The 144,179-nt window shown below is 44.5% G+C and overlaps 1 protein-coding gene and 2 long non-coding RNA genes across 5 annotated transcripts; all 3 read left to right on the top strand.

Moving 5' to 3' along the window:
• Positions 1-32,559: 32,559 nt before the first annotated feature.
• Positions 32,560-93,275, top strand: LOC139049894 (uncharacterized). 3 transcript variants are annotated; one of them, XR_011508651.1, is made up of 6 exons: positions 32,560-32,761; positions 49,519-49,648; positions 76,860-76,955; positions 84,985-85,058; positions 88,257-88,331; positions 93,101-93,275. XR_011508651.1 is itself a non-coding variant. In XM_070525766.1 (5 exons), exons 1-4 carry the CDS (start codon positions 32,603-32,605, stop codon positions 88,291-88,293), a joined length of 366 nt encoding a protein of 121 aa, XP_070381867.1. In that variant the 5' UTR covers positions 32,560-32,602; the 3' UTR covers positions 88,294-88,331; positions 93,101-93,275. The 3 variants fall into 3 exon arrangements, 2 of the variants coding, with proteins under 2 accessions (XP_070381867.1, XP_070381868.1); XM_070525766.1 differs by lacking the exon at positions 49,519-49,648; XM_070525767.1 differs by lacking the exons at positions 32,560-32,761; positions 49,519-49,648 and adding an exon at positions 73,294-73,438.
• On the top strand, positions 34,325-37,484 carry LOC139049895 (uncharacterized). The gene is made up of 3 exons (XR_011508652.1): positions 34,325-34,403; positions 35,187-35,359; positions 36,027-37,484. It is a non-coding gene; the product is annotated as an uncharacterized lncRNA (long non-coding RNA).
• Positions 93,276-110,804: 17,529 nt separating the features above from the next.
• On the top strand, positions 110,805-121,571 carry LOC139049741 (uncharacterized). The gene is made up of 3 exons (XR_011508551.1): positions 110,805-110,886; positions 118,746-118,819; positions 121,495-121,571. It is a non-coding gene; the product is annotated as an uncharacterized lncRNA (long non-coding RNA).
• The last annotated feature ends 22,608 nt before the right edge of the window (positions 121,572-144,179 follow it).

Here is a 144,179-nt window from a genome sequence, read left to right on the forward strand (position 1 = left end):
GGGGTTCCGGTGGAGCCGAGCAAGCACTGAGAAAGCAGATAACCGAATAAATAGGGTGATGAGGGCGTCAGTTTTTCATCCGATACTCTTGACTTAACTTGCGTTCGCTCGTCGAAAATCATGGCGGCATACAACGGAAGGTGAACAATGCCACTAAAGTGGATCCTCAGCAAAGGAGAGCTGACTCTAAACGTTTTAAAGGGCGCTAAAACGTAATGCTGCCACGCAAAAAAAGTGCCACGCAAAAAAAGCAAAAAAACAAAGCCTACGTATGAGCTAACTTGAGCTACAGTACTTACTCCCCAACAAGGAAACGACAATAAACAACTGCTGTTCTGGAGGCCTTTCTTCAGAGCAAATTTATAGTGAGCGTCCTGAAGCTAATCTCTCTATTTGCATTTCCCGTGGTAAGAGAGTAATTCAAGCAAATCGTTATCTTTTACACCATCGTAATAAAAGAAACCGAAAAGAATTGATGCTAACATGACACCATGACTGTGTCTCCCAAGGGCGAATGTAATGAGTGTAAATAGGGTCGAAGAAATAAGCTAAAATGAGGGCCACGCTAAACTTGAGCATAGTCCACCGCAGCATGATAGTATTAGTAATTTCCTTCTAAATCATTATTAATTACCTACTGGTATTTATGGCAATATCTGCATACTACACAGACCATACAATAAATGGCTGCTGGAGAAAATACACCATGCAAACTTCCCGTTTAATTCACGGATATCGGCGGAGCTGTCTGGACTATTCCTCAGGGCAATTTCGGATCAAGGTCCACTCTGAATCTGTGAATGACATAGGCGATCCGTACACCCCATGTGCCATTGGGACTGACATGTTCCGAAAGAGCAGGAAGGTTTGATCCAGGAACGCTCCATGTCCCGGTTAGGTGGCAAATGTCAGCTTGTCATACTGGTAGATGTCAACTGGCGTGACGGATGTTGCGTGTTTTTTTTAAACAATCTTCCGCTAGTGGCACCTACCAATAACATTTAAACAAGTCTGTTATGCAGAACCGTTGACAGCCACGTTTCAAAGATGACCTTATAAAAGCTAGGCATCCAGAACGATAACTAATTGTCTTGCTTGTTAATAAGCCGATAAAAGGTTTACAATTTGAAGGTACCATCCTCTTTAGGTAGTTTTATTATTTGGGTGCCAATGTCATTGTCGGGGTCTGATTACCCGCGCTACAACCACTTGCGGCAGGTTCTTTCGAATACATCTTTTTTTGTCAGGTCGAATACCCTACGGCTTTTTCCGTAGAATCAAAGTGCCTCGCCATTTGAATGGGACTTCGATGGCGCACTTAGCCGGCGGGTAAGCAACAACGCACGAAAAGTATAGTTAAGCGCCTGGACTTTACTCCGTGCTTTTAATAACCCTTAGGCTTTTTTCGTCACTAGTAGAAGCTTTTCTTACATCAGGTCAATTAGAGAGGTCATGCCACCATGAAATGTTAATCCTCAAGCGTTTATTGTCGGGTCTTGAGAGTATCATGCTAAAATCAACATCGCTTCGTACGAGAGCTTCGAGCTTGTTTGGCCCCTCGAAATTCCACAGTGACTGTCACCCTGTCTCGAAGAAGGCGTATTCTCCCTCCTTAACTGCGCCGCTCAAACACTTTGGCTCTATACATTTTCAATTTTCTGAATTAAGTTGAACTTATGTAGCTCACAGATGCTCCAGTGTCTCACACGTTGGTCTTGTTCATTCATTTTCGTTTGAGCATTAAGGACGTTAAACTTAATAAGGTAGACAGTAGCAGTCTTGCCTGATGGCTTAGGCTCCACGCAGCACGGTTAGCATTACTCCACTTTCGATCCAGACGGATGTTCAGGACTGCTCCGATGTGCTTCAACCATTTTGCAATGTGGTATTCAAGAAGAGTACTGGAGAGGAAGCTCCTTCGCAAGCACTCACCATCAACACTGTCGGTGACGATGTACTTCAGGCTGTTAAGTAAATCTTCTGGGCCATCATTCTGATGACACTGCAGTTGTTGCCAGCACCCCCCCCCCCGCCCCCCCGGCCCGTTCCAAGTAAAAAGAGTGGCAGAATGGTTGCGTCTCGAAGCTCTGGGTAAGCTGGTTGAAACAACCTCCGCTGCACAAAAATAGCAGTTTAGTATGCTGTCATGATGTTCTCTGCAGGAAGTAGCATTTTCCCGAGTTTGGACACAATTCCGGCGAATGATGCAAATAAACTTGACTTTCATCGATGCGAAACTTCATTGCAATGTTTCACAATGCGCAGGTGGTACCACTTTCGCGCATTGCCTGACAGAAACAACTGTACTTGATTTTCTTTCCGCCGTCACTCTCCCAGCTTTTCGCTTTACATCTAACTCGTAGAATTTCAGCCATGACGCTGGATTTCTTGAAGCACCATGAAAAATGTGAGACCGTTCTTTACTTCTCTTCACCATTTGTCTTCGTACAGCATTGATTTAAATTATACATCAATAAGCGCTGTCTTCTGTTCGAGTTACTTTTGCTGCGTGTGTATCATTTGAAACACTGACACCCTGACGTCCTGAGGACTGTGTTTTCTCGGTGTTCTCGGTCACTACTTCGGAAGTTCTTGGCGCAGTCTTCTGCGCGGACATTTATTATCACAGTACCTTGCTAATCGGTTTGTCCGAATGGTATTGTTGCCATCTATTTCAATCCAAGCGAGACGTTCCAGTGAATTGTCGCTGGCATCTAGATCGACGAGTTCCGCAGTCATAAAACTCAAGGAGTGTGGGTTACCGCCAAGCCAACAGTTCTCGCGCCAGGAGAAGGAAGAAGTTAAGCAATAAATCTTTCGTCATACAGACCTCTGTGCTCTATACATTCTAAAAACAGTTGCACCATTTGCGGTGCATATTTGCCACACAACAATACTTGTCATCTCTCTTGCCCGCATTTCTTTTCTTTAACGCTGCGCGGCCGGTACTTCCAAGTTACGAATGGCATGCGCGTTATCAGCATGACAGAGCATTCTCGACAAGAAACTAACGAGCGCAGCGTTTTCAAGAAAGTAAATACGGGCAAGACAGATGACGATCATTGCTGGGTAGCAAGTATACACACCAAAGGGTGTAAACTGAGAGTGAGTGTATCGCTCGCTTTGTTTATTCATCTACATCACGGATTTTTTAATTTATTCAGTTCAGAGCAGTTTATTTGATTTATAAATATATACATGTAAACGTGAATATGCAGAATCAGGTCGAAAAACACATAGCTGAATGTGCAGCTCCTGTCAGAAAATGCACATTATAGAAAAAGTATCCAGTAAGAGAGAAACAGCAGTGTGGTTATATTACTTTCGGGCAATAATACAAAGTATATCTAGGACAAGAACAAGCACAGTGAAACCGCAAACAATAAACCACTCGAAACTTACTTAGGACCTAAAAACAGATCGCCTATAAAATTTGCTACATGAAAATAAAACAAAATAAAGCAATTTCCTTTAACATATATCCAAAATCTGCCCGACTCATGGCTGATCCCCCAGAGTGGCTATGTACCAAAGCCTTTAAGGTCATTGTCATCACCGTCACCAACTGGCCGCCTTTGTAAGGTATTCAAATCGGTTACTGGATTGGTTACCATCTGGCAAGGTGATGGACATCTTGCTCCCTATAAAGTGTGCTGGTGTGATCGTTGGCAGGGTATTGGCTTCGAGGCACCCATGTGTCATTTCACGGAACGTACCTATCCCCTCGAGCCCCATAAATACCCCACTTACTTCTTCTGTGTAAAGGCTACCTCGCCCGGGATCTTTCCGCAGCGATGTCTGCGCCGATCTGACTAAACGTTCCCAACAGCCACCTCACCATGGGTTGGCCTCAACAACGAATGTCCACTGAATTCTTTCTGACATGATGTGTGACACGAAGTCCCGGTCTTCAATATTTTTGTCTGTCTTTTACAGGTCTTTATATGCCTGCTTGAGTGCTTGGGCGTTGTCTGAGTAAATAAAACTGCGAAGTTTTCTCCTGGCTGTAAACAGGCGAACTGCAAGCAGCACTCCGTGCGTCCGTTGCCGATTCCAAGTGTGCTGCCTTCGTAGCTGTACAAATAAAAATTCAATCTAAATTTTCTGTTCATAGGCCTCAGGCACCCTTCGCAAACAGTAGTCCCGTAAGACCGACTCCAGTAGTGTCAAACGGCTTCGATCGATGCATCCTACAGGTTGGAAGCGGAGCCTGTGAATCACAACTTGCCTTGCCACGATAACTCAAGCATACATCACGGTGAATTATTACAACAAATTAGGTGAAGCTGTATATGCTAAAACCACGATCTCAATATGAAGCACACCATTGGGGCGACGGTATATTTTTGACCATCTGTCCTAATTTGACGTGCATCCATTGTACAATACAAATGCTTTTTTGGGTTTCGCCACCATCAAAATGCGACCGCTGCAACCGGGATTTATTCCCGCGAGCTTGCCTTTGGAGCTTAACGCAATAGTCAATAAGCAGTCAATGCGGGTAAGTTTTCGTTGCCGTTTTCGGTGTTCTCCGACGTCTTATACCCACAAAGCATTTTCGTACGTTGTTCAATGCGGTGGTTATATATGAAAAACTATGCGAATGTATGAATTTCTGATAACCGGAAGGGCAGAATAGTGTATTTTCTTTTAAGGCGAAAAAATTGCGTGTTTTATGTTTGGTCCTTTGTTCAGCTTTTAAAGACATCTCCAAGTCCAAAGTAGTGCGTCTCCTTGTAGAAATAGTTTTAAGTCTGCCAGTTCAAACCCATGGGCAAACTCTTTGCTGTTAGAGGTGCACAAAATACTCCACAGAAATGTCCACATTGAACTTGCCGTGGAAAGTGAGGTTCAGCCGCCAAGTTCTTCGGTATCTTCATAAATCTATCTGCCTTGTGAGTTCTTTTAGAGTTGTTTATGAAGCGCTGTACCGGTGCCGTTATTATTAGCACCTAACAAAGAAAGCTGTGACTTTTCATCTCGAACTATGATGTGCCTTTTGCTTGCGCGGTCAGCAAAGTGATGTGCTGTATGAGCCGAATTCGTCATGACATGATCCTCTTCAACAGCTGAGAGCTTCCTCCGCGGCCATTGGGAATGACGCTGTAAAAGGGAACTCGATTCTTAATTCAAACGTTCCCCTCTCTCAAGCCTTCCAACGATTCGCTTCTACTTAGTAAATAAGAAGACGCAATCTGACTTATCGACGTTGCTCTCGTAACTTCTGAGGTGCGGTTCTTGACTAATGCTCTTAGCTTGCATGATCCTGCTTGAAAACAATTGAAAACGATGGCGGAGTCGGTTCACATCAACGAAGGGAGATATCCAGTCAAAAAATGAAACCTAGGCCAAGCTAATACATGTTAGCAGGGTGATCTCTTTCAGCGCTCCCAATAGCTCGAAGCGCAGTACACAAAAGGTTTCAGTAGAGCAATTCTTAATTTAGCATTTAGCATTTTAATTTAATTTATCTTAATTACATCTGCGGTTACAACGCTTTGTCGAGCTCACTACAAACATAAGCACCCGTTCAACAAGCTTTCTTGCTTGAGTCCACAGATCCGTGAGTAGAATCAGACATGTCTTAACTGCTGCTATAGTAAGTGTCGTGAATCCTCGACCATGGAAGCTGAACTAATATCTACACTTGTGCCACTACCCTGGGAGGTGACGCTGTAGTTCCTCAATCCCTTCAATTCTGCGATCCCACATTTGCTGCAACAGGATCTGGCCTCGTACCCCGAAATGAGCAACTACTCAAAATGGGTCAAAAACTCTTCAAATGGTCTCTAGAAGCCAGCGCTTTGTGTTATGCGCCTCACGAGAAAAGGCAATAGATTTTAAGGAGAAAAAGTGGAGCTGCCGTTCCTCGCATTCAATGTCATTCCAAGTGTTTCTGTATTGGATCACATATTTCCTCACTGGCATTAAGTACTGCTGGTTCATACGAGCGGAAGATATCCTGCAACCCTCACCAACCTCTTGTACATTTCGTGGCAGCATTTCTTGGTTCTTCATTATTTCTCTTTTGTTGGAGCCGAGTTTGACAGCTGCTTGTAAGTTCTCCACGCCAAACAGTAGATCTTCTACGTGGAATAATTTGCAAGGAGTTGGGCCACTACCTCCTGCTCACGTACGACGTTCGTCTTAAGGTGATGTAGAGTGGAAGCTGTAAGCGTAAAGGAGCTTGACGTTGATCCGAAAGCTACTGTTGCCATCCGCCGAACTTGCACGTCGTCTTTCTTTTTCGGTGGTTCTGGCATTTCGGCACAGTGCAGACGCTTGCATATATCTGTGTCTTATTTCCAAACCACTACTTCAAAAAATACTTTCGCGATGTCTGCGGTGACTGGCATCCTGTACCTTGGTATAAAGTACCCTGGTATCTCACTGGCTCACGACCACTCACACTAACTAATGCTCAGTCAAGTTCATATTGCTGTACACACATTTGTGCAAGCCGGCAGTCACTTTCATACTGAACTTTACTCGAACTTTCGGGCACTCATTCACTCTAATTCTCACGTCCGCTCAATGCCCCTGCATTCACGTTCGTGCTCGCATGCGTCCACATAAACGCACCGGTATTCGCCCGTGCACATACTCAATTTCAGAAAGACTAACTATCGGTCCAGTTGGCCCGACACGTCCTCGTCTGTTCCATGTGTATTTGTCAAAATTATTAGCACTCATAATTTCGGTCAACTTACTCAGTTTCACTCACGCCCATCGGCACTTAGCCATACTCTGACTCACGACGATACAATGAACATGAGCCGAGCCGGGTCATTTATGAGTACGGCAACATATTGCGAAGAGAAAGAAAATCAGTTCAACATTACTATTCTATGCCCTAAGTATATAAAGTCACTCGCACTATAATTATTTGAGATAATCATGTGAAATTATCTAGTTATATTTAAATTTTTTATTTTAATTCCATTCGCCACCGAACTACCGTGCTTTTACTTCTGTGTCCGTGGATCATGCCTGCATCAACTGATAAGATCGCTAGTATCAATCGCATGATTCCCGCAAGCACTCTCCTCAGCCCATGTTCCCTAGCGTGAAGCTTCTTTTCACAATGCTTTCAAATGCACAGCCACCACCATCGACACTGGCGTATATTTGGCTACTACAGTGCGGCTAGCAATTAGGACGGAAACATCTTTGCCCGGTAATCATAGCACACTGTAGCGACCATTCAGGAGAGAAGGGCGACTTGCGAAATACATCTTGAAAACGTCGTACATCGTAGGTGAACTAAATCGCTTGTAGATTGATCGCAGTCGTGTTAAGTTACACGAAATGTTTGTTGCGATGTGATTACTTAGCTGGTTAGTAAGTTCAATTTTGCGAAATAACAAGTAATATTGCAAGTGCGTCTATACTAATTGGAAGCGTCGTAGAGCGTGCTCAAAAACATGGCCATGAGGTTGTTCCAAATATATTCACGTTTATTTGGATCTGTGTGGCTCTGACGAAAGTCCTCTAAATAACGTCGCTCTTCCCTTGCGTGCGTGGATTAAAGCAATTTCAAGTGTTTCCAGGAAAAGAGCTTGCATGCCGGAGTCAAAAAACAATCAGCACAGCTCTTGAGCCAAAGCTAAGCAGGAACGTCGCTATCGAGGCTCTAAAGATGGATATCCTCCACAGCTCTGAGAAACAAGCGACCCGCAGACGTAGGAACTCATTGTAAATGACTTTAAATGACGTCAATTCATTTACATCCCGTGACGTCATAGTGACTTTGGTTGTTGAGAATTCTTGTGCTCGAAAAAATATCCAATAGAATAGAATCAAAAGTTCAAGAAACTCAACAGCGTGTTGCTAAGTCCTGCTCCAAATCGTTGCTAAAACAAGCGATGTCCACGTACCAGCATTTAAAATTTTCCAGATACTAACCTGATTCTTAGTAAACTGTACAACACTGTACTTTTTGAAACATTGCACATCGCGAAATCACTTGAATAACTAACGACGATTACGACTATAGACCGCTGGCCTCACTCGACGAAGATGCAGCAACGTTTAAAGCGAAATATTCTTTGCCAACCCTACTGCGTTTCACGAGGCTGCTGCTGCATCTCTCGGTTTCTGGGAGGACATCGCTGTCAACATAGAGCTTTTTTTTACAGTTTTTTTATTCGCCGAACCTGAAGCACAATTCCGATTCTTCTTCTTGAGCTGCTTTAGTCTGAGGTGGAGATAATCGGCGAGAAAGTCAAAACGTATATGGTAGTAATTCAAAAGGTCTTGCTAATTATTTTAAAGGGCCCCTCACCTGGCCCCATAGCAACTCTTTGTTTCAAGTGTTTCAAATCGGCTCATTAATAACCGAGATAGAACACCACCCATGATTTCAGCACGCGGGCTCCACTGCCAAATGAGATGCTCTCTTCACTCGCCCCGTGCAGCCTACACAAGCGAAATTCCTTCCCTGCGTTCTGCCATACCGGACCTCGAGGACTGCGTTACGCATACGCCAGAGACCCCGCCTTCGTTTTTCTTTTTTTGCACCTCGCTTCTTTTTTTTTTTTGGCGCTATGCAATTCCGCCAATGGCGTGAGCTGATGTCTCGTTCGCGGAGCGTAATATTTGGCGCGCTGTGCACAAGGACACATGACTAGCAATACAATTCAGTGCTACACAAATACTGAGGCAGAACAAGTGGATCGCAAAGCGTGATCACGCGCCGGAACACGGTTGAAAATGGCGTTGTTTTGGTACCGGCGCATGTGACCGCATCACCGTGGGAACCAGCAGAGGAAGCGGAAGTACATCTCTCGTGCTTTGGTGTGAAGTAACATAAAAAGACGTAGACATTCCGTTTGTGTGTTTTCGTATTTCTCTTAACTTCAATTCGTCAATAAATGTAATAATCAATAATAATCAATAATAATGGAAGCACCTCTTTTACACCTCTTTTTTTTTTTGAAGCACCTCTTTTACTCTCTCTTTCTGTAAATCTTTCTCTCTTTCCACCACAGCATCTAAACCTTCAGGCCCGCGAAAGCAATTGCTCTACAGCGTATGCGTCTCAAAAAGACATAGCTGGCGCTCCATGACCAACCTGTCCTCAACTCGGTTGCCCCCTAATCTTTCCATTGGCGCCATTCTTTCGGCGGTGACAGTCCGACCGCTTACTACCGACAACCACGAGAATGAGTGAAACAGTAAAACAAAGCTATACGCTTCAATATTGGCGTTTCGCTCTCGCCATGTTTCCAAAGAGCGAATCTCGCATGGCCTTTGCCAATGAAGCGCGTAAGCAACCTTTGTAACGCAACGGCGACAAGGCAGCCACGTGAGCAACATCGCTCTGAAGACGGGAACTATGCGCTGTTCGAAACCCTTCCCAGCTTCGTTCGAAGGGGAAGAATTGAAAGCGAGAAGAGTGCACGCAGAATATACGGTGGGAGTTATCCAAATGACGTGTCAGCATTTGCTACTAATCGCCTCCTATGTCACTGTCGCATGCTGCCGTGTTTGGTAGAATTGCGAGAAACACCACAAAATTATCGTGAAACACAGAAGCGCGGTTCCAAGACTGAAATGCTAACAGAGACCCCCAAGAGACGACAAAGAGGCGATCAGTAACAGCGTCACTCATTTTATAGAAAGTTAGCGCACAGAACTTATGAACCTTGAAGTAAATGGCGCGATAGGATTTGTAAATGAAGCAAATTTATTCAACATATTTTATGCATGCTGTCTCTTGTTCTTCTGGTTGCGTTTCTTCATTATATTCGAATTTTATTATGTTGCGTTTGGGTGACGCCGCTGCTTCGTGGAAATGGAGCACTGGCCAAGTGGACAGTGTCACGTTTGGGGAACCTCGTAGGTAGATGTCGTCGACGACACGGCCTCAACTAGTTGCGAACCATTGTCAACCGCGATCAACCGTACTCCAGCGGTGGCTCCGTGTATCCTGGCTGCACTGTTCCTATCCGGAAACCGATCTGCTATGGTTGCACGGAGTGCTGATAGCTTCGTGGGCGCTGTGTTCCCGCCGCTTAGTTCGCGCTTAGGGGAGAGGCAGCACGAAGGTCCATTCGCTCGCTGTTGTGGACTCTACCTTGAAAGCGATCGTCTTGCGTGACAGACACCCGGACAGACAGACTGACGTGTTTTGAAGTGTTTGAAGACCAATTTATGCATCACGATATGCGCACAGCTATCCAGCAGAAGCCCGAACGTTGCCCTGTCTCTGGCACGGACGACGGGGTGGAGCATGAGGGCACGTCCACTTGGCTTTGTCGCTTATGCAGCCAAATGCACAGCGGGTCAGCATGACTGCGGCAGCGGCGTGTGTGCGTTTGGTGTGTTTGTATAATTACTATCGCTGCACGAAAATCGAAACACGCTTGTCGGCTTCTTTGACACGACTGATAGCTATGCCAATTGCACGCACCACTGGCATGTGTCGTTAATTAAATATTTATTTCCTATCTAATCGCACTTCAAACAAGATTCTGTTAACTCGTGACGACTCATTACTACAACGTTTTTAATTCTTGGATAAACTTACGTTAAGCGCCCGGTACACACTGTGTATTCGTCTTCCTTGTGTTTTTGTTATTTTTGCTGTGCTTTTGCTATGAAGGCATATCCACTTAAGAAAGAATTTTGAGCACAGCATGGGTTGCGATATATGTACCAGCGGTAAAATGCATTCTTTTTCCAACTTATATTTCAAGAAAGCATTATTTTGTGCATTGAAGCAAAAAGTAGCTGGAACGCCCATGTATTTCATCACAATCTTTTGCAATGAATCTTTTCAAACTAGTGTCGCCCTGAAAACTAATTGTAGGTGGATGCGCCTTGCAATCTCGCCGGCTACAATTCATTAATTGCAGTATGTGAAACAAATAAATTCTTTATAAAGCTAATTAGTGGTTTTTAGTAATTTGGCAAATCTGCGTTTTGTTTGTCTTGGTAGTAATGTCCGCTAATTCGACTGAACCAGCTCAAGGACTATAATTGCGCTTTCTGCCAGAGTGGTTTTTAAAAATCTGGCGAAAACTAAAATTGATCATTCGGCATATTATGAGGTGGAATCAGAAAGTTTAACTTAACCGGACATATCTTTTGGAGGATACGAACGGGTTTCACTTTATAACACACCTGTTTGCTCTTTGAAGTGTACGATTTCTATTGTTGACGTCACTTTAACGAAAGATACGTCGTACGAATTCAACCATAGAGCCGCTTTCCATCGGCAAGAAAGAAAGGCTATTCATTCTCCTACTCAAGATAAATTCGTCTAACGTCTGAATTCCTTTATTTTATGTTTCGTGGGAGGAGAAAAATTTTTGAAAGAAAAAACAGAACGTCTTGAGAACCCTTTCGACGGCTGTCAGCCTGTCGAAAGCGCTGCGGTCTGGATTGTACCATGGCGTGTATGATGTATCACAAAACACGGACCGGAACAATACGCGTTGCTCATCACTTTGTTCTTTGTACCGCATCAACAGCGTGCACTTCACTGCAAGGCACACGCCCTTTCAAACAAACAATAAATTTAGCGCTGTACTGGAGGAGCCATAGGTGATTCGTGTGACGGTCTCTGGTCAATCTCGAACAAATATTTCACACACAGAAAGTAGCCTGTTTTCTCCGCACTTGTTCACTTCCCAACAAAAGCAGACTGAATAATTAGCTGCATAACGCTGCTGAGATCGAGGTCGCGTGTTCGATCCTGGCCGTGGCAGCCGCATTTTCGTAGCGGTAAAATGCAAAAACGCTCGTTTACTTAGCATATAGCACAGTATAATACAGCCCTGGCGGTCGTAATTAGTCCGGAGTTCCCCAAGAGTGCTCGCGTCAGAATCAGGTTGCTGCATTGGCGCCTTTGACCACAGATTTGAATTTTACGAATTAGTATACTTGGTGTTCCAATTTACGCTGCTTTATAAGAGGATAAAGTATGTAAACAGTTTATAAAAATCGCAATGTTGGTTCAGACAGTGATGTACCTAGTTGCTGCATACGCGACTCTATTAAGCTACTCGTATTTACATCCCACCATAGATTGCACAATAGCATGTTGTTACTTTTAGAGGAGGTAGTAGAATTACAGTAATTAATCTCTAACGTCTGATAGAATAGTAACAGCAGTGGTGAAGTTTCTCGCTGCCGTCTTCGGTGCTAATGCAGTGCTAATTCACCTTGTGACGTCTGCAGGATGGAGCTTCGCACCCTGCTTCTAAACGAATTGTAATGGGAAGCTTGTTTCACATATGACAAGAGCATGCGTGTCAGATCTTAAAAAAGGGACCGTACATGAGCACACGTGTAAGATCACTGCTTATTCCACGCTCGCCAGTTTACCAATGCATGGTGTACCGGGTGTTTCATGAGTTAACCGATTCTTTTCTGAAGTGCGATAAGATAGGGAAATAATTATTTAATTGACGTCACATGCCAGTGGTGCGCGCAATTGGCAGCGCTATCAGTCGTGTAAAAGAAGCCGACAGCCGTGTTTCGATTCTCGTGCAGCGATAGCAATTATACAAACACACCAGGCGCACACACGCTGCTGCCACAGTCATGCTGTCCTGGTATCGGCGGCCGGCGTATTTGCGCGACCTTCCTCTGGAGACCCGCTGTGCATTTGGATGCAGAAGCAACGAAGCCAAGTGGACGTGCCCTCATGTTCCACCCCGTCGTCCTTGCTAGAGACAGGGCAACGTTCGGGCTTCTGCTGGTGAGCTGTGGGCATATCGTGATGCATAAATTGGTCTTATAACACTGCAAAACACGTCAGTCCGTGTGTCCGGGTGTCTGTCACGCAAGACGATCGCTTTCAAGGTAGAGTCCACAACAGCGAGCGAATTGACCTTCGTGCTGCCTCTCCCCTAAGCGCGAACTAAGCGGTGGGAACACAGCGCCCACGAAGCTATCAGCACTCCGTGCAACCATAGCAGATCGGTTTCCGGATACGAACAGTGCAGCCAGGATACACGGAGCCACCGCTGGAGTACGGTTGATCACGGTTGACAATGGTTCGCAATGAGTTGAGGCCGTGTCGTCAACGACGTCTACGTACGAGGTCCCCAAAACGTTACACTGTCCACTTGGCCAGTGCTCCTTTTCCACGAAGCAGCGGCGTCACCCAAACGCAACATAATCCAATTCGAATATAATGAAGAAACGCAACCAGAAAATCCAGAGGTAGCATGCGTAAAATGTGTTGAATAAATTTGCTTTATTTACAAACCCTATCGCGCCATTTACTCCAACGTCCATAAGTTATGTGAGCTAACTTTCTATAAAATGAGTGAATGCTGTTACTGATCGCCTCTTTGTCGTCTCATGGTGGTCTCTGTTAGCACTTGAGTGTTGCAACCACGCTTCTCTGTTTCACGATAATTTCATGGTGTTTCTCGCAATTCTACCAAACACGGCAGCATGCGACAGTGACATAGGAGGCGATTAGTAGCAAATGCTGACACGTCATTTGGATAACTCCCCCCGGATATTCTGCGTGTATTCTTCTCGCTTTCAATGCTTCCCCTTCGAACGAAGCTACTAATTGTTTCGAACAGCGCATAGTTACCGTCCCCAGAACGGTGTTGCTCACGTGGCTGCCTTGGCGCCGCTGCGTTACAGCGGTTGCTTACGCGCTTCATTGGCAAAGGCCATGTGAGCTTTGCCCTTTGGAAACATGGCGAGAGCGAAAAACAGGGACGCGAACGACAACTGCTACGCCAATTTTGAAGCGTATAGCTTTGTTTCATTGTTTCACTCATTCTCGTGGTTGTCCGTAGTAAGCGGTCGGACTGTCACCGCCGAAAGAATGGCGCCAATGGAAAGATCAGGGGGCAACCGAGTTGAGGACTCGTTCGTTATGGAGCGCCAGCTATGTCTTTTTGAGACGCACACGCTGTAGAGCGATTGCTTTCGCGCACCTGAAGGTTTAGATGCTGTGGTGGAAAGAGAGAAAGATTTACAGAAAGAGAGAGTAAAAGAGGTGCTTCAAAAAAAAAGAGGTGTAAAAGAGGTGCTTCCAAACGGTAAATACCATGTATTTAGGAAAACAAACGAACACGCAAACAAATAAATAAACGAACAAACAAAAAAGCTAAACAACTGGCTAACACATTGAGCCTACGCAAGCTGCACATTGGCACCGTTGTCTTGAAGACAGAAATCCTTCACCACTCAACTATATGCTCAGATATACGCCTAAAACATCGATCAACATGCTGTCATTGTATTTTTGCTTCCGTTATTAACACTCTCAAGAAGTCAACAAAATTACGAAATGAGAGTATCGCGTTGGCTATAGCGCGCAAATAAGCCATTGCGCCGTGTAATTGTTGGGGTCTTTCAAAGTAGGAGAGCTGAAGCCTGATTTGTGGCGATTGTAGATACAGGAATGCAAAAAATTTTCTTGATCGAACAATTGAATGGATAGTAGATTCCTTGATTTCCAGGCCAGCTCTGTGACACATACACGGGGAATTCCACACCATACGTCACCTCGGTCGCGATAACGTAAAACTATTCCAATTTATTTTTCTTCAAATCCACTGACGTCAAATTTACACAAACACCGACGCAAGTATCGGGCGGTGACAAGCAGCTTTGTCTTAACAGCCAAATCAAACACTACCGCTGCTTTAGGAGGTCACTTATGTTTCCTTTAAAAGCTAATAACATTGTTTGTGGAGGACCACATAACAGCAGATTTGTTGAAGGATGGTGGGCACTTTGTTCTAGAAAAAACTGGCCACCTTGTATACGCAATGCCTCATGACATCAAGGGCACCAGATTGTTGCAAGAACGCAAAAATATTTTTAATCTATAAGAAAGGGGGCGCCAATGACTTGAAAAATTATAGACCGATTAGCTTACTGTCCGTTGCCTACAAAGTATTTACTAAGGTAATCGCAAATAGAATCAGGAACCCATTAGACGTCTGTCAACCAAAGGAGCAGGCAGGCTTTCGTAAAGGCTAATAACAATAGGCCATATGCACACTATCAATCAGGTTATAGAGAAATGTGCGGATTATAACCAACCCTTATATATAGCTTTCTTTGATTACGAGAAACCGTTTGATTCAGTAATAGCGTTTGATACTGAAAAATATCTATAGCGGCTCCGCAGCCACCGTCGTCCTCAATAAATAAAGCAACAAAATCCGAATAAAGGAAGGCGCCAGGCAGGCAGATAGGATCGTTCCAGTGATATTCACAACGCGTTTACAGGAGGTATTCAGACACCTGGATAGGGAAGAATTGGGGACAAGAGTTAATGGAGAATACCTTAGTAACTTGCGATTCACTGGTGATATTGCCTTGCTTAGGAACTGCGGGGACCGATTGGAATGCATGCTCACTGACCTGGAGAGGCAAAGCAGAAGCATGGGTCTAAACAATAATCGGCAGAAAATTAACGTAATGTATAACAAACAGTCTCGGAAGAGAACAGCAGTTTACGATAGGTAGCGAGGCACTAGAACAGGTAAAACAATGCATATACTTAGGGTAGGTCGTGACCACGGATCCGGATCATGAAACTGAAATAATCAGAAGAATAAGAATGGGTTGGGGTGCGTTTGGCAGGCATTCTCAGATCATGAGCAGAAGTTTGCCATTATCCCCCAATAGAAAAGTGTATAACAGCTGTGTCTTACCAGTACTCACGTACGGGGCAGAAACTTAGTGGCTTACGAAAAGGGTTCTACTTAAATTTAGGACAACGCAACGATCTATGGAAAGAAGAATGATGGGTGTAACGTTTAGGGATAACAAAAGAACAGATTCGATGAGGGAAAAATGCGAGTTAATGACATCTTAGTTGAACTCAAGGAAAAGAAATGGGAATGGGCAGGACATGTAATGAGGAGGGAAGATAACCGAAGCTCATTAAGGGTTACGGACTGAATTTCAAGAAAAGGGTAGCGTAGCAGGGCGCGGCAGAAAGTTAGGTGGGCGGATGAGATTAAGAAGTATCCAGGGACAACATGGCCACAATTAGAACATGACCGGGGTACTTGGAGAAGTATGGGAGAGGTGCTTTTGCCCTACAGTGGGCGTATCAAGGGTGATGATGATGACGAACATTGCCTGCTATGCGTTGTTTCTTATCTGATTGGCTGACAAGTAGCGAGGAGCACGCTCAAGTGGAGGGGGTTTCGATGGAGCCGAGCAAGCACTGAGAAAGCAGATAACCAAATTAATATAGTGATGACGGCGTCAGTGATTCATCCGATACTCTTCACTTAACTTGCGGTCGCTTGTCGAAAATCATGGTGGCATGCAACGGAAGGTTAACAATGCCGCTAAAGTGGAACCTCAGCAAAGGATAGTAGGCTCTAAACGTTTTAACGGGTGCTAAAACGTTATGCTGCCACGCAAAAAAAGTCTTCTTAGGCAGCCAAACATGAACGCATTATATGCGTAAAGAAATAGAGTCGTCCTCACTGCGCACGGTCCTAACGTTATTGGGTTTCTGTGGTTTACGTGCGCTATGATGACGAACGTTACTTTACCAGTTTAACGTTCGTAATGTTTACGTACGTTAAACAATAGCCTTGCCGAACATGGCGGCATCCATGACTCCATCCTTAGCGTGAATTATCGTGATGGATACGTTCTCACTGACGTTGACTGTCAGTAACTATTGTAATCAGCTTTCGCTCTCTATAAACTCACCTGAAAGGTTAGTTATGAGCGCACAGCGCATCCATTTTCTGAGATCTATCGGCGATTCTGGCGCCCGTAGGCCTAACGAGACGCATCCGCATAGCAACAGCAGGATGGTTGCTAATGCTTTGTCTTTTCGTCTTGGCTTGGATACGTTTGACGCAAGGCACCAGTCGCTGACCTCTTTTATTACGTATTGTTTACGTTTACGCTTCCGCACGGTAAACTAAAAGACTTGAAAGGACGCGCACCATAACACCCTGCAAAGGTGCTTACGTTTAATGTACGTAAGGCGACAAGCGCTATTCTAATACTGTGTATTATACGGAATTATATCCATGTTTTACGGCGGGTGCGAGTATCTAGTGCGTGAACGATCGGCGGGCAGCCCTCTTCTATTGCTTTTCGAACGGGGCACACTCCGGCTATTCAGAAAAAAAAAGTCAGTTATGTTCGGCGTACTGATGCATCTTTAACACAGACACGTCACTTTGACGCGGTGTCTCCCCGTGGTTTTGTGACGTCGCGTGAAAAACAGGTGAATTGCGCGTAACCCGAAAACTTTTGACCAAAGGCAGAGTGCTAATGGGGAAAAAGCGTCGAGCAGAAGGAATAATTTTTCTTTTGTTTGGCCTAATCATGCATAATCAGTGTGTACATGTCATATCAGATGGGGAGCTATCGCGGTTTCTGTGCAGTCGCGTGACAGACAGGCGAAGTGGGGGTGGCGCAAAATATCTTGCACAATCGTGAAGGGATCCCTGATTGGAGATAAGGTGGAAGTTTAGGCGGGTAAATGGTGAATAAATTTGACATGTGTGCAAAACGCAAAAGACGAGGACTGAAGGAAGAACACAACAGGGGCGCTGACTTGAACTGATCTTAATTTGCGATATCACCACAGCTATATACATGAGCGAAAGTAATGAAAACCAACTTTTGCATCGCGTCACAGATGAATCCTTATTGCATCCTAGCCAGATACTTGATTTCGTTTTTGGTGAGGGCAATAGACGGCTTGCTGATGCAAAGGTCACCCAGCCGCGGTATCTTGTGACTCTATGATCTCACGTGTAAGTTGTTCTCGGTGTTTGGTATTTACGGTACAGTTTTCAAATTCAGTCACGAGGGCAGTCTCTGCAGTCTCTTTGTGACCACGAATCGGAATAGCGTCGTAATCTCCGAGCACCCCGAACAGCTTACACGGGAAATACTACGGGCTGATAAGATAGAGCGGCTGGGTGACCTTTGCATCCGTCTATTGCCATCACCAAAGACGAAATCAACCATATGACTGTGTTGCAATAAGGATTCATGGTTGATGTAATGAAAAAACCTTTTTTTCATTACTTTTGCTCATTTATCTAGCTCTGCCGATTTCGCAAATAAAGATCAATTGAAGTCAGCGCTTGTGTTGTGTTCTTCGTTCAGCCGTCGTCATTTGCGCTGTGCACACACGTCAACACTCATTGCAGAATTGGAATAGAAAAGTTTGGAATGGCTTCACGTTGTAGGGCCTCTGCAGTGTCCCTTGAACACAGGGCTAGATGCGCATCTTTCCTTACATTCCACAATTTCTAACACAGAGCTGTGCATTTACGCAAGCTATGCATTTGCATAGGTGGTGTAGTCATGCGATGTTGACTCGCACGAACAAGAGTTCTCCTCCCGATTAACAGTTCTAGAATCAGCACTAGGTTTGAGACAGGCTTTGTCAAACTTGTGGTAAAAAAATGCGCTGTGTAACATGTGAAAAACAATGTGTAACTTATATTATGTAATGCAACATAGCTTAAACTGCCCATCACCAGGTCTGGCCACTTCGAGCTGACAAGCTCAGAGCATACATGGAGCGATAACATTCGTGTCTGCAAAGTATTAAATCGCTACGTGCCGCGGAAAGGTTTAAAATTTGAATCCGAATGCCGTTTCCCTCTTCACTCGGGGCCGCCGCGCTCCAAGACGGACGGTGACGTAATCGTGCCCCTGCGCCTACGGAATCGTGTCCGCAGTGTGACGTCGCTCGTGGTGACACGTGACTTCACGAATTATCAAAGACATCTGGTATCTGTGCGATCTGTTACTTTATTGACGAATTGAAGTTTAGAGAAATAAGGAAACACACAAACGGAATGTCTGTGTGTTTTTATGTTACTTTACTCCAAAGCACGAGAGATCTACTTCAGCTTCCTCTGCTGGTTCCCAAGGTGATGCGGTCACGTGCGCAGGTACCACAACTACGCCATTCTCTACCGTGTTCCGGCACGTGATCACGCTGTGTGATCCGCTTGTTCTGCCTCAGTATTCGTGTAGGACTGAATTGTATTGCTAGTCATGTGTCCTTGTGCACAGCGCACCAAATATTACGCTCCGCGAACGAGACAACTGCTCACGCCATTGGCGGAATTGCATAGCGCCAAAAAAAGAAGAAGCGAGGGGCTAAACAAGAGAAATGAAGGCGGGGCCTGTGACGTAAGCGTGACGCAGTCCTCGAGGTCCGGTATGGCAGAACGCAGGGAAAAAATTTCGCTTGCGTCGGCTGCACGGGGTGAGTGGAGAAAGCATACAACTTGGCAGTGGAGCCCGCCTGCTGAAATCAAGGGTTGCGGCATAAAAAATATTTCTATCTCGGTTAATAATGAGCCGACTTGAAACATTTTTGCGGCAGAATGCTCCCTAACGTGCACGTAACGACTTCCAGCGTATAACCAAGATTTGCTATGGGGCCAGGTGAGGGGCCCTTTAAAGGTCATTGGCAAAACCTTTTGAATTACTACCATATACGTTGTGACTTTGTCGCCGATTATCTCCACCTCAGACTAAAGCAGCTCAAGAAGAAGAATCCTAATTGTGCTTCAGGTTCGATGATTAAAACAATTGTAAAAGAAACCTCTATGTTGACAGCGATGTCCTCCCAGAAACCGAGAGACGCAGCAGCAGCCTCGTGAAACGCAGTAGGATAGGCAAAGAATATTTCGCTTTAAACGTTGGTACATCTTCGTCGAATGAAGCCAGCGGTCTATAGTCGTAATCGTCGTTAGTTATCCAAGTGATTTCGCGATGTGCAATGTTTCGAAAAGTACAGTGTGATAAGGTTTACTAATAATCAGGTTAGTATCAGGAAAATTTTAAATGCTGGTACGTGGACATCGCTTGTATTAGCAACGATTTGGAGCAGGCCTTAGCAACACGCTGTTGAGTTTCTTGAACTTTTGATTGTATTCTATTGGATATTTTTCCGAGCACAAGAATTCTCAACAACCAAAGTCACTATGACGTCATGGTATGTAAATGAATTGACGTCATTTAAAGTCATTGGCATTAAGTGTCGTCAGGGTATTTCCACCGAGTTCCATCCGTCTGCGTGTCGCTTGTTGCTCAGAACTGTGGAGGATATCAATCTTTAGAGCCACAATAGCGACGTTCCTGCTTTGCTTTGGCTCAAGAGCTGTCCTGATTGTTTTTTGACTCCGGCATGCGCGCTCTTTACTTGGAAACACTTGAAATTGCTTTAATCCACGCATGCAAGAGAATAGCGACGTCATTTAGAGGACTTTCGTAAGAGCCACACAGATCCAAGTAAACGTGAAAATATTGGGAACAACCTCATGGCCATGTTTTTGAGCACGTTCTAGGACGCTTCCAATTAGTAGTGACGCAGTTGCCATATTACTTATTATTTCGCACAATTGAACCTACTAACCAGCTAAGTAATCACATTGGAACAAACATTTCGTGTAACTCAATATGACTGCGATCCATATAAAAGCGGTATCGTTCACCAATAATGTACGACGTTTTCTAGATGTATTTCGCAAGTCGCCCTTGTTTCCTGAATGGTCGCTACAGTGGGCTATGATTACCGGGCAAATATGTTTCCACACTGTAGTAGCCAAATATACACCAATGTCGATGGTGGTGGCTGTGCCTTGGAAAGCGCTGTGAAAAGAAGCTTCACGCTAGGGAACATGGGCTGAGGAGTGTGGTTGCTGGAATCAGGTGATTGATGCTAGCTATCTTTTCAGTCTATGCAGGCATGATCAATGGACACAGAAGTAAAAGGACGGTAGTTCGGTGGCGCATGCCATAAAAATAAAAGATTAAAATATAACAAAATAATTTCACATGATTATCTCAAATAATTATAGTGCGAGCGACTTCATATACTTACGGCATAGAATAGTAATCTCGAACTGGTTTTCTTGCTGTGGGTGGTATGTTGGCGTACTCATAAGTGACCGGGCTTGGCTCATGTTCATTGTGTCGCCGTGAGTCTGAGCATGGCTAAGTGTCGATGGGCGTGAGTGAAACTGCGTACGAAATCTCAAGTGCGACTAATTTAGACAAATACACATGAAACAGACGAGGACGTGTCAGGCCAACCGGACCAATAGTTAGTCTTTATGAAATTGAGTATGTACACGAGCGAATACCGGAGCGTTTATGTGGACGCATGCGAGCACGAACGGGAATGCAGGGGCATTGAGCGGACGTGAAAATTAGAGTGAATGAGTGCCGGAAAATTCGAGTAGAGTTCAGTGAATGTGTCTGCCAGCGTGCACAAATGTGTGAAAAGCAATATGAACGTGACTGAGTATTAGTTAGTGCGAGTGGTTGTGAGCCAGTGAGATACTAGGGTACCTTATACCAGGGTACAGGATGCCAGTCACCACAGACATCGCGAAAGTATTTTTTTGAAGTAGTGGTTTGGAAATAGGACACAGATATATGCAAGCGTCTGCATTGAGCCGAAATGCCAGAACCACCGAAAAAGAAAGACGATGTGCAAGTTTGGTGTATGGCAACAGTAGCTTTCGGATCAACTTCAAGCTCCTTTACACTTACAGCTTCAACTCTACATCACCTTAAGACGAACGTCGTATGTGAGCAGGAAGTAGTGGCCCAACTCCTTGCAAATTATTAAACGTAGAAGATCTACTGTTTGGCGTGGATAACTCACAAGCAGCTGTCAAATTCGGCTCCGACGCAAGAGAATTAATGAATAACCCAGAAATCCTGCCACAAAATGTACAAGAAGTTGGTGAGGGTTGCAGGATATGTTGCGCTCGTATGAACCAGCAGTACTTAACGCCAGTGAAGAAATGTCATCCAATACAGAAACACTTGGAATGACATTGAATGCGAGGAGCGGCAGCTCCAGTTTTTCTCCTTAAAATCTATTGCCTTCTCTCGAGAGGCGCGTAACACAAAGCGCTCGCTTCTAGAGACCGTTTGAAGAGTTTTTGACCTACTTTGAGTAGTTGCTCATTTCGGGGTACGAGGCAAGATCCTGTTTCAGCAAATGTAGGATCACAGAACTGAAGGGGTTGAGGAACTACAGCGTCACCTCCCAGGGTAGTGGCACAAGTGTAGATATTAGTTCAGCTTCCATGTTGGAGGATTCACGACACTTATTATAGCAGCAATTACGACGTGTCTGATTCTACTCACGGACTTGTGGACTGAGGCACGAAAGCTTGAGGAACACGCGCTTATGTTTGTAGTAAGCTCGACAAAGCGCTATAACTGCAGATGTAATTGTTGCTAAATTAAGAATCGCTCTACTGAAACCTTTTGTGTACTGGGCTTAGAGCTATTGGGTGCGCTGAAAGAGATCACACTGCTGACATGTATTAGAAGGGCCTAGGTTTCATTTTTTGACAGAATATGTACCTTCGTTGTTATGAACCAACTCCACCATCGTTTTCAATTGTTTTCAAGCCGGATCATCCAAGCTAAACGCAATAGTCAAGAACCGCACCCCAGAAGTTACGACAGCAACGTCGATAAATAAGATTGCGTCTTCCGATATTCTAACTAGAAGCGAATCGTTGGAAGCCTTGAGAGAGGGGAACGTCTCAATTAAGAGTCGAGTTAGCTTTTACAGCGTCATTCCCTATGGCCGCGAAGGAAGCTGTCAGCTGTTGAAGAGGATCATGGCATGATGAATTCGGTTCATACAGCACATCACGCTGCTGACCGCGCAAGCAAAAGGCACGTCATTGTTCGAGTTGAAAAGTCACAGCTTTCTTCGTTAGATGCTAAGAATAACGGCACCGGTACAGTGCTTCATAAACAACTCTAAAACAACTCACAAGGCAGATAGATTTATGAAGATACCGAAGAACTTGGCGGCTGAACCTCACTTTCCACGGCAAGTTCAGTGTGGAAATTTCTATGGAGTATTTTGTGCACCTCTAACAGTAAAGAGTTTGCCCATGGGTTTGAACTGGCCGACTTAAAACTCTTTCTACAAGGAGACGCACAACTTTGGATTTGGAGATGTCTTTAAAATCTGAACAAAGGACCAAACATAAAACACGCATTCTTTTCGCCTTCAAAAAAATACACTATTCTGCCCTTCTGGTTATCAGAAATTCATACATTCGCATAATTTTTCATATATAACCACCGCATTGAACAACGTGCGGAAATGCTTTGTGGTTATAAGAGGTCGGAGAACACCGAAAACGGCAACAAAAACTTACCCGCTTTGACTGCTTATTGACTATTGCGTTAAGCTCCAAAGGCAAGCTCGCGGGGAATAAATCCCGGTTGCTGCTGTCGCATTTTGATGGGGGCGAAACCCAAAAAAGCCTTTGCATTGTACAGTGGATGCATGTCAAATTAGGAGAGATGGTCAAAAATATACCGTCGCCCCAAAGGCGTGCTTCATATTGAGATCGTGGTTTTTGCACATACAGCTTCACCTAATTTGTTGTAATAACTCGCCGTGATGTATGCTTGAGTTATCGTGGGAAGGCAAGTTGTGATTCACAGGCTCCGCTTCCAACCTCTAGGAAGCAACGATCGAAGCCGTTTGACACTACTGGTGTCGATCTTACGGGACTACTGTTAGCGAAGGGTGCCTGAGGCCTATGAACAGAAAATATAAATTGAATTTTTAATTGTACAGCTACGAAGGCAGCACACTCGGAATCGGCAACCGACGCAAGCACTCCTGCTTGCAGTCCGTCTGTTTACAGCCAGGAGAGAACTTCGAAGTTTTATTTACTCAGACAATGCCCAAGCACTCAAGCAGGCATATAAAGACCTGTAAAAGATAGACGAAAATATTGAAGACTGGCACTTCGAGTCACACATCACGTCAGAAAAAATTTACTGGACATTCATTGCTGAGTCCGCCCCATGGTGAGGTGGCTGGTGTGAACGTTTCGTCAGATCGGCGCAGACATCACTGCGGAAATTCCCGGGCGAAGTAACCTTTACACAGAAGAAGTAAGTGTGGTATTTATGGGGCTCGAGGGGGTAGTTACTTTCCGTGAAACGACATATGAGTGCGTCGAAGCCAATACCCTGCCAACGATCACACCAGCACACTTTATAATGAGCAAGCAGTCCACCACCTTGCCAGATGGCAACCCATCCAGTAACCCATTTGAATATATGAGAAAGGCGGCCACTCGGTGACGGTGATGACAATGACCTTAAAGTCTTTGGTACATAGCCACTCTGGGGGATCGGCCATGAGTCGGGCAGATTTTGGATATGTGTTAAAGCAAATTCTTTTGTTTTGTTTTGTTTTATTATCACCTAGCGAATTTTGTATGCGATCTGTTTTTAGTTCCTAAGTAAGTTTCGAGTGGTTTATTGTTTGCGGTTTCACTGTACATCTTCTTGTCCTAGATATACTTTCTATTATTGCCCGTAACGAATATAACCACACTGCTGTTTCTCTCTTACTGGATACTTTTTCTATAATGTGCATTTTCTGACAGGAGCTGCACATTCAGCTATGTGCTTTTCGACCTGATTCTACATATTGACGTTTGCATGTATATATTTGTAAATCAAATAAACTGATATGAACTGAATAAACCCAAAAATCCGTGATGCAGATGAATAATCAAAGCGAGCGATACACTCGCAGCGTACACCCTTCGGGGTGTATATTTGCCACGCAGCAATAATCGTCATTTGTCTTGCGCGTATTTATTTTCTTGAAAACGCGGCGCTCGTTAGTTTCCTATCGAAAATGCTCTGTCATGCTGTTTACGCGCATGCCGTTCGTGACTTGGAAGTACCGGGTACGCAGCGTTAAAGAAAAGAAATGCGGGCAAGAGGGATGACGAGTATTGTTGTGGGGCAAATATACACCCCAAATGGTGCAACTGTTTTTAGAATGTATAGAACACGGAGGTCTGTATGACGAAACATTTATTACTTCATCATCATCATCAGCCTGGTTACGCTCACTGCAGGGCAAAGGCCTCTCCCATACCTCTCCAACAACCCCGATCATGTACTAATTGTGGCCATGCCGTCCGTGCAAACTTCTTAACCTCATCCGCCCACCTTTCTGCCGCCCCTTGCTACGCTTCCCTTCCCTTGGGATCCAGACCGTAACCCTTAATGACCATCGGTTATCCTCCCTCCTCATTACATGTCCTGCCCAGGCCCATTTCTTTTTCTTGATTTCAACTAAAATGTCATTAACTCGCGTTTGTTCCCTCACCCAATCTGCTCTTTTCTTATCCCTTAACGTTACTCCTATCATTCTTCTTTCCATAGCTCGTTGCGTCATCCTCAATTTGAGTAGAACCCTTTTCGTAAGCCTCCAGGTTTCTGCCCCGTAGGTGAGTACTGGTATGACGCAGCTATTATACACTTTCCTCTTGAGGGATAATGGCAACCTGCTCTTCATGATCTGAGAATGCCTGCCAAACGCACCCCAGCCGATTCTTATTCTTCTGATTATTTCTGTCTCTTATCCGGATCTGCCGTCACTACCTGCCCTAAGTAGATGTATTCCCTTACTACTTCCAGTGCCTCGCCACCTATTGTAAATTGTTGTTCTCTTCCGAGACGGTGAAACATTACTTTAGTTTTCTGCAGATTAATTTTTAAACCCACTCTTCTGCTTTGCCTCTCCAGGTCAGTGAGCATGCATTGACCTGGAGTATTTATTACTTAACTGCTTCCTTCTCCTGGTGTGAGAACCGTTGGCTTGGCGATAACCCACGCTCCTTGAGCTTGATGACTGCGGAACTCGTCGATCTAGATGCGAGCGACAATTCACTTTAACTTCTCGCTTGGATTGAAATGGATGGCAACAATACCATTGGGACAACCCGATGAACAAGGCACTGTGATAATAAATGTCAGCGCAGAAGACTGCGCCAAGAACTTCCGAAGTAGTGACCGAGAACACAGAGAAAACACAGTCCTCAGGACGTCAGGGTGTTAGTGTTACAAATGATACACACGCAGCAAAAGTAACTTGAACAGAAGACAGCGCTTATTGATGTATAATTTAAATCAATGCTGTACGAAGACAAATGGTGAAGAGAAGTAAAGAAAGGTCTCACATTTTTCATGGTGCTTCAACACATCCAGCGTCTAGGCTGAAATTCTACGAGTTGGATGTAAAGTGAAAAGCTGGGAGAGTGACGGCGAAAAGATAGATCAAGTAGAGTTGTTTCTGTCAGGCAATGCGCGAAAGTGGTACCACCTGCTCATTGTGAAACATTGTAATGATGATTCGCATCGATGAAAGTCAGGTTTATTTGCATCATTCGCCGAAATTCTGTCGAAACTCGGGAAAATGCTACTTCCTGCATTGAACATCATGACAGCATACTAAGCCGCTATTTTTGTGAAGCGGAGGTTGTTTCAACTAGCTTACCCAGAGATTCCAGACGCAACCATTCTGCCACTCTTTTTACTTAAAACGGGCCGGGGGGGGGGGGGGGCTGCAACAACTCCAATGTCATCAGAATATGGCCCAGAAGATTTACTTCACAACCTGAAGTACATCGTCACCGACAGTGTTCATGGTGAGTGCTTGCGAAGGAGCTTCCTCTCCAGGACTCTCCTTAAATGCCACATTGCAAAAATGGTTGAAGCACATCGGAGCAGTCCTGAACATCCGTCTGGATCGAAAGTGACATAATGCTAACAATGCTACATGGAGCCGAAGCCATCAGGCAAGACTGCTACTGTCTACCTTATTAAGTCTAACATCCTTAACACTCAAATGAAAATTAATGAACAAAACCAACGTGTTAGACACAGGAGCATCTGTGAGCTACATAAATTCAACTTTATTCAGAACATTGAAAATTTAGAGACCCAAAGTGATTGAGCGGCGCAGTTAAGGAGGGAGAGTACACCTTCTTCGAGACAGGGTGACAGTCACTGTGGAATTTCGAGGGGCCAAACAGGCTCGAAGCTCTCGTACGAAGCGATGTTGATTTTAGCATGTTACTCTCAAGACCCGACAATAAACGCTTGAGGATTAACATTTCATGGTGGCATGACCTCGTGCATTAACCTGATGTAACAAAAGCTTCTACTACTGAATAAAGAAGCCTAAGCGTTATTAAAAGCGCGGAGTAAAGTCCAGGCGCTTAACTATACTTTTCGTGCGTTGTTGCTTACCCGCCGGCTAAGTGCGCCATCGAAGTCGCATGCAAATGGCGAGGCACTTTGATTCTACGGAAAAAGCCATATGGTATTTGACGTGACAAGAAAAGAGGTATTCGAAAGAACCTGCCACAAATGGTTGTAGCGCGGGTAATCAGACCCCGACAAAGACATTGGCGCCCTAATAATAAAAGTACCTAAAGAGGACGGTACCTTCAAATTGTAAACCGATTATCGACTTATTAACGAGCAAGACAATTAGTTATCGTTCTGGATGCCTAGCTTTGATAAGATCATCATTGAAACAGGTGGCTGCCCGCGGTTCTCCATAATCTACTTGTTTAAATGCTATTGGTAGGTGCCGCTAGCGGAAGATTGTTTAAAAAAAACACGCAGCATCTGTGACGCCAGTTGACATCTACCAGTATGACAAGCTGACATTTGCCAGTTAACCGGGACATGGAGCGATCCTGGATCAAACGTTCCTGCTCTTTTGGAACAAGTCAGTCCCAATGGCACACGTGGTGTACGGATCGCCTATTTCATTCACAGATTCAGAGCGGACCTTGATCCGAAATTGCCCTGAGGACTAGTCCAGACAGCTCCGCCGATATCCGCGAATTAAACGGGAGGTTTGCATGATGTATTTTCTCCAGCAGCCATGTATTGTATGGTCTGTGTAGCACGTAGATATCGCCACAAATACCAGAAGGTAATTAATAATGATTTAGAAGGTAATTACTAATACTATCATGCTCCGGTGGACTGTGCTCAAATTTTGCGTGGTCCACACTTGAGCTCACTTCTTCGACCCTATTTACACTCATTACATACACCCTTGGGGGACACAGCCATGGTAACAGTTAGCATCAATTCTTTTCGGTTTCTTTTGTTCCGATGGTGTAAAAGATAACGATTTGCTTGAATTACTCTCTTACGACGGGAAATGCACAAAGAGAGATCAGCTTCAGGACGCTCACTATAAATTTGCTCTGAAGAAAGGCCACCAGAACAGAAGTTGGTTATTGTTGTTGCTTTGTTGGGGAGTAAATGCCGTAGCTCAAGTTATCTCATACGTAAGCTTTGCTTCCTTTCTTTTTGCGAGCGCCATGCAGAAATCATGTATTTAGCATCCTACAGGATCACTGTTCACATCTAGGTGTGGCTGAATAAAACTGATTAATGCTTAACAGCCTATAGACTAGACTTCTATAGGAACAGCTTTGTTTTCCAACAACACACATGCATTTTTTGCATACTGTCGCTTTCACCGTACTGTGAGCACGTGATCTTTATGGATTCGGAAATGATGTAAGGTGATTAACTGAAAACCAGCAGCTTCAACATAATTTTTTTGCCACAGGTTGAAGTGAATAAATGGGCACTACTGCTTGCAATCTCCTACAGTCTCACAAAGTTTTCTGACTTGTAAGCTAGTAAAACTGCAGGCCATAGAACTCTTCGAAGGACCTTTCATCCACAGTACATGAGTGCGTTTGCGGGGGGATCGTTTGAGAGCGAAGCTATTTATGGCTAGCTTTCCTTGAACTTTGCATGTGTGCGAGCAAAAACTATTCTCACCAGCAACTGGCTTGTGCCATTGCTTGCTGGTTCGTCGTCTTCTTCCACAACTTGCTCCGTTGCCACTCACCATGTCAGCGTTCCCATACTGCCCCTCGTGCTCTTGTCACTGCTCGTGCCTTAATCGTCTTCTTCCACAGTAGGCTCCGATGGTGGTCATCATGCGAGCATTCGCACACTGCCCCTCCTTATGCGAAGGCGCTGACGGCACAGGCCCCCTGCCAGTTGGCGCGGTGATTTCGGTCTCAAATTCCTTGCTTCAATATATTGCGAAATGAAAACATGAATCTATATAACGAATGCGTATAATGAATTTACAACACGAATGAGCGCGAACGTATAAAAAGAAATGTGCGTGCGTTGCTTTCGTCACAAAAAATACTAACCAAATCAGTATATATGTTCGTAACTTTATTCAAAATTCTGTCTTATTTCTTTGTAGTGTGCCACAAAACTTCGTTGATCATCCACCTTCACAGAGTGCAATGGCTCATAATTTTTTTTAAGTTTCACAGAACATTTAGAAATCGTGCGTGGCAGATCACCTAATTCTAGTTCTTGAAATGAATTATTTAAAGAGACAGACATTACTTGTACGCGTGATCAAAACGCTTAATCAAAATATGAACAGAATTTCACTAAACAACAGGTTAACTAATTACTTCACGGCTGGTATTGCAATTTACGAATTATGCACGGTAAGTTTGCAAGGATTATTCATCATATAATGTTAAACTGTTCTAGTTTGTCTATTTTCCTGTAAAAGTAGCTTGAAAACAACGGCAGTACGTGAAAGAGGAGCCCAGAACAGGCCCTGATGTCATGTGTATTTCTATGCCTTGTGTTTTCGTTATTTTTGCTGTACATTTACTATGAAGGCATATGCACTTAGAACAAATTTTGAGGACGGCATGGGTTGCGATATATGCACCATCGACTAGCGGTAAAATTGCATTCTTGTTCCAACTTATCTTTGAAGAGAACGTTCTATTATGCATTGAAGCAAAAAGTAACTGGAACGCCCATGTATTTCATCGCAAACTTTGGCAATGGATCTTCTGAAACTGGTGTCGGCCTGAAAACTAATTGTATGTGGATGCGCCTTGCAGTCTCACCGGCTACTATTCGGAAATTGCAATATGTGACACAAAGTAGTTTTTATGAAGGTAATTAGTGGATTTTGGTAATTAGTTGATTATGTACTTAGTTTATACAGGAAGTAATGTGCGCATATTTGAATAATCCAGCTTAAAAACTAGAGTTACGCTTTCTGCCGGAGTGGTTGTTAAAAATTTGGCGAAAGCTATAATTTATCATCCGGTATATGATGACATGGAATCAGAAAGTTTAACTCAAGAGGACTTATCTTTTGGAGGCTACGAATGCGTTTCATTTCCGAACACACCTGTTTGCACTTTAACATGTACGATTTCTTTTGCTGACGTCACCTCAATGAAAGATACGCCGAAGGAATTCAACCCCAGGGCTGCTTTTCATTGACAAGGAAGAAACGCTATTTATTCTCTACTCAAGATGCATACGTCTAACGTCTGCATTTCTATATATTATGTGTCGTGGGAGTTGCAAAATCTTAGGGAAAAAAAAACAGGACGTCTTGAGAAACCTTTCAACGGCTGTTAGCCGACCGAAAGCGCTGCGGTCTCGATTGTACCGTGACGTGTATGATGTATCACAAAACAAGGACGGGAACAATACGCGTTGCTCATCACTTCGCTCTTTGTAGCGCATACACAGCGTGCACCTCACTGCAACGCACATGCCCTTTGAAGCAAACAATAAATTTCGTACTGTACTGGAGGAGCCAGAGGTGATTCCTGTGAAGTACTGTGGTCTAGCTAGAACAAATACTTCAAACAGAGAAAGTTGCCTGTTCTGTCCGCACTTGTTCACTTCCCAACGAAAGCAAAATGATTACTTAGCTGCATCACGCTGCTGAGATCGAGGTCGCGTGTTCGATCCTGGCCTCGGCCGCCGCATTTTCATGGTCGTGAACTGCAAGAACGCTCGTTTACTTATCAAAAGTGCACAGTATAATGATGCCCAGGAGGCCATAATTAGTCCGGAGTTCCCCAAGACTGCTCGCGTGAGAATCAGGTTGTGGTTCCGGTGCGTTATACCCCAGATTTGAATTTTAGGAATTGGTATACTCTGTGCGCGAATTTATGCTGTTTTATAAGGGGATAAAATATGTAAACAGTTTATAAAAATCGCAAAGTTGGTTTAGTCAGTGATGTACGTGATTGTCACATACGGAACTCTATTAAGGTACTCGTATTTACATCCCACCATAGACTGCGTAATAGCATGTTGTCGCTTCTAGAGGGGGGTAGTAGGATTATGGTCATTAATCTCTAAGGTCTGAATGAATAGTAACAGCAGAGGTGCAGTTTCTCGCTGCCGTCTTCGGTGCTAATGCAGTGGTAGTTTTACCCTGTTGCATCTGCAGGATGCAGCTTCGCACCTTGCTTCTAAAGGAATAGTAATGTGAAACTTGTTTCACGTGTGACAAGAGCAGGTGCGTCAGATTTTAAGGGACTGTACTTGAGCATACATGTAAGATCACTGCTTATTCCACGCTCGCCAGTTTACCAATGTATGGTGTAGCGCGTGTTTCCCGTAAGTTTATCCAAGAATTAAAAACGTTGTGTAAAGGGGGGTTTATTCGGGTCGCAGAGAAGCAGCGACCAACGCGGCAACAGCAGGTAGGGCGCAGCCAGCGAGCGAACTGGGCACGAGCCACGCGATGTCGATGGGGCTTTTCAGCCTGCCGATCTTCTTCGTCACAGTTGTGGCAATGCGTCGTCATGAGTTAACCAGACTCTCTTTTGAAGTGCGATTAGATGGGGAATTAATTATTTAATTAACGTCACATGCCAGTGGTGCGTGCAATTGGCAGCACTATCAGTCGTGTAAAAGAAGCCAACAGGCGTGTTTCGATCTGCGTACAGTGATTGCAATTATACAAACACACGAGGCGCGCACACCCCATTGCCGTAGTCATGTTGTACTTGTATCGGCGGTCGGCGTATACACGCGGACTTCTCCCTGGAGACCCACTGCGCATTCAGCTGCACAAGCGACAAAGCCAAGTAGACGCGCCCTCGCGCTTTACCCGATCGTCCTTGGCAGAGACAGGGCCGCGTTCGAGGTTCTGCTGATGTGTACATATCGTGGTGCATACACTGATCTTCAAACACTTCAAAACACGTCCCTTCGTCTGTCCGCGCGTCCGTCACGCAAGACGATCGGTTTCAAAGAAGGGCGCACAACAGCTAGCGAATTGGCCCTCGTGCTGCCTCTCCACTAAACGCGTACTAAACGGCGAGAACACAGCGCCCCCGAAGTTATCCGCACTTGGTGCAACGATGGCAGATCGCTTTCCAGATAGCACCCGCGCAGCCACGGCACACGGAGCCACCGCTGGAGTATGGTTGATCACGGTCGACAATGGTTCGCATCGAGTTGAGGCCGTGTCATCGACGACGTCTACGTACGACCTCTACCAAACGTGACATTGTTCAATTACGTCACGTATTACAGCACGCATTGGCCAATGCTCATTTTCCACTAAGCAGTGGCGTCACTCAAGCGCACCATAATACAATTTGAATATAATGAAGAAACGCAACCAGAAGAACGAATGAGACAGCATGCATAAAAAAACGTATAAATTTCCTTCATTTACAAAACCTATCGCGCCATTTCCTCTTGCGTCCAGAACCTCTGTGTTGTGTTATCATCGCCGCTTGAGCGATAGTGGCGGCGCGACTATCGCAACAGCTTGCTCTATTAGCCCAGTCATGCGGCCACCGCGCCGCATTCTACTACGAGCCGTCTTGGAATAAACCACGTTTGGTTCTGCTCACGCCTCTTCTTTCGGCTGCGGTTTTCACCCCGCGAAAACACTACATTGGCGACGAGCGTGGGACGCTGAGCAATTCTGCGGCAAGCTGACATGGCAACGGAAGGTCCGGCAGCGGCGGGTGCAGTGGCGCAAATCGTGGGTCGACTGGGTGACATAGAGCCCTTTGACGAGTCCACAAGTGACTGGCCGTCGTACGAGGAACGCTTGTCGTCGTTTCTTCAGGTCAACCGTATCCCCGAGGATGACAAGGTACACGCTTTTTTGAGTCTCATAGGCCCAAAGACGTACAGTCTTCTCAAATCATTGACCGTGCCGGAATGGCCGTCAGCTAAAGGTTTCGAGTTTTTAAAGAGACTTCTTGGTGACCATTTATCACCGAAGCCGTCGGTAATAAGCGAACGCGCAAAATTTCGCAGAAGAGCACAACTTGAGACTGAGTCAATTTCGGAATATGCTGCGCAGTTGCGGAAATTGGCACAGACATGCGAATTTGAATCCGCCCTTGATCAGTCGTTGCGGGACCGTTTTGTCTGCGGTCTGTGCCGAGAAGATATACAGCGCGTGTTATTCACGGAGGATAACAAGCTAACCTTCCAGAAGGCCGTAGAACGAGCGCTAGCCATGGAAGCGGCGAAAAAGAGCGTTGCAGAAGTGCACGCTTCGGAATCAAGCGTATCAGACGTCCACAAAGTCCGAGCGGTTGGGAAAACTGATATGAAAACCATATGATATATGGCCACTCTGTGGGCTACCTATCTATAACATGAGAAAACTGGGCTGCTGATCACGTCTTCTTTGTCGTGTCTTGGTCGTCTCTGTTAGCATTTCCGCGTTAGAACCGCGGTTCTCTGTTTCACGATAATTTCGTGGTGTTTCTCGGAATTTGACCAACCACAGGAGCATACGACTTCGAAACAGGAGGTGAATAGTTACAAATGCTTACACACCATTTAGATAACTCACAATGGATATTCTCCGTGTATTCTTCTCGCTTTCAATGCTTCCCCTTCGGGTGAAGCTAGAAATGTTTTCGAACAGCGCATAGTTTCCGTTTTCAGAGCGGTGTTGCTCACGTGGCTGCCTTGGCCCCGCTGCGTTACAACGGTTGCTTACGCGCTTCATTTGCAAAGGCCATGCGAGCTTCGCTCTTTGGAAATATGGCGAGAGCGATAACCGGACCCGAACGCGACCTGTTACGCCAATGTTGAATCGAATAGCTTTGTTTCAGTGTTTTACCCCCGTATTCTTAAACACGCCTTCACTTGAAGCTCCTCCTCGACTCAGCCAAGTCGAGGCGACGGGGCTTCCTTCACTCAAGGCTCCGTTGCGTTTCATGAACCCTACTTCCTCCTTCCTCCTCCAAGGAACGCCTTGAAAATGCGCCCTCGACTCAAGTGAAATGTATCGACCGAGAAAAGCGTCTGATATCGAGAGTATTCTCCAATGTGCTTGTTAAAAGTCCCATTATTTAAGACAAATGTGTTTCAGTTGCTTCGTCTTCCTAATCAAACAAGTACACGGCGCAATGTACAACTTTAGCTCGGCAATGCTGCCACTGTGAGCGTTCGACTGATAGAGCCAGCGGGAGCTGTGTTTGAGGTCTGGCAACAATCGCATCCGAACAGCTGAGAGCATGGCGCATGGCTGAGAACCAAGATAATTTGCGCCGGCATTTGTCCGCTGCTCTTTTTTTCCTAGTGTTTCATTGGTGACTGACATTGCGGTTGATAATCGCGGTTATGATGGGTTATTTTGTCCTTATGCGTAAGGTGACCGAGCCTGAATGACTTCTGAGGCCATAGATGGAACGGCCGATGGGCAGCTTTGTTTACCTTCAAGACCGAGTGGTACTGTGAGTTTGCTGGAAGCAACAACAGGACAGAAAATATGGGTGAGTGAGCCACTCTTTCATGGAAGCACAGTATGTCAATGCGGTTTTCTTGAGGTAGCCGCTGCGCTGTTGATAAGCCGTTTCCGATGTACACAAGCATGATTGACTCCAGTTGCTCATGCTGCTGGCATTAATTAGTACCTGAAATATATCCGAGGCAGCATAAGCTTGTGCAAAACACATAATTTTTTTTTTGATAATGGGAAGTTGTGGAAGATTTGGCACGACAATCTGTTGTTGGTTTCGCTTTTTGAAACGATAATGTAGAAGGTACGGATCGGCGCCTGCATCCAACGACCATTCCAGTATCGCGTATGAAATCTTTCGGTAGAGGAGAAGCAGTTATAGTATACATGTGGCAGAATGCGTAGCTCCGGCAGGTAGAAAAAAAAAACAAGCGTCTTTTGAGTCCTGTACTTTGTTTTAGAAGCCGTGGTGGTCAGTCGGCTTGCTCAACTTGTAGCACATATGGTCAACGAACCAGCACTGGCGCCTGCATTTCCTGTGCTTCCTCACTTCACATATACGCTACGCAATGTTTTAATCTTCCGAAAATTCACTTGTCAAAACTTCATCACCGCCATTTGTTTTTTCGTCCTAACTCTTTCAGTGTGCTATGTGGTAGCAGCAGATGCACATTCCATAAACCGGGCTTTCAAGTTCCCGCAATTCCGACATATTTTTAGTTGAGCTACCTTTTTTCATTTCCATTGCTTAGGTATACTGAATTTCCTTAGCGCGTGAGCGCCCTGTCTACATAAAAGTTTTGGCATTCTGGTGCAGGATGTGGGCCTTGGAAGGACCAGCTGATGAAAAAATCAACGCCTGTGCTGCACAGTAAGGCTTCTGGCAGACCTGAAAGCATCGATAGATATGGTGCCTGCCTGTTGGAATTGCACCAGCTCGCTTCCCTGAAAGAAGCTAGGTGCTGAAGAAGTACTTGACTAGCCTACCCGGTAATTAGATTGTGCTTATTTTCATAAACTTTGTAAAAATATTCATGTTACGTGTCCCCACATTCACAAAATGGCGAAATGGACACCCTGTTATTTAGAACCACATACATGAAACAGCCATGTCAATGAAATCAAATTAATTTTTTATTCCCCTTCAGCTGTCATATAATTTTTGTTTTAAATTGCATGAATATGATTGTCGAAGTCATCAGTTGCCCGTGGTGCTTTGCAGCTGCGACAGGATCTTTTTGCTGGGCACAATTTGTGAAGCAACACTTTCGTAGTATTTGTAGACAGCACTTCAGTATTTTGTGGCATGCTGAAGCTACTTTAACGTAGTAGTTCTGCGGAAACCCTCAAGGTGGAGAGAAGTAAAGAATGAAGGGAAAATGCGACATCCACCCGTTCGTAGCAATTGCAACAAAGGAAACCCTGGAAATTGCTACGAAGGTTTCCAAAGGAAATTGCAAAGGAAATTACAAAGGAAATTGCTACAAAGGTTTCCTTTGTAGCAATTGCTACGAACGGGTGGATGTCTCATTTTCCCTTCATTCTGAAGCTACTTTAGCATGAGCAAGTGTAGATTAAAAATATGCCTTAGTTTTGATGGTTGATCTCAGCTTTTCTGAAATAACGGTAGTAATGCGCTCTATACTGTATTTTTCAGCATTGTCATTGTGACAGTCTGCATCACCATTTGGCCTATTGTGGGATCCCACAAGACACGCTGCTACCCTGGGTGTTGTACCTCGGTCAATTGCTGAAGTTCTGCAAACCCTTTGAAGCCAACTCTCATCCGCATCCAATGGAAGAAACTCATTGTTCGGGCCGTCATAGTTTATCTTAAGCAGAAGCTAGAAGCAGGGTAGAAACAGCATATATTCTACAAGAATTTACCACTGCATGCCGTCGGGTGGCTACTCTCTTGAAGAGAGATGGTGTTTTATTCTAGAATATATTTGTCAGCAGTACTACTCCTTCTGTTTATATCCTTGCAAACAAACAAGCGAAGACACCAAAGACAACAGAGGAGAAATTACTTCTACTTATAATTGAATTACAGCAATGACAAATTAATGGCAATGAAAGTGGTTGAGAAAACCTGCCATAGGCGTGCGATGCTGTAACCAATGGAGCTACCGCGGCACCGTTTTCCCATCCACTTTCTTGCGTATTTATATTTTACTACTAGAACTAACTACTACTACTAGAACTACATCATTTCCCACCTGCGGCAAGTTGTTTTTCATCCACTTTCATTGCCATTAATTTATCATTTCTTTAATTCTAATAATAAGTACAAGTAATTTCCCTTATGTTGTCTTTGGTGACTTTGCTTGTTTGCTTCTCATGCTATGATTATTAAAAATCGCGCCCCTCGGTCAACCCCCTTTCTTCTCCTTCATTACTGCTTCTGTTTGTAGGATCAGAGTTCACGCTGTATTGCATACTATCAAAGTACAAAAAAGGCGTGAATAATGTTAATTTATTGTTTTAGAAAAAAATTGGTGCTTGAATTGACCAGAAATATTAAGGGGTACATACTGACTTAACAAGTATGACTGAAGAAAGGCCATCTGGATGAAAAATACAATGACTTCAGCTACAACCTGTCTACGAAGGCAAATACATGCAGTCAAACTGCTTTTAGTGGTGACGTTTGAGCTGGTAGGATATCAGAAAAATGATAGATGTCTTAAGCAGAATATTTCGACGCCTATTATAGTGCAGCAGTACATTAACTGGACCTCTCCTCCACTTGCACACCAATGCAAGCGCAGCACACACAGCACAGTTGGAAAGGCAGTTGCTCTTCGTGCGTGTGTTGGCAACCTTGTTCCTGCAAAAAGAAGGGGTTGGTAATAAACATACAACGATGTTAAAGAAGGTCCATGAAACTAGCTTACGTACTGTATTCGTTTTCTTTAGTTTACATTTCATAATAATACATTATTTTAAGAAGTTTGTGTTCTAGAGCGCTATTTTTTTTTTTACATTAGGTAGCTCATGTTTTTATTTATTTTTATTTACAAAGAAACATTCTTCAGCTGGTGTACCGCTTGCTGAGCAAGACCGACAACAGCGATCTAACACTTACATAATAAACCCTTTAGAGAGCTGGGATGTTCGCAATAAAGGTGTGCGAGATATATCTGCTACCACTTGCTAGCACTGTCTGTATTAGGTGCTGTCACTACACTGCTACACCTTTATTTAACAGAATAAAAAATTATGTGATGCACAAAACTCTACTCTGTTGTATTGTTATTCTGTCTCTTTTATTCGAACAAAACATTACATTAACCTGTGTATACGTGCAGGTATAATTCTGAATGCCATTTCATGGTTTGTGACTTCCTCGTTGAGCTTGGATCTTCATAGGGATGACAAGCTAATTAAACTGAATGGTTTGAAGCAAGGATTACGTAATTATTGCTTATGACTTTAAATTGCACCAACTGCACACGGTCCGCGCAAAATTACAGCCCATTTCCTTTTTTCCTTAGCGCAACTAGCCGCATCAAATTAAAGAAAATTGAAAAAAAAAGTGAACGCACCTGCTCGCTTACAAAGATGCTCGCTTTGCTGCGGTGTGCTTCGCCGTCCTCGGATTAGCGTAGGCAGTGACGATCTGCCCGAGTACAAACAGCGCCCACGGCCGGCGCTCGCGCAAGGCACACACGCACACAGGCAAAATACACCCACTGGTGACAGGAATCTTCGTAGCTGTCTTCTTTTTGCAAGTTCGAAGTCCGCCGCAGTTATGTATCGCGCCGTGCTTGAACTGATACGGCTTTCTACGATGAGCCACAAGAAACACGTGAATACACTGACGCCGATAGTAGGTTCGGAGCACTGGCACGAAGAATACCCGTGTGCAGGTCATCAACTGGCTCATGCACGGAGTAAGACGACAATCACTGCACTAGCTCGCAGTCTTCTTGACAGGACAGCCGATCTGTCTCGGCGCTGCAGTGGAATAATTCCGGTGCCGAAGCGCTCCAGAGAACTGCAACGGTCCCTAAAACGAAGCCCTTGAAAATGCGCAGCACGGTTAACCCAAGAAAAGCTACGGAGGCAACTGGCGTCCATCGGAAAATGCTGACGAGGCGAGCGACAGATCGCAAGGCAGCCATGTTTACGCACTCACTTCACTCGAGGAGCGATTCAAGGTAGCTGCGAGGCTACCTTGAGATTCTCGAGTAAAGCGCTCGAGCTTTCCTTCGCTCAAGGAGCGTTTCAAGTGGAGGGCGATTTGTGAAATGAAAAACCGCCCTCAAGGAGCATTTCGAGTGGAGGGTCAAGTCGAGGTGCGTTTGTGAATACGGGGGTTAGTCGTTTTTGCGATGGGCGGTGGTAAGTGATCGGACTATCACTGTAGATAGGATGGTGCCAATATAAAGATCAGGTGGCAACCGAGTTGAGGATTCGTCCGTCATTGGGCGCCAGCTACGTCTTCTTGAGACGCACATGCCGTTGCGTGATTGCTTTCGCTCACCGGAAGGTTTAGATGTTGTGGTGGAAAGAGAGAAACAGATTGTGCAGAGAGAGAGAGTAAAAGAGGAACTTCCAAAAAAAGGTGTACAACAGGTGCTTCCAAAAGAAAAACTGCCACGCATCTAGCCAAACAAACAAACAAACAAACAAAAAGATAAACAACTGGCTAACACATTGAGCCTATTAACATTTTCAAGATGTCGACAGAATAGGGAAATAAGAGTATCCGCCTTGGCAATAGCGCGTAATCAAGTCAGCATCCAGCCATTGCGCGGTGAAATTGTTGTGGTCTTTCAAAATAGGAGAGCTGAAGTCTAATTTGTGGTGGTTAAAAATACAGGAATCGAATAGATAGTGTGTGCTGCAACAATTCAATGGCAAGTAGGCTCCCTGAATTGCAGGCCGGCTCTGTGACACAAACACTGGGAAGTCTACACCGTACGTCACCGGGGGCCCTATAACGTAAAACTATTTCAATCTGTTTCTATTCCAATCGTCTGACGTCAAATTTTCGTAAACGCCGACGCAAGCATCGGACTGTGATCCGCAGCGTTGCCTTACGAGCTGAATTAAAACCTTTCCTTGTTTATCGGAGGTCACTTTTGCTTCCTTTAAAAACGAATAATCTTGCCTAAATTCAGCGGTGTTTCTTATCTGATTGGCTGACAAGTGGCGAGTAGCACGCTCAAGTGGAGAGGGCATGGATGGAGCAGAGCAAGCACTGCGAAAGTGGATAACAGAATAAAGAAAGTGGTGACGGCATCTGCGATTCGTCCGCTATACCTCTAACTTAGCTTGCGGTCACTGGTCGAAAATAATAATAATATATGGGGTTTTACGTGCCAAAACCACTTTCTGATTATGAGGCACGCCGTAGTGGGGGACTCCGGAAATTTTGACCACCTGGGGTTCTTTAACGTGCACCTAAATCTAAGTACACGGGTGTTTTCGCATTTCGCCCCCATCGAAATGCGGCCGCCGTGGCCGGGATTCGATCCCGCAACCTCGTACTCAGCAGCCTAACACCATAGCCACTGAGCAACCACGGCCGGTCACTGGTCGAAAATCGTGGTGGCGTGCAACGAAAGTTAACAATGCCGCTAAAACGGATCTTCAGCACAAAAGAGTTGGGAAAACGATGTCGTACACGTGCCGAAAGGGCTCTAGAACGTTATACTGCCACGCAAGAAAGTTTTATTAGAGAGTTTTAGAATAGCGTTTGAAACCAAACGTAAACGCATAATGTACGTAAAGAAATAGCGTCGTCCTCACTACGCATGCTCCAACGTTATTGGGTTTCTGTGGTTTACGTGCGCTATGATAACTTACGTTACATTGCGAGTTTAACGTTCGTAATGTTTACGGACGCCAAGAAAAAGCGTTGTCGAACATGGGGCACCCATGGCTTCCGCTTCAGCGTAATTTCTTGTGATGGCTACGCTCTCACTCGCGTTGACCCCCAATAACTATAGTAATGAGCTTTCTCTTTCTCTTAAATCACCGCAAAGGATAGTTATAAGTGCACAGCGCATCTATCATTCGCCGATTCTGGCGCCCGTAGGCCTAACAAGATGCGTTCGCATAGCAACAGCAGGATGGTTGCTAATGGTTCGTCTATTCATCTTGGCTTGGATACGTTTGGCACGAGGTACCAGACGGCAACCTGTTTAATAACGTCTTCGTTACGTTTGCGCTTCCGCACGGTAAACTAAATGACGTGAGAGGACGCGCACCGTTGCGTCCTGCAAAGGTGCTTATGTGTAACGTGCTTATGGTGACAAGCGCTATTTTAAAGCTGTCTATTATACGGAAATATATCCATGGTCTGCGGCAGGTGCGAGTATCCAGTGCCTGAGTGATCGGCGGGCAGCCATCTTCTATTGCTTTTTGAACGGGGCACACTCCGGCTATTCTGAAAAAAAAAGTCAGTTTTGTTGTCATAATAATGCATCTTTAACTCGTACATGTCGGTTTGACACGGTGTGTCTCTGTGGTTTTGTGACACCGCGTGACAGACACGCGAAATGGGCGAAATCCCATACCTTTTGACCAACAGCAGAATGCTAATAGGCAAAAAGCATCGAATCAGAAATAATCTTTCTTTCGTTTGGTCTAATCATGCATAATCAGTGTGTACACGTAGTATCAGATGGAGAGCTATCGCGGTTTTGTGCAGTCGTGTGACCGACATACGAAGTGAGGGTCGCCCGAAAATTTTTCGACCAATCGTGAAGTGCTGATTGCAGATAAGGTGTAAGCTTGGGCGAGTTAAATGGTGATTCAATATCGACATGTGTGCACAACGCAAAAGCGAGGAACTGTAGGAAGAACACAAAACGGGCGCTGACTTCAACTGATCTTTATCTGCGAAATCGCCAGAGCAATATAGAAGAGCAAAAGCAGTGAAAAACAACTTTTTCATTATGTCACACATGAATCCCTATTGCATCACAGCCAGATATCAGATTTCGTTTTTGGTGAGGACAATAGTCGGCTTGCTGATGCAAAGGTCACCCAGCCGTTCTATCTTGTCAGCCTCTATGATTTCACGTGTAAGTTGTTCTCGGTGTTTGGAGACTACCACGCAGTTTTCAAATTCTAAATCACAAGTGCAGTCTCTGCAGTCTCTTTGTGACCCTGAATTTGAAAACTGCGTCGTAATCTCCAAACACCGAGAACAGCTTCTAAGCGAAATCATAGAGGCTGAGAATATACAGCGGCTGGGTGACCTTTGCATCCCGTCTATTGCCCTCTTCAAAAACGAAACCAAGTATCTGGCTGTGATGCAATAGGAATTCATGGGTGACGTAATGACAAAAGTTGTTTTTCATTTCTTATGCTCATGTATCTAGCTCTGGCCATTTCGCAAATAAAGATCAGCTGAAGTCAGCGCCTGTGTTGTGTTCTTTCCTCAGTCCTCGTCTTTTGCGCTGTACGCACATGTCGACAATGATTGCAGAATTGGAATACAATAGTTTGGAATGGCTGCACATTCTAGGGCCCCTGCAGTGTCGCTTAAACGCAGGCATAGATGCGCGTCTTTCCATACATTCCACAAGTTCTAACATAGAGCTATGCTTTTACGCAAGCTATGTATTGGCACAGATGGTGTAGACATGCGATATTAAGTCGCACGGCCAAGGGTTGGCCTCCTGATTAAGCGTTCAAGAATCTGCTCTACGTTTGAGACTGGCTTTGTCAAACTTGTGGTAAAAAACTGCATTGCGGTCTCGGCTACTTCTTACAGCGAAGCTGTCTCTGGCTAGGATACCGAATTTCTTCGTCGCGTAACGTCGACAGAAAACTAGAATGGTCTATGGATAAGACCCCGAAAGGCAATCGCTCAAACCCGCGTGAGGCATAGGTCACAAGAACTTAGTAAAGTGAAGCGAAGAGTGCATACATTGTTTGGAAGCACGCTTGCACAATAAAGAACAGCATGCATTTCAATACAGAACAAACTCTAAAGAAGCCTTCGAACCACATAGTTGATTAAAAGTTGATTATACGGCGCTTCAGCAGCCTAATATATTGCGAAGTACGTAGTGCTCCCCGCATACATTTTTTAGGAAAGATAACTGTTGTGCAGTAATCTTGACTGTAGCATACGAATCCGGGAAGGACGTAACTACACTTTCCTACGTAAAAGAAGACCTCCCCTCCCCCCCCCCCCCAGCAACTGATTTGTGTTGTCACAGTGCTTCGGGAAGGCCACGTACTAGTATAGTGAGGACTCCCGAAAAGCAACGTGCATGCGAGGCGCGGAGAATTTATTTTCTCTGTGGTCCACTTTTTGTAGGTGCATGAAGTAGCTGCGCAAGCGAAGTCACAGGCAATCAAAATGTTTTGGGTTAACAATTAGCTAAAGTACATGTGAATGTCACCACGTGAATAATTTCGACCTACGTCGCAATGTGTGCTCGTTCTAGTTGCCGCCTAAAGCGTCGCTGTCCAACCGCCTTAAGAGCATGGATTGGAGTCCACTTTTTGATAAAACACCTTTGTGTGCATTAAAATATTTAGTGAAACAACAATGCATTTCGTCGGAATCATCAGGAACGCATACCTCGAAGCTGGATCATCCTCAGAATGGACATGACTTTCAAGTCCACCGGCTAGAATGTGTAAATTACATTTTGTACTGCAAGATAGCTAGCTTAAAGGGCTTCCCACAAGGTCTGGCCATTTTGAGATGACAAGCGCAGAGAATACATTGCGCGATGACAATCGTGCCTAGAAAGTATTATATCGCTAAGCACCGTGGAAACATCTGAAATTTCAACCCGAACGTCGTTTCGCTCTTCACTCGCGGCCCCCGCACTCCAAGCCAGACTGTGACGTAATTGTACCCCTGCACCTACGTAATCGTGTCCGCAGTGTGACGGGTCCGCAGGAGCAATAAAAAAAAACTAAGGTGATGTATTCATCACGCGATCCTCGAGGTGCGGCATGGGAGAACGCATTGAAGGAATTTCGCTTGTGTAGGCTAGACGAGGCGAGTGGAGAAAGCTCCTTGCTTGGCATTGGAGCCCGCCTGCTGAAATCATAGGTTCGTGGCACTGAAATATTTCTATCTCGACTATTAATTAGCCGATTCGAAAAATTATTGCGGCAGAACGCTGCCTAGAGCACGCGTAACAACTTCTAGTGTATAACCAAGATTTTCTATGGGGCCAGGGGAGGGGCCCTTTAAAGGAAATTAGCAAAACCTTTTGAATCACTACCATATACGTTTTGACTTTCTCGCCGATTATCTCCAACTCAGACTAAAGCAGCTCAAGAAGAAGAATCGGAATTGTGCTTCAGGTTCGGTGATTAAAAAAATTGTAAAAAAAACTCTATGTTGACAGCGATGTCCTCCCTGAAACCGAGAGACACAGCAGCATCCTCATGAAACACAGTAGGATTGGCAAAGAATATTTCGCTTTAAACGTTGGTACATCTTCGTCGAGTGGGGCCAGTGGTTTATAGTCGTAATTGTCGTTAGTTATTAAAGTTATTTCTTGATGTGCAATGTCTCAAAAAGTACGGTGTGACACAGTTCACTAACAATCAGGTTCAGCAAAATTTTAAATGCTGGTACATGGACATCACTTGTATTATCAATGGTTTGGAGCCTACCTTAGGAACCGGCAGTTGAGTTTCTTGAACTTTCGATTTTACTTGGACATGTTTCGAAGCACAACATTTCTCAACAACCAACGTCACTATGACGTCACGTGATGTAAAGGACTTGAAGTCATTCAAAGTCATTGATATTAAGCGACGTCAAAGTGTTTCCACGCAGTTCCTATGTCTGCGTGTCGCTTGTTGCTCAGAGCTGGGGAGGAGATTAGTAATTACAGCTTCTCAGGATTGGGGGCTCAATCCCATCGCTCGTGATCCTTTGTCAAGAGTGGAGTCCGGCATGAATTCGAAGGTAGCTGGCCCATGCCGTCGTCCAACTTATCCACGCCGAGGACGTTGATGAAGGGGAGAGCTGCTTCTCATCGAGAACGAGGAATATGGGTTTATTTACAGTATTTAAATCAGTCTAACATGACTGCTTGAGAAAAGTGTGTCAGTCCAACATGACTGCTCAAGAGAAGTGTCCAGCATTCGCACCACAGCAGTTTTTTAAACACTCGGTCCTCCCACGATACAAGGTGACGCGAACGTTCGTTTACTCATTGTCAACTTGCCGCCGCCCCGCAGAACAGTTTACGCACACATAGGCACACACATTCCGATGTCCAGCGCCGACGTCAGAGGGGCGCCGTTCCGGGAAGCTCGCAGCCATCGTGCGTAGCTCGTTGTCTTGCGTCCCGGTCGCTCATGGGAAGCAACAAAAAACGGCTTTCCCGCGGCCGCCCGCTCACGCGTAGCAGATCAGGTCCGTGCTGGAGAGCTCGGGCACAATAGTTCGCCCGCCGAACTCGTTCCGTCACAACGGCGTTGGGGCTGGAGCATGGCGGCGGTTTTCAGCACGAAGCCCGCTTCGTCGAACGCATCCTAGCTGCAGCGACGGAGAGTGGGGGATGCGCGTCTGGTCCCCCAGTCGTGATTGGGTGGCAATCTTGCATTGCAGCTCGCCATTCTTAACAAGCTACGATACCAACGTTTCTGCTTTGCTTTGGCTCAAGAGCTGAGTTGATTGTGTTTTGCCTCCGGTATGCAAGCTCTTTTCCTGGAAACACTTGAGAGTGCTTCAATCCATGCACGCTAGGGAATAGTGACGTCATTTGAAGGACTTTCATTAGAGTGACACAGAGCCAAGTAAAAGCGAAAATACTGGGAACAACCTCATGGCCATGTTTAGGAGCACGCTCTACTACGCTTCCATTTAGTATTAACGTCCTTTCAAGATTGCTTATAATTTCGCTTAATTGAACTTGCTAACCAGCTAAGTAATCACATTGCAACAAATATTTCGTGTAACTCAATACGACTGCGATCAATATACAAGTGGTCTCGTTCACCTACAATGTACCACGTTTTTTAGATGTATTTCGCAACTTGCGCTTGTTTCCTGAATGGCCGCTACAGTGTGCTATGATTGCCGGGCAAAGAAGTTTCCGTCCTAATTCTTAGCCACATTCTTAGCCAATTCGTAGCCAGGTATACGCCTGTGCCGATGATGGTGGTAGTGCCTTTGATAGCATTTTGAAAAGAAGCTTCAAACTATGAAACTTTGGCTGAGGAGAGTTCTTGCGGGAATCCGTTAATGGATACTAGAGATTTTATCAGTTGATGCAGGCATGATTGACCGACATAGAATTAAATGGATGGCAGTTAGCTGGTGCAGGGCGTAAAAATAAAAGGTGGAAATACAACGAAACAATTTCACATGAATATCTCAAATAATTATAGCGAGAGTCACTTTATATACTTATGGCATAACATAGTAATCTCCGACTAATTTTATTTCTGCGCGCGACATGTTGGCGTACTCATAAATGACCCGGCTCGGCTCGGGTTCATTGTATCGTCGTCAGTCTGAGCATGGCTAAGGGCCGATGGGCGTGAGTGAAACTGAGTACGTTGACCGAAATCATAAATCAGAATAATTTAGGGAAAACACATGGAACAGATGAGGACATGTCAGACCAACAGGTCCAATAGTTCCTCTTTCTGAAATTGTGTATGTACACGAGGGAATACCGGCGAGTGTGAGTGTACGCATGCGAGCATGAACGGGAATGCAGCGGTAGTTAGCGGACGTGAGAATTAGCGTGATTGAGTGCCGGAGAGTGAGTAGAGTTCAGTATGAACGTGACTGCCGGCGTGCATCAATGCCCGAACTGGAATACGAAGGGGATTGAGCACTAGTTAGTGCGAGTTGTCGTGAGCCAATGAGACACCAGGTTACTTTATACGAATATACAGGATACCAATGACCACAGACATCGAGAAAGTATATTTTTTCAAGTTGCGGTTTGGAAATAAGACACAGTAGTAGTAAGGCTTCTGTGGTAGCAGAGTACATTGAACTAGCTGAAGTCTACTTCTCTCTCTTTCCTATCAATAAATTCTATTCTAAAGATATGTGGTTTGCTGAAAGGCCTGAATCACCAAAAAAGAAAGGCGACAGGCGAGTTTTGTAGGTGGCAACAGTAGCTTTCGGATGAATGTCAAGCTCCTTTACGCTTGGAGGTTCCGCTCTACATCACGTCAAGACAAGTGTCGCACCTTAGCTAGAAATAGTGGCCTAACTACTTGCAAACTATTCTACGCAGATGACCTACTGTTTGGTGGGCAGAACTTGGAAGAAGATGTCAAATTCCACTCCACCGCCAGATAATGAATAACCCAGGAATTTCGCTCACGAAATGCACAAAGAGTTAGTCTGAGTCGCAGGATATCTTCGACTCGTATGAACCTGCAATACTTAAGCCAGTTAAGAAACGTCATCCAATACAAAAACACTCGGAAGGAAATTGAAAGCGAAGAACGGAAGCTCCACATTACTCTCCTCAATATCTGTTGCCTTTTCTGGAGAAGGCGCATGACACAAAGCGCTGTCTCCTAGAGACCGTTTCTAGAGTTTGCGACCCACTTGGAGTAGTTGCTGCTTTTGTGGTACGAGGCAAGATTCTGTTTCAGCAAATGTGGGATCACAGAATTGAATGGATTGATTAACTACAAAATGACATCTCAAGGTAATGCAACCAAGTCTAGAGATAAATTAGTTCAGCTTTCCAAAGTCGAGGTTTCACGATATTTATTACAACAGCAGTTAAGACGAGTGCCTGATGCAAGAAAGCTTATGGAGCGCGCGCTTTTGTTCGCGCTGAGCTCGATAGAGACATTAGAACCACAGATCTCCATTGCTGATAAATAAAAAACTCTCTACTGAAAGCTATTTTTTACTGCGCTTTGAGCTATTGGGATGGCTTAAAAAAATCACACCGCTAAAACGCATGACAGAACCATACGCTTCATTTTGTGAGAGGATGTCTACCTTCCTCCACGTAGACAGACTCCACCGTCGGTTTCAGCTGACTTGAGGCAGGTTCATCCAAACTTGTTAATTTGTAAAGAACCTCATCTCAGAAATTGCGACAGTAACGTCAATACAAGGTTGCATCTGCCGATTTAACGACTAGAGATGAATCGTGAGATGCCTGTACCGATGAGCATTTGGTGTCCGGGACCGAATTGGAGTTGACAGCGTCTTTACCGATGGCTTTGTATGAATCGATCAGCTGTTGAAGAGGGTCGTGGTATGACGAATTCGGCACATATAGGGCATAACGCGGCTGAGGGCGCAAGCAAAAGGCACACTAGTCCTGCAAATAAGAAAGCACTGTTCTCTACTGAAGTTTCTAAGAGTTACAGCGAGGGCACAGCACTTCATAAACAACGCTAAAGTAAGCCGCTCCACGGAAGGTTATCTCAATACGCAGGATATATTCGTGGCTGTATATTACTGGCTACGCCAAGTTCAACGGGAGGCTTTTAATGAAGAATTGTTTACGCTTCTTAATGTGCAGGGTTTGTGTAGGAGCTAAAAACTGGCAGACATAAGGTTATTCACAAAAGGAGACATACTAGTTGGAACTGGTGGCCGGCGTCAAAACCTGAACTGAGGACTAGACGGAAAACACCGATTCTTGTTGTCTGAAGAACATTGTTCCGCGTTTCTCGTAATAAGAAATTTGCAAATTCGCATGATACGCGGAGATGTTACCGCCCCACTGAACTACGTATGAGGACGTTTTTCTGTTTTACAAGCTCGGAGAACGGCGAAAGCGGTAAAAACCATTGCCGCCGCAGTTTCCTTATTGGCTTTCGCGTTACGCTGCTAAACACGAGGTAGTGGGATCAAATGCCGTGTCTGTGGTGGTCGCATTTTGATGGGGGCTTAATGCAAAAACACATGTGTACTGTAAATTGCGTGTATGCTAAAGAAGGCCTGGTGGTCGAAATTATTCCGCAGTCTGCCTTCTTCGGTATGCTTTGGCTCGCAGCACCTCATATAGCTTTTTTAAAAAATTACCCATCGTGAAGTATGCTTGCGTTATCGGACAAACGCAAGTTCTCATCCATATGCTCCGCTTCCACCCAGTAGTATTGCTGTAGGATTGCTTATACAATATGTGAATTGAACTGGAGGCCTATCACTAGAAAATGTACGTTTTCATTTTTACTTGCGCAGCTACGAAGGTAGCACACTTCGAATCGGCAACAGCCGCAAGCACTCCTGCTTGCATTCCGCCGATTTACAGCCTGGAAAAGATTTTCAAGTTTCATTTACTCAAACACCGCCCGATCATCTAAGCAGGTATATAAAGGACTGCAGGCGGTAGTAAAAAAAATGAAAGACCAGGACTTTGAATCGTACATCACGTCACAAAGAATTTAGTGGACATTCATTGTTGAGGACGCACCATTGTGAGGTGCCTGGTTGGAACGTTTAGCCAAATCGGCGCCGACTTAGTTGTAGAAAGTCGTCGGAAAAAGTTGCCTTTGCACAGTCGAACTCACCATGGTACTTATGGAGATCGAGGTGGTAGATACTTCACGTCCACTAATTTATGCCTGCCTCGAAGCCAGTGAGCCGTCAGCGATCACAGGAACACATTTTCTAATGAGCCGCCAGTCCGCCACCTGGCCAGATGGTTGCTCATCGAAAAATTTGAAGGCATGTCAGAAGGCTGTCAGTCAGTTACCATTATAATAATTACCTGAAAGCCATTCACACGTACCCACTCTGGGGTCTGGCCAAGAGTAGAGCAAATTTTAGATATGTGCGAAGGGAAATTTTTTTTTATTTTTATCTCGCAGATTATCTAGCGACATCTGCTTAGTTTGTTGATACCCTTTGCACAATCTATAGTTTGCAATTTCGTTGTTCTTTTTGTTGTGTCATGTACTTCGTATTATTACCCTTAACGAACGTAACCACACTGTTGTTTCTGTCTGGCGACATATTTTTTCTATAATGTATATTTTCTGACAGGGGATCCCCATTCAATTATGTACTCTGGGACGTCTTTCTGCATATTCAGATGTGCATGTATATCTTTTTCAAGCAAATAAAGTGAACTGAACAGAAATGAAGAGATTTACATATAAATAAGTTTGACGAATAAATTAAAGCGAGCACTGTAGAAGACGGATGTCAGTTTCGCGACCGTTTATTGCTTAACTTCTTCTTCTTCCTCTTTCTGGTGCGACAGCTGCTGGCTCGGCGCTACTTTAGAGTCCTCGAGCTGGACGACAGCGACAATGCGATGGAACTGTCGATTAAAACCAAGGCTTGGACTGAAACCAAGGCAGCAATAGCATCGGTCAAACTCGATGAACAAGGTACTGTCAAAGCAAATGTCATCAGCGCAAAAGACTGTGTAGCGTCCGAGAACAGAGGAAGTACAATCATCAGGATGTCAGAATGTCAATGTTACAAATGATGCAGACGCAGCAAAAGCAACTTGAGCAGCCGACTGAGCTGGTTGCAGGGTTAACTGAAACAATGCAGTACGAAGGAAGATTGCTAGGTCATAAAACCTGGCATTTCTGATGGCCTTTCAAGAGATCCAGTGTCATCGCTGAAGTTCTACAAGCTCGCCTGTAAGGCAAACAGCTGGGAGAGTGACAGTTATAAGATACAGTACCTATGGTTGTATTTGCCAGCCGATATGCGTATTATGAAATACTGCAGTGGTAATTTGGATCGATGGAACGCAAGTTTGATTGCATCCTTCCGTCGGAATATGACAGCAGTGTGGACTACTATATTTTATGAAATGGAAGCTGGTTCAGCTAGTTCGCCCGGAGCTTCCTGACACAACTATTCTGCCACTCTTTAAACTTGAAGCGGACCGGGAGTGCCGGCAACAACTACAGTGTCACCAGCATAATAGCCGAGATCTACTTAACAACCTAAAGTACGTCGTCACCGACAGTGTTTAGGGTGAGGGCTTGAGACCGAGCTTCCCCTCAAGCTATTGTAACGGTCGCACCGGTACAGTGGTTGCAGCATCTTAGAAGAATTCTGAACCTCCATCTGGATCGCAAGTGCCTTAATGCTAACACTGCTGCAACGAGCCCAAGCAATCAGCCAAGAGTGCTGCTGTTCACCTTATTAAGTTCAACATCTTTAACGCTCAAATGAAAATGAATGAATTCAGCGTAGATGTTATAGTTGACACAGATGCATGTGTGAGCATGATAAACGCAACTTTAATAAAAAGAAAGAGCATAGAACTCAAGTGATTTAGTTTCACTGTTAGGACGGCAGAGCGCATATTCTTCTGGACTGGCTGAGAGTCACTGTGGAATTTCAAGGTGCCACACACAGGCTCGAAGCTTTCGCCATGAGTTACGGTGATTTTAACTTTATAAACTCAAGAGCCGATATTAAAGGCTCGAGAAATAAAATTTCATGGAGGGATGATCTACACGTGATCAGGAGTCAATGAAAGATTCTAGGCCTCAAGAAAGAAAACACAAACATATTTAAAAGCGCAGATGAAATCCCAGGTGCTTATGGAGACTTGTTCTGCGTTGGTGCTTACGCGGCGGCTACGTCTGTCATCGAAGTCGCATTCAAGTGGAGGGACTCTTCCATTGTACGGAAAAAGTCATACGGTCTTTCACAGGATGAGTAAACATGGATTCGAAAGGAACTGCAAAAAGCGGTTGTAGCGCGGATAATCAGGACCTCAAGCATTAACGTTCGCATCCTCAATAACAATAGTAACTAAAGAGGAAGGTACTTTCAGATTGTGAATTCATTATCCGCTTATTAACTAGCAGACCAGTTAGTTCTCCTTACCAATGCCTCGCATCGATTATATCCTCAATAGAACAGGCAGCTGTCAACGGTTCTCTAGAATTACCTTGTGTAAAGGCTATTGGTAGGTGTCACTAGTGGAAGAATACAAAAAGTGCCCAGCGTTTGCGATGCCATTTGACATCTACCAATAGAAGAGGCGCCCTTTTCGCTGGAAAAATTCAGGTGCCTAGCTTCAGATAATGATGAGCAATGTACTCGAACTTTTACCTCGCATTTTTGTAACGTGTATATAGACGACATCGTTGTTTACTCTCGAACGAAGCAAGAACATGAACTACACCTGTTGCAAGTACTCAACGCTCTGAACAAAAGCAAAATAAAAATCAATATGAAGAAAAGTCCCCTTCTGTGACTATCGGTTGCGTTAGCGGCCAGATTATTTGACGGGTACATGAGAACGAAACACGAATTAGTGGCAAGAATATCAAGTTGAGAAAAAGCCGGATGGCTAGCACTCATTGAGAGGGCTCCATGGTTTTCCCGGACACTTCAGAGCATCCATTAAACATTTCGCTACGAAGAGAAGGTGCTTTACGGTGGCGATGCAGAAAAACATTCTATTCGCGTGGAATGAAGAGTGTGAACGTGCTTGTCAGGCGCTTGTGTGGGGGAGGGGGTCAATGGAATATCTTCGGACCCTGCTTTAGTCCTTCCAAATTTGGCGAAGCCGTTTGGTTTGTGCACGGATGGATCTTTCGGGACCGGCGCGGCACTTTACCGAAATGACAGAGGACCAACAGGATGTCACTTCAATGTTAGAGGCTACTTTTCACATACTTTCAGCAGCTCTGAGCAGATTGGACAGCTGAAAAGGAAGCGCTAAGCAGCAGTCATAACCCTGAGGTACTTCCGCAGTTACGATGAAGGCCACATTTCGAGTTCGTCACGGACAATCACGCTCTAACCTACCTATTAGGTTGTCTGAACAAAGAGGCAGAATTTCCCAATGGGTAAGTGAGATACAACATTTTGACTGTAATATTAGAGACAGGCCTGGTGAGAAACCGCCTGCCACCGATGTCCTGTCGAGGCTTCAAAAGCGCGACGCAGAAGTAATTGAACAGAAGCACTTTGAAAGTATTTAAGAGCACACTGAAAACATTGTGCTGTGCGACGGCAAGTTTCAGGTTCCAGAGACACGCACACATAAACTCCTTGAATTGTACTATGACAGCCCAAAGTCCGGAGGTTATGATGGCTTTTGGAAGACCTACTGGAAGTTAACTCAGCGTTTTGTTTACCCTCCTATGAAAAAAGGTGTGTACGTTTACGTGAAGACATGTCACCAATGACAGATAATCAGTGTGATACCACGTGGAAAAGGGATGAAAGTGATGACTTACTAAAAGACAACCTTTAATCAAAACACCCTGATTTTTCTGAATAAGAAAAGTGAAAGGGTGTGCAAGACACAAGCAGTTATCGTTGTTACGTACGAGATTACTGGAAACGCAGCAGGAAAACCAGGAAGGGAGGTTGCCGCTTCTGTCATATCGCTTATGAACAGCAAGGTGTTCAATAAAGGCGAAGTTATCATGCCGGACAACCGACCAGCCTTTCGAAGTTATAAGCTGAGAGAATGGGCAGAAGAAAAAGGAGTAACGCTAAAGTTTGCAAAACGTATCACACGAAAGGCAACGCCTTAGCTGAACGGTAATAAGATATCTAATAAAATTTCTGGCACATTGTCCGGATTTCTGTGGCCGGTGGAAGATTGCCTTGGAAGCCGGTATCAAGCTTCATAACTCTTATACTGCAGGTATTGACTGCAGTCCTTACTTTGCGTCATGCCAAGGCAGTCCATGGCTGTCAGCGGACAAGTACCTGCCAGCGGACACACCAGAACAGGAGAGCAAAAAGGCAAGATTGCCAATAACACAAGAAACGACATGAATATTCCATATATTGAAGCAAGCGACCTTGTTCTTGTGCGTAAAGGATTGGAAGTTCCCAAACCATGTTTCACTTGCCCATATATGGTGATAAAAAAGCCTTTAGGTAGAAAGGTTTCGTAAAAGCCACATTCGTTGACAAGTGACATTTGTGCACAACTGCAAATGTCATTTTTTACCGCACAGACATTTATCTTGTAACCAATGATGACTCCATTAGAAAATGAGTAGCAAAATATTACGGCTAAGGTTATGACTAGTTGTTTGCAAATTCCACGCGAATAAACAAAATCAACAAAGAAAAAGACTAAAGAAAGCGGCCGCCAAGCGGTAGCCGCACCAAACCCGGAGGTTGAAGGAGCGACGCAGGGGCGTGTGATGCACACGAGGCAGAGAGGCCGTCCTCTTGCAGACCCGGTCGAACTGGTATCAAACTCAAACAGATGTGCAACTTGTTGCCGATCATTCCAAACCAAGAGGGGGCTGCTGCAACACTGCAGACTCTCCAAACACTCAGCCCCAAATACTAACACGGATTCGATTACGCTGCTCGCACAGCTCATCAAGAAGAGCACAGCGTTCCGATTCCGCTTTCGAAGACTGACGCTGCAAGGCAGCTTCGACACCTGGCACGTAGCCTCACAGTGACCGAGTGGAACTCGCAAAACTTACGACTGACACGACTACATCGACTAAACCCCTCCCTGCAGCTCCGACCTCCACCCGGACTTCCTCGACGTGAAGCTACGTTTCTCTGTCGCCTTTGGTTAGGAGTGGCCTTCACAAAGGCATACTCTACATTAATTGGAGTGACTGACAGTGCATCATGCGAGGTCTCGACCACCTGCTGTGCCACTGTCCAAGATATGCCCTAGAGAGACAAGAACTTGCCAAAGCTTTCCAAAAACTGGACAATCGGCCGCTTTCTCTGCAGGTGCTGCTGGAACACCGCCCCCATCGCCCGTCGGTCCATAAAGCGGTGAAGGCACTTTTGTGTTTGTTAAGGATGACGGTTTTGTGCGACCACCTGTGACTAGGAAGGCAATTTCTGTAAAAGCACACGCGTCAGCGAACTTGCCGCAATTTCCTTCTTTCCTTCCCTCCTCTCTCTCCCTGTGATCTTTGCTTTCCCCTTTCCCATTCCCCCGGTGTAGGGTAGCCAACCGCACGTTATTCTGGTTAACCTCCCTGCCTTCTTCTTTTCTCTTTCCTCCTCCCAACTACACCGAACACGGACTCAGAACCAACGTCCTCCCAAAAACGTCAGCTGGATGGGAGGACTCAGAAAGCTCATGAAACACACGGAGTTCTACACTCGTGTGGAAATTCAAACTCAAATGCAGATTTTCCTACTCTACTAACTCAAGGACTAGATCCTCGAGTAATGGACTGTAATGATCAAAGTATGGAGGCCGGCAAGGCCGCTGAATTCGTCCAAGGGGTGCAAACAAAGCGAACCATTAGCATGCACGCCAACGATACTTTCCAAGGTAAACCTCAGTATACTGCTCAAGTAGCAGAGGGATCGGAAGGCACCAAACCCATACAGGGAAGGGAAACCCCCAGTTCTTCTGGCGAGAGTACCCCTGCAAGTGACACCTCCGATTCCGAATATCCTATCGCACCACCCGGGGGCGCTCTCAATACCCGTGGTGAAAGGAAAGGGCGAAGGAGACCGGCAATCAATGTCACACAGGGAGAAATCGCTAAGGAAATTGGCCGGCTGGCATCCGCCCCACGAGCAGGGGAGGCTTCACTGGGGCTTGGGCCCGACCCATCCAGTGGCCTCCTGCAGTCAGTCTCGTGTGGTGTGGGCGCTAAACTGAAGGACCGGCAGCAGATCCTTCTGCGACCAGGTCATGGGTCGACGAGGAGAAGGCCGAGAGTTAGGTTCTCTGACTCTTCGGACAGTGGGGGCGACACTCAGATCGCGAACCCCGTTCAGACTGGGGAGATGTCAGTCCAGGCTGCCATCTCGGTAACACCACCTGAAGGGGGGGGGGGGGGGGGGGGCACGGGATCACTAGTGTTGCCATGACGGCCGGTTTTGTGGACGACAGGACTGCCAGCCCACGAGCTGGGCCGACACCCACCCCGGCTGACGTGGTAGCGTGTGAATCACTAGTAGACCGTAGCGATGATGGGTATACTTGTCCTGAATGTTCGCGGCACTTCTCTTCCAAGACGGGCCTGGGCCTGCATAGGCTCCGCAAGCACTTTGACACATTTAACGCGGAAATAGATACAACCAGAGTTAAAGCACGGTGGTTGAAAGAGGAAGATTCCCTCATGGCCCATATGGAAGCACAATTAACGAAACAGAACGTTCGCAACATAAACGAAGCACTACATCAACGTTTCAAGGATCGAACATTCGATTCCATTAAATCTCATAGAAGGAAACCGGATTATAAGACATTGGTTGTACAGTTTTTAGAACAACTAGATACAAATGTGGGGGATCCGACCTTGAACGAACAGGATCCATAAGAGATGGAACGACTTAGTGACAATAGTGGTTTAGATACGGTTGACTCCTTAGGTCATAATAAAGACTGGTATTCTGAAACAGTTGAAGAGCTTAGAGCTCTCACTAGTAAACAACCGCCGCGCTCATTTCAAGCACCCCGGTTGTGGGAAATTACCAAACGCTTCGCTGATGGTCAACAAATACACAGAGACATAAATAACTACATAAGAGACACTTTCTTCGATAATAGACCTCAATAAATAGAAAAACCCTGGATCCAGGTACCAGTCATAGAAAACAAAGACGCCAAATATATGCGAGAACACAAAAAAGGTTCAAGAAGCAGCAAAGCCGCTGCGCCCGGGAAACTTTGGATGGTATTCCGGAAACAAAAGTGGAAAACATAGATCAGTTCTTAGGCAGCTGGCGGGGCACGATAGAGAGAACAACTCCCGCCGATGTCCAGCCAAGTGTACCTCAAAATAATGCTGAAGAGATCAATCCGTTGGGGGTTATAACTGCACAAGAAATAAAAGCTGCCATGCCCCCTACTAATACAGCCTCAGGCACTGACGGCCTATCTGCTAAAAGGCTCCGCCAGGTGCCTTCCACGGTACTACGCGTTCTTCTAAACCTTCTGATGTGCCTCAAACGGCTGCCAGTATGCCTAAGAGGGGCAAGAACAATTTTCATTCCAAAGAAACCTGAAGCTTATCTGCCGAGCGATTTCCGGCCCATAACCATATCCCCAATTCTACTTAGATTGCTACATAAAATATATGCAAATCGTATAGTTCGCACGGTGAAATTTGACCACTGTCAGCGAGCTTTCATCCCAGTTGATGGCTGCGCGGAAAACATTTTATTTTTATTTTTATTTAGAAAATACTGCAGGCCTTGTAGTGGCCCTTGCAGGAGGGGCAGAAATACAGAAAAAGACAACAACAAGGAAATGCAAGAATACATGAGTAGCAAAACAGTAAGAGCAACAATTAATTACATTGGAATGATTGCAGGGAAAAAAAGAATTAAACAATTTCAGAAACACTGCAACAAAACAAGATAAAAAGGAGCAAACAACACTTTTCAACTGTCGCATGTTCAGCTATCAACGCATTCAATGCTGTCAGTGTCAATAAGAAGCGATATGGGCAAGTTATTCCATTCGGTTATTGTGCTAGGAAACAAGGAATATTTAAAGGTGTTGGTCCTGGCAAAATACGGAGTTAATGACTTGGCGTGCCGGTGCCTTGTCAATCGCCCTGTTAGTGGTTGTATGTATTGCTGCGGATTAAGAGATAGCCGATTATTCTGAAACAGATAGAGGAACTTAATCCTTTCAATCTTCCTCCGCAATTTTAGTGTTTGTATATTATTCATTTTCATTAAGTCTGAGGGAGAGTCTGTTGAACGGTATTTAGAAAATATAAAGCGCAAAGCTTTTCACTGAATTTTTTCTAATGCATCGATGTTGCATTTCGTGTGCGGGTCCCAAACAATTGCCGCATATTCTAGTGTAGGCCTTATAATGGTGTTGTAAGCCAACAGCTTCGTTTCCGGAGGTGCCATTTTTAATTTATGCCCGAGCAGACCAAGTTTTCTTAAAGCTGAAGCACATGTAGTAGAGATATGTTTATTCCAGGAAAGATCGTGCGTTATGATAACCCCCAGGTACCTATATTCCTCGACTTCGGATAAGGGTTGAGATGCAAGATCGTAAGTAAACAGTAAAGGGTACATTTTTTTTAGTAATTCTCATAGAAACTGTTTTATTAATGTTGAGCTTCATGTTCCACTGCTGGCACCAGGAATTAATGCTCTGAAGGGTAGAATTTAAGAGGACTTGGTCTTCGTGGCATTTAATTTCATTAAATAAAACACAATCATCAGCAAACAATCTTAATTGAACAGGTTGAGCGATTACTTCTACAATATCATTAATATATATTAAAAATAACAAAGGGCCAAGCACGCTTCCTTGAGGAACACCGGAAGTAACTGGCACTTCTTCTGAAGAGCAGTCGCTTATGCTGACGAATTGTGTGCGTTTAGTTAAGTATGCAGAAATCCAGCTAATTAAGTAAGGCGGCAGTTTTATTATTTCGAGCTTCTCAATTAGCTTATGGTGACAAACAAGATCAAATGCTTTTCTGTAATCCAGAAATACAACATCAATCTTACCAGGTTTATCAAGAATGCTAGCAAAGCTGTGGATGACTGAAGCTAACTGAGTGACGGTGGAAAACCCCTTCCTAAAGCCATGCTGTACCGGTGTGAGGATGCTGTTGTCACTTAAGAATTCTTTTATCTGGTTAGCTATAATATGTTCCAATAGTTTGCAGCAAGATGAAGTAAGGGAAATCGGTCGATAGTTCGTTATTAATGTCGCTTCGCCTTTCTTAAGCACCGGTACAACCCGAGCCGATCGCCAATCTTTGGGAAGGGCGGCTGAAGATAAAGATACACCAAAAATGCGCACTAGAAAACGTGCAACCATTTCTGCATAGCGGCACAAAAATGCATTTGGGATGTTATCCGGTCCTGGTGATGATTTCGTTTTTAAATTTAACAGCATAGAAACCACACCGCTCGTCGATATAACAGCAGGATCAACATAACAAGAGGTACAGCTGAAGGGTACATGGTTCGGGGCACTTGAAAATACGCTGTGAAAAAATTGATTATAATGTTCTGCTATACATCGCTTCTCAGTAACCGTTACACCATTGTGTACAATGCAGTCAATGGGTTTCTTTGTGCTAGCTAGATGGTTCCAGAATTTTCCTGGTGCACTGCGCATAAAGCTAGGCAGGGTATATTGAAAATACCGTTGCTTAGCCTTGAATACAGCCTGATTCAAGGCCTCTTGAATGTTCTGGATCTCAGTGCAAAGTGCGTGCCGTTGCCTTAGCCTTTTTAGTTTTCGCTTAAGTTGCAGTACCTTTCGTGTAATCCACGGATTACGTTTGGACTTCTTTTTAACTTTGTTTGGAATAAAGTTATCGAGACAGAAATGGCACATTTCTTTGAACTTATTCCAGAGCACCACGACGTCATTCCCATCAAATTCACTCAGCCTGTGATCTAAGTAGTCCAAAACACTTTCATCTCTGGCACGGGAAAAATCCTTTACAATCACTGTTTTATCAAGGGCAATATCGCAACGGTCCATGGGACACGAAAAGTATACAAGTTCATGATCCGAAATACCTTTTTCTACAGAGGTGACAAAATTTTCAATAGAGCGACTAATAAAAATGAGATCAAGCATAGTTTCACTATCTTCTTGTAAGCGCGTCGGCTGTGTCACAATTTGTTGCAAGTTATTAGTTAGCATAATATCAATCAAGTAATCGACATTCTGATCGTTACTGTAAGCAGAATAATCCCAGTTAACGCCAGGCAGATTGAAGTCACCAACGAGAAGTATTTTATCCTGAGAAAAAGTCGACATATGCTCATAAAGGTCATTTAGGAACTGCGTAGGTGACTGAGGTGCACGATACACCGCGAATAATAAAAAGGATCGTCCCCAACAGCGAAAGTTTAGGCTGATACTTTCGTGATTTTCAATCTGCCGAAGTAGAAAAGCAGGTATGCTATGTTTGACTACTACAGCTACACCGCCTCCTCTGGAAGGCCTGTCACGTCGAAATACTTGATAAGAAGGTGGAAAAACGCTTGTGCTATCAATGTCATCGCGCAGCCAAGTCTCAGTAATCACAACAACATGTGGATCGTAATTTAAAAGGGTAGCATCAAGCAGAGCACTTTTGTTCACTACGCTGCGCGCGTTTATGTTTAAAACCCGTAGATTCCTAGTAGTCGAACTAATTCATTGAGGGGCGGATGAGCTTTGACGAGTATTTAATTCTATTCTGGAGTTAGTGTTTTCGTCCCACATAAACAATTGTCCATCCACTCGTAGCTTATCATTGATAAGTTTTACTTTCTTGCCCAGTTCTTTCTCGCTTTTTGCACTCTCCCACAAAAGTTTCCGCTTTCTGCGCGTGTCCGGAGAAAAATCGCTTTGAACTGACGTTCTCGATCCTTTAAGTTTGTATGCGTTTTTCAATACTTCCTGTTTCTCGTTATAATCTTGAAAATATATTATAACTGCCCTATTTTTGCTAGGTTTGCCCAACCGATGAATTCTCCCTACCGAGTTGCAGGTAACATTAAGTTTCTGTAAAAAGATGTCCCTCAAGACTTCTTGCTTCAAATCAGTAACAGTTTCGTCGCTGCCTTCTTGTACCCCGAAAACAATCAAATTTGACCGCCTGCTCCGGTCCTCTAGGTCAATGATTTTTTTATGCAGAAGATTCGCCGATTGTTCAGGGATGCAACGCGAGCACCTTGTTTATTGATTTCGTCGAAACGTAACGCCATATCTGACATTAACTTTTCCATCGTGCTTTGCTGAGTCCTAAGTGCCGCCACTTCAGCGGTAAGTTTGTGTTGCCCTTCTAACAGTTCTTTCAGAAGTTCTGCTGTCTGTGGACCAGGGTTCAATTCTACATCCCCGCAAAGAAGAAGCCGACACACAGAATACACATTGTATGCTATGATAATGCACTGTTGTGGGCATGGCACGACCAATATACTGCGGCAATCACTTCTAAGCGTAGTAAAATATGAACTAACGTGCGCGATACAGAAGAAAGGCTTAGACATCATGCCGAAGCTCGGTCTGCCATGCCCACTGAACTCGCAGAGCTGTAGTTGTTCCTTTATAGTCAGGCATGATGACGTCACTTGGTCCCGAGGTGGCGCTGAGGATGCGTCGCAGATGATGTCCTCGAAAACGAGGCACTGCGTCGCTGTTCCCGCTGTCCACGAGCAAGATTCATCCGGCGGTATCTTGAAATGGCCAGACAAATGATGAAGCGGCGTTGACGCTCCGGCTAAGCTCAGCAGAAAAGCCTGCGCGATACAGAAGAAAGGCTTAGACATCATGCCGAAGCTCGGTCTGCCATGCCCACTGAACTCGCAGAGCTGTAGTTGTTCCTTTATAGTCAGGCATGATGACGTCACTTGGTCCCGAGGTGGCGCTGAGGATGCGTCGCAGATGATGTCCTCGAAAACGAGGCACTGCGTCGCTGTTCCCGCTGTCCACGAGCAAGATTCATCCGGCGGTATCTTGAAATGGCCAGACAAATGATGAAGCGGCGTTGACGCTCCGGCTAAGCTCAGCAGAAAAGCCTGCGCGATACAGAAGAAAGGCTTAGACATCATGCCGAAGCTCGGTCTGCCATGCCCACTGAACTCGCAGAGCTGTAGTTGTTCCTTTATAGTCAGGCATGATGACGTCACTTGGTCCCGAGGTGGCGCTGAGGATGCGTCGCAGATGATGTCCTCGAAAACGAGGCACTGCGTCACTGTTCCCGCTGTCCACGAGCAAGATTCATCCGGCGGTATCTTGAAATGGCCAGACAAATGATGAAGCGGCGTTGACGCTCCGGCTAAGCTCAGCAGAAAAGCCTGCGCGATACAGAAGAAAGGCTTAGACATCATGCCGAAGCTCGGTCTGCCATGCCCACTGAACTCGCAGAGCTGTAGTTGTTCCTTTATAGTCAGGCATGATGACGTCACTTGGTCCCGAGGTGGCGCTGAGGATGCGTCGCAGATGATTTCCTCGAAAACGAGGCACTGCGTCGCTGTTCCCGCTGTCCACGAGCAAGATTCATCCGGCGGTATCTTGAAATGGCCAGACAAATGATGAAGCGGCGTTGACGCTCCGGCTAAGCTCAGCAGAAAAGCCTGCGCGATACAGAAGAAAGGCTTAGACATCATGCCGAAGCTCGGTCTGCCATGCCCACTGAACTCGCAGAGCTGTAGTTGTTCCTTTATAGTCAGGCATGATGACGTCACTTGGTCCCGAGGTGGCGCTGAGGATGCGTCGCAGATGATGTCCTCGAAAACGAGGCACTGCGTCGCTGTTCCCGCTGTCCACGAGCAAGATTCATCCGGCGGTATCTTGAAATGGCCAGACAAATGATGAAGCGGCGTTGACGCTCCTGCTAAGCTCAGCAGAAAAGCCTGCGCGATACAGAAGAAAGGCTTAGACATCATGCCGAAGCTCGGTCTGCCATGCCCACTCATTGTTACATCCTCCTGTTATCTACTGCAATAGACGAGGCCTTACGTAGACAACGGCCTCTTTACATGGCTTCTGTAGATGTAAAAAAAGCGTTCGATCTGTCTCATTTGACGCCATAATACATAGTCTTCAACTAAAGGGTTTTTGCACCGAATTCACTAATTACATTAGGGATTTCTACGAAACGGCAACGACTGTTCTCAGCTATGAGAACCACAGCCAGCTGGTTCATCCCACCAGTGGTGTTCGCCAAGGCGACCCACTTTCACCTTTACTCTTCAATATGGTCATCGACGAGTAGCTGCAAACGCCCACTTGTGGAACTGCATTCCAAAGTGACGAGCTCTCACTGGACTGTATGGCATTCGCCGACAACCTCATCATCATGACTTCAACACCCAAAGGCCTTCAACTACGTCTGGACATGCTACAAAACTTCCTCTCCGGCAAAGGGTTGATGATTAATGCAAAGAAAAGTTTCTCTCTGAGCCTGCAGCCATCCGCTCGGGATAAGAAAACCTAAATTCTTACAGATCAAGTATTCCACATTGGCTCCGAACAAATAGCTGCTTCTTCAACCACCTCTACATGGAAGTACCTTGGAGTGTCCTTTGGGGCCACTGGTCGAAGTGCCCTACCTGTCCATAAAAAAGTCCTCGAGATGCTGCAACGCATTTCTATAGCTGCTCTCAAGCCTCAACAAAGACTAGTTATTTTAAAACAATATTTACTCCCATGACTTTACCACCGGCTGGTGTTAGGTCCTGTCACCGCCAAACTACTGTTAAAAATATATTCCTCTGTTCGGGCAGGCACACGACGATGGCTAGCCCTGCCACATGATGCCCCCCTAGGCCTCTTTTACACAGCTATCTCTCACGGCGGACTTGGAATCCGATGTCTCCCAACATTAATTCCCGGTTTAAGACTCCGTCGCTACTCCGCACTAGCAGACTCCTCCTCAATAACATGTAGGGCCGCGTTCTCCATGAGGCTCATAAGGACATCCGTGATACAAGCCACACAACTCTGCGAATACAAGAACACAAACATAACAACATCCAAACACAACAAGAAAATTTGGTATTCAAGTTACTACAACAATGCAGATGGGCATGCTTTGAGGGGTGTGGCCGACGCTCCAGGATCTTGCGACTGGATCCGTGAGGGAACAACCTTCTTGAAGGGTAAAGAGTTCATTGACCTATTGAAAATCTGGTCAAACTCATTAGCCAACTTAACCCGAACTAAAATAGGCCGTGATGAGACAAGCAATGCCGCGCCGGTTGCAATTCCTCCGAGAGCCTGGGCCACATCCTTCAGGGATGCCACAGAACACATCATACACGGATAACCAGACATGAGAACATAGTAACATATGCAGGCAAACGATTGGGGGAGGCCAGGTGGAATGTTAAGGTGGAGCATAGTTATAAAACAGGCCAGGGCGTAAAGACACCAGATTTGGTTCTCAAAAGGGAGGGCCAGTCTGTTTTGTACTAGACGCCCAAGTCGTTGGAACCAGGATCCCCCTGTCGGATGCTCATGCTGCTAAATGTTCAAAATACAATGATCCTTCTTTGCTGGAGCAGATATCTGCAGTGGCGGAGCAGCCTCCCATAGTTTCTTCTATAACAATTAATTTTAGGGGGGTGTGGGCTAAAGAAAGCTTTAAATCATTAATCGAACTAGGTCTTACCCGAAACGACATAAAGGTAATGACCATCCGGTGTCTGCAGAGGGGGCTTCGGTGTTTTCGGGCGCACCACCGTCAGACGACTGTCCTATGACAGGTGAAGTTAGCGTTCAGGCGTCGTCTCCTCTCCTCCACTTAAGCTGTTAACAGCACGGGTAGTACTGCCCTTTAACCAGTACTCAGTTCTTGTGATGGTACCTGTCGGCTGGATTGTGCCCCGTTGCCAGTAACTGGATCCCGTTATCAGGGCTGGCCTTACGTCTTAGCCGACAAGCCATCACAAGATTGAAAAAAAAAAGGTAGGGACCACTGATGCGGACCATGAGGCTGAAATAATAAGAAGAATAAGAACGGGCTGGGATGCGTTTTGTAGGTATTCTCATATCATGGACAGCAGGCTGCCATTGTCCGTCAAGAGAAAAGTGTATAACAGCCGTGTCTTACCAGTACTCACATACGGGGCAGAAACCTAGAGGCTTACGAAAAGGGTTCTACTTAAATTCACATAACGTTCAAATATTTTACAAAAACCCCCTATAATGTTCACTAACACAGTTTGCGTGCCATTGGCTAAATTTTGGCTAAATTATTATTTAGCCAAAAGGCAGCTAAAATTAGGTTACTGATCAAATCTTATAAGTTTAATACGTATACATTGTCGTTACTTGTTAAGGCTATGCATAAGAGAATTTCGACGGCATCACAGTGTTAAATACGGTAATACACTCTCGGCATGTCTCATCACGCATCATCACGTGAAAACTTCAGGCAGCCGGACATTTCGTACTAATAGTTATTCGTGGATGGAAGCAAACCCCCCGTGACTTCAAGCTCTCCTATTCTGAAGATGTTCTCTGTACTTTTTAAGTGTTTTGAATGGTGACGTGTTGGATTAATGATTTTTATCAACTTGTGCTTTGCCTGCGAGATGTCCCACTTCTATCGCAGGCCCATAATTGATGTTGATGTTCATTCGTTTCGAAACGCATTTCATCCTCGCATTCCCGACCATGTGTCCTGACCTTGGCTTTCTGCTGCTTCACCGTATAGAACGAAGTGACAAGGGAGAATGGGCATTTACGTGCGTCACAGAAACCTTGAAAGCAGCGTTTCAAATCAACCAACCGTCTTCGCGCAGTTTGAGTCGACGACCTTTTAAATGCATAAACATTCCTATGCCTGCCCAATGAGGAAGCCCGTCGTTCTGTATGCCACATAAGATCAATTGCTATAAAGAATGTATATAACAAAACAGAATAAATTTGAAATGAAAAAAACTTTGGCTGCGGTGAGATTTGAATTAGGATTCATCGCTCAGAAACCGAGTGTCTGACACACGGGCTAACATCCACGCTTGCAGAAGGTGAATATATCAGAACCAAATGAATATGTTCTACCAGCGATACAAAACAAATGTCAAAAGAGAACAGTTTCTATGAAGGCTTCCTTTGATTAGGGTGATACAAAATATGGCCTTTAAGTTTTATGGGTAAGAATAAGAGAGTTTTGACGGCATTACAATGTTAAATACGGTAAAACAATCTCGGCATATCTCATCACGCATCGCCAAGCGGAAACTTCAGAAAGCCGGCACAGTTACGTACTAAAAGTTATTCGCGAATGGAAGCAAACAGCCCGTGAAATCAAATTTTACTATTCAAAAGACATTCTCTCTATGTTTGGATTGGTGACGTGTTGGATTCATGATTTTCATCTACTGTTTTGCCCGGCGAGATGTCGTACTTCAGTCGCGCTCCCATAATTGCTGTTGCAGCTCATTGGTTTGGAAACGCATTTCAGCCTCGCCTTCGCGACCATGTTCTGGACCTTGGCAGGCAGCTGGTTCACCATGTAGAATGAAGTGGCAAGGAAGAATGGGCATTTACCTGCGGTTTATGCCACAGTGTAGGCGTCACAGAAATGTACAAGCAGCCTTTCAGACCTGCTAACAGCCATTACGCACTTTGCGTGCACGACCTTTTAAAGACGTTAACATTCCTATGCCTACCCTATAAAGAAGCCCGTCATTCTGTGCGTCAGGTAAGATGAATCGCTATAAAGGAAGTAACGCATAAAATTTAGAAGGAAAAACGTTGGCGGCGATGACGTTTGAACTACGACCCAACGCTCAGAAACCGAGTGTCTCACACGCGGGATAAAAGCCACGCTTGCAGAAGGTGAATATATCTGAACCGAATGAATATGTTTTAACGGTAGTACAAAACAAATGTCAAAGGAGAACAGTTTCTATGAAGGCTTTCTTGAAAGATTTCATCGTGGAGGAATAAAAGCAGTCTTAAGACCAAATGTGTAGAGTGGACTTAAAGCATTGCAGACATTAGGAAAATTCTGATTTTGAGAAAATCGGAATTTTGTGATTTAATACCAAGCAGGCCATATTCCACAGGCGTTTCGGTGGTCGCGGGATGCGGCTTCAGTTAGGACGTTCCTTTAGCGACCGAAATGCCCCCTATCTCTGAGGGCTCATGTGCTTTGCGTTTTGCAACACTGAGATATAAGCAGTCAATGCGCGGATAAGGAGTGATGAGGATTTATGCAGGTCTAATTCCCCTTGATAATGTTTCAACACGGATGGATAAGGTGCTAAAGAGCGATAAGGGCTTATAATGGTGGAGACACTCTTGATAGCTTTGATAATGGTCGCATCAAGCCAAATAAGTTTGATAAGGATCTATAGTACCTCATAGTTGTTGGATCATGTCCGATAACGTTGATAAGCAGAGATAAGGATGGAGAGGGATCGGATAGATTGCGAAAAAGTTGTTAACGACTAATGTGGGTTCACAACGGTCGTATGAAGTCCGATAAGATTGATAAGAACCGATAAGGGCTACGAAGGGTCGGTTCTAGCCCGATAAGGTTGATAACTATTGGAAAGGTTTGGTAATGGTTTATGCTGGTTCAATCAAGCTTGGCAAGATTGATAATAACACCGGACTTCGCGGCGACGAGAATGTTAGTGGCACAATGCTTACGCGTACTTAGACAACTCCAGTGGTGTTCGTGGACAATTTTTTGAGCTCAGCGCTTAGGTGCACTTTCCTGCGTTGAGCGTTGGCATCCTCGGCATCCGTCAGTATTATGCTTTCGGGGAGGGGGGTGGGGAGGGGGGGGCTTTTGTTTTAGTCTCACGGTATATATACGTGTTACCCAAAATAAAAATCAGCTGGAAGTTTTTCTTGACGAATAACTTTGAGGGGAAGCCTGGTACTGCTTGCTCAAAACTAGTCTTGCGCACATTCACCCAATGTCCCAGGAACCACCTTCACGGCGTCTTTGTTGCCAAGTTGCAGTCCTTGACCAAGTATCGCACTCCTGTCACATAGTCCTTGTTACATTCGTCAACGAGCTGGTCGCGTTTCTGAAAGCGGTACCGTCCAAGTAACTCGAAAGGTCTGGGGTCGAAATGCTGGCTGGGTACCTTGATGATGTCCACCGATTCAGCATCGGTACGCTTCTTTGGTGCAGTCAGCACCCTCAGTAATTCGTAGCTTTATTCCCACAATAGCGTGAGAATTGCTCGCTTCTTGGAAGAATCTACGATGTCTTGGGCTTCATATAAGAACTCCGGGCGCGCTACTATAGCTGACCAGTTTGAGACGATGCCTTTAAGATCGCATTAGAAACACGCTTCCTTCGCCGGGTCTCATTTGCCCGTGGCCAGTATGATAGATCCATTCATTTCATCACTAAAACACTTGCCGATCGACTGCAATGCAAGCCGATTGCGACGCAGTCTCTTGGCTTTGTTGTTGCCTCCAAGGATGGCTCGTACCCACGAGGGGAAATGTACATACTGGGGGTAAATGAAAGTGCACACAACAAGAGACAAAGATAGCTAAATAGCACACAAACTAAAAGAAAAGCTTAAGCAAGGTTAGCATTACATTTTCAGAGGGCCTACTCATGAAACTACTAAAAAGAATAAAGTACACCGCGGTGGATAACCTCGCAACCTTAGAATCATTGGCGGTGACACGTCGCCTGCGTCATTTTCGCTTGCTCGCCAGGCGTCCATATACGATGGCATGCAGACCGTTTTTACCAAAGAAGCGGGTTTACAGCGAAGCTGTTAGCCTCTCGTTGGTCGGCATTTTTCGTGTCCATGTCCATGGGCAAAAATATGGCTGATGTCGGAGGCAGCAAAATTCCGTGCCGACCCGCGATAGAGAGCACTCAGCAAAGAGAAGCGAAAAGTGCATGCATTCCTTGGAATCTCGCATACAACATACAGAACACTATGTGTATCAATAAAGAACTAGCACAAAACAAGCATTCGAACCACAACATTGATGATAAGGCACTCTTCGTAACGATGCGAACCACATGGCTCTCCCTGCATACGTTTACCGGTGAACGTTACTGTTTGTTGCGCGAGCTGCCGCACCGACGGCAGCTTGCGACGTAGGGAGTGACGTCTCTAGCCCTTCGCATGTAAGATAACCAGCCTAGCAACTGATTTCATTGGTGTTGCCGCACCGGTATGAGTAGGCAATGCACGGTTAGGAGTCCCGAGGAGCAGCTTGAATACCAGGAGCGGAAAAGGGGAAAAGAATAAGCAATAGAACCAGCGACTCCATGCTGTTGAAACTACCATTACTACCTTTACTTTAAATTACCGTTACTACCATTGCTCTAAAGAAATAAAGCATTGCATACCCCTCTCAGCAGTTGTAGTGATGGTTTTCAACAGCTTGGCTGGACATCCGCTTTCACAGGGCCGGGATGGCGAGTCAATTCTTTTTATCCAGGTCTTCCACAGATTTCCGTTCCACAGAAACTACGTCTTCATCGGACGCAGCGGCATCTGTCCTGATCCCTTGCAGGCCAAGCGTGTAGCCATTTCTAGACAATTTTTCACTTGCACGAGAAGCGCATAATGTTGTATGCTTTTGCCTCCCTTCATCTCACCTCGTAAGCAAAGTTAGGGCGTTATCTCAGCATTCTTCTTGAAAGTAGTTCTCGAAATCTCGGGAAGAAGGCCTAGCCTATATGGTAACACGATGGTAGCTCGCCCTTGTCAGTATTTCGGATTGGTGTGGCGGCTGTCCGCAAAGGCTCTCTGTTCGTGGCAGCTCACACCTTGAAACCATTGGGAAAGCAGGCACGCGAACGCCCGTATACGCTCACTTTCATTAGATAAAATGGTGCAATATAAACAAGAACACGAAGGCACAGGTGCCGTTATCTATGTGCCTGCGTGCTATCGCGAAACGTTTAAAGACGCAGACATATTTCAGCCTGATGTGATCACAGCGCCGCCTCTCCTGCACTCCCGGTGCATTCGATTTCAGTACTGCCTGGAGTCAGCGTGTAATCGGTTAAACGACGATGCTGAATATCTCAAATTGAGGTGCGATGTTTTCATTTTCTTTAAGAATTGGGGGTGGCATTAAAATGTTACTGCCTCCAAATTTCTCACACAAATATCTGCCGCCAACCTATTATAAAAAAGTTAACTAACGAGTGTTTGATAACTATTCTAATAAGCTTGCACTATTAGCGGAAATGTGTGTCCACAATAGCGGTTAAGTGACGCAGACGAGAAATAACAGCGACCGTCGTCCTTGACGTTTTTGCTAGCCTGCATCATGCAAATGCAATGGTCACAGTAAAATATGTCCGCTACGCCTTACAACTAATTTGCAATAACGCCACGTTCGCAATGTTCACAGCCATATTATAAAACATGTGTATAGTCTGACAAAAAGAACCAACCCGTTTCTGGTCGCCTTGCTTCTGCATCAACGCTGGTATGCGTAAAATCCTTTCTATAACTATTTTATCACGACTCTCTAACGCATCATACATGCCTGAGCTTTTTCAGGCTGAACCTCAGTCTATGCTTCAGTGGTGTACGTATGTAGCAATCAGCACAGTAATGATAGGCCACACGTTCGTGTACTGTATAAACATTACCCGAAGTATTTCTCGAAAGCGAATCCTAGACCTCTTGAATCGTACAGGCTCCTCCACTTTTCCCCGAAGGCCTCGTCGATTCTGTTAGCGGCACCGCACTGCGGAACGCACCGATGATATTTACCAGATACTTCGGTTTTCATATTCCATAGCTAGATATTTGATGGCTTACAATGTTCTTGAAGATAGGCTTTTGGCTTGAGCCTTCCGAACGGGGCAATGCTATCAGATCAACAGCTGTTCACGAGACTTGAATTAGCGCACTGTTCGTCAGGAAAGCCAATGATGTCATTTATGAAACCTAGGTAAGCTAATTCCAAATACCCCAAGAAATATAAGCAATTGCTTAATAACAATTTTGTTAGAGTCTTACTCATGGTATGTAACTGTGTGCTTAAGCCTCGTGCAGTGAATGACTGATCACCGTACATTTATTTATTTATTTATTTTATTTACAGAATACTGTCAATCCCCCATGGGGATTTTTACAGGGGTGAGCAACAAGTGGCATCAATTAACACTACTAAAACATTCAATAAGTGAGTACATAATGATTGGAGGCTATTCAAGAATAGCGGTAGTACATTCATACATAATAATACACACAACGAAACCAATGTACATCAACCAGCAGGAGAATAAAAAAAAATAAAAAAAATGCAGGGTAGAAGACATCATTCAAATACAGAAAGCACAGAACAAACAGGGTAGGCAAGTGCTATCCTAGCACAAACTGAATCAGGATGGATTGCATGACGAAAGCAATTTGGTTACTTATATTAACAACTTTTAGGCTAATTCAGCATGCTCAATTAAGTCTATAAACTTTGCTAGTGTTGGCTGCTGTTTTGTGACTACAGCCAGTGCATTCCATTCACGAATTGAGAGTGGGAAGAAAGAATAACGAAACGTATTATTAATAAACGGATATTCTACAAGTTCCCATGCGTGCCGTCTTCTGGTCGGTCTGGTATCACGAAATTTAAAGTAAGAGTCGGGGTTTATACGGAATGATCTATGCAATAGTTGGTATACAAATTTGAGCCGAAAAAGCTTTGCGCGACTTTCAAGGGTAGCTAGACCAGCACGCTGTAACAGAGTAGTAGGTGAATCAAGGCGTCCGTATCTGTTAAAGATAAAACGCACCGCTTTCCGCTGCACCCTTTCCAAAATGGCGATATCATTCGCAGTGTGAGGGAACCAGACAATACTGGCGTATTCCAAGACTGGGCGGACAAAAGTGACGTATGCAAGAAGCTTTGTTTCGTGTGTAGAATATGACAAGGCCCGTTTAATGAAGAACAGTTTATTTAATGCTTTATTTGACACTTGACGCACGTGCTCTGCCCAGCTGAGATTAGACGATATTATGAGACCTAGATATTTATACTGGTTCACACTCCGGAGTGGCACATCGTTAAAGTGATATGGAAAATGCAGCTTAGACGCTTTATTTGTAATGGACATGAATACGGTTTTATCAGTGTTTATTGTCATTTGCCAGTCTATGCACCATTGAGCTATTTTGTTCAAGGCAATATTTAATTTCACCTGGTCATCGCGGTGTCGTACTTCGTTATAGAGCATGCAGTCATCAGCAAAGAGCCTAAGTTTCACGTCAGCATAGTTAGTTATGTCATTTATAAACAGTAAAAACAAAACTGGAGCTAATACAGATCCCTGGGGAACGCCTGATAACACTGGAGCAAGGTTGGAGGAGTGAGAGCCGAACTGTACAAATTGGTAGCGGCCAGTTAAGTAATTAGTAATCCATTGGTAAATTGGGCCATCACCTAATATATAATTGAGTTTAAGGAGTAGTTTAGTGTGCGAAACGCGGTCAAACGCCTTCGAGAAGTCGAGAAAAATGACGTCAGTTTGAATGCGCTCGTTAATGCCGAGGGCCAGGTCATGCAGTGTTTCGACAAGCTGTGTAACAGTGGATAATCCAGATCTAAAGCCATGCTGATTCATGTGGAGGATATTGTTCGACTCAATAAAACTTATGAGATATTTTAATACAATGTGCTCTAGAATTTTACTGCAAGTGCAAGTGATAGAAATAGGCCGGTAATTAGAAGGAGACGCTGCATTACCCGATTTAAGTACGGGAGTAATTTTTGCGATTTTCCATTCACCCGGAAGGCAACAGTCTTTCAAAGATTTGGAATATATGAGATAAAGATATCTGCTGACTGGCTCCGCGTACCGTTTCAAAAAGCTGTTGGGAATTGCGTCTGGACCGCTACTTTTCTTTTCATTGATGCCTAATAGGAGTGAAAGAATACCTGCCTCCGATAAAGTAGGCGTGCCTAGCAATCGATTATCCCAATTGTAAAAGGAAGGATTCATTTTCGCAGTACCATTATCAGTTGTGAACACAGAACAAGAATAGTCGTTAAAATCATGAGCTGTAGCCTGATCAAGCGCATCTGGTGAAGTTGGATTAGTCCGCTTTGCATTCATATACTGCCAGAATTTGTGAGGCGCGTTCTTAATAAACTCGTGCAATGTAGAGCCACAGAATTTCTGTTTAGCATTACGCACTTGTTCCTTAAGTAATCTAGTAAGGAAATTTACTTGAGAATGGTTGCCTGCAACATTCCGTTGCTTGCTAGTTTTTCGTAACCTCTTGATTTTACGTTTAGTATGAATTATTTCACGCGTGATCCACGGATTGCGTTTGCGAGTTGATTTGCACACAGTTGGGACGAAATTTCGCATACAGTGCATGACATGAAACTTGAATTTTAACCAAACCGCATCGATACTATAACGTTCATCGGTACAAAAATCTTGAAATTCAGGGTACTCGTGTGCAAGGTACGTCATTATAGCGTCATCATTGGCTCTGTTAAAGGCAGGTATTTGCTTTAATTGGCCACGTATTGTAGGTGGGCTAGTGAGTGGCAATGAGCATAAGACCATTTTGTGGTCGGATAGGCCATCAAGTATGTCTACTTGCGACTCATTTAAAGGTAGACTGTTACTCACAAATACAAGGTCCAAGATGGAAGATGACGTTCCCTGTACACGAGTTGGGGCGGCAACAAGCTGATCAAGGTTAAAGCCAAGCATAATGTCCAGTAGTATGCTTTGAGCTTTTGTTTCAGGGACAAGGGAACACCACTCTATCTCGGGAAGGTTAAAATCACCAGCAAGTACAATCGAGCCCCCGTGCACGTGTGATTGCATATAGTCAAGTAAAGATTCAAGGCACATGCTTTCGGCATTCGGGGGCCTGTAGAACACGCCCACTTTAGCGATCGTGTCTTGAAGATGCACGTTGCACCACAAAGCTTCAATATCTTTTACGTCGGGCATAGTAGAAAAGTGGATCCCTTCCTGAAAAAGAAGCGCGACACCCCCACCGCGTGATTCCCTGTCTTTGCGCACTATCGCATACCCTGGGGGTACAACTTCCTTATCGGAAATACCGGAATGCAGCCATGTTTCTGTGATACTGACGATATCAGGCGCATGTGCAAGGAGTATTGCTTCTAGCTGATCTACCTTATTAATGAGACTGCGAGCATTTATGTTGATTATTGTTGCTGACTTCGGCTTCTCGTGATACGTGGCTCGCTTGGTAGATCTTTTTTCATTGCCTTCTGCTGGGCGTTTTTTGTTACCGCCATCATTTTATGGGAGAGGGCGGGGGGAGGGGACTGCGTTTACGTGTCAGTGCTCCAGCGAAGCCCATGGTGTGGTGTATGCAGAGCTCCAGCTTTGAGTTCTCCTCCGTCACCGTCAACGGGCGTTCGCCACCAAAAGCATGCGTCGACATGACGTCGTCGACATCACGTAAATGAAGTCGACGTCACAAGCGCAACTGGAGTGCCCGCACGATGTCCTGCCGCAAACCAATAGTGCGTCATAAGAATCAGAAAACAGGGCACCTGGTACACTTTGCACCATCGTCATCGCCGCAGCGCATCGTCATCTCGAAACAGTTTCGCAAGTGTCATCCATTAAAACACAATGGGAAACGTCAGTTACATGTAGTCGTCGGGTAACTATATATACGAAAGGCCCTTCACATCGAAACTCAGTATAGAGACGTTAAACTATACCCTCGTTTACTCCGTAAGCTCAGAAAGCATGCGTTCTCTAGCGACTGTCTTTTTGGTTGGTCTCTTATGTGGCGCCTTTGCAGAAGACACCACGGAGTCCAGTGCACCCAGCTTTCAGGAGCTTCTGGATGTACGTATGTTTACTAGTATGTGAATGTGCATGCGTGGCTTGACCTTTCTGTAGCGAAAGAAAATTACGCATGTGTAACGCACGTTTTGGAGTATACGTGAAGTGAAGCATTCGTGAAGCGGTTAATGAAGTGCTGTATATTTGCTCATCTCGTTCCTGCGTCTCTGGTGTCCCGGACACTATCGGTCACGTATCTGCTCTCACGTAAGGGTGCTTCGCTGTGCGACAACTCTTATAATGCCTTGTATTTATTCATTGCTTCATATTTTTGTTTCAAATGAACCACCCGCTTCTTGGCCAATCTTCTATTGCGGGTATGTGCTGGGGGTATGTGTATTAAGGGGAAGCCTTAGCTCGGGTGCTCCTATCTAAATACATGTAAAAGGAGAATTCGTTCTTCTCGTCAACCGCTGCACCAAATTTGGCGAGGTTTGTTGCATTTAAAAGAGAGCATTATAATTTAGTTGCGGTTGGTTACGAATTTTTTATTTTAGTCGTCAGGTCTTTATTAAAAATTGGCAAAAATCGAAAATTTTCAGAAAACGAAACAATCACATTTACAACTCTATAACTCAGCAATGAAAAATGATATAACAATTATGCGAATTGCAACTAATAGTACATTTAATGTGGACAAAATTGGTATGTTACAAATGAATCTGCAAATATTTAGTATTACGAAAATACAGCTTTTGCAGAACCCTTGTACACAGCGTAACCAATTTACGTAAGATATAAAATGACATATAAAATTTATTGGAATTATGGAATGGGTGGGAACTTATGGAATGGGCGCAGTTTGCACAACCGCGATATCTGTTTTTGATGCAGAGTTATTCATTTGTAAACTTTGCGTTTCTTTATTTTTCGAACTTTCAAATTGTGGGAGAAAGTTTTAACAAAATTCAGGCTCTAAATCGAAATTCCGCTTCCAACAGTAACTACAATTTAACTGTCTCTCTCACATGCAACAAGTTTTGTTAAATTTGGTACAGGGGTTATCTCGGAAAAACATTTTTGCGTTTTACATGTAATTGAATAGGCCGCGTTGGAGCTGGGCCCGAGCTAAAGCTTACAGTCAATATAAAAAATAACAATCATCAACACGCGGCAATCATCTCAAAGAGCTCGTTGGCGTTGGCACGAGGGTAGTGTAAGTGCGAGTTTTGCTTACAGTCCTACAGGTTAGATTGAGTGGTCCAATCCTAGACTTTATTGTAGGCATGACGAAAGAAAAATTAAATTATGGAGTTTTGTGTGCCAAAACCACGATCTGATTGTGGGGCACGCCGTAGTGAAGGACCCCGGACTAATTTTGACCACCTGGGGTTCTTTAACGTGTACCTAAACCTAAGCACCGGATGCTTTTGCATTTAGCCCCTACCGAGATGCAGTCACCGCGGCCGGGATTTGATCCGGCGACGTCGTGCTTTTCAGCGCAACACCGAAGCCACTAAGCAGCCACGGCGGGTATTGAAGCTACAACTACATAAAATGAACACTTAACTGTTTTCTCGGGAAAAAGCAAGACATTGTGGGACATAAATTGAAGGATTGTTGGGACGGCGTCTTTCACGGGGAAATACTCCAAAGAATGATTTAAAACGAGCTACCAATTACACCCCATGGTTTCTACCAGTTAAGAACGAAGGATGTCTACCATATGATATGATAATATTCCTAAGTCTGCACAACCTTTGAAAACTGGAACGAGTGTTCGAAGCGCAGATGTGCATATAAGATCCACAAAGGAAAATTGCATAAACAATGTCCGATACACGAAAGTGATTAAGAAAGAGGCTGAACCACCTCACTGTGTGAGTTGGTCGGATGACTTGGTAAACTGAAAGCAGCTTTGATGTAAACGCTACCTTTCGCATGCAGATAGTGTGATTGCTTGCTTTATGAAATTTCATTGTTGTTTAGAGGAAACAAAGAAGAAAGAAAGATTGTGGCGTAATGGTTAGGCTGCTCTTGTGGTAAGGTCGTGGTTCAATACCCGCGCCGGACGCACTTCTTGTTTTCTTTCTTTTTATTCCTCATCTAAGCAGTGCCAAGTAGATAATCTGACCAGCAACGCAATTTGAAGTTTTTTGTACAATCAATTCACTTTTTTAGATGCGTAGGGACGGCCACTGTAATAGTATGAGGCAATGGCATGTGGTTTCACCTCTACTGCACGATCAGGCTGGTCGTGGATGAGTGCCCCTACTTATCTTTGAGTTACTATTTGTAGGAGAAAGCAAACGCCAAAAAATAACTCAAGCTAATAACACTTTTTCAAGCACCATGAGTTTGTTTTGAACCGCGTGCGTTACATCCCGCAGTGTTTGTTCTTCACCTCATGATAGCAGGCGTCTCGGGCAATGAGATTGACGGAACTTTTCGGGCCAAGAATAAAGCTAATTCACTGCAAGATAGTGTTATCTTCTTGCTTTCTTTCCTGCAGACTTTCTAACCACAAATATTGATCGTTCATGTGTGGCATTTAGCGGTCCAAGGCGTGGAGGGCTCCTCATCTTCACCGGGTGGGCTAAGCTGCGCTGGGAGACTATCCCCGCATACATAAAAGAGACAATTAAGTTGTGTAAACAGGTGAAACTGCGCATGTCTGAAGAAAACAATGAAGGACATCTGCTAAATCAGATCGCTTAGAACAAGAGCAGTGTATAGGAGGCGCATGACAAACCCGTTTGGTTAGTTGGCCACCACACCGGCGGCGATAAGCGATGATTTGGCGTCGTCGTTGGAGCACACCTCAGCGGTACGCCAAACAGCTCGTGAATAGATGCTTCGATGCGAAGTTGCAGCTCTAGCTGCGCCAGGCTTCGCGGGTGCTCGTTCGAACACCTGAACAGTCGAGTCATTGCGAACGCTGTGGGTGTCGACGGCTGCAGGAAACTCCACGTGCAATGGTGCCACGCTCGAAAAGCCTGGCACCTGTTAGCTAGGCGCATCAAATGCCACCCCCCAGTCTCGTTCCACCACCACCGGCTTGCTACGCGATGCTGGTGCCAAAGGTGCTAGTTGTCCTCAGCCTGTTTGCGTGCCTGCGTACTTTGAAAAACCGCGCAGCAATCGCCATCTCCCTGGCCACATATTATGGTTCTGCCAACACCGCCAGCGAATTCGATGCGACTGATCAGCTGCGCGTACTTGACATAAGAATAAGCCACTCTGTGCTCGTTGCCCGACCGACATGTACCTGGAAGTAAATTCTTCCAAAGTATTAGTGGTTTCCGACCATTGACGCCGCCACTAGCTTCTCGCGCACGGCATTACAATACATTACAATTTGCGTTCTTTGTCTATATTAAATTTTAATCTTAGCTTTAAAAGTACATTGGCGTGAACAGTCAAACTACGAAAGGTAATATCAAAGTTGTTTGTATGTACTACAGAACTTGCCTTTTTTTTGCAGTTCTTGAACACGACTGAAAAGATATGGACGTTTCTGCAGAGCAGCTCGGACAAGCCCAAGGGCATAAGTAGAACTAAAACGTACTGGTCCTCAGCAGTGAGTACTTTTATTTGATTGGGCACAAGAACTTTCAATTTGACGTTAAAGGTTTTCAGATTTCGTAGTAGTAGTAGCTACTCAAAAATCTCACGCCAGGCAAGTTTTCAAATGTAAAGGCGTTTATTAACAGCGTAAGGGAAGGCCGGAGGAATCAAAACTCTTATACTTTAATCCTGCAAGCGGCGCGAGCCACTTACCCCCCCCCCCCTCCCCCCACCCACCCGCGATGCGTTTGGCTTAGCGGCGCTTTCTGGTCGCACTGAAGAAAAAAGATGTTATTCTGGTGATATAAGCATATATCAAAAAGGAGCTATCAAAGGGTCTAGTTAGTAACTGGTTTTACTACAAAGTGAAAAATAAATAAAGAAAGTGTGATAAGCATAGATATGCTTCCTCTCTGCTGCATGTGTATGCTGCAGGGAGGAACCATAAAAGGGCTTGAAGCGATTTACCTAGACATTATCACGAGCACCGGCGGCTTTAATGAGAAGTCGGAGACACACGCTTTATCACGTGGTTAACGTGGAACAAAAACGAAGACGCGCCGGTCACCCCGGCGCCTCGGCAACGTTTCGTGTGAGGCTCGATTCACGCGGCATTATGTGAGATGGTCGAAAATTTCGGCCTTGAACTTCAGGCGTCGTTGACGCGGCCGCATCTACACCAATTCTAAAGGTTTTGTTTGCAGAGTGAGGGAAGGCAGCAGATATCAAACCCACCGAGCACCGTGAACCGGACCTCTTACAGAACTCTGCTGATACACCTAGTTCACCGGCGCTTTTTTACAGGAAAAATAATCAGAGTTATCATATCCATGTTACAATATGTCGTTATGTCTGGAAGGAACATGGGTTCAGTGCTTTAATAATTTGACTGGTGTTCAGATCTACTTAATTGCGCCTTCCTTGTGCTAACTTCAAGTTAAACATCAAGCAAGGGGGCTTTCAATACAGTTATTTTGTTGATATTTTTACCATCTTGAAGGAGCAGCGCAAAAAGACGATAACAGAAGGCAGCCAGTTCAACCAGTGCCAACTCGCCCAAATGTCAATCCTTCTATATTTTTACCACAATATCTTCTTTGGCGAGTCCACATCGATTCGAGGCTCATAGGATCTAGGTATCTCACCACATTCGTCTGCTAAATTAGTCAGTTTGAGGCCTTCTAGAGCACGCTATCCAAGAAAAATGTCATCATAATGAAGCTTGGAACAAAAATGAAGCACCATGTTAGTGTAGAGGTATGCACGGAGCAGCAATAATGCGTATATTAGCGAAGAAATGACTAAAATAAAACCCAGGTGCACTGGTTAAAACTGCGCGCGCCTAAAACCGCAACCGGAAATTTGGTTTTACTCAACGAAAAAAGTGGGTCGATCCCGGGGATAGTGTAGTCTAAGAATGCGGGCATATCCTGAAGTTAGTGGCGCCTCAAAAGAAAGTAAACTAAAGTGTAAAGAAAAGGGCCTATGTAAGAGTAAGATTGTACTAAAGCAATGTAATGGCGTAGGGAAACTAAGGCTACTCAATCGCGGTTAACACTGAAGGACAAAAGACAAGGTTTACTGGTGGAGCGTCCCCTTGCTCCCTAAAAACACACGTGGAAAAACATGGAACAAGCCACATGGTACAGCAACATTCCCTAGAAGAATATGTCCTCGATGTGAACCACTGTTAGCTTGTCTTTTATTCTGTTTTCCTTTATACGTTTCTTTTGCTTTTTGCGGCGAAGCTATTGACGCCTGATTTTTGGAATAATGCAGTCTCTCGCAATGAGCAAGAAGAGTGCAAGTAAGAGTGAATGCAAGTAAGGGTATCGCTGTAAGCCCAACAGGAACTTCAGAATAATGCTTGCTAGCATACTTGCTGCTTGGATAACTATAACAATGAACAGTATAAGCATGTACAGTACTCTTTTTGTGAATCGTGTTTCTGCAGCGCCTTCACACATTTTACCTATAGCATGTATAATATCTTACTGAAAAATACAGATAAAACGATCCGCATACACATACTTCCTACCGTAAATACGATTGTTTGAAGGATTGAAATGACGTTTATTACATTCTCGCCACAAATCAAGCTAGGCTAAAAAAACGTTTCACGTGACAGCTAAGGCTGCCACTTCGGCACAAGAAAAAAAGGAAACACCTCTGTCTTCCCTGTATATATATATATATATATATATATATATATATATATATGCACGCGGCACGATCTCTGCTCCGCGGCAGCGTCGGTCGGTTGGGGCCTCAACAGGTGTTACGCGATAGTTCACCGGCGAGGTCTGCTCGATGACTTTGTAGGGGCCAAAATATCGAGACTCAAACGTCTCACATAAACCGGGTGTTCGCGCAGGGGTCCATAGGAGCACATCGTCACCAGGGCGGTAGGAAACAGCGCGATGAGAGGCATCGTACCGATGTTTGCGATCGTCTTGGCTGGCTGCAGTGTTCATACGGGCGCGACGACGACATTGGGCAAGACGAGACACAAACTGGTCGCAAATGAATGGTGAAGCGTTCACGGGGCCAGAGAAGAAAGAAACATCGAGTGATGAGGTTGGGTGGCGGCCGTATACTAAGAAAAACGGAGAGTATCCGGTGGTCCATTGAACAGACGTGTTGTACGCAAATGTTACAAATGGGAGAATCGCATCCCAGTTACGATGATCAGGTTGAATATACATGGATAGCATGTCACACAGCGTGCGATGAAATCGCTCTGTTAGGCCGTTGGTTTGAGGGTGGTAGCTAGACGTTGTCTTGTGCACGGTGTTGGACGCTTGCAGAACTTAATTAAGAGTGCTTGATGGAAATGTCTTGCCTCGGTCGCTCAAAAGAACGTGAGGCGCCCCATGACGTAAGTAGACAGCCTGCAAGAAGAAGGCCGCTACTTCTGAGGCAGCTCCTGAGCGTAGTGAGGCTGTTTCAGCGTACCGGGTCAAATGGTCAACAGCAGTGACGATCCATCGGTTGCCGTCTGGAGTAGGTGGCAGTGGCCCGAAAAGGTCAATGCCGACGACAGAGAAGGGTTGTGCTGGACAAAGAAGTGGTTGTAGGGTCCCGACCGGAGCAGTAGTAGGCCGCTTACGGTGTTGGCAAAGCGTTCACGAGGCAACATATCTAGCTATGCTCGTGGAAAGGCCTGGCCAATAGAATCGGCTGCGTATGCGCTCGTGTGTTTTGCTGTAACCCAAGTGGCCTGACGTCGGGTCGTCGTGTGAGGCCTGCAGAACTGCAGCGCGAAGAGAGCGCGGTAGAACGGGAACCCATCGATGGCCTTCTGGGTGAAAAATGTACCGGTAGAGCACGTCGTCTTCAAACTTGAACAGTTTGAGTTATTTCCGTAGTCTGGCATTGGGTGGAGATGAAACACTGCTAAGGCGATTGATGATACTATGGCAATAGGAATCGGCGCGCTGGTGAGCGGAAAGCACTGAAAGGCGGTTTGGTGAAGTCAAGGAAGAAATCGGTGTAAGAGACGAAGCGTCCTCCGTGCGGCCAATTTGACAAGGTGATGTGATGTGCTCCGATGATGGTGGTAATGGGCATCGTGAAAGAGCATCGGCATCTTGGTGCTTCCGTCCGGACTTATATATGACATTGAAATCATATGCTTGCAATCGGAGTATCCAGCGGCCAAGGCGCCCGGACAAGTTTTTGATCGTCGACAACCAACATAGGGCATGGTGGTCGGTCACAACCGTGAAATGTCGAATGTCGACCGTGGAGGTACGAATAAAATTTCTGAATGGACCAGACAACAGCCAAACACTCTTGTTCGGTTATCGAGTACTTCTTTTCCACGGAAGTGAGAGTGCGGCTTGCATATGCAACAACCTTTTCGCAAAATTCGTGGTCGCGCTGCAGCATTACGGCACCAATTCCGTGACCGCTGGTGTCAGTATGCACTAATGTGGGCGCCTTGTCATCAAAATGACAAAGAACAGGTGGGGATGTTAGTGCGCGCTTGAGTTCTTGGAACGCGGCTTCACACTGATCGTTCCAATCGAAGGAACTGGAACTAGCAAGGAGCTTGTGGAGGGGCGAGGCAATACTGGCAAAGTTCCGGATAAAATGTCGAAAATATGAGGCGAGTCCAATGAAGCTGCGCAGTTCTTTTGCACGAAGTGGACGTGGAAAGTTGAGCACCGCGCAAATTTTATCCGGATCGGGCTGGATGCCGTCTTTGCTAACGAGATGACCCAAGACTTTAATCGTTGTGCTAGAGAAAAGGCACTTTCTCGTGTTTAGTTGAAGTCCGGCATTAGAAAGGCATGTAAGCACTTCATCTAAGCGTTGCAGATGGTCAGAGAAAGTCGAGGAAAACACGACGATGTCGTCGAGGTAACATAGACAAGTTTTCCGCTTGAGGCCGCGAAGAACCGTGTCGATCATTCTTTCAAATGTGGCGGGAGCATTGCATAGACCGAAAGGCATTACATTAAACTCATAAAAACCATCCGGAGTAGAAAAGGCGGTCTTTTCTTTGTCCGCTTCATGCATTGGGATTTGCCAATATCCGGAGCGAAGAGCAAGGCTGGAGAAATATTGCGCGCCTTGCAACGAATCAAGGGCGTCATCGATACGGGGCATCGGATATACATCCTTACGGGTGATCTTGTTTAGCGCACGGTAGTCAACACAAAATCGTACCAATCCATCCTTCTTCTGCACCAAAACGACGGGTGATGACCAAGCACTGGCGGAGGGACGTATGACGTTTCTTTTCAGCATATCGGCGACGTTCTCTTCGATGATTTTGCGTTCGGCCAAAGAGACTCGGTAGGAACGACGGCGTACAATAGTCTGGTCATCGGTGTCTATACGATAGAAGGCAACGGAAGTGTGTCCGATGGACGAAGTATCCATATCGAAGGAGGCCTGGTGCTTCGTAAGCAATTTTAGCAACGCTTCATGTTGAGCAGCAGTAAGGTCAGGGCTTATCACGGAAGTAAGGGCAGATGAACCAGATTTGTCCTGTTGAGGAAGAGCTGGCGAGGCGGCAAGAGGAAGCAGGGAGAGTGGTTGGGTATCCACATAACAGGTCACTGCGGAGCCTTGAGGTAAGAGGATTGTCTCAGTGGTCGCATTTAAAGCGATGATTAATGCAGAGCTTTCTTTGAACCGCACCATGCAGGAAGCGAAGACAATCCCACGGGGAAGACAGCGACCGTAAGGAGTGATGAACACGTCGCCATTGGTGATGTCCGTAGAAAAGAGACTTTTGACTTGCTCGTGGCCGGGAGGCAGTACAGAACCGGCAGCAGTGAGAAAACGCAGTCGTGGCTCATCGGTACTCCCGCCGCAATGAACTGTCTCGCTCACATGGACTACACGTTGACGGCAAGAGACTAAAGCGGACGCTGACGAGAGAAAGTCCCAACCTAAAATTAGTTCATGAGCGCACGGGAATAAAGTCGCGAACTTAATGTGATGACAGATACCATCAATGAAGACGCGTGCTGTACATTGGGCTGATGGTCGAATGATTGCGCCATTAGCCCCAATCAGGGATGATCCAGTATAAGGCGTCTTCACTTTCCGCAGACGAGAGCACAGGTCGGCACGCATAACAGATATAGTAGCTCCCGTGTCAATCAGAGCTAACAAAGGCACACCCTCCACAGACACCAATAACATGTTCGAAGGACGTTCAGGAGGACTTGGAGCACTTCGCGGTGATGCAGTTTTCCCTTCAAAAACTGCCCTGGTTAGTTTTCCTGTCACTGGACATGAAGTTGGGAGACAGGTCGAAGTGGCGAAACAGAACGTCGGAGCGGCGATGGGGAGCGGCGTCTCGAGGCACGTGTGTTGAGTGCGGTATTGGAGAAGTCGGCCGGAGATGGAGATCGGCGCACGGGAGGATTATCGTCATAAGTGCGGTAAACGCGAGGAGGTGGCTCATCGCGTTCAAAGGCCGCGTAACCACGACGTTCGTCTTGCTGGCGGCGTCGGCAAAACCGGGAGATATGTACTCGAAGGCCGCAGTAGTAACAGATAGGCCTCGACGAACGCCAGGCAGAGTAGTAAGGCGGGTTCGGAGCTCGGGTGACTAAAGGTGCCAGGTGATCGTGAAAAGGCGCAGATGGTGTCATTGGAGACGGCGCGGCTGGCATTGCAGCAATCTGGGCGTATGAAGCCGGTTGTGGGCAAGGAGAAGCGTTGGCATGCTGGGCGTTCTGCAGGGAGGCCAATTCCTCCTTAATAATACCGCGCAGGTCAGTAGAAGCAGGTTGGACGTGAGCGCTGCTGCAAGGGGTTGAGCCATGCACTTGCAATTCCTCACGAATTATGGCTCGAATGATAGACCGGAGCTCAATACTGTTTGCCAGGGGGTTGTCGGAAAAGTCCGGTTGCAAGCGGATTGACTGCAGGGCGTGGAGGCGCTGACAGACGGAGACGACGTCCGACACCGTCGAAGGGTTTTGAGCGGCGAGTGCATTGAAGGCAGTAGATCCGATACCCTTAAGAAGGTGTCGCACGAGATCAGGTTCTGGCATGGCACTGTCGACACGGCGGCAGAGCGCGAGGATGTCCTCAATATACGAGGTATACGATTCGCCATAATGCTGGACGCGCTCAGACAGCCTCTTTTTCGCAACTTCCGAACGAACCGTGGGCGTGCCGAAAATCCGCCGTAGCTGCTCCCTGAAAGACGACCAATCACGGAAGTCTCTCTCATGATTCAGGAACCATGTCTTGGCTACTTGAGAGACGTAAAATGGCACGTTGTTTAACCGCGATGTCTCGTTCCAGTTGTTGTATTCGCTGACACGATCATAGGTGTCGAGCCAGTCTTCAACGTCTTCACCAGGCAAGCCAGAGAAGATTTCAGGGCCGCGATACCGGTTGTTGGCAGGGCTGGGATTGGGGGTGGCTGGCACTTGAACCGAGATGGTGGATGCTGCGGTCTGGTCTTGCGACATGGCGGCCTCTTGGCGTAAGCGGCGTCCCGAACGTAGCTCCAGGAGAGATCTTGAAGTGGATTGAGGTCGAAGGGATCTTAAAGCGCCTCCACCACTTGAAATACCACGGTTGAGACGACGCTTTATTCCAAGCAGGAAAAATGGCGCCGACGCAAAAACGAACACGAGCCGATGATTGATGATGACTTTGTACAGATGAAGATGAAGTCCGCATAAATGCTTACAATATATATATATATATATATATATATATATATATATATATATATATATATATATATATATATATATATATATATATATATATATGTTGCATGCGAAGGCGCTATCTTATACCGAAACCTTAATAGATATATATGTATTTATATATGTGTGTGTGTGTGAAGGTTTTGGTATAAGCTAGCGCCTTCCCATGCCATCATTTGTGTGTGTCATATATACGCAGAATGAATTCTGGCATTATGACACGCTATGGTAAACTAAAGCTTAAAATTTATTGGGGCACTTTTTTTCAAGAATAGAACCCTCTTCGACCAGGCAGATTCCGAGTGAACGACGGCGAAGAGAAGGGTCGGAGTCAACACCCTTGCCTGAACTAGCCCAAATGTGTTCTCATGTCCACCCTCTACGCCAAACGCTCACAACTTCAGGTCACAGGCTCATAGATACCATGTGATGGTATATGTGATGCAAGACATGTATGTATGAATAATAGAAAGTATAGTATATATAAAGTTTATGTATATTTTTCAGAGCAAACGTGTAAAATATATGCACTCTTATAGATAAAACAGGTCCCCTATCTTTAGGCATCGTGCTCGTAAACACACAGTATGTAGCTCTGGCGAAGTGAAAGGGGGAAATATCTTTTTTGGCTGCTACATCAGTAACCGGAACGTCCGCGAAAAAACTATGAACGGCAATCGTTCTACATTGCAGTCATGGCATGTGGAATGTAAAAGGAGAATAATCAGGGGAACCTGTGTGCGGGAAGATATTTTACTGTGGGCATAGGAAATTAATTCTACAATAGTCTTCGTTCCATCGATTAATGAAAATGTGTTGTTACCTTTATCATTCTCAACTTCTTTACAGAACATCCTGCGAAAACGAAAGTGCTACTCTAAAACGTGGAAGCACTTATCCGGAGATGGTTGTCACATCGCAAGGTAAAACGCTTCTTGGCCATAACGCCTTCCCCATTAACTGCATAAGCCTATAAGTTCATGGCCTATACGCACATAGCTTTCATTGGAGTCTACTATAGAACTTCATACAATGTTCTTTTACTGATGCGAGCCCTCGCGCTCCTCTTTGAGCAACCTATTCGTTTTCAGATGAACCTGTCAGGCTCAAGCCTTACGGGAAGTTTATCGGAATGCGATCGTGAAAACTCCAGCCAATGTGAGCAAAATTCTGCGGTAGAAGTTTTTAGAAAATATTATGGCATTATGTTTCTTTCAGTAAATATAATAGAAATTTCTGCAAAACTCTAATCCCTCACTGTAAAAGCTGATACCAAGACATGGTCACTGCTAACTGATGTATGTATCGGTCAAGGATTATAAAACTTCAGAAGCGGTCTTGTAGAAAATGTCTGGAAATATTGAACAATTCCTTTCAAGTGATGAGTACTCTGATAACTCTTCGTTTAATAAACTATTGGTTAGAAAATATCAAATACTTTTATTCGTTTTATTTGAAGAATCTATATCAGGGGGCAATTCTTCCCATTACTGAATACTATGACATTTTTTTCATTAGATGCAGAACGTGTAACTATTTTTACTATCAGTTTGAGCACCTAATTCTTTCATTATTAGGGGCTTTCCTGTCAAATAATTACGCAGCTAACAAACATTCCAATTGAATGTTATGGCTGGTTATTAATGCCACTCTTCTTGGACTTAAAGCTAATAAGGTAAACAATGTAAACCAAAAGGAATTTATCTTTGAGAACAGGAATTTAAAGAAAAAGGATTTTCCGGACTCATATGCGCGAAACTTTTTTTTAAGCTGTAAATCAATATCGACGTATGAATTATTCAAAGAAGCACTAGCTGCGCAGGAATAATCAGAGAGGATAAAATACGCTGATCCGAACAAATCAAATGACATCGGGCAATGTCATGGGGTCTACGCCAGCTCGTGTAACACATTGTCCCATACTGATTATGCGCTCGAGTTTTCATATAATCAGGGCTAATTATATATACTTTGCAACTGAATCTTGACACGATACGGGCAACAAGTACTTGAGATACAAGATACTACCATAATTATTATATACCATACGATACTTTCCATTTGTATCTTACGACACTTCGATACGTTCGCAAATTTCTTATTACAGATCTTTATAATTGATGTAGCAGCAAACGCGTATGCACAAAAATGTTTCCATCGTAGTTCTTAACTCGACTAATCTTGTTTCATTTCAATGAAATGCATGTGTCCATAAATGTTTGTCTTTCTTGCTTAAAGTACAATATTTGCATTCCGAAATGTAATTGGGGTAGTTGGAGATAGCCAGGGAAGGGCCTTCGTCCTGCAGTGGACATAAAACAGGCTGATAATGAGGATGACGAATTGCTTTAGCTGCTTATCATGAAAGACGGTCATACACTGCGCCGTCAGCGGTTTTTGCTGGTAGCTTTTGTAATTGATGGGAGTCGCTTCTCTGCTTCCTACCGGCTAGCGGGCCACCATTTAATAACAAAATTGCCAATAAGAAGTCTCTGTGCGATGTAACAAATAGCGCTGTGGAGTTTTATTTGGTCCGCTAACCTATTACCGTTTACGCAATATCGGATCACCTTACACGTGCACAGCAGCAACAACATTGCTAGCGACAATCTTTGTTACGCATCGTGTATACAGAGAGCACGTAAAGCTGCAATGACCCTTCCTAGCCTACTTATCTGCTGTTCTAAAGCGTTCGTTAGCGACATAATCATTTATTCAGGTGACTTAGTGGGAGCGATATCATCTTTAGAAGCGGAGTTCAGCCGATGTTTATAGTTTCACACGGTGATGCTGCGATAGCCTGTATCTTGTATATTAGGATAAACGATACATTCTTTTATGTATAGGAAATACTGATATTGATACACGTCTTGCCAGGAGTATCATGATACAGATACAAGATACGCAGAGAGTAGCTAAGATACAAGTACCTTCGATATTGCCCAGGACTGGGCGTAATTTGCGTTTTCAGTAGTGGTAGCCTAATATTCTATTGTAAACAAGTACGATAGTTGTTGTTGTTGTTGTTGTCCTGAGTGGCAGTGGCACATACCCACAGTGGGGGATTGGCCAAGAATCGGGCGGTTTAATTAGGTGCCTAAAATAATAATAATAACAAGGGAGTTAACAATTTGGGCGTGTGAGTTTAAAAGGAAGCGTTTTGTGTTTGGAGAAAAAAGGAAATAATCAGATGAAAACCGGGTATAAGATAATAATAATAATAACAATAATAATTAATAAAAGATAAGAAATAAAAGAAAGCTATGGTTGGGAGGGAGAACGATCAATCTAACATGGAAATCGATTAGTTTCGATGAGGTAATTTTGGATCGCCAAGCAAACGTTTCTGTGGCTGAACCCAACAATGGAGGCTCCAAAAGATAGGATCACAGGCACTGATAAAGTCAGACCAATAGAGCGAAGCGGGATTTCGAGTAGTCGTTTTCTTATAATAGAAAAACGTCTGCAAGACAACAAAAAATGATCGATTGTCTCCGCTTCGCCACAGAATGAGCATAATGGTGAGGGGACCAGACCAGACATAGTTCTTTAGCCCCTCCAAAAAGCGACGACGTTCCCCTACAGTTGGTTCCAACGAATTGTAGCAAGTACGACTGGCCGAACATAGAAATATTAAGCTGGCGGCCCTGCTTTCACGACGTAGATGAATAATCGTCTATATCAGCATGCTGCTGGATCATTCTTTCCTTTTAATGTTATTCTTGGAGGTGCATGGCCTTTTCATTCGGCATTGCACGTTGTCCTGCAAGCTGCCCAATTGCTTCAAATACGAATACACTCAGCTTACTTTGATGCAGGTTTTTATGTTCCCTCCCCTATGTTTTAAGCTATAATGTTCAGTTTCGTAAGATAACTAAGACAAAAAAAATTATTGCTTATTAATATAAAATATAGATTATATATATATATATAAAATTATTGGTTGTGTAGAGCAGGCTCTCAATATCTCTTTTTAAAGGAAGTAACAGCGCTTCGTTTGTCTCAGTCACGTTTTGCTGTCCGGACCCGTTACTGGATTTCTTCATACATGTACGAACCAGCTAAAGTTGGCACGTTACCTCAAAACGTTGCCGGAGATTTACGGAATGTGTTTGTTTCAGGTGGAAAAACAACAATCTACACATTGAATTATTTTAACACGAATGAGTGGTGTGGACTCTTCACTTACCAAAGCGGTGAGTGGATCGTTATACGCCGATATTTTGCGTTGTTGCACCCTTCAAGCGCGAGCACTGAGGCCACCAAGAAATAACCCAAGTAGTGAAAGTGTAAAAATACGCAGTAAAAAATAAAAGACCCCTTTATAGCTATACCAGTGACCTGCAAATTAACTATAAGAGATGACTGACAGTACACGGAATCCAAATTAGGAACACTTTCCGTCGAGCAAACAGCAACAGTTAAAACTACTCAAAATGTGCTCTTGAAAGTGCTCGCGCCAGCGTTATGTGAACCTAGCGTCCATCACACATTAGTCGAGCTCAGGCGAGTCCATTGAAGATCGCCTTTTCGAGCTGTTCCAGGGCATCCTGTTCGCCTTCTATAAATATGCCTAAGATGCACTAACTTTTACACAAGAAAGGAAAAGCGACGCTTTTTACAGTTGGGAACGCAGCTGTATTCACCTCTTTTATTATATTACGTTGGACGTTATTCTTATGTAATCGCCTGTGGCCGACTGTGTGAATCTGATACTTCATATGAGTTTTTTGAAAGAAAGGAAGCATATTATTATGCATAAATAAGCTTGCTCGAATTCATCATTCAATTAGACTACATAATTGAGAACCAAAATTCAAACGAAGAAACGCTGGTTACATCCACCTAGAAGAAGCACCGAAACTCTCAAAATAACTAAAATACGCATCCTTTGTGCGGAGTACCCAAATTGTCACTAGAATTGGTTTTTGTACCAACCACGTCGACATACAGCCTTCTTGTCTCTTTGCGGAAATGAGCAGAGTGAAACATCACAGTGTTTTGTAGAACAATTTGTAAGGAGATACCTCTGTATCAGTGCTAGTTTCGGAATTCCTGAAACTACTGGCTGCAGCTTCAACACTGTCATTGCAAAATGTCCCTTAAAGCAATTATTAAAAAATATTCTGCGTCGCTGTATAAAGAAATTTCACTTTCTCGGTGTTTCTTGTGTCTTAAATGCGTTCTGTTCGTGGCAGCTCCAAGTGCAATGTATTTTGAGCTGTCACGAACAGAAACGGTAAATCTTTTTGGCATATAAACTAACCAATACGGAAACGTTCATCAGCAAAACCTCGGTTAATTTCACTGACGTTGTATCAATACAACATTCCTGCTGCACTACCAGTCGAATAAGTGCTAGAAATATGATTTCAGTGAGGGCGGTCCGCAGTGTTCGTAATACTTAACGGCTTGTAAAGACTGTGGGTCATGACATTGTGATACTGGAGACCCCATGGCTCGGGAAGTGGCTGCAGGCAGGAGTGAAGTGCCAGCGTAAGTCAGGTCCCGGAATTGGCTCGTTGATTCATGATCCGCAAAAATGCACATTTGGTGCTTTCGACTCTTCATCGTTGACAATGCTCGTGTGGCCTAGAAAAGTCCTGAAGCGGCTTGCTATCCTCATTACAGACAGGCTCACTAAACTATTCAGCGTTGCTTCAAACTTTTGAATTGGTGCTTCGGACCAACACTCGGGCCAAGTGGTTTTAGTAGCGGATATGCACGCGCCCATGGGGTATTTAGATGGACATACAGATTACGATTATCTAGTATTGTATCTGTGCGATGAACTGAACCTTATAGTAGTTGACAGAGAGAATAAGCGCCATGGACGGGATACATAACAATGCCCACATAGGCAATCATGTACCGATTGCGCCTTATTCTTAAAAATTGCCCACGAACGACTATACTAAATGATAATAGATGAACATGGAAAAGATAGCTTGGGCAGCGATCATAAACGTTTAACCTTCAGATTGAGGGGATATGCTCCAGCAAAACACGAACCAATAGCACAAGTATTTCTAAAAATCAGTGAAAGGTAAATCACAGAATCGCAAAAAGCGTAGACAAGAAAATGGAGACGTTTCATACAACAGTCAAGGAATATCAAACTTATGCAAAAGGAGATAAGATAGACACGGCATAAAAATTATTGGAATGGAAAGAAGAAACCACGTAACTGGTGGAAGAAGGAAATAAGGCAAGCTATAGAAGAGCATAAGCAGGCGTCAAAAGACCATCCAGAAGCCAAAAAGTTGAGATTATGCGCAGAAGAGGGACTCCTTAGATGGCACAAATACTGTGAAAAAGAAGGGTGGCGTGTGAGCTCGTGCAAGAGAAAATTAAATGCGCAGGTCAGTGCTGGGTGCACAACATACGCAAAAAAGACAAAGGCACAACGAAAAGATTATAGAACCATCTAAAAGCGTGCGGAGCTCCAACCAAAAATTATCAAACGACTGTAAGGGAAGAAGACGATAACATCTCCGAAGGAGGCGATGCGCTGCGGTACATCAGCAACGTTATTACAGATAAATTCGGCACAAAAGAAAGCATAGCTCCGTCTTAAAGAGATCCAGCAACAACAGAGAAGCCTAATAGATCAAAATTTAGCATATAATTTTTTTACCGCAAGAATGCAGAAGAAACGGTCCCTGATAACACGGCCTTGGGACTCGATGACCCATTACAGCTAATCAAAAACATCGGTCCTAAGAGCAAGACACTGCTGACTATTGCCACTGAGCAAGTGATTAAACGAACTAAATTCCTATTGGATGATATGAAAGCAACTTGAAGCCCATCTACAGAGGGAAAAGTGATAATGATAGGACAAGCACGTACAGGCCAGTTACGTTCACGTCGGTGATATATATATAATGGCAATGCAAGCCACAAACTTAAAAGTGTCTAAATGGGTGGAAAAAAATTATGAACTAGGGGAACTACAGAATGGATTAATACTACGCAGATGCTAAGAGGACAAGGTGTCTGTACTAATTCAGTTCATAGTGATTTAACTAGCTCAGAATAGACATTTACTTATGGCATTTCTACATATTAAGGAAGATAATATTATGACAACGTAGACAGAGAATCGTCATTGGATATTCTCAAGCGCGAAGACATAGATGACGATTTTCCGGAGCTGTTGAGGGAAGGAGGTACATAGAGTCAACCGAGTAGAATTTCTATGGGAAGTACGGAAATGCAATGAAGTGGTGGAAATTCACCAAGGACTGAAGCGAGGATGCCCTATGTCTCCATTGCGGTTCCCGCTTTGTGTGAAGGGCATATAAAGACAACTAGAGAACAATCATTTAGGGTCTGACTTATCATTCATGCGCAATGGACAAATGATGCATCAGCAGGTTACCAGAATGATGTATGAGGATGGCATAGAGCTGCTGGCGGACAATGCAAGAAATTTGCAAACACTTGCGATTATATTTGGCAACGCAGCGACAAATGTTGGCCTTAAGTCTAGCACAAAGAAATCGAGAGTTATGATCCTAACGAAGAGTCGAGTAACTACGTGGTTTCAATTCTACAGCACGTCATGCCCATAGTCAACCAATATAAATGCCTGAGCGTATACACAAACGAAGGAAAGATTTACTCAGGCACCTACCAACCTAATATGAAAATAAAGGGAGGGTAAAGCAGCAATAATGAAACATAGCGCACTTTGGGGCCGCAATAAATATGAGGTGGTGCATGGAACCTGGAAAGGAGTAATGGTACCAACGCTAACGTTCGCAAATGAGTTGTTTTTTTTTTTTGCTTGAAATCGGCTATCTTCTCGTGGTTGGAAATTAATCAGAGATCGGTACGCCGCTTGGCTTTGGGAGCACATGCCAAAACCACAAATGCGGCAGTGCCGGGTGGCATGGGTTGAGACTCGTTTCAAGTCAGGCAAGCGCAGAGCAAACTTAGTTTTGAGGAAAGTCTCGGTAAGATGGATCAAAATAAATGGACGCCTAAAGTGCACAATCATCTGTACCTCGGAGGTGTAGAAACTGAATGGAGGAAGAGGTCAAGAAAGTTGGCGTCCATGTACAGGGTAATGGAAGCTTACATAGAAAACCAGGAGTCAGCAGAAAGTGAGAGAAACAGAGACAGTGAACTGGATGATAAACCTGAAAACCGAAATTGAAACCGGAAATAGCACAGAGATTTGCAAGAATGAGAAGAAAGAAGTAAGAAAGGAAAATCTGCACTATAACATGCAGGGAAGTGCCTTGCTACGTGAGGATCGAGCTGGTTGCCTAAGGGCAAAGACACACCGGAGCACACATTCGCAAGTAGATGAGGCATCTGTATGCTGCAGTGAAAATCCGGAGACGACTTAGCATATCCTGATAGAACTCGAAGGGATTGACCCTCAGTGAGACCCCTCGATAACGTTCATCTTCCCGAAACGCTTGGATGAAACTGGACGGAAGCGTCATCCCGTCAGCAGTCGAGATAAGCAAGAAACGTTTAGAGTGCTGGTGCAAAAAAAGCAGGGAAGAGATTGATACGACCGGATCCGTTACAGGCATGCGTAGCGCTACAAAGCACAGATAAGCTTTGAGGAAGAGAAAAGAAGATTAAAAGGTTGTATACAAAAATGATACAATGAAAAGCACATATAGAAGACCAGAGTAACTCAAGCAGGCTAGGTGACAACTGTCACCGCCCGTTTCAAAGGGGATACCAATAAAAATAATAATCATCATCCTGAATATAAGCATTCATACATATTATGCAAGAGCTGAAGATCAGAAAAGAGCTCGAACACTGCAGTGGGGTTTCACCGCTTACTTTGCACATCGCGCAGCTTTTACATTTGCCAACAAATGTGTGTCATAAGCATCAAGAAGAGACAATTCTTCAATACTTTAAACATGTTTGGTAACTCTGTTTACTAGATGAGCCATTTATTTTGCGATGCTATTTTTATTTATTTTTACAGGTAGTACAACACACTGCGAACTGCGCTTGTGGAACAATCAAGTTCACAGACCCGAAGAGAGGGACTGTGAAAAGAAGTACGACGAAATTTGCGAGAGGAAACACAAGGTTTACGAATATTATTGCCCGTCCTAAAGCAGTTAGATGGTGCATTACATTCCTTATTCGACTTTCAGTTGAATAAAACCATTTTTACACAAAGTCCGACGTTTTTATTTCGCTCGGCGCGGCGCTTGTGCTCGTTTATTACTACCCAAAACAATACACGGGAGCGACCCTTTCGGGCGAAACAGTACGGGATGCAACTGCTGCTGTACAGCAGAAGCAGCGCCTTCGCAGGCATAGGTGATGGGGAGCGCCCGAAGCGGCGTAGCAGGCGTCGTACCTCAGTGGTGCACGAGGTGAGACGAGCAAAAAAGCCGGAGGCGTTTGTCCGCCCTCCCGAAAAGATTAGTTAGCCTTACGTGGACGTTTATTGTCAGTTTCGCTCAGACCACGGAGTAAGAGAACAGATGAAGTCTTCGCGCTCTGACCGAAAACATGGCCGCATGCTGCTTGGTGGACGCCTTTACATGAAATTATGTTCGCTTCTCCTCCTACATTCCTTCAAACTAGGACAGCTGGCGCGGCGCCAAGGAGTTCCATGGAGAATTAAACGGACATCCATCGAGATAAGCAAGAGATGTCCAGAGTACTGGTAGAAAAAACCAGGGGCGACATTGTTAGGACCGGATTCGTTACAGGTACAGGCACAAGGCAGACATAGAAGGATAAAAAAACGTTAGGAAAATGCAGACAAAATATCAGACTAAAAAGCCTGCGTAGCATACTTGATCAGAATGAAGGGCAGTTGAAAGCATACATAGAAAACCAGTAGTCATCAAAAGTAAAGTGATCGAAACTGAGGTAGTAAATTGGATGTAAAGGATGGGAACAAAGACCCCGAAGATCTACAAATATGGCAAGAAAGAAACTAAATAAGAGAATATCTGTACGTTAAGGCAAGGGACAATGCCTTGCTATTAGAGCCACGAGGTAGTTGCCTAATGAAAAAACATACCAAATCAGATATTCGCAATAGGATAAGGCATCTACCGGCTGCAGAGAAAATCAGGAAACAACTCAGCACACCCTTATGGAATGCGAAGACGTTCACCCAGCGAGACCCGCAGGAAATGTCCATCTTTCCGAAGCGCTGGAATTTAAAGTGGATGGAAGCATTAACCGGTCAGGCAGTCGAGATAAACAAGCGACGCTTAGAAAGCACCCGCTCCGGGTGTGTAACCGCGTTCTTTCATTTGTCTTCGTTTTGTACGCAACGGTACCCGTTCAATAGGAAACCAACAAACGCAACTGCGAACTTAATGAAAATCTTGAGACCCTTCACACACATTTTGAAAGCTAATTAGCATCTCATCGTATTTCCGCCTCCCTGACTAACTGGGCAGTCGATGGTTGAATAATATAGCACATCGTGCTGCTGTGCTGAGGGAGCAGGATTTGAAACCAACCGCGGGACCAGCTTGGTCACTGAGAATGCGAAAATGTGCTCATACGTGCCGCTTCTCAACTAATCTCTTTCATGCCGACATGAGTCACTGTAGATGCGGAACTGGTTATAGGCACCGATGTTCAAAGACGCAACTCTTTCACGCAGACTTGGAGCACTGTGTATGCACCACACGTCCCGTGCTGGTCTTCAATGAACCTAAGCTGCATCAGCTAATCAAGGAATCTACAGATATTTCTCAATCTAGCATTGTGTCTATGCATCCTAAATCTTTTCTCTGTTCCTTGAAACTTGTACAGGGTGTTTTCTTTAGGTCCACCAAATTTCTAAAATGAGCAAAATATAAATCACGGTAACGGCATGTTTACCATTCGAGTGTACGGATCGAAAGCGTCTAGATACAACGCAATTTTCGCACTCACGTGCGTAATTAGCGAAGTTACGGTAATTACCTTTCAATTATATACAATAGGTGGCTGCAGCAAATCAATACTTTGGGACCCGTCCTCGACACTACCTATCCCAACAATCAAATTTGGTTTTCATGAATGTGATGAAATTTGATGAATCAAATTTGATCAAATTTTGATCATGTGGCAGCTACGCCAACAATCAGTTCACCCCTTGGAAGGCTCCTTGAAACCGAAACTGGCTGGCAAACGAGCGCCTGTGTCGTCGATGTCGCCGCCTCCTCCCCCTCACCCCTCGCCTTTCGTCTCGTCTCCGAGGTCACCGCCGGTCCTCGCTTTTGCGCAGCTTGCGTTATCTCCTTGCTGTCTGCGGCGTTGGCCGAGCGCTTCAATACCGGCGGGCCACCAAATTTACTTCGTAATTCAGTTGGATGCCACGTGTCCACTTGCGCCGGCGAAATACCGTTTCACGATTTTGGATGAAAACAACGTTCGGTCAAAGTTCACTTTCTCCGGGAAAGCTGTCTCAAACGCGCGCGTGCCATTTGTGTAATAAAAACGCGTAAACAAAAAGAGATAGATAGATAGATAGATAGATAGATAGATAGATAGATAGATAGATAGATAGATAGATAGATAGATAGATAGATAGATAGATAGATAGATAGATAGATAGATAGATAGATAGATAGATAGATAGATAGATAGATAGATAGATAGATAGATAGATAGATAGATAGATAGATAGATAGATAGATAGATAGATAGATAGATAGATAGATAGATAGATAGATAGATAGATAGATAGATAGATAGATAGATAGATAGATAGATAGATAGATAGATAGATAGATAGATAGATAGATAGATAGATAGATAGATAGATAGATAGATAGATAGATAGATAGATAGATAGATAGATAGATAGATAGATAGATAGATAGATAGATATTATTAAAAGAATAATCAGAAAAACCGCTAAGGGTCAGAGCCCCTAGTTTTGCCATCTCCTCAACTCTGTGTATCAGCTTGAACCGGTCGTCGAGGGCCGAGCTGGACAGCAGTGCCTCCCACTGCTCCCTCGTGGTCTTCGTGTCGGGGTGTTTTATGTTGTGTAGTGTGCACTCCCACGTAATACGGTATTGTGTCGATGCGGCCCCATACGACGTGCATTCGTCCCTGTTGGCTGTGGGGTGTATGCGATGTTTCTAATGCTTCACTCTTCACTGCGAATACACCTTAGAAAAAAAGAAGCCGGAAATTCGTAGGAAAACTATTTACAATTACGCACGGGCAAATACTGAAGGATTGGTTAGTGAACTATCATTGTTCGGTGAGCAGTTCCTGGAATCGATATCAAGCCGTTGTTCAAATGACAACTGGAATCTACTGAGCGCTGAACTGAAAAAATTAAAAGACAAACACATTCCAAAAATCACGCTCACAACGTCATCACACAGTGCATGGTTCACTTCCAATGTTAAACGTTGCATCGGGAAGAAAAAGCGCCTTTATACTAAAGCAAAACGTTCGGAATCTGAGGGCGATTGGAATAACTACCACGCGCAGTCGAGAATATGCCAAGCAGAAATTGACAGAGCCAAAAATAAATTTTTTAATCATGACATATCAACTTTGCTTAAAACCAATACTCAAAAGTTTTGGAATGTAATCAATCCCAAGCCTCCTTCATCTAGTCTGATAACAATAGTAAAAGACGGTGATTTTATTGAGCCATCTGAGGTTGCCACGGAATTGAACCTATTTTTTAGTTCCGTGTTTACTAACGAAACGCCACTTGCCACAACTTCTAATGCTATTAGTATAAACGCGGACATGAATGACGTCCTAATTACGCAGGAAGGCATTGAGCAAACTATTGATCGTTTACCGAGTAATTCAGCCCCCGGACCCGATGACATTTGTTCAAAATTGCTCAAGTTAATGAAACCAGTGATAGCTCGCATACTCGTCCCAATTTTTCAGCAATCCATTGATACAGGAATTGTGCCTGACGCTTGGAAAATCGCACGCATTATACCTATATTTAAATCTGGAGATTCTTCTCTCCTTTCAAATTACAGGCCCATCTCATTAACGAGTATACCTTGCAAAATTCTGGAACACATCATATCATCAGCAATAATGAAGTACCTCAGTCAGCAGAACTTTTTTTTTGGAAACCAGCACGGATTCTTGAGTGGCCGTTCCTGCGAGTCACAGTTATTTGAACTCGTGGCCGACCTGCACGACACTATACACCTTTTAATGAGAATTGATGCCGTATTCATCGACTTTGCCAAAGCGTTCGACAAAGTTGCTCACAATCGTCTTATATTTAAACTTGGAAATCTAAACATAAACAACAATGTCTTGAACTGGATAGTTAACTTTTTAACTAACAGACAGCAGTTCGTGTCTGCGAATGAATTTTGCTCCGCACTAACCCATGTAAAGTCTGGTGTGCCTCAAGGTTCGGTGCTCGGGCCGATCCTCTTCCTTATTTACATTAATGACATAAGCAGCAACCTCACTTCTACAATTAGACTATTTGCGGACGACTGTGTTATTTACAGAAAGATTACTGACCCTCATGATACTAATGCTTTGCAATCGGATCTTGACAAAATCGCTAAGTGGCGCGAACAATGGCATATGAAAATAAACGTTTCAAAAACTAAACTTGTAACATTTACGACTGCTAGAGTCACGGACCCCATCTTTTATTCTATCGGTAACGTGGCCATTGAAAAAGTTCCTGCAATCAAATACCTAGGTGTCCACATTACTTCTGATTTGACATGGCACAAACACATTGAATATATAACCACCAAAGCATCCAAAACCCTCGGTTTCATTAGGCGTAACTTGTACTTTGCAAATCAGGCAACCAAACTCTTAGCTTACACAACTTTAGCTAGATCTCAACTTGAATATGCCAGTTTCATCTGGAACCCGCATCAAGCTTATCTTGCCGATAAACTGGAATCGCTTCAAAATAAGGGTTCTAGGTTTATCACAAGGACATACGCTCGCTACTCCAGCATCACAGATATTAAATCATCTCTAAATTTAAGTTCACTTGAAAAGCGAAGACTCGTCACCCTGCTATGTCACTTTCACAAGCTTTATCACAATCCTTCAACGTTCACAGAATCTCATATCAAACCAGCACATCGCATTTTCCCCCGATTAGACCACTGCCTCAAAGTGCAACCCAAGATAGCTTACACCAAACTTATGCGTCATTCACCATTGTTCCTTGCCATTTATCATTGGAATAAACTACCTGCAGAAATTGTTTCCGAAAATAATTACGAAGCATTTGTAAACAAACTGAAGTGCTTATTCTGTGCTGGTCCTTAATAGATTATCAGAAGTGTTTTTTTTTTCATTGTCTTGAGCATTGTGGTCCACATGTGTGCATCTTCTCAAACACTTGCTTTTTTATGTTCCCTGTTTTCCTGAGCGCATGTTTGTTTTTATGCTTTTCTATTTGTTCATTGTCTTACGCAATATGATCACGTTATTGTACTTTTTAACCCCCTATGTAATGCCTGTAAAGGGCCTTTAGGGTATGTGAATAAAAAAAAATGTATGTGAAGGTTCGTTTAAGTGCCTGTCTTGAACCTATGCCAGACAGCGGCATCCTCTGTCTTTAGATTTCGATGGGTGATGGATATCGCAAGCCACGCCCTCTGTGGTAGTTCACGATGGCTGAATACTCGAGGTCGACAGAGTCCGGGTCTTCTGCAGCCGGGGGTCATGAGTGCTCGGTTATGTACGAATCCTCGAGCTGCTCTGTCGGCCTGCAGGTTGCCCGTGATGCCAGTGTGGCCCGGTATCCAGATAATGGTTTGGGTGGTGAAGTCCTCAGCGTCCTCCTTGAGTATTTGGGCTAGGGGTTGTGCAGCAGGTCTTCCAATTCTTCCCTGCAGGGAGTTGCGACAGGCCTGCTGGGAAACCGTGAGGATCGTCAGTGGTTGGTTTGCGTGTTGGCCTTCGCGGATGGCTAACGCGATGGCCAGCTCTTCGGCTTCCATAATCGTGCAGGGGCGGGTCGATGCAGTGGAGGAAACGTGGCCTCGGTGGTCGCATACCACTGCCACTGCGCCTTTGTTGCTGGTCCCACACATGGCGGCATCCGTAGAACGGGCCATGGTATAGGAACTGACCAAGTGAAAGGAAAGAAAGAAAGAAAACAATATCATATGGTCGGTGCTATGGACCGACGTAAATATACTGAAAGATATCTATAGCGGCTCCACAACCACCGTAGTCCTCCATAAAGAAAGGAATAAAATCCGAATAAAGAAAAGCGTCAGGCAGGGAGATACAATCTTTCCAATGCGATTCACAGAGTGTTTACAGGAGGTATTCAGAGACCTGGATTGCGAAGAATTGGGGATAAGAGCTAATGGAGAATACCTCAGTAACTTGCGATTCGCTGATGATAATGCCTTGCTCAGTAACTCAGGGGACCAATTGCAATGCATGCTCACTGATCTGGAGAGACAAAGCAGAAGGGTGGGTCTAAAAATTAATCTGCAGAAAACTAAAGTAATGTTTAACAGTCTCGGAAGAGAACAGCAGTTTACGATAGGTAGCGAGGCACTGGAAGTGGTAAGGGAATACATCTACTTAGAGCAGGTAGTGACCGCGGATCCGGATCATGAAACTGAAATAATCAGAAGAATAATAATGGGCTGGGGTGCGTTGGCAGGCATTCTCAGATCATGAACAGCAGTTTGCCATTATCCCTCAAGAGAAAAGTATATGATAGCTGCGTCTTACCAGTACTCACGTACGGGGCAGAAACCTGGAGGCTTACAAAAAGGGTTCTACTTAAATTGAGGAAGACGCAACAAGCTATAGAAAGAATAATTATGGATGTAACGTTAAGGGATAAGAAAAGAGCAGATTGGGAGAGGGAACAAGCGCGAGTTAATGACATTTTAGTTGAAATCAAGAAAAAGAAATGGGCATGCGCAGTACATGTAATGAAGAGGGAAGATAACCGATGGTCATTAGGAGTTACGAACTCGATTCCAAGGGAAGGGAAGCGTAGCAGGGGGCGGCAGAAGTAAGGTGGGCGGATGAGATTAAGAAGTTTGCAGCGACAACATGGCCACAATTAGTACATCACCGGGGTAGTTGGAGAAGTATGGGAGAGGCCTTTGCCCTGCAGTGGTCGTAACCAGGTTGATGATGATGGTGGTGACGATGATGATGATGATGATGATGATGATGATGTTGTTCTTGTTGTGACGCAGTGCCTGCAGTATCTAAAAGCACGAAGAGTGCATTTCAGGTGGACAGTTGAAGAGGAATAAAACATGAATTCGATTTCATTGTGGTATAACTGTTCATTTTTGTGGTTCAGAATAACACGGTGTCCATTTCGCCATTTTGAGAATGTGGGGAGACGTAACATCAATATTATTACAAAGTTTATGAAAATAAGCACAGACTAATTACCGGGTACGTTTATCAAGTACTTCTTCAGCACCTAATTTCTTCCAGGGAAGCGAGCTGGTGCAATTCCAACAGGCAGGCACCGTATCTATCAATGCTTTCAGGTCTACCACAAGCCTTACTGTGCAACACAGACGTTGATTTCTTCATCAACTGGTCCTTCCAAAGCCCACATCCTGCACCAGAATGCCAAAAATTTTATCTACACAGGGCGTCCCGGCGGTAAGTAAAGTCAGTGTACCTGAGCAACGGAACTGAAAAGACATAGCACAACTAAAATTGTTACCATTGCGTGAACTTGAAAGCAGAGCATATGGAACGTGCATCACATGCTACCACATAGCATAGTAAAAAGGTAAGGCGAAAAACACAAATGCTGGTGCTGAACTACTGAAAAGTGAATTTTGAGAAGATTAAACACTGCGTAGCGTATATGTGAAGTGAGCAAGCACTGGAACTGCAGGCACCAGTGCTGGTCCATTGATAATATGTGCTAATTTGAACAAACCGACTAACTACCACGGCTTCTAAAACCGAGTACAGGACTCAAAAACGCTTTTCTTCAACCTGCCGGTGCTACGCACTCAACGATATGCATTCTGCCACATGTATACTATACATGTGGCTTCTCCTCTATGAAAGATTTCATACGCGATACTGGAATGATCTGAAGAAGAACGGCAGATTGGGCGAGTTGGTGGTTTTCCATAACGTTTAAAAAACAGCGCTAAAAACGTACACGGGACAACAGAATAGAGGATGGGAAACACACGGCGCTATTCTTGTATGGCAAGATACGACCTAAAGGGTGTAATTTTGTTTAACAGTATACACTAGCTCTTAAAAAAAATTACAGCCTTTAGGTCGTACCTTGCCAAACAATAATAATCGTCATCTGTCCTGTCCGCATTTCCTTTCTTTATCGCTGAGAGCCCTGTATTTCCAAGTCACGGACGGCATGCGCGTTATCGACATGACAGCGCATTCTCGACAAGTAGCGAGCGCCGAGTTTTCAAGAACGGAAACGCAAGCAAGGCCGATGACGATTATTGTTGTGTGGCAAATATACACCCCAAAGGGTGCACATTTGTCCGAGCGTATACACTCTCAGGCAAAGTTACACCCTTTGGGATGGATATCTGCCACGCAACGATAACCGTCATCTGCCTTGCGTTTTTTTTTTCTTTTTCAAAACGCCTCGCCTGCTACTTTCCTGTCGGGAGTGCCATTTCATGCTGATAACGCGCAATGCCATTCATTACTGGAAAGTACCGGGCTCGCCGCTTTAAAGAAAGGAAATGCGGACAAGATAGATGACAATTGTTATTGTGTGGCAAGATACGACTTACAGGGTGTAAACTTTTCTTAGAGTGTAAGGGTGTAGAGTGTTCTTTGGCGTGCTGCAGATAAGTGGTGATGTCGAGATTCCCTTTGTCGGTGACGAGGGGCATCATGGCGTCGAGAGTCGTCTTCGAATTCCTGCCTTAAACCAGTTTGAACGGCAATATTTGTTATTATTATTGTTATTTATTATACCTCACGGGTCTCATAAGGGACATTACATGAGGGGTGCGTACAGGGGATATAATATAATTACAGTAAAAATAGGTAAATACAGGTCAAATGAGTACAAGTCACTTGGCGAATACAAGGCTTAGCAGTATGCACGATAATCCTATGGGTTAACGTGAATAAATGTGATTTATTCGACGGCAGATTTGAATTCTGCAAGGTCGGTGACTGTAACGATACGGCTGGGAAGGCAATTGCTGTCACGCGCAGTACGAATTAAAATGATTGATGAATAGTTGAGGTGGTAGGATGGGTGTTGGATGGGTGTTGCGTGACATGCGATGGACGCGAATGATAAGTTCATTTTTAGGAGACAAATAGTGAAAGAACTTGTGATAAAGAGTTCATCGAGAACTTTTGCGGCGATGACCCAGGGCTCGTAGATCAAGTTACGATTTTAGCAGTGGCGTAGCTAGGTCGTCTGGCACCCGGGGCCCATAGGTCTTCTGTCACCCCCCCCCCCTCACCAGGCTGTAGTCGAGGAAGGCGAGGATATCAACAAGTTCCGGGTGTCTTCAGACGTATATGACACCCCCCCCCCTCCCCCAACTGGCCCCTTGCACCCGGGGCCCACGGCCCCCCGGCTCTTCCTGTTGCTACGCCACTGGATTTTAGTGCTGTGATGCTAGGAGCTGTAAGAATAACCACTCAAGATGAATCTAGCAGCTTGGTTCTGGACTGCTTCGATGGTTTTAATTAACTTTAATTGGAAAGGGTCATATATTGCACTAGCATAATCTAGTTTTGAAAGGACTAGTGTGCTGTATGCCAAGAGCTTAACAGAGGAAGATGGAAGGGTGAGATCACGATGGATGTAGCCCAAGACACGGTTTACAGAATTAGTAACTTGATTAGCATTATTGTTCCAAATTACGTCGTGGGAGCTGTGAACACCGAGACATTTGAATGAGTCATCGGGAATTATAGAACAATTGTCAACGGTTCATTCCGGAGGTGGAAAGTTGCGAAGGTGAAATCATATCAGTACAGTTTTATTAACCTTGAGAGACATTAACCAAGTTTTAAATCACTCTTCTGTGTGATGAAGATTGTTATGGAGGGTAGAAACATCGGACGAGTCTGTTATAGGGCGGTATATAATGCAATCATCAGAGAAGAGGCGCATCTTTGATGACATATGAAGGTATAAGTGATTAACCTATAACCGTGCCTTGGGGGACAGCGGATAAGACTTGTGGTGGTGACGATGAATAGGTATGAACATAGACGAACTGATGACGGTCCGTTAAGAATGCTTGAATCTAATTAAGAACTGATTTGTGTAGATTAAAACATGGAAGTTTGAGTAGCAAACGAGCATGACGTACTTTATCGAACGCCTCTTCGATGTCAAGGCCAAATGCACGGACAAGTATGTTACTGTCAAGGGATAAGTTAGTGTCGTGGAAGAATAACGCGAGCTGCATCTCGCAGGAATGGCCTTTACGGAAACCGTGTTGGTTCGGATAAAAAATGTTGATGAATGATAGAAATTTCGCTAGAGAAATGACATATTCTATTAATTTGGAGCTGACGCATGTGATTGAAATACAGGGGTAGCTTTTGCGACAAGAATCCGTATCTTTTTTTTTAAAACTACGAATACCTTTCCAACACGCCAATCAACCGTTATAGTACCCCTACTAAGAGATTGCTGGAAAATTTTGGCAAGAATGATGCTGGAATGGTGCTTAGTGTTTTTAGTACCTTGGCATTGATTCCATCGGTTCCGGTTGACGATGAATTTTTTTGTGAATTACTTTAACGGTGCCAGGCGGGTCAAACGTAATGTTATTCATATGGGTATCAGTGTATGGTAAGATATCGTGCATGTTGTCAATGAATTCATTAGTAAAAACCGAAAAGAAAGTCATGTTTAGGACATTAGCGACTTCGCTTTCCGGTATAATACTGCCCATTTCACCACAAAGTGAGATTATACTCTCCTGATGAGGGTTGATGGTTCCCCAGAAGCTTTTTAAATGTTTTAGATTACTGGGGGGTGTAGCGTCGACGGGAGTGTAAAGGAAAATAGATTACGTTTGGGTGCAGTTTTAGGTGAGTTGTATTGCTTTGTTGCAGCGTGATATTTTCCCATGCTAATTAGGATCCCATGGTAGAACCCAAGGCCTTAGATGAGCAAAATAGACACTTTTTCTTATTTCGTAATTTTCTCAAATTTTTATTTAACCATGGAGAGTACGCGCGTTCACTTATATTTATAGTTGTAATATGTAATTTTATTAAACGCAGCATTTCAGATTTGAATAGTTGACAATTTGACTCGACGGTCCGTGAGTGAAAAGCAGATGTAAAACGACCACAGAACTTTTCCATTTCATTATTTATGCATTATTTATGCTTTAAGTGCGAGCAGTATTGCGAAAGCAATACTGCTCGCACTTTCGGCTCATCGGTGCTCGTGGCGCCTCCTGACACAGCTGCGCGTCACGTGACCGTGTGACGTCACGCCAGACCGAGAGACGGAGCCCCAGCTCGCGGCACCGATGGTGGAGGCGAAGCCTTGCGCGCCGCTGCTGCGGCGCTACCGAGAGAGGGCGCTCGCCGGTGTGACGTCACGCTAGGAGGATAAATGGGGCTACAGCTCGGCTCCTCGAAGTGGTCGGCGCGCTGCCTTGCGCTGTGTCGGATGATGTATAGCCATAAGTTTAACAAAGGGCAACCATATCCACACCATCAGCCGAACCAAGGCGCAGCCAAGGGTATTGCTTTCGCAATCTTCCAGGCTTAACCAAGCTAAGCCTTCAGCCAGTTTTTTTTTTTTGCTCCTTTACTGATGAAATTACAAAGGAACATACTATGGATGACTACGTGAACGCTAAAGTCTGGCAAGTATGTGATATCGGAGAAGTTATCGGGATGTCTCGTTAATATAAGGTCGAGAGGGTTACCAGAGTTGGGAGTCCTGTGAGTTGATTTGCAGATTATTTGAGATAAACCGAAGTTTAGACATGCGCTTGCAAGCTCGCTAACCAAGTTGCTCTTGACAATGTAATTGCTATATCAGACCACTCTAGGGAATGAAAATTAAAATCACCGAAAATCAGAATGGGCAAACTAGGATAGGTAGTGGTAATGGTGCACATAGATCATGGAACACTGATATAAACGACTAGTCAGTGCTGGATAGATGATGGCAGACACCGATTAGTACGTGTGGAATGGCAGCTTTACAACATACTCATTACATTTCTAATGGAGTTGTTAATTCAACGGGAGAGTAAAGTAATTGGTGATAGGCTGCCATGAGAACACCACGTATATTGCTCTTCTTGTATTTACGAAAGATCACATAATTATTGAAGGCAGGTAGGATTTCTGGATTGCTGACTGACGAGTTGAGCCGTGTTTCCGTTAACGGAACTGAGGTAGAACCAGGTGAACGGGTTAGATCACATAAGAGGTCAAGCTTGTGAATGACGCTGCGTATGTTGGTCCAAAAGAAAGATAGGAGAACGTGGTTCGGTTGATAGCAATGATCGAGTGTCGATTGCTTGAGAGTCGTAGGTAATTGAAAGTTTGATTTTTCAACAACGTTTTCTGCAGCAGGGTCAAACGTATAGTTTGTGTTACCGCATAGAAGCTTGTCGAAGCGCAGCTCAAAAGGGGCTTGCATGGATTTACCGAACTGAACACACTGCCTTCGACCGAGACGGACACGAGGCGAGAAATCTTCGCTGATGCCATTAAGTTGTGCCCTTTAGCTTACTTCCTAAAGACAGCAAGTGTTCTTTTCTTTGGAATGGGCAAGATTAGCAATAATTGGTCTTGACTACTCATAGCGGAATGATCCCATAGTGTGTGAGCACGCTCGAAGTCACGTGGCCAAGGAAGCAGCGAAGGCCAGAGGGTTCCTGGAATGAGGAGACCTCCCACCGAGAGTTGAACCAGGGCTTACCCCGGAATACTGTTTCCAAAATAAAAGTTTATTCCTCCTCCTCTCTAACGCATCATACATGCCTGAGCTTTTTGAGGCTGAACCTCAGTCTATGCTTCAGTGGTGTACGTATGTAACAATCAGCACAGTAACGATAGGCCACACGTTCGTCTACTGTATAAACATTTCCCGAAGTATTTCTCGAAAGCGAATCCTAGACCTCTTGAATCGTACAGGCTCCTCCACTTTTCCCCGAAGGCCTCGTCGATTCTGTTAGCGGCACCGGACTGCGGAAAGTACCGATGATATTTACCAGATACTTCGGTTGTCATATTTAATAGCTAGATATTTCATGGCTTACAATGTTCTTGAACACAGGCTTTTGGCTTGAGCCTTCCGAAAGGGGCAATGCTATCAGATCAAAAGCTATTCACGAGACTTGAATTAGCGCACTGTTCGTCAGGAAAGCCAATGATGTCATTTATGAAACCTAGGTAAGCTAATTCCAAATACCCCAAGAAAATATAAGCAATTGCTTAATAACAATTTTGTTAGAGTCTTACTCATGTTATGTAACTGTGTGCTCAAGCCTCGTGCAGTGAATGACTGATCACCGTACATTTCTTGGCTTAAGTAAATATATATTTATTTGGGCCAAGAAATGTTCCTCGCCTTCTTGTCCATGACATCGACATGCACTCAACTTCTACGGATAATGAACACTAAAATGCTGCACTCTTGCAAACCTATCTATTACTGCATCTGTGTTCCGATGACACTCAGCAGGAGCACTTTCTGGGGTAACTTAGTTTTGTTGAGAAATCAAATATTGTAACGACTTTTCTTTTTCCAAGGAGGGGAGAGGGCGGGGGGAGGGGGCTGCGTTTGTGTCAGTGCTCCAGCGAAGCCCATGGTGTGGTGTATGCAGAGCTCCAGCTTTGAGTTCTCCTCCGTCACCGTCAACTGGCGTTCGCCACCAACAGCATGCGTCGACATCACGTAAATGACGTCGACGCCACAAGCGCAACTGGAGTGCCCGCACGATGTCCTGCCGCAAACCAATAGTGCGTCATACGAATCAGAAAACAGGGCACCTGGTACACTTTGCACCATCGTCATCGCCGCAGCGCATCGTCATCTCGAAACAGTTTCGCAAGTGCAATCCATTAAAACACAATGGGAAACGTCAGTTACATGTAGTCGTCGGGTAACTATATATACGAAAGGCCCTTCACATCGAAACTCAGTATAGAGACGTTAAACTATACCCTCGTTTACTCCGTAAGCTCAGAAAGCATGCGTTCTCTAGCGACTGTCTTTTTGGTTGGTCTCTTATGTGGCGCCTTTGCAGAAGACACCACGGAGTCCAGTGCACCCAGCTTTCAGGAGCTTCTGGATGCACGTATGTTTACTAGTATGTGAATGTGCATGCGTGGCTTGACCTTTCTGTAGCGAAAGAAAATTACGCATGTGTAACGCACGTTTTGGAGTATACGTGAAGTGAAGCATTCGTGAAGCGGTTAATGAAGTGCTGTATATTTGCTCATCTCGTTCCTGCGTCTCTGGTGTCCCGGACACTATCGGTCACGTATCTGCTCTCACGTAAGGGTGCTTCGCTGTGCGACAACTCTTATAATGCCTTGTATTTATTCATTGCTTCATATTTTTGTTTCAAATGAACCACCCGCTTCTTGGCCAATCTTCTATTGCGGGTATGTGCTGGGGGTATGTGTATTAAGGGGAAGCCTTAGCTCGGGTGCTCCTATCTAAATACATGTAAAAGGAGAATTCGTTCTTCTCGTCAACCGCTGCACCAAATTTGGCGAGGTTTGTTGCATTTAAAAGAGAGCATTATAATTTAGTTGCGGTTGGTTACGAATTTTTTATTTTAGTCGTCAGGTCTTTATTAAAAATTGGCAAAAATCGAAAATTTTCAGAAAACGAAACAATCACATTTACAACTCTATAACTCAGCAATGAAAAATGATATAACAATTATGCGAATCGCAACTAATAGTACATTTAATGTGGACAAAATTGGTATGTTACAAATGAATCTGCAAATATTTAGTATTACGAAAATACAGCTTTTGCAGAACCCTTGTACACAGCGTAACCAATTTACGTAAGATATAAAATGACATATAAAATTTATTGGAATTATGGAATGGGTGGGAACTTATGGAATGGGCGCAGTTTGCACAACCGCGATATCTGTTTTTGATGCAGAGTTATTCATTTGTAAACTTTGCGTTTCTATATTTTTCGAACTTTCAAATTGTGGGAGAAAGTTTTAACAAAATTCAGGCTCTAAATCGAAATTCCGCTTCCAACAGTAACTACAATTTAACTGTCTCTCTCACATGCAACAAGGTTTGTTAAATTTGGTACAGGGGTTATCTCGGAAAAACATTTTTGCGTTTTACATGTAATTGAATAGGCCGCGTTGGAGCTGGGCCCGAGCTAAAGCTTACAGTCAATATAAAAATAACAATCATCAACACGCGGCAATCATCTCAAAGAGCTCGTTGGCGTTGGCACGAGGGTAGTGTAAGTGCGAGTTTTGCTTACAGTCCTACAGGTTAGATTGAGTGGTCCAATCCTAGACTTTATTGTAGGCATGACGAAAGAAAAATTAAATTATGGAGTTTTGTGTGCCAAAACCACGATCTGATTGTGGGGCACGCCGTAGTGAAGGACCCCGGACTAATTTTGACCACCTGGGGTTCTTTAACGTGTACCTAAACCTAAGCACCGGATGCTTTTGCATTTAGCCCCTACCGAGATGCAGTCACCGCGGCCGGGATTTGATCCGGCGACGTCGTGCTTTTCAGCGCAACACCGAAGCCACTAAGCAGCCACGGCGGGTATTGAAGCTACAACTACATAAAATGAACACTTAACTGTTTTCTCGGGAAAAAGCAAGACATTGTGGGACATAAATTGAAGGATTGTTGGGACGGCGTCTTTCACGGGGAAATACTCCAAAGAATGATTTAAAACGAGCTACTAATTACACCCCATGGTTTCTACCAGTTAAGAACGAAGGATGTCTACCATATGATATGATAATATTCCTAAGTCTGCACAACCTTTGAAAACTGGAACGAGTGTTCGAAGCGCAGATGTACATATAAGATCCACAAAGGAAAATTGCATAAACAATGTCCGATACACGAAAGTGATTAAGAAAGAGGCTGAACCACCTCACTGTCTGAGTTTGTCGGATGACTTGGTAAACTGAAAGCAGCTTTGATGTAAACGCTACCTTTCGCATGCAGATAGTGTGATCGCTTGCTTTATGAAATTTCATTGTTGTTTAGAGGAAACAAAGAAGAAAGAAAGATTGTGGCGTAATGGTTAGGCTGCTCTTGTGGTGAGGTCGTGGTTCAATACCCGCGCCGGACGCACTTTTTGTTTTCTTTCTTTTTATTCCTCATCTAAGCAGTGCCAAGTAGATAATCTGACCAGCAACGTAATTTGAAGTTTTTTGTACAATCAATTCACTTTTTTAGATGCGTAGGGACGGCCACTGTAATAGTATGAGGCAATGGCATGTGGTTTCACCTCTACTGCACGATCAGGCTGGTCGTGGATGAGCGCCCCTATTTATCTTTGAGTTAGTAATTGTAGGAGAAAGCAAGCGCCAAAAAACAACTCAAGCTAATAACACTTTTTCAAGCACCATGAGTTTGTTTTGAACCGCGTGCGTTACATCCCGCAGTGTTTGTTCTTCACCTCATGATAGCAGGCGTCTCGGGCAATGAGATTGACGGAACTTTTCGGGCCAAGAATAAAGCTAATTCACTGCAAGATAGTGTTCTCTTCTTGCTTTCTTTCCTGCAGACTTTCTAACCACAAATATTGATCATTCATGTGTGGCATTTAGCGGTCCAAGGCATGGAGGGCTCCTCACCTTCACCGGGTGGGCTCAGCTGCGCTGGGAGACTATCCCCGCATACATAAAAGAGACAATTAGGTTGTGTAAACAGGTGAAACTGCGCATGTCCGAAGAAAACAATGAAGAACATCTGCTAAATCAGATTGCTTAGAACAAGAGCAGTGTATAGGAGGCGTATGACAAACCCGTTTGGTTAGTTGGCCACCACACCGGCGGCGATAAGTGATGATTTGGCGTCGTCGTCGGAGCACACCTCAGCGGTACGCCAAACAGCTCGTGAATAGATGCTTCGATGCGAAGTTGCAGCTCTAGCTGCGCCAGGCTTCGCGGGTGCTCGTTCATAGCTGAACACCTGAACAGTCGAGTCATTGCGAACGCTGTGGGTGTCGACGGCTGCAGGAAACTCCACGTGCAATGGTGCCACGCTCGAAAAGCCTGGCACCTGTTAGCTAGGCGCATCAAATGCCACCCCCCAGTCTCGTTCCACCACCACCGGCTTGCTACGTGATGCTGGTGCCAAAGGTGCTAGTTGTCCTCAGCCTGTTTGCGTGCCTGCGTACTTTGAAAAACCGCGCAGCAATCGCCATCTCCCTGGCCACATATTATGGTTCTGCCAACACCGCCAGCGAATTCCATGCGACTGATCAGCTGCGCGTACTTGACATAAGAATAAGCTACTCTGTGCTCGTTGCCCGACCGACATGTACCTGGAAGTAAATTCTTCCAAAGTATTAGTGGTTTCCGACCATTGACGCCGCCACTAGCTTCTCGCGCACGGCATTACAATACATTACAATTTGCGTTCTTTGTCTATATTAAATTTTAATCTTAGCTTTAAAAGTACATTGGCATGAACAGTCAAACTACGAAAGGTAATATCAAAGTTGTTTGTATGTACTACAGAACTTGCCTTTTTTTTTTGCAGTTCTTGAACACGACTGAAAAGATATGGACGTTTCTGCAGAGCAGCTCGGACAAGCCCAAGGGCATAAGTAGAACTAAAACGTACTGGTCCTCAGCAGTGAGTACTTTTATTTGATTGGGCACAAGAACTTTCAATTTGACGTTGAAGGTTTTCAGATTTCGTAGTAGTAGTAGCTACTCAAAAATCTCACGCCAGGCAAGTTTTCAAATGTAAAGGCGTTTATTAACAGCGTAAGGGAAGGCCGGAGGAATCAAAACTCTTATACTTTAATCCTGCAAGCGGCGCGAGCCACTTACCCCCCCCCCCCCCTCCCCCCACCCACCCGCGATGCGTTTGGCTTAGCGGCGCTTTCTGGTCGCACTGAAGAAAAAAGATGTTATTCTGGTGATATAAGCATATATCAAAAAGGAGCTATCAAAGGTTCTAGTTAGTAACTGGTTTTACTACAAAGTGAAAAATAAATAAAGAAAGTGTGATAAGCATAGATATGCTTCCTCTCTGCTGCATGTGTATGCCGCAGGGAGGAACCATAAAAGGGCCTGAAGCGATTTACCTAGACATTATCACGAGCACCGGCGGCTTTAATGAGAAGTCGGAGACACACGCTTTATCACGTGGTTAACGTGGAACAAAAACGAAGACGCGCCGGTCACCCCGGCGCCTCGGCAACGTTTCGTGTGAGGCTCGATTCACCCGGCATTGTGTGAGATGGTCGAAAATTTCGGCCTTGAACTTCAGGCGTCATTGACGCGGCCGCATCTACACCAATTCTAAAGGTTTTGTTTGCACAGTGAGGGAAGGCAGCAGATATCAAACCCACCGAGCCCCGTGAACCGGACCTCTTACAGAACTCTACACCTAGTTCACCAGCGCTTTTTTACAGGAAAAATAATCAGAGTTATTATATCCATATTACAATATGTAGTTATGTCTGGAAGGAACACGGGTTCAGCGCTTTAATAATTTGACTGGTGTTCAGATCTACTTAATTGCGCCTTCCTTGTGCTAACTTCAAGTTAAACATCAAGCAAGGGGGCTTTCAGTACAGTTATATTGTTGATATTTTTACCACAATATCTTCTTTGGCGAGTCCACATCGATTCGAGGCTCATAGGATCTAGGTATCTCACCACATTCGTCTGCTAAATTAGTCAGTTTGAGGCCTTCTAGAGCACGCAATCCAAGAAAAATGTCATCATAATGAAGCTTGGAACAAAAATGAAGCACCATGTTAGTGTAGAGTTATGCACGGAGCAGCAATAATGCGTATATTAGCGAAGAAATGACTAAAATAAAACCCAGGTGCACTGGTTAAAACTGCGCGCGCCTAAAACCGCAACCGGAAATTTGGTTTTACTCAACGAAAAAAGTGGGTCGATCCCGGGGATAGTGTAGTCTAAGAATGCGGGCATATCCTGAAGTTAGTGGCGCCTCAAAAGAAAGTAAACTAAAGTGTAAAGAAAAGGGCCTATGTAAGAGTAAGATTGTACTAAAGCAATGTAATGGCGTAGGGAAACTAAGGCTACTCAATCGCGGTTAACACTGAAGGACAAAAGACAAGGTTTACTGGTGGAGCGTCCCCTTGCTCCCTAAAAACACACGTGGAAAAACATGGAACAAGCCACATGGTACAGCAACATTCCCTAGAAGAATATGTCCTCGATGTGAACCACTGTTAGCTTGTCTTTTATTCTGTTTTCCTTTATACGTTTCTTTTGCTTTTTGCGGCGAAGCTATTGACGCCTGATTTTTGGAATAATGCAGTCTCTCGCAATGAGCAAGAAGAGTGCAAGTAAGAGTGAATGCAAGTAAGGGTATCGCTGTAAGCCCAACAGGAACTTCAGAATAATGCTTGCTAGCATACTTGCTGCTTGGATAACTATAACAATGAACAGTATAAGCATGTACAGTACTCTTTTTGTGAATCGTGTTTCTGCAGCGCCTTCACACATTTTACCTATAGCATGTATAATATCTTACTGAAAAATACAGATAAAACGATCCGCATACACATCCTACCGTAAATACGATTGTTTGAAGGATTGAAATGACGTTTATTACATTCTCGCCACAAATCAAGCTAGGCTAAAAAAACGTTTCACGTGACAGCTAAGGCTGCCACTTCGGCACAAGAAAAAAAGGAAACACCTCTGTCTTCCCTGTATATATATACATATATATATATATATATGCACGCGGCACGATCTCTGCTCCGCGGCAGCGTCGGTCGGTTGGGGCCTCAACAGGTGTTACGCGATAGTTCACCGGCGAGGTCTGCTCGATGACTTTGTAGGGGCCAAAATATCGAGACTCAAACGTCTCACATAAACCGGGTGTTCGCGCAGGGGTCCATAGGAGCACATCGTCACCAGGGCGGTAGGAAACAGCGCGATGAGAGGCATCGTACCGATGTTTGCGATCGTCTTGGCTGGCTGCAGTGTTCATACGGGCGCGACGACGACATTGGGCAAGACGAGACACAAACTGGTCGCAAATGAATGGTGAAGCGTTCACGGGGCCAGAGAAGAAAGAAACATCGAGTGATGAGGTTGGGTGGCGGCCGTATACTAAGAAAAACGGAGAGTATCCGGTGGTCCATTGAACAGACGTGTTGTACGCAAATGTTACAAATGGGAGAATCGCATCCCAGTTACGATGATCAGGTTGAATATACATGGATAGCATGTCACACAGCGTGTGATGAAATCGCTCTGTTAGGCCGTTGGTTTGAGGGTGGTAGCTAGACGTTGTCTTGTGCACGGTGTTGGACGCTTGCAGAACTTAATTAAGAGTGCTTGATAGAAATGTCTTGCCTCGGTCGCTCAAAAGAACGTGAGGCGCCCCATGACGTAAGTAGACAGCCTGCAAGAAGAAGGCCGCTACTTCTGAGGCAGCTCCTGAGCGTAGTGAGGCTGTTTCAGCGTACCGGGTCAAATGGTCAACAGCAGTGACGATCCATCGGTTGCCGTCTGGAGTAGGTGGCAGTGGCCCGAAAAGGTCAATGCCGACGACAGAGAAGGGTTGTGCTGGACAAAGAAGTGGTTGTAGGGTCCCGACCGGAGCAGTAGTAGGTCGCTTACGGTGTTGGCAAAGCGTTCACGAGGCAACATATCTAGCTATGCTCGTGGAAAGGCCTGGCCAATAGAATCGGCTGCGTATGCGCTCGTGTGTTTTGCTGTAACCCAAGTGGCCTGACGTCGGGTCGTCGTGTGAGGCCTGCAGAACTGCAGCGCGAAGAGAGCGCGGTAGAACGGGAACCCATCGATGGCCTTCTGGGTGAAAAATGTACCGGTAGAGCACGTCGTCTTCAAACTTGAACAGTTTGAGTTGTTTCCGTAGTCTGGCATTGGGTGGAGATGAAACACTGCTAAGGCGATTGATGATACTATGGCAATAGGAATCGGCGCGCTGGTGAGCGGAAAGCACTGAAAGGCGGTTTGGTGAAGTCAAGGAAGAAATCGGTGTAAGAGACGAAGCGTCCTCCGTGCGGCCAATTTGACAAGGTGATGTGATGTGCTCCGATGATGGTGGTAATGGGCATCGTGAAAGAGCATCGGCATCTTGGTGCTTCCGTCCGGACTTATATATGACATTGAAATCATATGCTTGCAATCGGAGTATCCAGCGGCCAAGGCGCCCGGACAAGTTTTTGATCGTCGACAACCAACATAGGGCATGGTGGTCGGTCACAACCGTGAAATGTCGACCGTGGAGGTATGAATAAAATTTCTGAATGGACCAGACAACAGCCAAACACTCTTGTTCGGTTATCGAGTACTTCTTTTCCACGGAAGTGAGAGTGCGGCTTGCATATGCAACAACCTTTTCGCAAAATTCGTGGTCGCGCTGCAGCATTACGGCACCAATTCCGTGACCGCTGGCGTCAGTATGCACTAATGTGGGCGCCTTGTCATCAAAATGACAAAGAACAGGTGGGGATGTTAGTGCGCGCTTGAGTTCTTGGAACGCGGCTTCACACTGATCGTTCCAATCGAAGGAACTGGAACTAGCAAGGAGCTTGTGGAGGGGCGAGGCAATACTGGCAAAGTTCCGGATAAAATGTCGAAAATATGAGGCGAGTCCAATGAAGCTGCGCAGTTCTTTTGCACGAAGTGGACGTGGAAAGTTGAGCACCGCGCAAATTTTATCCGGATCGGGCTGGATGCCGTCTTTGCTAACGAGATGACCCAAGACTTTAATCGTTGTGCTAGAGAAAAGCATTAGAAAGGCATGTAAGCACTTCATCTAAGCGTTGCAGATGGTCAGAGAAAGTCGAGGAAAACACGACGATGTCGTCGAGGTAACATAGACAAGTTTTCCGCTTGAGGCCGCGAAGAACCGTGTCGATCATTCTTTCAAATGTGGCGGGAGCATTGCATAGACCGAAAGGCATTACATTAAACTCATAAAAACCATCCGGAGTAGAAAAGGCGGTCTTTTCTTTGTCCGCTTCGTGCATTGGGATTTGCCAATATCCGGAGCGAAGAGCAAGGCTGGAGAAATATTGCGCGCCTTGCAACGAATCAAGGGCGTCATCGATACGGGGCATCGGATATACATCCTTACGGGTGATCTTGTTTAGCGCACGGTAGTCAACACAAAATCGTACCAATCCATCCTTCTTCTGCACCAAAACGACGGGTGATGACCAAGCACTGGCGGAGGGACGTATGACGTTTCTTTTCAGCATATCGGCGACGTTCTCTTCGATGATTTTGCGTTCGGCCAAAGAGACTCGGTAGGAACGACAGCGTACAATAGTCTGGTCATCGGTGTCTATACGATAGAAGGCAACGGAAGTGTGTCCGATGGACGAAGTATCCATATCGAAGGAGGCCTGGTGCTTCGTAAGCAATTTTAGCAACGCTTCATGTTGAGCAGCAGTAAGGTCAGGGCTTATCACGGAAGTAAGGGCAGATGAACCAGATTTGTCCTGTTGAGGAAGAGCTGGCGAGGCGGCAAGAGGAAGCAGGGAGACTGGTTGGGTATCCACATAACAGGTCACTGTGGAGCCTTGAGGTAAGAGGATTGTCTCAGTGGTCGCATTTAAAGCGATGATTAATGCAGAGCTTTCTTTGAACCGCACCATGCAGGAAGCGAAGACAATCCCACGGGGAAGACAGCGACCGTAAGGAGTGATGAACACGTCGCCATTGGTGATGTCCGTAGAAGAGAGACTTTTGACTTGCTCGTGGCCGGGAGGCAGTACAGAACCGGCAGCAGTGAGAAAACGCAGTCGTGGCTCATCGGTACTCCCGCCGCAATGAACTGTCTCGCTCACATGGACTACACGTTGACGGCAAGAGACTAAAGCGGACGCTGACGAGAGAAAGTCCCAACCTAAAATTAGTTCATGAGCGCACGGGAATAAAGTCGCGAACTTAATGTGATGACAGATACCATCAATGAAGACGCGTGCTGTACATTGGGCTGATGGTCGAATGATTGCGCCATTAGCCCCAATCAGGGATGATCCAGTATAAGGCGTCTTCACTTTCCGCAGACGAGAGCACAGGTCGGCACGCATAACAGATATAGTAGCTCCCGTGTCAATCAGAGCTAACAAAGGCACACCCTCCACAGACACCAATAACATGTTCGAAGGACGTTCAGGAGGACTTGGAGCACTTCGCGGTGATGCAGTTTTCCCTTCAAAAACTGCCCTGGTTAGTTTTCCTGTCACTGGACATGAAGTTGGGAGACAGGTCGAAGTGGCGAAACAGAACGTCGGAGCGGCGATGGGGAGCGGCGTCTCGAGGCACGTGTGTTGAGTGCGGTATTGGAGAAGTCGGCCGGAGATGGAGATCGGCGCACGGGAGGATTATCGTCATAAGTGCGGTAAACGCGAGGAGGTGGCTCATCGCGCTCAAAGGCCGCGTAACCACGACGTTCGTCTTGCTGGCGGCGTCGGCAAAACCGGGAGATATGTACTCGAAGGCCGCAGTAGTAACAGATAGGCCTCGACGAACGCCAGGCAGAGTAGTAAGGCGGGTTCGGAGCTCGGGTGACTAAAGGTGCCAGGTGATCGTGAAAAGGCGCAGATGGTGTCATTGGAGACGGCGCGGCTGGCATTGCAGCAATCTGGGCGTATGAAGCCGGTTGTGGGCAAGGAGAAGCGTTGGCATGCTGGGCGTTCTGCAGGGAGGCCAATTCCTCCTTAATAATACCGCGCAGGTCAGTAGAAGCAGGTTGGACGTGAGCGCTGCTGCAAGGGGTTGAGCCATGCACTTGCAATTCCTCACGAATTATGGCTCGAATGATAGACCGGAGCTCAATACTGTTTGCCAGGGGGTTGTCGGAAAAGTCCGGTTGCAAGCGGATTGACTGCAGGGCGTGGAGGCGCTGACAGACGGAGACGACGTCCGACACCGTCGAAGGGTTTTGAGCGGCGAGTGCATTGAAGGCAGTAGATCCGATACCCTTAAGAAGGTGTCGCACGAGATCAGGTTCTGGCATGGCACTGTCGACACGGCGGCAGAGCGCGAGGATGTCCTCAATATACGAGGTATACGATTCGCCATAATGCTGGACGCGCTCAGACAGCCTCTTTTTCGCAACTTCCGAACGAACCGTGGGCGTGCCGAAAATCCGCCGTAGCTGCTCCCTGAAAGACGACCAATCACGGAAGTCTCTCTCATGATTCAGGAACCATGTCTTGGCTACTTGAGAGACGTAAAATGGCACGTTGTTTAACCGCGATGTCTCGTTCCAGTTGTTGTATTCGCTGACACGATCATAGGTGTCGAGCCAGTCTTCAACGTCTTCACCAGGCAAGCCAGAGAAGATTTCAGGGCCGCGATACCGGTTGTTGGCAGGGCTGGGATTGGGGGTGGCTGGCACTTGAACCGAGATGGTGGATGCTGCGGTCTGGTCTTGCGACATGGCGGCCTCTTGGCGTAAGCGGCGTCCCGAACGTAGCTCCAGGAGAGATCTTGAAGTGGATTGAGGTCGAAGGGATCTTAAAGCGCCTCCACCACTTGAAATACCACGGTTGAGACGACGCTTTATTCCAAGCAGGAAAAATGGCGCCGACGCAAAAACGAACACGAGCCGATGATTGATGATGACTTTGTACAGATGAAGATGAAGTCCGCATAAATGCTTACAATATATATATATATATATATATATATATATATATATATATATATATATATATATATATATATGTTGCATGCGAAGGCGCTATCTTATACCGAAACCTTAATAGATATATATGTATTTATATATGTGTGTGTGTGTGAAGGTTTTGGTATAAGCTAGCGCCTTCCCATGCCATCATTTGTGTGTGTCATATATACGCAGAATGAATTCTGGCATTATGACACGCTATGGTAAACTAAAGCTTAAAATTTATTGGGGCACTTTTTTTCAAGAATAGAACCCTCTTCGACCAGGCAGATTCCGAGTGAACGACGGCGAAGAGAAGGGTCGGAGTCAACACCCTTGCCTGAACTAGCCCAAATGTGTTCTCATGTCCACCCTCTACGCCAAACGCTCACAACTTCAGGTCACAGGCTCATAGATACCATGTGATGGTATATGTGATGCAAGACATGTATGTATGAATAATAGAAAGTATAGTATATATAAAGTTTATGTATATTTTTCAGAGCAAACGTGTAAAATATATGCACTCTTATAGATAAAACAGGTCCCCTATCTTTAGGCATCGTGCTCGTAAACACACAGTATGTAGCTCTGGCGAAGTGAAAGGGGGAAATATCTTTTTTGGCTGCTACATCAGTAACCGGAACGTCCGCGAAAAAACTATGAACGGCAATCGTTCTACATTGCAGTCATGGCATGTGGAATGTAAAAGGAGAATAATCAGGGGAACCTGTGTGCGGGAAGATATTTTACTGTGGGCATAGGAAATTAATTCTACAATAGTCTTCGTTCCATCGATTAATGAAAATGTGTTGTTACCTTTATCATTCTCAACTTCTTTACAGAACATCCTGCGAAAACGAAAGTGCTACTCTAAAACGTGGAAGCACTTATCCGGAGATGGTTGTCACATCGCAAGGTAAAACGCTTCTTGGCCATAACGCCTTCCCCATTAACTGCATAAGCCTATAAGTTCATGGCCTATACGCACATAGCTTTCATTGGAGTCTACTATAGAACTTCATACAATGTTCTTTTACTGATGCGAGCCCTCGCGCTCCTCTTTGAGCAACCTATTCGTTTTCAGATGAACCTGTCAGGCTCAAGCCTTACGGGAAGTTTATCGGAATGCGATCGTGAAAACTCCAGCCAATGTGAGCAAAATTCTGCGGTAGAAGTTTTTAGAAAATATTATGGCATTATGTTTCTTTCAGTAAATATAATAGAAATTTCTGCAAAACTCTAATCCCTCACTGTAAAAGCTGATACCAAGACATGGTCACTGCTAACTGATGTATGTATCGGTCAAGGATTATAAAACTTCAGAAGCGGTCTTGTAGAAAATGTCTGGAAATATTGAACAATTCCTTTCAAGTGATGAGTACTCTGATAACTCTTCGTTTAATAAACTATTGGTTAGAAAATATCAAATACTTTTATTCGTTTTATTTGAAGAATCTATATCAGGGGGCAATTCTTCCCATTACTGAATACTATGACATTTTTTTCATTAGATGCAGAACGTGTAACTATTTTTACTATCAGTTTGAGCACCTAATTCTTTCATTATTAGGGGCTTTCCTGTCAAATAATTACGCAGCTAACAAACATTCCAATTGAATGTTATGGCTGGTTATTAATGCCACTCTTCTTGGACTTAAAGCTAATAAGGTAAACAATGTAAACCAAAAGGAATTTATCTTTGAGAACAGGAATTTAAAGAAAAAGGATTTTCCGGACTCATATGCGCGAAACTTTTTTTTAAGCTGTAAATCAATATCGACGTATGAATTATTCAAAGAAGCACTAGCTGCGCAGGAATAATCAGAGAGGATAAAATACGCTGATCCGAACAAATCAAATGACATCGGGCAATGTCATGGGGTCTACGCCAGCTCGTGTAACACATTGTCCCATACTGATTATGCGCTCGAGTTTTCATATAATCAGGGCTAATTATATATACTTTGCAACTGAATCTTGACACGATACGGGCAACAAGTACTTGAGATACAAGATACTACCATAATTATTATATACCATACGATACTTTCCATTTGTATCTTACGACACTTCGATACGTTCGCAAATTTCTTATTACAGATCTTTATAATTGATGTAGCAGCAAACGCGTATGCACAAAAATGTTTCCATCGTAGTTCTTAACTCGACTAATCTTGTTTCATTTCAATGAAATGCATGTGTCCATAAATGTTTGTCTTCCTTGCTTAAAGTACAATATTTGCATTCCGAAATGTAATTGGGGTAGTTGGAGATAGCCAGGGAAGGGCCTTCGTCCTGCAGTGGACATAAAACAGGCTGATAATGAGGATGACGAATTGCTTTAGCTGCTTATCATGAAAGACAGTCATACACTGCGCCGTCAGCGGTTTTTGCTGGTAGCTTTTGTAATTGATGGGAGCCGCTTCTCTGCTTCCTACCGGCTAGCGGGCCACCATTTAATAACACAATTGTCAATAAGAAGTCTCTGTGCGATGTAACAAATAGCGCTGTGGAGTTTTACTTTGTCCGTTAACCTATTACCGTTTACGCAATATCGGATCACCTTACACGTGCACAACAGCAACAACATTGCTAGCGACAATCTTTGTGACGCATCGTGTATACAGAGAGCACGTAAAGCTGCAATGAGCTTTCCTAGCCTACTTATCTGCTGTTCTAAAGCGTTCGTTAGCGACATAATAATTTATTCAGGTGACTTAGTGGGAGCGATATCATCTTTAGAAGCGGAGTTCAGCCGATGTTTATAGTTTCACACGGTGATGCTGCGATAGCCTGTATCTTGTATATTAGGATAAACGATACATTCTTTTATGTATAGGAAATACTGATATTGATACACGTCTTGCCAGGAGTATCATGATACAGATACAAGATACGCAGAGAGTAGCTAAGATACAAGTACCTTCGATGTTGCCCAGGACTGGGCGTAATTTGCGTTTTCAGTAGTGGTAGCCTAATATTCTATTGTAAACAAGTACGATCGTTCTTTAGCCCCTCCAAAAAGCGACGACGTTCCCCTACAGTTGGTTCCAACGAATTGTAGCAAGTACGACTGGCCGAACATAGAAATATTAAGCTGGCGGCCCTGCTTTCACGACGTAGATGAATAATCGTCTATATCAGCATGCTGCTGGATCATTCTTTCCTTTTAATGTTATTCTTGGAGGTGCATGGCCTTTTCATTCGGCATTGCACGTTGTCCTGCAAGCTGCCCAATTGCTTCAAATACGAATACACTCAGCTTACTTTGATGCAGGTTTTTATGTTCCCTCCCCTATGTTTTAAGCTATAATGTTCAGTTTCGTAAGATAACTAAGACAAAAAAATTATTGCTTATTAATATAAAATATAGATTATATATATATATATATATATATATATAAAATTATTGGTTGTGTAGAGCAGGCTCTCAATATCTCTTTTTAAAGGAAGTAACAGCGCTTCGTTTGTCTCAGTCACGTTTTGCTGTCCGGACCCGTTACTGGATTTCTTCATACATGTACGAACCAGCTAAAGTTGGCACGTTACGTCAAAACGTTGTCGGAGATTTACGGAATGTGTTTGTTTCAGGTGGAAAAACAACAATCTACACATTGAATTATTTTAACACGAATGAGTGGTGTGGACTCTTCACTTACCAAAGCGGTGAGTGGATCGTTATACGCCGATATTTTGCGTTGTTGCACCCTTCAAGCGCGAGCACTGAGCCCACCAAGAAATAACCCAAGTAGTGAAAGTGTAAAAATACGCAGTAAAAAATAAAAGACCCCTTTATAGCTATACCAGTGACCTGCAAATTAACTATTAGAGATGACTGACAGTACACGGAATCCAAATTAGGAACACTTTCCGTCGAGCGAACAGCAACAGTCAAAACTACTCAAAATGTGCTCTTGAAAGTGCTCGCGCCAGCTTTATGTGAACCTAGCGTTCATCACACATTAGTCGAGCTCAGGCGAGTGCATTGAAGATCGCCTTTTCGAGCTGTTCCAGGGCATCCTGTTCGCCTTCTATAAATATGCCTAAGATGCACTAACTTTTACACAAGAAAGGAAAAGCGACGCTTTTTACAGTTGGGAACGCAGCTGTATTCACCTCTTTTATTATATTACGTTGGACGTTATTCTTATGTAATCGCCTGTGGCCGACTGTGTGAATCTGATACTTCATATGAGTTTTTTGAAAGAAAGGAAGCATATTATTATGCATAAATAAGCTTGCTCGAATTCATCATTCAATTAGACTACATAATTGAGAACCAAAATTCAAACGAAGAAACGCTGGTTACATCCACCTAGAAGAAGCACCGAAACTCTCAAAATAACTAAAATACGCATCCTTTGTGCGGAGTACCCAAATTGTCACTAGAATTGGTTTTTGTACCAACCACGTCGACATACAGCCTTCTTGTCTCTTTGCGGAAATGAGCAGAGTGAAACATCACAGTGTTTTGTAGAACAATTTGTAAGGAGATACCTCTGTATCAGTGCTAGTTTCGGAATTCCTGAAACTACTGGCTGCAGCTTCAACACTGTCATTGCAAAATGTCCCTTAAAGCAATTATTAAAAAATATTCTGCGTCGCTGTATAAAGAAATTTCACTTTCTCGGTGTTTCTTGTGTCTTAAATGCGTTCTGTTCGTGGCAGCTCCAAGTGCAATGTATTTTGAGCTGTCACGAACAGAAACGGTAAATCTTTTTGGCATATAAACTAACCAATACGGAAACGTTCATCAGCAAAACCTCGGTTAATTTCACTGACGTTGTATCAATACAACATTCCTGCTGCACTACCAGTCGAATAAGTGCTAGAAATATGATTTCAGTGAGGGCGGTCCGCAGTGTTCGTAATACTTAACGGCTTGTAAAGACTGTGGGTCATGACATTGTGATACTGGAGACCCCATGGCTCGGGAAGTGGCTGCAGGCAGGAGTGAAGTGCCAGCGTAAGTCAGGTCCCGGAATTGGCTCGTTGATTCATGATCCGCAAAAATGCACATTTGGTGCTTTCGACTCTTCATCGTTGACAATGCTCGTGTGGCCTAGAAAAGTCCTGAAGCGGCTTGCTATCCTCATTACAGACAGGCTCACTAAACTATTCAGCGTTGCTTCAAACTTTTGAATTGGTGCTTCGGACCAACACTCGGGCCAAGTGGTTTTAGTAGCGGATATGCACGCGCCCATGGGGTATTTAGATGGACATACAGATTACGATTATCTAGTATTGTATCTGTGCGATGAACTGAACCTTATAGTAGTTGACAGAGAGAATAAGCGCCATGGACGGGATACATAACAATGCCCACATAGGCAATCATGTACCGATTGCGCCTTATTCTTAAAAATTGCCCACGAACGACTATACTAAATGATAATAGATGAACATGGAAAAGATAGCTTGGGCAGCGATCATAAACGTTTAACCTTCAGATTGAGGGGATATGCTCCAGCAAAACACGAACCAATAGCACAAGTATTTCTAAAAATCAGTGAAAGGTAAATCACAGAATCGCAAAAAGCGTAGACAAGAAAATGGAGACGTTTCATACAACAGTCAAGGAATATCAAACTTATGCAAAAGGAGATAAGATAGACACGGCATAAAAATTATTGGAATGGAAAGAAGAAACCACGTAACTGGTGGAAGAAGGAAATAAGGCAAGCTATAGAAGAGCATAAGCAGGCGTCAAAAGACCATCCAGAAGCCAAAAAGTTGAGATTATGCGCAGAAGAGGGACTCCTTAGATGGCACAAATACTGTGAAAAAGAAGGGTGGCGTGTGAGCTCGTGCAAGAGAAAATTAAATGCGCAGGTCAGTGCTGGGTGCACAACATACGCAAAAAAGACAAAGGCACAACGAAAAGATTATAGAACCATCTAAAAGCGTGCGGAGCTCCAACCAAAAATTATCAAACGACTGTAAGGGAAGAAGACGATAACATCTCCGAAGGAGGCGATGCGCTGCGGTACATCAGCAACGTTATTACAGATAAATTCGGCACAAAAGAAAGCATAGCTCCGTCTTAAAGAGATCCAGCAACAACAGAGAAGCCTAATAGATCAAAATTTAGCATATAATTTTTTTACCGCAAGAATGCAGAAGAAACGGTCCCTGATAACACGGCCTTGGGACTCGATGACCCATTACAGCTAATCAAAAACATCGGTCCTAAGAGCAAGACACTGCTGACTATTGCCACTGAGCAAGTGATTAAACGAAGTAAATTCCTATTGGATGATATGAAAGCAACTTGAAGCCCATCTACAGAGGGAAAAGTGATAATGATAGGACAAGCACGTACAGGCCAGTTACGTTCACGTCGGTGATATATATATAATGGCAATGCAAGCCACAAACTTAAAAGTGTCTAAATGGGTGGAAAAAAAATATGAACTAGGGGAACTACAGAATGGATTAATACTACGCAGATGCTAAGAGGACAAGATGTCTGTACTAATTAAGTTCATAGTGATTTAACTAGCTCAGAATAGACTTTTACTTATGGCATTTCTACATATTAAGGAAGATAATAGTATGACAACGTAGACAGAGAATCGTCATTGGATATTCTCAAGCGCGAAGACATAGATGACGATTTTCCGGAGCTGTTGAGGGAAGAAGGTACATAGAGTCAACCGAGTAGAATTTCTATGGGAAGTACGGAAATGCAATGAAGTGGTGGAAATTCACCAAGGACTGAAGCGAGGATGCCCTATGTCTCCATTGCGGTTCCCGCTTTGTGTGAAGGGCATATAAAGACAACTAGAGAACAATCATTTAGGGTCTGATTTATCATTCATGCGCAATGGACAAATGATGCATCAGCAGGTTACCAGAATGATGTATGAGGATGGCATAGAGCTGCTGGCGGACAATGCAAGAAATTTGCAAACACTTGCGATTATATTTGGCAACGCAGCGACAAATGTTGGCCTTAAGTCTAGCACAAAGAAATCGAGAGTTATGATCCTAACGAAGAGTCGAGTAACTACGTGGTTTCAATTCTACAGCACGTCATGCCCATAGTCAACCAATATAAATGCCTGAGCGTATACACAAACGAAGGAAAGATTTACTCAGGCACCTACCAACCTAATATGAAAATAAAGGGAGGGTAAAGCAGCAATAATGAAACATAGCGCACTTTGGGGCCGCAATAAATATGAGGTGGTGCATGGAACCTGGAAAGGAGTAATGGTACCAACGCTAACGTTCGCAAATGAGTTGTTTTTTTTTTTTGCTTGAAATCGGATATCTTCTCGTGGTTGGAAATTAATCAGAGATCGGTACGCCGCTTGGCTTTGGGAGGACATGCCAAAACCACAAATGCGGCAGTGCCGGGTGGCATGGGTTGAGACTCGTTTCAAGTCAGGCAAGCGCAGAGCAAACTTAGTTTTGAGGAAAGTCTCGGTAAGATGGATCAAAATAAATGGACGCCTAAAGTGCACAATCATCTGTACCTCGGAGGTGTAGAAACTGAATGGAGGAAGAGGTCAAGAAAGTTGGCGTCCAAGTACAGGGTAATGGAAGCTTACATAGAAAACCAGGAGTCAGCAGAAAGTGAGAGAAACAGAGACAGTGAACTGGATGATAAAACTGAAAACCGAAATTGAAACCGGAAATAGCACAGAGATTTGCAAGAATGAGAAGAAAGAAGTAAGAAAGGAAAATCTGCACTATAACATGCAGGGAAGTGCCTTGCTACGTGAGGCTCGAGCTGGTTGCCTAAGGGCAATGACATACCGGAGCACACATTCGCAAATAGATGAGGCATCTGTATGCTGCAGTGAAAATCCGGAGACGACTTAGCATATCCTGATAGAACTCGAAGGGATTGACCCTCAGTGAGACCCCTTGATGACGTTCATCTTCCCGAAACGCTTGGATGAAACTGGACGGAAGCGTCATCCCGTCAGCAGTCGAGATAAGCAAGAAACTTTTGGAGTGCTGGTGCAAAAAAAGCAGGGAAGAGATTGATACGACCGGATCCGTTACAGGCATGCGTAGCGCTACAAAGCACAGATAAGCTTTGAGGAAGAGAAAAGAAGATTAAAAGGTTGTATACAAAAATGATACAATGAAAAGCACATATAGAAGACCAGAGTAACTCAAGCAGGCTAGGTGACAACTGTCACCGCCCGTTTCAAAGGGGATACCAATAAAAATAATAATCATCATCCTGAATATAAGCATTCATACATATTATGCAAGAGCTGAAGATCAGAAAAGAGCTCGAACACTGCAGTGGGGTTTCACCGCTTACTTTGCACATCGCGCAGCTTTTGGATTTGCCAACAAATGTGTGTCATAAGCATCAAGAAGAGACAATTCTTCAATACTTTAAACATGTTTGGTAACTCTGTTTACTAGATGAGCCATTTATTTTGCGATGCTATTTTTATTTATTTTTACAGGTCGTACAACACACTGTGAACTGCGCTTGTGGAACAATCAAGTTCACAGACCCGAAGAGAGGGACTGTGAAAAGAAGTACGACGAAATTTGCGAGAGGAAACACAAGGTTTACCAATATTATTGCAAGTCCGAAAGCAATTAGATGGTGCATTACATTCCTTATTCGACTTTCAGTTGAATAAAACCATTTTTACACAAAGTCAGACGTTTTTATTTCGCTCGGCGCGGCGCTTGTGCTCGTCTATTACTACCCAAAACAATACACGGGAGCGACCCTTTCGGGCGAAGCAGTACGGGAGGCAACTGCTGCTGCACAGCAGAAGCAGCGCCTTCGCAGGCATAGGTGATGGGGAGCGCCCGAAGCGGCGTAGCAGGCGTCGTACCTCAGTGGTGCACGAGGTGAGACGAGCAAAAAAGCCGGAGGCGTTTGTCCGCCCCCACGAAAAGATTAGTTAGCCTTACTATGACGTTTATTGTCAGTTTCGCTCAGACCACGGGGTAAGGTAATAGTTGAAGTCTTAGCGCTCCGACCGAAAACATGGCCGCATGCTGATTGGTGGACGCCTTTATATGAAATTATGTTCGCCGCTCCTGCTACGTTCCTTCAAACTAGGACAGCTGGCGCCACGCCAAGGAGTCCCATAAACAATTAAACGGGCATCAGTCGACATAAGCAAGAGGTGCCCGGAGTATTGGTAGAAAAAACCAGGGGCGACATTGTTAGGACCGGATTCGTTACAGGCACAGGTGACTGTACAAGGCAGGCATAGAAGAATAAAAAAACGTTAAGAAAATGGAGACAAAATATCAGGCTAAAAAGCCTGCATAGCATACCTGATTAGAATAAAGGGCAATTGAAAGCGTACATAGAAAACCAGTCGTCATCAAAAGTAAAGTGATCCAAACTGAAGTACTAGATAGAATGTAAAGAATGGGAACAAAGACCACGGAGATCTACAGATATGGCAAGAAAGAAACTAAAGAGAATATCTGTACAATAACACAAAGGACAATGCCTTGCTATTAGAGCCACAAGGTAAACATGCCGGAAAAAAAATGCTGAAAGAACATATGAATCAGATATTCGCAATCAGCTAAGCCTGCTGCAGCAAAAATCATGAGACAACTCGGCACACCCTTATGGAATGCGAAGGCATTCACCGAGCGAGACCCGCAGTAAATGTCCATCTTTCCGAAGCGCTGGAATTTAAAGTGGATGGAAGCATTAACCGGTCAGGCAGTCGAGATAAACGAGACGCTTAGAGAGCACTGACTCCGGCTGTGTCCCCGCGTTCTTTTATTTGCCGTCGTTTTACACGCAACGGTACACGTTCGGTATAGGAAACTAACAAACGTAACTGGAAAACTTATTGAAATTCTTGAGACACATCACACAATTTCTGAAAGCTAATTAGTACCTCATCGAATTTCTGCCTCCCTGGGTCACTAGGTAGTCCATGGTTGAATAATATAGCGCATCGTGCTGTTGTGCTGAAGGAACAAGATTTGAAACCAACCGCGGGACCAGCTTGGGTCACTGAGAATGCGAAAATGTGCTCATACCTGCCGCTTCTCAACTAATCTCTTTCATGCCGACAGAGGTCACTGTAGATGCGGAACTGAGTATAGGCTGCGATGTTCGAAGAAGCAACTCTTTCACGCAGACTTGGAGCACTGCGTATGCTCCACGCGTCCCGTGCTGGTCTTCAATGAACCTAAGCTGCCTCAGCTAATCAAGGAATCTACAGATATTTCTTAATCTAGCATTGCGTCTATGCATCCTAAATCTTTTCTCTGTACCTTAAAACCTGTACAGGGTGTTTTCTTTAGCTGCACCAAGTTTTCAAACTGAGGAAAATATAAATAACGTTAACGTCATGTTTAGCATTCGAGCGTACGGATTGAAAGAGTCTAGATACAACGCAATTTCCGCACTCACGAGCGTAATTAGCGAAGTTAGGGTAATTAACTTTCTAATTATAAACAATAGGTGGCTGCAGCAAATCAATACTTTGGGACCCGTCCTAGACACTACCTATCCCAACAATCAAATTTGGATTTCATGAATTTGATGAAATTTGATGAATAAGATTTGATCATATTTTGATCATGTGGGAGCTACGCGAACAATCAGTTCACCCCTTGGAAGGCTCCTTGAAACCGAAACTGGCTGACAAAAGAGCGCCTGTGTCGTCGACGTGGCCGCCTCCTCCCACTCCCCCCTCGCCTTTCGTCGCGTCTCCGAGGTCACCACCGGTCCTCGCCCTTGAGCGCTTGCGTTATCTCCTTGCTGTGTGCGGCGTTGGCCGAGCGCTTCAATACCGGCGGGCCACCAAATTTACTTTGTAATTCAGTTGGATGCCACGAGTCCACTTGCGCAGATAGATAGATAGATAGATAGATAGATAGATAGATAGATAGATAGATAGATAGATAGATAGATAGATAGATAGATAGATAGATAGATAGATAGATAGATAGATAGATAGATAGATAGATAGATAGATAGATAGATAGATAGATGGATAGATAGATGGATAGATGGATAGATAGATAGATAGATAGATAGATAGATAGATAGATAGATAGATAGATAGATAGATAGATAGATAGATAGATAGATAGATAGATAGATAGATAGATAGATAGATAGATAGATAGATAGATAGATAGATAGATAGATAGATAGATAGATAGATAGATAGATAGATAGATAGATAGATAGATAGATAGATAGATAGATAGATAGATAGATAGATAGATAGATAGATAGATAGATAGATAGATAGATAGATAGATAGATAGATAGATAGATAGATAGATAGACGGACGGACGGACGGACGGACGGACGGACGGACGGACGGACGGACGGACGGCAGACGGACGGACGGACGGACGGACGGACGGACGGACGGACGGACGGACGGACGGACGGACGGACGGACAGACAGACAGACAGACAGACAGACAGACAGACAGACAGACAGACAGACAGACAGACAGACAGACAGACAGACGGACGGACGGACGGACGGACGGACGGACGGACGGACAGACAGACAGACAGACAGACAGACAGACAGACAGACAGACAGACAGACAGACAGATAGATAGATAGATAGATAGATAGATAGATAGATAGATAGATAGATAGATAGATAGATAGATAGATAGATAGATAGATAGATAGATAGATAGATAGATAGATAGATAGATAGATAGATAGATAGATAGATAGATAGATAGATAGATAGATAGATAGATAGATTTTATTAAAATAATAATCAGAAAAACCGCTAATGGTCAGGGCCCCTAGCCTTGCCATCTTCTCAACTCTATCAGCTTGAACTGGTCGTCGAGGGTCGAGCTGGACAGAAGTGCCTCCCATTGCTCCCTCGTGGTGTTCGTGTCGGGGTATTCTACGTTGTGTAGTGTGCACTCCCACGTAATGTGGTATAGGGTCGGTGTGGCCCCATACGACGCGCATTCGTCACTGTAGGCTGTGGGGTGTATGCGATGTAATATGTGAAGGTTCGTTTAAGTGCCTGTCTTGAGCCTATGCCAGACAGCGGCATCCTCTGTCTTTAGATTTCGATGGGGTGATGGATATCGCAAGCCACGCCCTCTGTGGTAGTTCACGATGGCTGAATACTCGAGGTCGACAGAGTCCGGGTCTTCTGCAGCCGGGGGTGATGAGTGCTCGGTTATGTACGAATCCTCGAGCTGCTCTGTCGGCCTGCAGGTTGCCCGTGATGCCAGTGTGTCCCGGTATCCAGATAATGGTTTGGGTGGTGAAGTCCTCAGCATCCTCCTTGAGTATTTGGGCTAGGAGTCGTGCAGCAGGTCTTCCAATTCTTGGCTGTAGGGAGTTGCGACAGGCCTGCTGGGAAACCGTGAGGATCGTCAGTGGTTGGTTTGCGTGTTGGCCTTCGCGAATGGCTAACGCCATGGCCAGCTCTTCGGCTTCCATAATCGTGCAGGGGCGGGTCGATGCAGCGGAGGTAACGTGGCCTCGGTGGTCGCATACCACTGCCACTGTGCCTTTGTTGTTCGTCCCATACATGGCGGCGTCCGTAGAACGGGCCGTGGTATAAGAACTGACCAAGTGAAAGGAAAGAAAGAAAGAAAACAGTACCATATGGTCGGCGCTATGGACCGACGTAAATATACTGAAAGATCTATAGCGGCTCCACAACCACCGTAGTCCTCCATAACGAAAGCAACAAAATCCCAATAAAGAAAAGCGTCAGGCAGGGAGATACAATCATTCCAATGCGATTCACAGAGTGTTTACAGGAGGTATTCAGAGACCTGGATTGCGAAGAATTGGGGATAAGAGCTAATGGACAATACCTCAGTAACTTGCGATTCGCTGATGATAATGCCTTGCTTAGTATCTCAGGGGACCAATTTCAATGCATGCTCACTGATATGGAGAGGCAAAGCAGAAGGGTGGGTCTAAAAATTAATCTGCAGAAAACTAAAGTAAGGTTTAACAGTCTCGGAAGAGAACAGCAGTTTACGATAGGTAGCGAGGCACTGGAAGTGGTAAGGGAATACATCTACTTAGGGCAGGTAGTGACCACGGATCCAGATCATGAGACGGAAAAAATCAGAAGAATAAGAATGGGCTGGGGTGCGTTGGCAGGCATTCTCAGATCATGAACAGCAGGTTGCCATTATCCCTCTAGAGAAAAGTATATGATAGCTGCGTCTTACCAGTACTCACGTACGGGGCAGAAACCTGGAGGCTTACAAAAAGGGTTCTACTTAAATTGAGGAAGACGCAACAAGCTATAGAAAGAATAATTATGGATGTAACGTTAAGGGATAAGAGCAGATTGGGTGAGGGAACAAGCGCGAGTTAATGACATTTTAGTTGAAATCAAGAAAAAGAAATGGGCATGGGCAGTATATGTAATGAAGAGGGAAGATAACCGATGGTCATTAAGAGTTACGGACTCGATTCCAAGGGAAGGGAAGCGTAGCAGGGGGCGGCAGAAGTAAGGTGGGCGGATGAGATTAAGAAGTTTGCAGCGACAACATGGCCACAATTAGTACGTAACCGGGGTAGTTGGAGAAGTATGGGAGAGGCCTTTGCCCTACAGTGGTCGTAACCAGGTTGATGATGATGATGATGATGATGATGATGATGATGATGATGATGATGATGATGATGATGATGATGATGATGATGATGATGATGATGATGATGCGACGCAGTGCCTCCAGTATCTAAAAGCATGAAGAGTGCATTTCAGGTGGACAGTTGAAGAGGAATAAAACATGAATTCGATTTCATTGTGGTAGAGCTGTTCATTTTTGTGGTTAAGAATAACACGGTGTCCATTTCGCCATATTGAGAATGTGGGGAGACGTAACATCAATAGTATTACAAAGTTTATGAAAATAAGCACAGACTAATTACCGGGTACGTTTATCAAGTACTTCTTCAGCACCTAATTTCTTCCAGGGAAGCGAGCTGGTGCAATTCCAACAGGCAGGTACCGTATCTATCAATGCTTTCAGGTCTGCCACAAGCCTTACTGTGCAACACAGACGTTGATTTCTTCATCAACTGGTCCTTCCAAGGCCCACATACTGCACCAGAATGCCAAAAATTTTATCTACACAGGGTGTCCCCGCGCTAAGTAAAGTCAGTGTACTTAAGCAACGGAAATGAAGACACAGCACAACTAAAATTGTTACCATTGCGTGAACTTGAAAGCAGAGCTTATGGAACGTGCATCACATGCTACCACATAGCATAGTAAAAAAGGTAAGGCGAAAAACACAAATGCTGGTGCTGAACTACTGAAAAGTGAATTTTGAGAAGATTAAACACTGCGTAGCGTATATGTGAAGTGAGGAAGCACTGGAACTGCAGGCACCAGTGCTGGTCCATTGATAATATGTGCTAATTTGAACAAACCGACTAACTATCACGGCTTCTAAAACAGAGTACAAACGCTTTTCTTCAACCTGCCGGTGCTACGCACTCAACCATATGCATTCTGCCACATGTATACTATAACTGCTTCTCCTCTATGAAAGATTTCATAGGCGATACTGGAATGATCTGAAGAAGAACGGCATATTGGACGAGTTGGTGGTTTTCCATAACGTTTAAAAGACAACGCTAAAAACGTACACGGAACAACAGAATAGAGGATAGGAAAGACACGGCGCTATTCTTGTATGGCAAGATACGGCCTAAAGGGTGTAATGTTGTTTAACAGTATACACTAGCTCTTAAACAAGATTACACCCTTTACGTCGTATCTTGCCAAACAACAATAATCTTCATCTGTCTTGTGCGCATTTCCTTTCTTTAATGCTGAGAGCCCTGTACTTCCAAGTCACGGACGGCATGCGCGTTATCAGCATGACAACGCATTCTCGACAAGCAGCGAGCGCCGAGTTTTCAAGAAAGGAAACTTAAGCAAGGCCGATGACGATTATTGCTGTGTGGCAAATACACACCCCAAAGGGTGCACATTTGTCTAAGAGTGTACACTCTTAGGAAAAGCTACACCCTTTGTGATGCATCTCTGCCACACAACGATAATCCTCATCTGCCTTGCTTGCGTTTTTTTTTTCTTCAAAACGCCGCGCCTGTTACTTTCCTGTCGGGAGTGCTATTTCATGCTGATAACGCGCACGCCATTCGTTACTGGAAAGTACTGGGCTCGCCGCATTAAAGAAAGGAAATGCGGACAAGACAGATGACGATTGTTGTTGTGTGGCAAGATACGACTCACAGGGTGTAAGCTTTTCTTAAAGTGTAAGTGTGTAGAGTGTTCTTTGGCGTGCTGCAGATAGGCGGTGACGTCGAGATTCTCTTTGTCGGTGACGTGGGGCAGCATGGCGTCGAGAGTCGTCTTCGGATTCCTGCCGTAAACCAGTTTGAACGGCGTGAGTTGTTATTATTATTATTTGTTATACCTCACGGGTCCTATAAGGGACATTACATGAGGGGTGGGTACAGGGGATATAATGACAGTAAAAATAGGTAAATACAGGTCAAATGAGTACAAGTCACTTAGCGAATACAAGGCGTGATAAATAAAGTAATAATGATGCGTAGCAGTATGCACGATAATTCTATGGGTTAACGTGAATAAAATTGATTTATTCGACGGCAGATTTGAATTCTGCAAGGTCGGTGACTGTAACGATATGGCTGGGAAAGCGATTGCTGTCATGCGCAGTACGAATTACAAATGATTGATGAATAGTTGAGGTGTAGGACACGTGGAGGGACGATGGCGTTTGGATGGGTGTTGCGTGACATACGATGGATGGAAATGATAAGTTCATTTTTAGGAGACAAATAGTGAAAGAACTTGTGATAAAGAGTTCGTGGAGAACTTTTGCGGCGATGAGCCAGGGCTCATAGATCAAGTTGTGATTTTATAGCTGTGATGCTAGGAGTTGTAAGAATAACCACTCAAGATGAATCTAGCAGCTAGGTTCTGGACTGCTTCGAGGGTTTTAATTAACTTTAATTGGAAAGGGTCATATATTGCACTAGCATAATCTAGTTCTGAAAGGACTAGTGTGCTGTATGCCAAGAGCTTAACAGAGGAAGGTGGAAGGGTGACATCGCGATGGATGTAGCCCAGGACACGGTTTACAGAATTAGTAACTTGATTAGCATTATTGTTCCAAATTAGGTCGTGGGAGCTGTGAACACCGAGGTATTTGAATGAGTCATCGGGAATTATAGAACAATTGTCAAAGGTTCATTCCGGAGGTGGAAAGTTGCGAAGGTGAAATCAAATCAATACAGTTTTATTAACCATGAGAGACATTAACCAAGTTTTAAATCACTCTTCTATGTGATGAAGATTGTTATGGAGGATAGAAACATCGGACGAGTCGGTTATAAGGCAGTGTATAATACAATCATCGGAGAAGAGGCGCATTTTTGATGACATATGAAGGTATAAGTGGTTAATCTATATTCAAAACAGAAGTGGCCCGAGAACCGTGCCTTGGGGGACAGCCGATAAGACTTGTGGGGGTGATGGTGAATAGGTATTAACATAGACGAACTGATGACGGTCCGTTAAGAATGCTTGAATCTAATTAAGAACTGATTTGTGTAGATTAAAACATGGGAGTTTGAGTAGTAAACGAGCATGACATACTTTATCGAACACATTTTCGATGTCAAGGGCAAATGCATGGACAGGTATGTTACTATCAAGGGATGAGTTAGTGTCGTGCAACAATAACGCGAGCTGCGTCTCGCAGGAATGGCCTTTACGGAAACCGTGTTGGTTCGGATAAAAAATGTTGATGGATGATAGAAATTTTGCTAGAAAAATGACATATTATATTAATTTGGAGCTGACGCATGTGATTGAAATACAGGGGTAGCTTTTGCGACAAGACTCTGTATCTTTTTTAAAAACTACGAATACTTTTCCAACACGCCAATCAGCCGGTATAGTAGCCCTACTAAGAGATTGCTGGAAAATTTTGGCAAGAATGATGCTGGAATGGTGCTTAGTGTTTTTAGTACCTTGGCATTGATTCCATCGGTTCCGGTTGACGATGAATATTTTAGTGAATTACTTTATGGTGCCAGGTGGGTCAAGCGTAATATTATTCATATGGGTATCAGTGTATGGTAAAATATCGGGCATGTTGTCAGTGAATTCATTAGTAAAAACCGAAAAGAAAGTCATGTTTAGGACACTCGCGACTTCACTTTCCGGTATAATAGTGCCCATTTCATCACAAAGTGAGATTATACTCTCCTGATGAGGGTTGATGGTTCCCCAGAAACTTTCTGAATGTTTTAGATTACTGGGGGATGTACCATCGGCGAGAGTGTAAAGGAAAATAGATTACGTTTGGTTGCAGCTTTAGGTGAGTTATAATGCTTTGTTGCAGCGTGATATTTTCCCATGCTAATTAGGATCTCATGGTAGAACCCAAGGCCTTAGCTGAGAAAAATAGACATTTTTTTCTTATTTCGTAATTTTCTCAAATTTGTATTTAACCATGGAGAGTATGCGCGTCCAGCTATATTTATAGTTGTAATATGTTTTTTATTAAACGAAACATTTCAGATTTGAATTGTTGACAATTTGATTCGACGGTCCGTGAGTGAAAAACAGATGTAAAACAAGCACAGAACTTCGCTAGTTCATTATTTATGCTCACGTATTCACCTTTATTGTGAAGGGTGGCCGTTTTTTTAGCTCCTTTAATGACGAGATTACAAAGGAACATACTATGGATGACTATGTGAACGCTAAAGTCTGGTAAGTATGTGATATCGGAGAAGTTATCGGGATGTCTCGACAATATAAGGTTGAGAGGGTTACCAGAGCGGGGAGTCGTATGAGTCGATTTACTGATTATTTGAGATAAGCCGAAGTTTAGACATGCGCTTGCAAACTCGCTTAACAAGTTGCTCTTGAGAATGTAATTGCTATTCAGACCACTCTAGGGAATGAAAATTTAAATCGCCGAAAATCAGAATGGGCAAACTTGTATAGGCAGTGGTAATGGTGCACATATAATCATGGAACACTAATGTAAACGAGTGGTCAGTGCTGGATAGATTATGGCAGACACCGATTAGTACGTGTGGAATGGCAGCTTTACAACATACCGAGAACATTTCTAATGGAGCTGTTAATTCAACGGGAGAGCAAAGTAATTGGCGATAGGCTGCGATGACAACACCACCACCTCCAGGGGCGTAGCCAGGGGGGGGGGCTTATGGGGCTTCAGCCCCCCCCCCGAAATTTTTTCGTGCTGTCCATGCACCGCCGACCAAAGCGACCCCCGGCGCCGGAAATCACTGGATTTTGTCTAGAATGTCATTTTGACGCTCGAAAAGACATTTCACCGCGAAGATTGCAAACTCGGGCTGGATTTCGTGGCAATGCCCATACACCGGGAGTCACATAACGCCAAGCAGTCCCATCCGAGCACAAAGTTTCAAGGGCGCTTTGATGGTGAGCGAACTCGCCGCGGCATGTCACTGAGGCCACGGAATCTATGGAGCGCATGGATATCAATTGCGAAACTTTATGGGTATAAATCTCATAAGCTCTTGATGTGAAAGGTGCATTGACATTTCCAAAGTTGTGCTTTAGGTTTTCAATTGCGGAACTTTGTGGGTTTAATGTTGTTATAAACATTTGACGACAAAGGTCTATTGACTTTTCTAAAGTCTTACATAGGAACATACAACGAGACAAGCCAAATCAACACACTAGCAGACGAGCTGACAAAGCAGGCAGCGAGGTCCAATGAGACGAAGCGTTGGGGTGGTTCATTTGTGCCGTCATGCCACATAAAAAAGTATCAACATTTTTTTAACCTACGCCAGAACATCCATGTCAAGACACTAAAGCCAGCCAAAGTAAATACGTTCTTATTTATTTTTTCTACTTTGACTTTTATTCGCGAGGACACATTGAGCCTCTTCAATTTTTTTTTTTCGTTCTCGCTGCCCTACCCGCGGACTGCCAGAGCCAACCAGAGCGCATACGTTTTTCTCGTATGGCCCCGACCACCGTGCGGTGCACTGCGGTGCGCGTTCGGTTTGCTCTGGCCGAGTGGGTTTTCACCGGACAGAGTTTTGGACGCTTTCTGGCTAGCAGACGAGAAAAAAAAAACAATGGTCGCTCGCCGCCATAACTGTGGGGACTCGAAGGATTGCACCGCATTCCTTGAGCGGAACCTTTCCGGAAAGTCTTCTTTCGCCGCTGTAGGATACTGAGCAGTATGCGTATGGTTCTCAGTGGACCAAGCGTCTCATGTTTTCTTCGGTATTCCTTCCGTAGCCCCATTAGGTGCCCGAAGTAGGCATTAGATTCTGGCCAACATACCTTCCTATGCGTTTTTTTTTTTTTCATTTCTGTGCCTCCGCCTCACAGAAAAAAAATACATTGTTGCGGCGCAGCGAATTGTCGCATGGTGAAAGTTCGATTTTGATACTTCTTTTGCGGAAAGTAATGGACGCGGGACGATTCAGTTGCCGGATACGCTTATTATATTATTGCGAAAGAAATTATATGGACACTCCAGGCGCATTCCTGCCATCGCCCTCATGTTTCGTATAAAGTCCAAGGGTGATAACATCGTGACCACGCGCTGCATGCTGTATGTGCGAGTGAAAGCGTAGGAGGGGAGGTGGAATGGGTGAGCCGACGATGGTGGCTCAGTCTTGTGTGCGCAAAGGAGAAAAGCAGGGAGCAAGCGCGCCGCCTTCCGTCGCGCGCAATACATCGGGGGGAGTGGATGGAATGGGGGCGGAATCTAGGATTCTGTGAATCTAGGATTCTGCAACATGTTTATTTGCCTTGTTTGACGCATTATATACAGTTACTTCGTTATTACAGTATTATATACGCATTATACAGTTATTAGAGTTATACAGTTATTAGACGCATTACATACAGGTAACTTATACAGTTACATACATAGACTCATTGGAGACTTATATGTATACTTAAATATCTTGTTGTGAGGTTTTGTGTATACATGCAGTGAACTTTGTTTCCAGTGACACTTTTTTGTCCTTTATCAAGCCGTATTTTCGCATTTGCATATCCCATTGTATCTTTGCATTTCTAATGTACGAGGGCGAGTCAAATGAAAGTGAGCCTACCCCAACCGCACAATAATGGTTCGGTTCATTATCTGCGAGGCATGCGCGTAGGAGAACGGCATGTCTCATTTACAAAAGTGACACGCAGGTGTGAAGATAAATGTTCTTTATTGCTCTCATACACTGGGTTGAATATGGTTGCGTCACATAATGAACACTTCAAAAGTTGAACAACTCGGTGTCGCGAAGTTTTTGACAGCTGAAGGTGTTTGCAAAACAGAAATTAATCACCATATGACTGCCGTGTACGTTGAACACTGCATTTCATTGACCACTGTGAAGCGTTGGAGCAAACGGTTCAAAGGACGTTGCAAAGACATTCCAAGACCGGGCCAAAACCATCGTGCAATCACCCCCCGCACAATTTCAATGGTTCATGAGCTGCTGAAACAAGAACGGAGGATAAGCATCGATGAACAGGCAGACTGTCTGAACATCAGTCACGATTCGGTTCACGCCATAGTTCATGAGCTTCTCGGTTATCGGCTCTTTGGTGCGCAATGGGTCCCCAAGATTTTTATCCATCGCGAGAAGACGGAGAAGTTTCGCGCTGCCTTGACTCATCTGATCGGGTATCACAATGAGCATGACGACTTCTTGTTTGCAACTGTGATCGGGGACGAACCTTGGTGCCACTACTACGAGCCTGAAACACGACGGCAAAGCTTACAGCGGAAACATTCGAATTTACCACGCCCAAAGAACGTAAAGGCCATCATTTCCGCTGGAAAGGTGTTTTTGACTTTTTTTTCGATCGACAGGGTCCATTACTGATAGAATTTGCTAAATCTTGAGAGGCTATCAATTGTTTCCGATATTGTGAAACGCCAGAACGGCAGCGTGTCGCAATCAAGAACGAACAACGTGGAAAATTGACGAATGGGGTCATCTTGTTCCACGACAATGCCTGTCCCCACGTCGCTTATGTGGTTAATACAAAACTGGCAAAGTTCAAGTGGGAAACGCTGCAACATCCGTCATACAGCTCAGACCTGTCACCTTGCGACTTCTACATTTTGGTGCAACCGAAAAAACAGCTCAAGGGAACCAGATACAGACTTTTTGAAGCAGCAACCCAAGGAGTTTTATAAGACGGGAATCACGCAACTCGTTAGTCAATAGGACAAATGTCTAAATTCTCATGAAGACTACTTTTAAATAAAGTACCCCGTTGTTGGCTCATTCATTTGACTTGCCCTCATATATCTTGCAGAGCTCCTGCTTTTTGTACGTGCTCTCTGTCGCGACTATAACTTCGGTGAAATTACTCACGATACACGACAAGGGACAGCTACTCCTGCGTAATACATTGGAACAAACGACAGCGTCATTGAGATTTTTCACTGGCCATTGCATATATACAAGAATGTAAGCACGGTTCTTGAATGACAAAGTTTCATTAAGATATTTGTCCTCAACTTGTTCAGTTCATTGCCTTTTCATTTTTCATATCAGCGGCATGCACTGCTTTCCTGGTTTCGAACTGAAATAGTTCTAAAGTTCGTGTGATATTTTCTTTACTTAATAAATAGACAAAAACATGGAAGCATTGATGTCAGTTATGTTGGGCACAATTTTTGGCACATACGAGTATAATATTTTATGAAAAAAATACATATTTTACTTGTATTTACAGAGCGTAGCTTTCAAGAATTAGTTTGCAGCATCTTTGGCAATGACAATGCAGTTATTATTCATGTATTTGATCCCTCGATAAGAGGAAGCTTTAGCTCGGGCCCAATCCGATGCGGCCTATTCAAATACTTGTAAAACGCAGAAATGCTTTTCTGAGATAATCCTGCTAATCGATTTTATTGAAATTGGTTGCATTTGAGAGAGAAAGTTAAATCCTAGTGTCTGTTGGAAACAGAACTTCGATGTAGGGCCTGAATTTTGTTTAAAATACTTTGGAAAATTCGAAAGTTTGAAAAAATAGAAGCACGACGTTTACAAACTAGTAGCTATGCATGGAGAACAGATATTGTGGTTCTGTGAACGGCATTTATTATAACAGTCAAAGCGGACAAGTTTGCTGTGTCAATTTGCATCTTACGTGAATTGGTTACGTTGTGTACGAGGGTTCTGCAAAAGCCGTATTTCCACAATACTAAATTTTTTTGAGATTCATGTGTAACATATCTATTTTGTCCGCTGTAGATGTACTATTATATGCAATTCACAGAATTGTGATATCATTTTTCATTGTTGAGTCACGGAGTTTTAAACTTGATAGTTTCGTTTCCTGAAAATTTGCAATTTTGGCCAATTTTTATTAAATAATTGACCTCCTAAATGAAAAATTCGAAGCCAGTAGTCACTAGAATTAAAGTTTTTCTTTTAAATGCCACAAACCTCCTCAAATTTGGTGAAGTGGTTGCAGGGAAAAACGAATTCCCCTTCTACATGTACTTAAATAGGAGCACCCGAGCTAAAGCTTCCTCTTAAGGAGGAGGCTGAGCTGCAACGTGCAGCAATATATATATATATATATATATATATATATATATATATATATATATATATATATATATATATATATATATATATATATATATATATATATATATATATTGTAAGCATTTATGCGGACTTCATCTTCATCTGTACAAAGTCATCATCAATCATCGGCTCGTGTTCGTTTTTGCGTCGGCGCCATTTTTCCTTCTTGGAATAAAGCGCCGTCTCAACCGTAGTATTTTTTTTATATATATATTGGGCCAGTGGCGTAGCCCCCCCCGAACACAATTTCTGGCTACGCCACTGACCACCTCGTATATTGCTGTTCTTGTATTTACGAAAGATCACATAATTATTGAAGGCAGGTAGGATTTCTGAATTGCTGATTGATGAGTTGAGCCGTGTTTCCGTTAACGGAACTAAGGTAGAACCAGATGAATGGGTTAGATCACCTAAGAGGTCAAGCTTGTGAATGACGCTGCGTATGTTGGTCCAAAAGAAAGATAGGAGAACGTGGTTCGGTTGAGGGCAATGATCGAGTGTCGATTGTTTGAGAGTCGTAGGTAATTGAAAGTTTGATTTTTCAACAACGTTTTCTAAAGCAGGGTCAAATATATAGGTTGTGTTACCGCATAGAAGCTTGTCGAAGCGCAGCTCGAAAGGGGCTTGCATGGATTTACCGAACTGAACACACTGCCTTCGACCGAGGCGGACACGAGGCGAGAAATCTTCGCAGATGCCATTAAGTTGTGCCCTTTAGCTTACTTCCTAAACACAGCAAGCGTTCTTTTTCTTTGGAATGGGCAAGATTAGCAATAATTGGTCTTGACTACTCCTGGCGGAATGAGCTAGCAAGATATGGCAGAGATGAGGGCAAGTCAAATGAATGAGCCAACAACGGGGTACTTTATTTAAAAGTAGTCTTCATGAGAATTTAGACATTCGTCCTATTGACTAACTAGTTGCGTGATTCCCGTCTTATAAAACTCCTTGGGTTGCTGCTTCAAAAAGTCTGTATCTGGTTCCCTTGAGCTGTTTTTTCGGTTGCACCAAAATGTAGAAGTCGCAAGGTGACAGGTCTGAGCTGTATGACGGATGTTGCAGCGTTTCCCACTTGAACTTTGCCAGTTTTGTATTAACCACATAAGCGACGTGGGGACAGGCATTGTCGTGGAACAAGATGACCCCATTCGTCAATTTTCCACGTTGTTCGTTCTTGACTGCGACACGCTGCCGTTCTGGCGTTTCACAATATCGGAAACAATTGATAGCCTCTCAAGATTTAGCAAATTCTATCAGTAATGGACCCTGTCGATCGAAAAAAAAGTCAAAAACACCTTTCCAGCGGAAATGATGGCCTTTACGTTCTTTGGGCGTGGTAAATTCGAATGTTTCCGCTGTAAGCTTTGCCGTCTGTGAGCACTGAGCACGCTCGAAGTCACGTGGCTGCACAACAGCGCCGAGGTGCAACTTGCTATGTTCGATTAACAGCTTTTCCTAATCCAGCCAGGTTTCGTTTTGTGCATCTTCCAGCCCATAAAATATAAGATCGCAGCGTCTAGATCTATTTACTGCGTCATCCATGCGGGCCATCAATCTCGAGACTTGAGACACGCAGTCGGTGCTAATAGTCTGTATGTTATTCACTTGTCTCTGCAATGCTGCAAGAGACAAACAATCCGATTCAGCTTTAGTAAATATACTCTTCAAGTCCCCAAATGTCTTTTCAGGGTCAGTAACGTGTTATAAGCGAAGGTTACGTATGTAGGGACGGCATCCCAAGTTTTGTGCTCGACGTCGACGTACATTGCCAGCATGTCGGGGCGGGTCTTGTTTAGCCGCACCGTAAGATCATTCGTCTGCGGGTGGTAGGCAGTTGTCCTTCTGTGGCTTGTCTAGTTGTGTTGCAGAATGGCATGAGTGAACTTTGCCGTGAAGGCCGTTCCTCTGTCGGTGATGACGACTTTTGGGCACCATGTCGAAGAAGGATATTCTCGACAAAAAATTTTGCCACTTCTGCTGCACTATACCTTTCGGCAGAGCTTTCGTTTCAGCGAAGCGGGTGAGGTAGTCTGTCACCACGATGATGCACTTATTTCCGAATGTTTACATCAAAAAACGTCCCAACAAATCAATCTCGATCTGCTGAAATGATCGGCAAGGAGGCTCGATCGATTGTATTAATCCCGCTGGCCTTGTCGGTGGTGTCTTGCGTCGCTCACAGTCTCGGCATGTCTTAACGTAACGTGCGACGCCGGTGGTCAGGCGCAGCCAGCAATACTTTTCCTGTATCCTCGATAGCTTCCGGCAAAATCCGAGGTGCCCAGTGGTCGGATTGTCAGGTAGGGCTCTGGACGAAGTGCTGAGGGAACAAGAAGGTAGTTGGCGCGAACGGGTAAGTTCTTCTTTATGAGTAGATTGTTTTTCTGCAAAAACGAGGACAATCCTCGCTTAAGTGCCCGAGGGATAACGCCGGTGTTGCCTTCCAGATACTCGACAAGGCTTTTTAGCATCGGGTCTGCTCGTTGCTGTTCAGCGAAGAGTTCCGCGCGTATTATTCCATGGAAGGCGTCGTCATCCTCTTCCAGTCCATCATCCTGACGCATCTGAGTGCTTCCAACAGGACTTGCAGATGAAGGTGATGTCAAACTCGCGGAGTCTCGCAGACTCCACCATGCGAGGCGTCCTGATGGGTCCTTTAAATTTGCCAGCCAGCACAAGGCATGGTGGTCGCTTACGACATTGAAAGGCCTGTCGTATAAGTCAGGGCGCAATTTTGCGGTATCCCTATAGACGGTAAGGCATTGTTTTTCCGCCGTCGAATGACTTCCGTTTTCGACAACAACCGGCTCGCGTAAGCAATGACCCTTTCAAATCCGTCTTTCCTTTGGACTAGCACGGCACCGGGTCCTTAACTAGTTCCACAGGTGTGGATTTCGGTGTCGGCGTCTCTGTCAAAGTGGTGACTGCAGGCGTTGTTTAAGCTCTTCGAAGGCTTCGGCTTGCGGCGCTTACCACTTGAAATCCACGTCCGATTTCGTAAGAAAGATTATTGGCTCGGCGATGTGCAAGAAGTTCTTCACGAAGTGCTTGTAACAGGTACACAAGCCAAGGAACCTGCGCAGGCCCTTCTTGTCCGTGAGCTATGGGAAGTTAGCAATGGCAGATGTTTTCTGCGAGTCAAGGCGTACTCCAGGTTTGCTGATGACGTGGCCCAAGAACAGGAGCTCGTCGTAAGCGAAGCGGCACATTTCCGGCTTCAGAGTGAGCCCTGATGACTTGATGTCCTCTAATACTATCGCAAGCCACCTAAAGTGATCATCGAAATTTCCAGCGAAGACAATGACGTCATCCAGGTAAACAAGACACGTTTGCCACTTCAATCCTGCTAACACCGTGTCCATGACGCGCTGAAACGTTGCTGGCGCCGAGTACAGCCCAAATGACATGACCTTGAACTCGTAGTGGCTGTCTGGTGTGATGAAGGTGGTCTTTTCGCGATCTCTCTCGTCGACTTCTATTTGCCAGTAGCCAGACTGGAGGCCCATCGACGAGAAGTATTTAGCGTTGCAGAGTCAATCCAATGCGTCATCTATCCGGAGGGGAGGGGGTATACGTCCTCCTTTGCGATCTTGTTCAGTCGACGATAATCGACGCAGTAACGTAGGGTTCCGTCGTTTTTCTTCACCAGGGCTACAGGAGATGCTCACGGTCTTTTCGATGGCTAGATGATGTCGTAG

The sequence above is a fragment of the Dermacentor albipictus genome, chromosome 9 (assembly GCF_038994185.2).
Source record: "Dermacentor albipictus isolate Rhodes 1998 colony chromosome 9, USDA_Dalb.pri_finalv2, whole genome shotgun sequence".
In the NCBI taxonomy this organism is placed as follows: Eukaryota; Metazoa; Arthropoda; class Arachnida; order Ixodida; family Ixodidae; genus Dermacentor; species Dermacentor albipictus.

Excerpts from the sequence above, each read along its gene's own strand:
- LOC139049894 (XM_070525766.1), top strand. The coding sequence starts at position 32,603 with ATGGCAACGGAAGGTCCGGCAGCGGCGGGTGCAGTGGCGCAAATCGTG. Across the intron at positions 76,956-84,984 it reads AAACGTACTGGTCCTCAGCA|AACATCCTGCGAAAACGAAA; the intron begins GTGAGTACTTTT and ends ACTTCTTTACAG. Across the intron at positions 85,059-88,256 it reads GATGGTTGTCACATCGCAAG|GTGGAAAAACAACAATCTAC; the intron begins GTAAAACGCTTC and ends TGTTTGTTTCAG.